The following is a 138,975-nucleotide window of genomic DNA, read 5'->3' on the forward strand; positions in this document are numbered from 1 at the left end:
AACAGCTGCCTGTTGCTGCTGCTTGAAAAAAAGGTTGATGAGAATAGAACGAGTGAACCAAAACAATAATGTTACAGGCCTGAATGCCAAAACAATGAACTGAAAGATGCGGAAATGCTCTGAGGAGCTGGGTAATTGAGTCGTGTTATAATTCTCCTCTTTCACATCACATCAAGAACTAATTTCATCTACTGTTGGTTTAAATATATAATATATATATATATATATATATATATATATATATATATATATATATATATTCAGCTGATAATAAAGTGCTGAGAGCAATCTTGTGTCCAGTTTCCACAAGATACAGATGTTGTTTGCACAATGTATTGATCTTGTTCCCACCTGTTCGATGTCTTATTCTCCCAAAATAAAACATCAAGTTTTTTTGAATTTCTGAGTGTCAGTGTTTTTAATCTAAATGATAAACCTGAATGTATGTAGTTCCACTAAGACTACAGTTGTTACCACCCCTCAGGCAATAGCAGCAGTCATAAGCAGAACAAGCTTTGTGTCAATTACTGGATGTATAGTTTCTTTCATTTACATCACACACACATCACATCAAAACTAACCAAATCCAGGATTTAAAGAGTAACAACAGGCTCAATTGGGTCCAACATCAGTTAGGGAAACAGCGTATGGCATTATGATTACGTCTACAGCAACCTTTCATCCTGGTGTTAAGTTTGTTTCCCAGTGTTTGCCATATTAGATGTATTATATGCTGACTTTCAGGTGTCCGATGTCCACACCCACCCAAAACAAAAAACTCAGCTTGTGTAAACACTGCACAATGTGCTATGGTTGCTGCTATTTCGACAGCTATGTGGGAAATTTGGCTGAATGTGCAGAAACAGGAGTATCCTACCTGTAGTGTATGGAAGGAGTGTGGGTTTACTGGTGGTGGTGGATGGTATTGGCACACACTCTTGGCAGGGTTGGGCTTTGCATCTATAGCCAGCTACACATCTGCACACAGCATTATGAGTGGCGTTACAGTGCGACTTGTACTCCATGTTTGCTAAGGAAAAACAAAAGACAAAAGTTGGCATTAATACATTTTGTTGAAGTGTAACCATAATTCAGAGTATGTTAGTTTGTGTGACCAACACGTGTTATGAAAAAGGTTGTCTTTGAAACATGACATGAATCAGAAAATGAGAAATGACTCAAGCTTGACATGACAGGTAAAGATTCTGGTTTTAAGTCATAAGAAGGTTATATTATCACTTTTGATAACTATTCTTTACAGACAACTGTTATGTCTCAGTGAAAGCAGTATTTCAGTTTGATGAAACATTTTCTTTCTTACTGAGCGCTTCAACACGCACACTTGATCGAGACCTCATGGATCAACAAAGTGACTTCCTGTATGAGCCCCATAGTCATCACAAAACATTTCTTCTAAGAACCAGCCCAACATAGTTTATAAATCTGACTGAAATATGCACATAACATACTATATCTATTAACTATACTATAATATTTTTACATTACATTATAGTAAACTTTATTATTCTATTATACTGAACTATCATTAATATGGTTGTTATTAGAACTCTCACTATCTTTATTATTATTATTATTATTATTATTATTATCATTATTGTCATATTATACTATATTATTATTACTATACTAGTAGGTATGGCTGATAGTAGTATCCCACTGTACTTTTTTTATCTTGCACATTATACCCATTCCATATTGTCATACTGCACTACATTTTCACATTTGCACTATTCTTCAAATCTGCTGCTACTTACATATGACTGCACTGTTATAAATTGTCACTTTGTTACATGAGATAATGGTGCACATCTAGCTTAGGCACATAAGAGTGGGTGCACTATTACTTGTGTAAATTTGTGTATTCATGTGTGCATTTCTTCTTTTTTTCTATTGCAATTTCAATTTCTGGATTCATATATCCTGTCTTGGCTGTTGCAACACCTGAATTCCCCCCATGGGGATCAATAAAGGATTATCTTATCTTAAATACAACAATGACAAGTTCAGACATGTTCAGTAGGTTTGTTAGGTGGGATTACATTATTGGTACTTTATTATCTTCAGTACTCTCTTGCCTTGGCTTTACCCCAATGCTACCCCAACAACATGTCTCCACAAGCACCATTCAGATTTAATATTTAGAGCAGATAATGAGTAAGTAAGAGAGCAGTGATGCAGGAGGTTTTACAGCTGGAAGGGATTCTTGCTTAGTGGTTCTTTAGCAGATTTGAGGAGGTGGGTTTGACTGGGACACTACCCCACTCACTACTTCACTTTGCTGTCCCATGATGGTGCATTATAGAACAATGAAGATAAAACTTTATTCTAAGATAGTGCTGGAGGAAAATTGTAAACATCCTGATGAAGACTAAATTATAGTGAAATAAATACCAAAACTGTTGTATTGCAAGAGCTGGTGTGAAATTTTTTACGTGGGCTGAATCATTTCCACCTAAATCAGTTTCCATAGCCGTTAATTGGTATAAAGCCCCTGCATGTGTAGGATTAGATGTTTTTGACGTTTTTAACACCCACTGCCATCCCCCTAAATTCTACAAATGAGAGCTTTAAAGAGTTTTTTTTTTTTTTTCAAATAAAGACAGCTGTCAAAGACGTCTGCGTGTAATGTCAGATTTTTGTTTACAGCTGCACTGTAACCTTAGATGGAAATATGTGTTTTTTTCAAACTCTACTTTAATGTTCATGTACCCAAACTGCAGACTGAGAATCACTATTGTGTTTTCTCTTTTCTGTTTTCCACAGTGACATTTAAAAATAAGCATAATAGGCAGCTGTTGCTCACCTGTAGCAGGGCAGAGACCTGAACAATAGCATAGGACATGACATTTGTGTCTGCTGCTCTTTCCGATGTTTACCACTTCTTTGTGTTTTTCTTTTTTCCACTGATATGATGATGGTCTACTTTTTAAACCTCTTCCTGTCTTTACCACTGTAGGTGGGCTGCGCTGCTGGTGCTGGTCTCATTTACGATATAAACATGAACCTCTGCTGCAGAATCGCACCCATAACCTCCTGATCTGGTTCACGGAGGGTCTCTCATACCCCCCCATCCCCTCCTCCTTTCAATCTCTCTCTGACTGAATCCCACCATGACACACAGAATGGGAAATCCCCTTCAATATGTGACCTTAGACTGTTACGGGTACACTTCTCTGAAATAATGATCAACAGACAGAGTTGAGTAACAACCAACAGCCTGCTGTAACTGGACAAAGTGGTTTGTGTGAGTGATGACTCACTCATGGATCATCCGCAAAAGAATCACAGACATATCACGCACACATGAAAACAAACAGGGAACCACAGTGTTTCACGCCATGACATCTACTGCTCTGTGTGTCTGCTGAATTTAAAAATAAAGATTGCCAGCATTACTCTTCAACCTGCATATCTGATATTGGTACAGTCTGACAATCTAATGTGACAAATTAGTGATGTGACATCAAACATTTATTTTCTGTATCCTGGCTTATGATTCAAGAATTATTGGAGAGAAAGGTGAAAGTGGGTTCAAATCTCCTGTAAGAGCTAGAATTCACCCTCTTAAAGCTTCCTTTGAATATCTGTAAACAGTGGCTATAGAATAATATAAACAACAATAATACCAATGCAGTTTCTGTTGCAGGTCTAAAAATAGGATTTTCACACAGTTCAGGTCTCACACACTTAGCACCCTCCCTCCCCTAAGACAAAAGTTGTGACTTTGAAATTACTTACTTCTATTGCAATTTTCACAATGATTGCAGCTCATCTGCACATTGTAGGTGTCAGTGTAGCGTTCACCCTTGCAAAGGTCACACTCAATTGTGCACGACTCATCTGGACGCCGAACCATACGTTTACCTGGAACACGCACAACAAGTTCACAGTTAAAACCTGCTCACATTAAAACTATGAACTCTACCAAGGCGAAAATAAGCCATTGTACCTGGCGGGCACATGTTACAGCACAACCTGGGGTGGTCCACCATAGGCCAGGTATATTGTGTCCTATTGCACTGAATGGACAGCACAGGAGAGGGGAAAGAGAGGCTGCACAGGAAGGTGAAAGCAAAGTAACAGAGTAGCTGCATCTGGGAAGAGGAAAAGAAGAGGAAGGAGAGGAGGAGGATAAATAGGATGAGCAGAGCAAGAGGAGGTGGAGGAAAACAATGGTTTATTTGATCAGATATATTCACATACTTACACTGAGTGAAACAGCTAAGTCACACAATAAACTGTATACACACATCTCAGATTAGAAAAACAGAGCATACAATAGTAAGGACAGATCAAATCAGTCTTGTACTGATACAAATGCTGTACAAAGTTTACATCCTACCGTGACTGAAATTACAGCAACACTAATGAATAAATCTACAATTCAACATGACAGCACACTGCTATCAAAGGTTTGACTGTCAGATACAGGTGAAAATGTCTTACTTTACTTACTGCGGACAAGAAGGTGAGACAAGATGTAACCTGGGACCCTTTGAGTGTGAGACTGAACAGGGGACCAGAAGTGGAGCAGGGGATTATTCATAAAATGTCACAGATGAGTCATTATGAAAACCTCACACTTCACCGGTGTCTTTGAAACCTCTCTGCCCCGCTCGCTCATCCTGTCTCTGTCTCTGCTGCGACCCCCTGGCTCTGTGCCCTCCTCCAGCCTCCACTCTTTTTCCACAGGCCATCTCTCTCGTTTCGTTCAAAATCAACCTTTTGGCTGCAAAAACAACTTAATGCTTTCTCTCTTACATTTCTCGCAGTCTCTCCCTCCTTCTCCCCTGCCCAGACGAGGATGACAAGCCCATTTCAGTAGAATATGACATACCACTCATTTAACTCCAGGCCATCTTGATGCTCTTACAGAAAGCTGTTGAAGAGATAAACGTTATTCCAAGAAATGACACTATGTTAATGAGCTGCTCTGCGACTGTATGACACATGAGAGTGAGCAATAAAAAGAGATTACTATTAACGATACCGACTGCAAAGATAAAACCGAAATTCCAAAGTAAAATGTGACATTAACCTTGAATGTTAAAATTCAGATATCAAGATATAAAATGTATTGTGTGAATGACCAGATATGCCTGCCTCCAGATTACATGATTTAAATTGTTATATGCAAATTTGAGATAGTTAGAGAGAGAGATATTACAGATACCTACTGTACTACTTTCTCTGTGTGGCTAACATAATTACCTGTCTGGTCCACTGTGGCTTAAATTGTCCAGATGACATTTAAACACTATAATAAATGAAGAAAAACTTAATAGGTGGACATGGGGCAACTTTTTCTTTTTATTATTGGTTAACTCTTGATAACCAGCTAATTTTTTATGTGTGAGGATCCTTCGCAAAACCACACCAGATCTTGTGGTTTCTTTTTCTGGGCTGCAGGTCTTTCTTGTATTCCAGCAACATCCTCATCTTAAAGTGACACTGAGTGGCAGCTTTTCTTCTGCTTATACAACGTTCAGCTGCCGTGTGCTCCTCTCAGCACCCCTGTCACAGAAACTAGGCCACCACACGTGACCTCCTGTAAAGTGTGAAACGGGGCCTGAGGCTGACGAAGCAGCATCAGGGAGGGGCTGCCACCGAGGCCCTGTGTGGCCTGTGTCGCCACTCAGACAGAGTACGGAGATGACTGGAAGAAAGATGACTGAGCATCAAAATCACTCTGAACTGACTTAGAGCAAACCTGGTCATGCTTATCTTATGGTTTCAGTATTATGCTGCTTGACTGTAAGGACTGGTATGTTCGATTAGAACTTCAGAGGAATCTTTGCCAGAAACGTGTCAACGTTGCTATGATGAGAGAAACAGGGAAACCAAAAAGGCTATTTTTTACTTGGCTTGAAAGAGACTCTACAAGCGGTCTCACAGCTGGCCTCACGGGCTGCAGTGGGAGTGTTTGCACATGCATGGAAAGGAAGACCTACTTTAAGTGTCTGTATCCCACGTGGACGTGTGAGTGTTTGACAGTTTGAGAGCCTGACACACAGACACAGAGAGAGAGAGAGAGAGAAGGAGGAAGAGTGAGGAGATGAAGACACGTTTTTTTTTTCCTCACTGAAAAGGAAGGATGTGGTTTTTCTGAGGAAGCACTAGTCTTGCTCTGCTGACTGAGCTCTTTCATGCACCGTACCAGCAATGTCACGAGAGGACACACTCTGCTGGCCTATTTGAATAAAGTACCAGCCTATTTTCTCCTTAATTATAGTGCCCCTAATTACAGTCCATCATGCTCTACTTGCTTCATTCTCTGCACTCTATATACAGGAATGTACATAAAATAAAAGTGAATTTTCACTATGAGCCCAAAACACTTTATTTCACCCTCTTAATAGCATACCTTTAAGATTTAAGAAAAAGCAATTTCTTAGAATTCATTAGTTATAATTTGACTAATTTAGGCCTGAGTAGTATGTTTGCTAATGGGCGTATGGAAGAATTTCAACGGGGAAATAAAAGGTTTGAAATTACGTTTTAATAGTAAATTCCCACAATCTCCTGAAAAATGGCATTAGGATGAAGTAATAAAAAAAAATCAGGAGTTGCTTCAGGTCATCTTGCAGATTCATGAGAAATTTATGTGCTTCCTCCTTGTAATTTGTTTGCGTGTGTTAACCCTTCTTTGAACGAGTTTCACAGCTGTTTAATAGTTTAATTAATTTGAATGTATGTGGTTTGGCGGAAGGACTGTGTAGAGTAATGGATGTATGGCCTGCCATTCATCAGCTGCAGGTATTAAACTGTGTGTGTGTGTGTGTGTGTGTGTGTGTGTGTATTGCCAAACTGTGCCTGACTATTCCTTGAAATGGGCTCGTGACGCTGCAGCTATTTCCCGGTAGAGTCCGCCTCTGCTCGTGTACGGCTGAGTGGGGCAGCCGCGCCGTCGCTCTGATTTTCGGCTAAAAGAGAGAACAAAACGTTATATTAAGATATAATAAACATTCATGTCGACACATGGAGCTGAAGTGAAGAGACGCCCGTCGCCGTAACAGTGGCTGTCCAGGTGAGTGACGGTGAAAATGAGGAGATTCATGTTTGGCTTCATGCTGTAAGTCAGTAGGCGTCTTGTGGTCTGTAGGTAAACCGAAACCCAACATACAACAGACAACATCTGTGGAGTTTAGTTCTTAAGGAGGGCGACCTTATCTGCGCCTGTGTGCGACTTTAGGTTCAGTTTGAGTAGGTTTGAAAGCTGTTGTGTTATGAATGTAATCTCAGCGCCTCATTGCGACAGAGTGTGTGTGTGTGTGTGTGTGTGTGTGTGTCTCTGTGTGTGTGTGTGTGTGTGTGTGTCTGGGGGGGGGGGGGGGAGTATGGCGCAGAAAAATGCAAGAGCCGCTCACTGTGTCTTTACGAGCTACATGATCCATAAAACAACTTCACTCACAACAGGCCCTGATTGTTGTTAATGTTTGGTGGATCCCCTCAAACCACTTATTACAGGTTACTGAGGAATGACCAAGAATTTGACTCTTATCTCAAATTGCGTTTAGTTTCGTTCTTTCTGTTGAGAAAACCGCCTGTGAAACCTCAGCCCCCTTCCCCATTTTCATCTGTGAATCCACAGAGCGGTCAGCTGTCCTCATTTGAACTGTTTACTTGTTCAAAAGTAGCTCCAAGAATGGATTACCCTGATTAATAACTGCTGGTAATTGAGTTTGCAATGCACTCCTCTAATGAAATGCCCATTGACCTCCATTGAATTGGGTTGGCAGCCAAAATCAAAGTCTCACACAGTTGACGGGTAAATCTAAAAACTAGTTTGGATGAACTGACCCTGAAGGTAATCATGGTCATGGGCGAGGAGTTTAGATACATTTTAACCATGTGATTTTATGTACAAAAGGTTTTAGAAAATCTAGTGCTACAATGAGTAAATGTCCAGTGCCACTCAAGTCGCTCTGTGAGGCTGTAAGCTCAATTACACATGAAAGCAGCACTCGTATAAATTTTATTACCACAATCACAAGGGTTCATCCTCGTTACTTTAGTCGTTATAGGAAATTCCTGACTCAGCTCTGCATTGTCAGACTTCATCTCCTATCAGATAAAGAGCTATGTGTGTGCAGCCTCAGGTGGACTGTAAGTGCTAATATTTTCCAAGCTAGCAGGCTAATGTTTCCCAGTGAGTGTGTTAAATGCCAAAGTACAGCTGAGCCTAAAGCCTAAAGTGTCCTGCCATAATATTCTGTCACCTGTCGGTGGTGCGAGATGAAATGTGCATCACAGGTCCAGGAATGTTTGCCACCCTTACACAGTAGCACCATGCCAATAATGGCTAAAAAAGTACCATGTTGAATAAGTGCTTTTAAAAAACAAGACGCCAACCCTCGGTCTTTTAGCCTGTGGTGTTAAAAAAGAAAAGTTAGTCTGGATTTTGTTGTAAATGCAGGAACCTTTAAGGCATTGAATTAGTTTTAATGTGTGTTTTGGTAGTGTGCTGGCCCAGAGCATATTGTCTGACTCAGTGATATAACTCATGGCACTGTTACATTGGCTGTTTGAGGTGTTATGTAGACTGTTTTCCACGCAGGAGGCATCAGATGGATTGAGCTGAACCTGTGAGATAATGGAGGGAGGTGTCCACGGAGGAAGATGGAATAAAAAAGCCCCTGCTGGCACAACACTGCTCCTCATGGTGAGGCAAACTTCTCACTAAATGCTTTGAAATGACATGAGTGCATGAAAATCTTGTGCTTGCGATGGACAGTAAATCTTTTCTTTGTATATTTACTGTTTATTTTATGTTTCAGTGCTTGTTCATCCCCACAATGACATTGTTACAACCCTCAGAGGAGAAGACATGTCCACGCGGGGACTATCTCACTGATGAGGGAATTTGTTGCAACAAATGCTTTCCAGGTACCGTATGGCCTCCTACACACCACACACATGCTCAGCATTGGAAATATCACACAGGCATTTATCTATTGATAAATCCACTTTACAAAGTCAAAGTTTAAAAATGTGATCTTCATGTTTCCCAGGTTTTAAGCTTGTTGAAAAGTGCCATGCTACAGGTCAGAGAAGTAACTGCTCAATATGTCCTGATGGACAATACACAGACCAGATGAACTCTTCCCCCAACTGCAGAAGCTGCAGACGCTGCAAAAGTAAAAGTAACATTACCCTTTAATGAATCAATGTGGCCTCTTTGATTTACCAATGTTGTATTAGGTATTTATTTGCTTTGTTCACTTGTTGTCTCCTTTCATATTTGCAGAAAAACATGAAATACAGGTATCAAAATGTGAAAAACACCGAAACACTATTTGTCGCTGTGAGCCCGGTTATTATAGATCTTATATCGACTCAGAAACATACGAGTGTCTCAAATGTACGCCGTGTGGACCTGATGAAAAAGAAAAACAGAAATGTAAGTCTTAAGACATTGTGCCAATACTCTGTGATGTCTTTGTAAAAGCCATTTCTGTAATAATTTCATGGCTCATTAAGTATTTCCTCCAATCAGTCTTAATAGAATTATTCTTTTTGTACACAGGTACACCTGAGACAAACACTGTGTGTGAATGTACAGAGAACTACTACAGAGTCAATAAAAAGTGTGAACCCTGCAAGAAGTGAGTACACTAATGTATATGTGCATGCATTGTTCCCTCCCTGCTGTTTGTGTTGGATCCCTTTAAGGTTGTTAATGGGGAAGTTGGTTTGTTGAATTGAAACTGGAAACACGAGGACGACCTTGTTCAATCTTTCCATTTGTTGGCAACAGAAGAGAGAAGTGGCGAGACACTGACATTTTAACATTTACTAAACGACCACTTGTACTGCCTCAAGAACTTCTGTTTAATGCAGTGTTTGACTGGTTCACTGAGAGGAACCCCTAAAACATCTATGCGAAAATCTATTTTGTGGTCCGACAGTATAACTTAGTCAGTCTTTTAGACATTTGTTGTTGTAGATTTGAAATCTGCTAAATTGCAAACTCAAACATCGTAACTGTGTCATGCAAAGTCAAAAGAGTAACTTTTGGGTACGTTTTTCCGTACGCGGCAGCCAGTTCGCCAGTATTTATCACAGAAAAAGAAGGAAAAAGTAGGGGGGACACAGAAACCAACTTCCTATGCTTCCCATAATCCTTAGCTACACCCCTGTCCACATAAACAACACATTAGTAGTGATTGTGACAGATGAGGATTTATCTCTCTTTCAGCTGGTGCCGATTTCCTGTCCAGTGGTCATTATAAAACATTGTTTGAACTAATTTGCTGTTGCTGAAAAACATCTCGGCCTTTGTGTTAATCACTTCCTCTTAAGATGTGCTACTTCCTCTTCAGTGTTGTGAATTGTCCTCTCTGTTCTTCACAGTTGTAGCACTGAGTGCAGACATCACTGTGCATCACTTCCTACTCTGAATACAAGAGGTGAGCACTTGTGACAAGGATGTAGTTAACAGCCAAGCTTTTGTATGCAAGAGTTAATGCACTGGTTTCCAGAATAACACAGTTTGCTAAAGGAATACAATCACCACTAGCTTAGTTAGCCAGAGAGTCTGTTATTCTTTTACCTTGCATAGAATTTTAATTCAATTAATTTGAGTCCATGATTTATATTAATAAGATGAAATGTAAACTATTTTTGGAAAATTGATTTAATACATGTCCTGTTTTAGTTGTCTTGCGCCCTAAATCAAGTAAATCTTTTGCAGAATCAAGCCATTTGTGTGTGCAAACATGTGCACAGTGAAAAAGACTCATAGAGCAAGTGCACACAACTGTGCACATCAGCCATTTGGCACAAAAATGCCCTCACTGTGCTCTTGCTTTTGGGATCAGTTTTAGTTATAAAATGTTTTTGTGGGCTGGTGGGAGATGTTTTACACTTAAAAACTAAACAGGGGATTATTGCAACAGTGGACTGGATTACAGGAAGCTGCTCAGTCCTTTTTTGTGGAGTTTCAGTCAGTAGCATTAGACCTGTAGCAAACACGGTCAGTACTGCTAGCCACAGTAGCTAGGAAGCTGATGCGTATGTATATTTTAACAATCATTTTCAACTGGTTAGTCCATCCATCTATTTTCTTCCACTTATCCAGGTCCATGTAATGTTAATTTGACTCATTATTTCATTATAAATTCTCTTCTTTCATTATAAAATGTTCTATGCTGTAAATCCTTACTTAGTATCAAAGAGGTGATAAGAACAATCTCAAAGAAAGAGTTGATTAGATATTAAGTTACTGCAGTTTCTTTTTTAGATGTGGCTTTATAACAATAGAATGTAGTTTTTGGTCTATTAGTGTTTTTAATGTGTATCCATCCTCATGTCTTGTTCCCCATGTGTCCATCCATGAAGCCCCTGACACTGAAAAGGAACATCTTGTCAAAATAATTGCTGGAGTTATAGCTGTGGCTCTGATATTGTTGGTGCTGGTGGTTCTCATCACCTACATGGTCACAAAGCGATCTACCAAGAAGAAGCTGCTGAGGTTGACCGCCCAATCAAGCGTCTCCTCAGGCTCATGCCAGGTACACTTCTATCTAGCTGCCCATTCACTGTTCTCTGCTGGATGTTCGTCTACAGTCAATAAAGATTTGATCTGTCCTTGTCGCACAGGAAGTCCTGATCCACAGTGAGGGACCATCAAACACCATCAGTGCCAAAGCTACTCCCCCTCCAACTCCTGTGAGTGAACAGGAGCAACTGTCCAACCTGCCTGACTGTGTCCCCCTGGAAATCAAGAGTGAGTGTATTTTATACTGTGCACAGCAGCGCATGCTCCTGACCAGGGATCCAGTGTGTTTCAGCTCGAACATACAGAAAACTATTGTATTAACTCTTATCCCTTCCGCTGAACTCCCCTCTCCCCTCTCCCCTCTCCCCTCTACCCAGCCTCTGGCCTGATCTACACAGTGCTGGATCTGGTTCCTGCGCTGCAGGTGAAGCAGCTGGTACGCTCTCTCGGTGTGAAGGACATAGAGATCGAACAAGCAGAGCTGGATCACCGATCCTGCCTCGAGGCTCACTACCAGATGCTGAGGGTGTGGATCGAGAGAGGCTCACATGCAGGTGGAGGAGGACGAGATGGAATGCTGCACCGGCCCTTGTTGCAGGAGTTGTTGGACGAACTGAGAAAGATGCACCTGGGACGGGCAGCCGAGGAGCTGGAGACAAAGTACAGCATTCAGTAATTCTGCAACGTGTGCCAAGTGGAACAAAAAGCTTATGAAACCAAGTATTGTTCTCTTTCGAGACTCTCTTGTGGACGCTGTCAGTGCACACAAACAGACACGGTGCTATCACCAAAGCAGCTTTATTTCACATCAACCAGCATGACTGAGCTCTACCTCTCACCCTGCCAATCACACGCTGAGATGACAGCTCAAACTACTGAGAGGAATGAATCAAACTGTTATGGAAAATGGGATTTTGCACTGGTAATTCTGGGTAAAATTGTGAAGTTGTAAAGAACTTTTAGCGAGATAAATGGCTTTGAAAATCTTCAAGGAATAATAAGACATTTGGGGAATGGTTCACTGTTCAGCTTAGTTAGATGAGAAGATCAGTAGCATGGTCATGTCTGTACGGTAAATACGAAGCTACAAGCAGCAGCTGGTTAACTTTTAGCTTAGCATAAAGACTGGAAACGGGGTAACTGGTAGCCTGACAAAACCCACCTACCAGCACCTTAAACCATCTTTAATCAACATGGTATGTCTTGGGGAAAAGCCTGAATTTGTGTTTTTATGGGGAGCTGTGTGCTTGAATTAGATCGTGTGAGAGCAGTGAGGCGTGGAGGTGCAGGTCGGTGGGCATTAGGACAGAGTCAGGCTTGCTGTTTTCCCCTGTTTCCAGTTCTTATACTAATTAAGCTTATGGGCTCCAGCTTCATATTTACCAAACAAACATTAGAGCGGTATTGAGCTTTTCATTTAACTCTAAGCAAGAAAGCAAATAAGCGTCATCCCAAAAATGACAAACTAATTCTCAAAGGCTGATGAACCTTTCTTTAAGATGCGCTGTTTCATTAGAGTAACTATATATTGTACAGTATTTCTTATAGATATAGGGAATAAGGGGAATCTTTGTGAAGTCATACTGGGCTGATCACTTTTTTTTATCATACATGCATTCAAACATGCCTTCATGATGTGATGACTGTATTTTGTACTGGGTCATTAACACGTGCCATTTTATTGAGCTGTTTTATCTATTGTGTCTACCCCATTATATGTAGTTAAGCAAATTAAGCTACTCTGTCTATTGTTAGTCACTATTACAAAGATTAGTTTAAATATTTCATTTTCTGGCATGTTTTCATTTGGTCTCTGGTTGTTTGAGGGAAGAGGGAAATGCAAAATCAAAATTGAGTGTTTAGCCGACGAGTTAACTGGTAATTTCTTGATAGTGGTTCCTGGTTACAATGTTGAGAGAGTTTGACTCATCTTCATTGAAATTTTATGGGAACCGTAACAAAGCTAGAGATGTTTGTAGTTCCTGCTTAATGTAGACCAGACTCCTGCCACTTTTCACAGGCCTTTCACAGCCCCATTAGCATTCTTTTAAATCACATCATACAAGCATTATTCATTACTGTTAGAGAAAACAGGGCACGCCTTGTCTCAGTGTGCCTCAGCCAAACAGCTTTTATAATACCAGTCTCGGCCTGCAGATTCAGATATGAATCAGTCACACACAGACAGACTGCAGACATGCAATTCCAAAGCACTTTTACCACTGTATCAAATTGTATTATACTCACCGGGCCATTTATCGAGTGGATGAACAATGTTGAGCAGTACATAAAAAATCTTGTGTTAATGTCTGAACTATAAATAAATGTGTCATGTATTTTAATGTGTGTATCTGAATTGTGTCAAACATTTGTCTGAAGGCTCTGGAGTGCAATGGGGAATGCACGCGTGTGTGGATACTCTAAAATGTGAAGGAAATATTTTAAGGTCAATGAGGATGTAATTGCGTGTCTAACTTCAGACACGCTGCCACTCTACATTCCAGCCTGAAGCTTCAAACATTTAATCACATTTGTAACAAAGTAGTTCCTCCTATATATTTAACTGATCCTTTTTATTTTTGGCTCATCCACTTCCCTGTAACTCACTTCTTCTTACCTGCAAACACTGCTCTACTTTCCATTTTACTGTGCTATCAAACACCAGATTATCACAGTTGATTTCTTCTTTCAGTCACACAAATGGCGAAAAAAACAAACAGCTGCTGCTACACATAAAACTTCTCCCCTGTCAAAGTGATTTTCTCCTGTTTGCTCAGGGTGATCGATAAGCTGGATTGACATGAAACAACAACAGATCATCCTCAAAGGACTCAGTCACCACCTCCTTCTCACTAAACACTTTTAACTGCGACACATTAACCAGCCCTGAGCACTGATTTGTTGGCTGCAGAATCCAGTTGTTCCCGTCGGGCCAGTTGCAAAGGGCAGGGGTGCAGGTGAAAGGAAGAGAGGGAGGGACCGAACCATGCAGAGAGAAAGAGGAGGAGAACGCTAACAGAAACTAAAGATGACTGGGTGAAACAAAATGGATCCAACCAAGTCCAGGTAAAATCTATAATTTTATCTATTAAAAAGCATAGTGTGAGAGTGTGTACTATACTTCAGAGGAACATTTTACTTGATTACTACAATAAATCACTTTCATGTTGGAGCTGCTGTGTGGATCCACAGACGGTCTTGTGGCATTAGTTTTGTTGATTTACTGAGGCTGTAAAACTACCAGGAAGCCATTTTTATTGACCCACTATCAATCTCAGGTTAAATAAGTGGTGGTTAAACAGGTGAATAGGTTAAAGTGTTACACTGGCAATATAATCTCATGTCAGACATCTTCGGTGTGTCACTGAGGGATACAGACAGTGATTGTAAACAGGTATGACACCGTGATGAAAGCGCTTGTTTAAGTGTCGGTCCATTGATGTTGACAGTGTAGATTAGTGCGCTGTACCTTTCTGCAGTGTGTGTGCTTTGGGAACAACCCCTGAAAACTGTATAAGTATGAGTAGCAGGTACAGCTGTGATCCCACACTGCATCTAACAGCAGTGAATAGAGACACATTCTTTGCTGTAACTTAAATCTGCAGCAGGACGTGCTGCAAGTTGTGATGAAATTGGATTTGTGGGAACTAACGTCAGATGAGTGCTGAAGTTACTCTACAACCCGCATGACTGCGTAACTGGAGCTGGAGCTATGTGAAGCTACCGGTGTCCTGTTAAACCAACTTCTGTCTGTAAGACACAACAGTAATGATTTATGCCGACTGATTATCTGGCTGACTGATTATCTGACTGACAGGGATAGTCTGAAGAGAGACAATGTGGCAACTCTATGAGACCTAAATTACTATTTTACAGCTCTCTATCAAAGCATCCAATTCAATTAAAATAAAAAAGATTCTTCTCAAGTCACTCAGATTAAACAAGCAGATTAATTCTCTTAATCTGCTTGCTTGATATTAAATACTTTTATTGTGAAGTGCTTTGTAATGTGCTTAAAAACTTCTCAGTTGTCGGTTCTCAGCTTCAGGACTGGATGGGAGGTACATCTGAGGGAACAAAACAGAATAAGAGGGGAAAAACAACATATTTCTGCTTTACATGTTTACTTTTTAAAATCTTGCTTCAATCCTTGCTTTTTCTCGTGAGTTGCTGAATATAGCAGAGCTTGTGATGATACATAATCGTGCGATTAAACGACAGAATTTTTGATTTGAGAACCATATTCTGGGGAAATTGAATATGTTATATTTTGATCTTTGTGTTACATTTGCTAATATTAATCTCAGCCATAAATGCCTAAATTACCAGGCTCCTCAGGTTCTCACTGACCTGATGGTACCTGTCAGGGGTTCTGGCTCAGCAACACGGTGGAGGACTGTAAGGTCTGCTTTCTGTTCGGGGGATCAACATGATCAGAACTCCCACTGGACCTTAACTGGGATCACTTTAAACAAAACAGTTTTTAAAGAGGGATCCCTCATGTCCTCATGAATGATTTGCCGTTTGTTATTGAGATCAATGTATTCCAAAGCCAGTTTAGTGACATTGTGTTCTATCTTAGGCCACAAGTGATGTGGCACTGATTCAAGCTATACTGATCCCTGTAAAAATAAACATTACATTGTAAATAAAACAGCTTCGGTTGAGCTGTTCATGACCAGTAGACACATGAAACTTGTGACAAGCAGAAATGCTCTATTTTGAGGGGTCAGGAGCCAAAAAGGTCTTAAATAATGAATTAATCAATTGTTTATAATATTCCAGCCTTTCCTCTTTTGGTGCCGTCTGTATTTGTTTGTTTACCCAGCTTTAGCTCTTAAAAGACAGCCTCTGTAAACCCTTTAAAATAATGATGTAATGATAATGATAACAAAGCACACAACACCCCACCCCCTAAGCCTCTGCTTTCTTAAAACCTTTGCTTATAACAAACTATTCTCCTCTGTACTTATCCTCAGCCTTTCCTCAAAAGCACCGCACATGAACAACGATGTGGGAAATGAATCACTGATGGAAGAAGCACCGGTGTTGTGGCAGGGCGGCATGGAGGGCGAGAGGCAGAGGGACACGGAAACCAGAGAGTCAGACGTTGCTGATGGGACAGCAGTTGCAGAAATAAATAATCACCACAGGGGGTCAGCAGACAAACACAAATTCAACACGCTGGGCTATCAGGCAAGTGAAATGGGACAGAAGTGTGAGGGCGGTGGCATCTTTCTGTGCTGACATTACCAGTGGTGAAATTAAACTATGTACATTTACTCAGGTTTTTAGCTACTTGTACTTTACTTGAGTATTTCAATTTTCTGCTATTTCATACTTCTACTCCACTACATTTCTTGTTTCACTTCAGTGAAAACATACCCCTGTTATCAAGTCATTTTTGTCTATAAAGTGCCTTTAAAGTTTTATTTTAAAAACAACCTGCAAAAATACAGAAAAACCTTAGATTGATAACAGTTTAGGATTCAATTATAGACATTGATGTCTTCATTGCAAATTAAACAGCTCAGTACTTAGTAGTTAATATCAGCAATTAACAAACATGCTGCTTACACATTCATGCATCAGTTATTTAAAACCTATAATACACATGACAATGCATGAAAGAGGTCATTCGGCCTAACAAATACTTTTACTTACGGCACCTTAAGTATATTTTGCTTATAACACTTCTGCACTTTTACCCAAGTAAGATTTCAAATGCATGACTTGCAGAGGAGCATTAGTTGTAAAGACTAGTAACAAAACTAGTAAGAAGTGTGAGTGACACTGACTTCTGCTTTTGGCATCTGCAAAACACAAATCACAGGTACATGAGCACAGTCTAATTCATATATTGCTCAGTTTCATTCTTATCTTATGAATGCTTGTTGATATGATCTTGGAAATGTGAAATGCACAACCTGAAATTATAATGCCTGACGCGTATTTTCCCTTTCCAGAGGCGGACGAAGCAGAAGGTTGTGACTGACTTTGCAACAGTGACTAAGGGAGCGTCAGCAGGAGCCAAGCCCAGAGCTGCACTGAGACAGGTCCTGTTCAGCCAGGGAGTGTCTGAGAAGAACCTGGCGTCTGAGGTATTATGTTGTTTCCTGCTCATCACACTATATGCTGACATGCTTAGTAACAGATACAGACCTGCTCAAAATGTGTACTCGCACTCAAACAACTGAAAAACCTGCAGCACTACTTGTTCTGCTCCACTGACGAACATAAATGTAACATATAACCACTTTCTTCCTGTCCTTCCACTTTCTTACTTTTGTCCTCCTCTGTGTTATCAACCCCTCAGGAGCGAGGTCAGCTGGACGTGTTGAAGCAGAGTCTGCAGACCTTCGCAGTGCCAGTCAGTCTAAAGTGGAAGTGGAAGGAGGAAAGTCAGGGAACGACGCTGGAGAAGAACTGGACAGATATAGTGCACTCTCACGCAGTATGAGCCCTTCCATGATAACTCTGGCAACACTTTGAATTTCTCTTACGGTCAACAAAACCCACTAAAAGGCCAAAACCAACAATGAGGAAAGGAATTTTTCCTACTAGCAAGTATTACCTGTGGACCCAAAGCTTAATGTCCTGTACAGATCTCCATTGTTGTCCAAAGCTATAAAGAAACATATCAATGAGCCACACAACATTGCCCAACTTGGGTTTGACAGGTCCAACATGCAACTACTGAAAGTAGTCTCAAACACAGTTTACTCCTCTTTGAGTAACATCTGATAAAACTTGAAGTGCTCAGTTTATTTGTCATTCTTTATAATATAAGAGAACATTTTTGTGATTTATGTCTTGTGTGGGAATGAATGTGCTCAGAGCTCCAGATAAACGTACTTACATTGGATTGATAAACAATGAGAAATGTATTGACTCTCGACTTATCTTTTAAATGCTTCTCTTGCTCTTACTGTACCTGAACTGTATGTACATTTTACACATTCTTGAAGCTTTTCTAATTATTGTCTCCTTTCCATTCTCTTTCCTCCTTCCTCTTCTGTCCTGTTTCAATGGTCAGACCATGTCTAAGACGCAGAGACACCAACAGGAAGCGCTGTGGGAGTTAGTCCATACTGAGCTCACCTACATCAACAAGCTAATTATCATCAAAGACGTAATATGTCCTCCTCTTCCTGCTGTCATTTAAATACAGTAGATCTTCTTCTTATGTATGTCAGACCTGAAAAGGGATTTTCCACAGGATGTTTAACAAAGCTGCCTCTGCGTTTCACAGTTGGTTAATGCTGCCCTTGTCAACCTGCACCAGCATGGATTTCTCCTGGAGGTCAGTCTGCAGAACATGCAGCCTCATCTGAACGGGAAACACACAAAACCTACAGCATATTTAATGTGCAGGCCTTTTTTTCCACTGTTCTGCATACCACTGACATACATTGACAGACACAACAAGAGCATCCGCTCTGTCTGATACAGAACACAACACACAAGTGGAAAATTAAGCACAACAACACATTTCCATTGAGAGGACGGAAAACATCACAAAGCAGGGGAGGTAAACTTAAACACTAAGATTTTTATTTTGCTTTGACTTCCTCCTGTGACAGGTGACCCCTGAGCTGCTTTTCTGCAACCTTCCCTCCATCCTCGCTGCACACCAGCTGTTCTGGCAGGAAGTGATTTATCCCATGTTACAGGAAGTGCGGAGGACAGGCAAGCCGTTTGACCCCATGAGGTTAGAGGCTGGTTGCCTGCAGGTATGAACTCACCTTCTGCAAGATACATTACAAAAACACCCAGAGGTGTGTTTCTGTCTGTCAATGGAAGAAAATAACAAACTGCATTTTCTTGCTTACAGTATTGTGTTGAGCTATTTTACTTTAGTATTTAAATTTTTTGTTACTATACTTCTACAACATTTCAGACAGAAATATTGTACTTTTCATCTGACAGCTAAAGTTACTCTGCAGAACCTGTTTATGCATGTAAATTAGATAAAGTAGACAACAGCATTAAAAAAAAGTTAGAAATAGTGCCAACTTGGGGCACCCAGGTAGCTAACCTGGTAGAGCACCACAGCAGCTGCATGTCATCCCCTCTCTATACCCCCCTTTAACCTACTCTGTCCTATCATAAATACAGCATGAAAATCTCTTTAAAAAACAGTGCTAACTTAACCAGCTATAACATTAAATTGCATAATGCATACTACTAAATGTTCAGAAATAATAATCCAATAATATAATATGTAATATAATGGGCAATTCTACTGCATTAAGCTGATAACACTTATCTACTCTTACTAAAGTAGTTTTTTCTTGCAATTCAATTCTGAGTGACTTTTATAGAGAGCAAATAAACATAACTAATGATAAATCATATGAGGCCAAGATCCCAAAAAGAAAGAAAAAATATTCAGCTAACTTGATCTATAAATAGATAAAGTTATTAGTTCCCAACAAATGCACAGTTTACTGCTGCTTGAGAAATATTGGCTAAAACTTGCACTGCCTGGCTTTTTTTATGAAATTGTTTAGCATTTTCTTAAATATAAAAGTTCATTGCTCAAGTGTGTGTAACACTATGTCACTCAATTTTACAGTTTTTCAAAAGGAATTAAAATCCATACACCACAGACAGATAGTATTTCTTTTTATTGCATGAATTTCATCTTCTTCCTTGTGAAATCTGGCGCCTACATTACTCACAGTGTAACTTGACAGGTGACAGTTAGAGATTCAGTTGCTAGTGTGCTAGTAACAGACTAGTAACTGAATGTAGCCTCCAGTTGAGATGAGGATTTGGGCTACAGAGATGTTACATGCTCACTTTTTTTTCCACACCTTCAGATTTTTTCCATTTTCAAGCCTGTTGCAAGTCCTTAGCGCAGACCGATTATACCTCAAGTGACAGAGCTCCCTCTAGATTGTCTCACATATGCAGTAATGCAAAGTTTCCGTTTAAGAGAAATTCTGAATGTAGGACTTTGGACTTGTGATGCCACTGCCCCTGCCAAAAGAATAGATGTAAATACAATGGAGGTTTTTCACATTGTCACTAATCATTATTTTCTTTTTGTCCACAGTTCCATGAGCGCTTCTCTTCCTATAAGCATTACTGCTGGGAGGAGGAAAATAACCTTGAGTTCACACGCAGACAGATGGAGAGCAACCCACATTTCTTCACTTACGTCCAGGTGCAGTAAGCAGTAGACGTCCACACGCACAACATGCACAATTGTGACAGCAAACACCTGAATGTGAGGATGTAAACTCACATATACACTGAGACACTCACCCACACAAACTCTATTATGACCACAGAGAGCACCTGAGTGGAATTCAGTGTAATGAATAACTGTTGTGTTATTAATTTGTGCTCTGTGGTGTTTACATAACCTTGTGGGCGACCTGTCACAGTTACATCCTGAGCAACCACTTGTCACATCATCACCTCCTCCAAATGATTCAGACTTAACAGCGGTTTAAAGTAGGCTTTGTTCACAAAACTGAGAACAGGGCATTTATAGGAATGGTGACTGCATGACAAGCAGGCCCTGCTGCAGTCTTTAGACAGTCACACAAAGCCTGTAAGACTAAAAGCAGGAATTCATGTGCATTTTGTTGGACACATGTCACCCTACAATTAACAATTCTACCACTACAGCAAATGTGCAAAACACACACTTTTTCACTTGAGTCATATCATCACATTAGTCAACCTGAGTGGAATGTGATTTTAAAATTTAACAACACATTAAAGACACATTTTAACAGGAAATGGTATTTAGTGGGTGTTAAGGGGTCTGCTCATTCCAGTCAGACAGAACAAAAACATCTCACTTAGCTCACTTGTTTTGGTACATTTTTTTTCTCTCAAGGCTTTGAAATGTCAGTCTTCTGCCACCACTCCATTTATCTACACACCTCCCTTTGAACAGTTTTCATTAGGAACTTTTTTCTATCAAAAATGATGAAAACACGTAATACACGTACACCATTGTTTATGGAAAGATAAATTGATAATACATATTACATATAATTTTCAAGTGCTTTGAGATGCACAAACAAAATGTATTTCAAAAACAAAAAAATAAAGGTGGTTTCAGGCCACTATGTAACAAAAATAGTTTTCATCAAAATGTTTTTGTCCTGTCCAGTGGGTGGAGACTCACCCTCAGTGTGAGCGGATGCGGCTCGGGGACATGCAGGCCAAACCCCACCAGAGGATCACCAAGTACCCTCTTCTGCTCAAGGCTGTGCTGAAAACCACCCAGGACCCTCAAGTCCAGCACGTGCTCAGAGGCATGGTGAGAACCATTTAAATCATTATGGCCTATACCAGGGGTGTCCAAACTACAGAAACATACAGAAAAACATACGGGCTGGGCCACTCACTAGAAGTGAGCTATATTGCTAACTTTAATCCACTAGAGGTGATGTACATCGCCTTTGTATTTATTTTTTTACCTGCAACATTTTGTCAATTTTTATTTTGCTCATTTATTTGTTTGTATTCATGGTGGTGATCACTTTTACTTCTTTACTATTGTAGCATCAGAATTTCCCCCCGGAGATCAATAAAGTATTTCTATCTATCTATCTCTTCAAAACTGGTTGATTTCTGATCTCAGGGAATAAAACCGCCGCGCTCGTATTAACAGCCTTACCTCCACTTTCTTGCCCCTCGGCAGACACCGTAGATTCCTTTGCGCTCACCTGTCCCATTTAAGTCCCATCATGGCAACTGCACCTGGCACAGCTTCAAAAACATCCTCACCCGTCCTGGTGCTCTTTAGACTGCTAACATCAAGCAGCTCCTCCGTAATGCAAAAGTGATCGTCATTAGTTATTAGCTGTGCTCTCATCGCACACCGCGTCTGAAACTTTCTACACTCACTTTCTCTCTTACGTTTCCTTAATTCTGCCATTTTGGGTCACCTGTAGCAAATTTCTTCTTCATTACTCATTTTATGGAGAAGCTGCCTCGTTCAAGACAGTTACTCCACCTAGCGGTGAGACTAAGAAGTACAACACAGTCCAGCGCAGGTTCCATGTGTGGCCGTATTACAATACATTTTTAGAATTTCCTGCGGGCCAATGAAAATTGGACCACAGGCCGCAGTTGGCCCGCGGGCCGTAATTTGGACACCCCTGGTATGGAATCAGATTTGTTTCAAAAGTTTCAAGTAAAACTTATTAAAAGTCAATCAAAATAAATGGATTTGAGAGAGAAAAAAATGAACTCAAGCAAAAAATTATAACCTTCAAAATAAAAAATGTCTCTTGAAAACAAATAACTCTGTCTTTTATTTTGTTCAAGGATGTAGTTTTGCTCTCGCCCTCTCTCTCTTTCGGTTATGCTTCTGGCTTTTTCATTTGCGCTGCCAGATTCTTTGTTTGAGTTTTGACACAAACCTATCGCGTGGGCGGGCTCTTTCAAGGGCTATACAGATAGAGAAGATAGAGAAGCTTTTGACCCCATCAAAATAGGGGTAAAAGATGTATGGTATTACAGGAATATTGCCCTGATGGAGTTAGAAGGGAAGAGAGTCAGAGAGAGAGAGAGTGAAAATAATGAATGATCATGACCACATAGTCTTTTTTTCCTATTCTACCTCTAAAGGATGACCATTAATTGTGGTAAAATGATGGTGAAATCGCTTGATTTGCCACATTAGCGCAGTGTATGATCTAAAAAGATTTCCACGTATCATCTAGAAATGCATAGATTTTACCCAAGTTGGTCTTCATGAACGTGTCAATTTTCAAGTCTCAAGTCTCAAGTCTCCTGGCCACAATTTTTGTAAATATTTGAATGAATGATGAAATGAGTCTTCATTCAGATGCATTTTTTTTTGTTTTTTTCTGCAGAGCAACACAACTCCCACAGACTCACACTGATCTTCTGCTTGCTCCTCTACAGTTATCCAGTGTAAACAGTTTTTTGGACAGTATCAATGACTACCTGAGGCAAAAAGATGAGGAACTGGCTCTCGCCATCTCTGCTCAGAGGGTGGAGGGATACGAGGTGGAGGGAATAAATGACGAAATTGACAAGGTAAAATAATATGGCACAGATAGATGTATTATGAGACAATGAGCCCCAACGCACAGACATATAAAAGCCTCCCACCTTCTCAACAAGATGTCGACACTGGAAGAGACGCCTCTCACATCTCTTTGTAGCTGTTTTGTGTCTCTTTCTAGTTGTTTGATTGACTTCCCAACAAGAAGCATACAGTCACTTCATACAGAGGCTCTGTATATAATGTAGACCACTGACAACTGAAGAAAACTGATATTTACTTTTGTATGTTTTGTTAATTTCCTTGACAGCATGTCAGAGACATCTGTCAGTTTGACCTAACATGCCCCATCAGAGGAGTAGGTCCTGAAATCATACGTAAGCTGCTGCTCGAGGACAACTTGAAGATTCGGGGGAGGAAAGACAGCAAAGTGAGCAGAGCTGGTCCACTCAGATACTGTACAGAACACAATGTAAATCTGTAAATCTCTTCAGAGCATCGTGATCGTTACTTTTGACTTTTCTGTGTTTCTTTCCACATGGCATGATGCAGTTGGAGGTAGTGGCTCTACTTTTCTCAGATGTTCTTCTAATGACCAAAGTCCAGAAGAAAGGCGAGCGACTGAAGGTAGTTCGACCTCCTCTGGCCCTCGACAGAACGTACTGCATAGCACTGAAAGATGGCTGTGAGTAACACATTCTCATGATCACGATACAAGACAGTTTGAGCCCGTGCAAATACACTGTGTTCCAAATTATTACGCATTTGCTGTTTTTGTTCGTTTTTCCTAAATAGTCAATACAAATGACAGTCAGTACGATTTTTTAAATCCTCAACAATTATATTATAATCAGGATTTTATTAAACAAAACTTCAGATGATGACAACAGTGTTTTTTTTAAATAACTCAAAATACAGTGTTCCAAATTATTATGCACAACAGAGTTTCAAAGCTTTCAATAGGTTATAAAGAATTGAAAATGCAAATCTGTTGTATTCTCTGCATTAGGAGATATTTTTTTCTCAAAATAAATGCTGTTTCAATCAAAAACATCTTCATAGGCCAAGTTACATGTTAACATAGGAGTCCTTCTTGAATAGCACCTTCACAACTCTCCCGTCCATTGAACTTGTGAGTCCATGTATAGTTTCTGCCTGGATTTCATATAATTATGCCAGAATTGCCTCCCAGAGCTGCTGTTTTGAGGTATACTGCCGGTATACTGTAGCCCACCCTCATAGATCTTCCTTGTAAGGGTGCTCCACAGGTTCTCAATAGGGTTGAGGTCAGGGGATGATGGTAGCCACACCATGATTTTCTCTCCCTTTATGCTCATAGCAGCCAAGGACTCAATGGTATTTTTTGCAGCATGGGATGGTGCATTGTCTTGCATGAAAATGATTTTACTCTGGAAGGCACGGTTCTTCTTTTTATATCAAGGCAGGAAATGATTCGTTAGGAACTCCACATATTTTGCAGAGGTCGGGCACCCTGAAGGGGCCTACCAGCTCACTCCCCACTATTCCAGCCCAAAACATCACTCCACCACCTCTTTGCTGACCAACCACCAGCCACCATGGCCCAACAGCCTTGTTGGGACATGGTGGCCATCCACCAGCCACCCAGAACTCCATCCATCTGGACCATCCAGTGTAGCACGGCATTCATCAGTGAATAAAACTGTTTGAAAATTGGTCTTCATGTATTTCCAAGCCCATTGCAAACGTTTCTCCTTGTGAGCATTGGTTAGGGGTGGCCGTAATACAGCTTTATGCACAACTGCAAGCCTCTGAAGGATCCTGCATCGAGAGGTTCTTGGGACTCCAGAGGCACCAGCAGCTTCAAATACCTGTTTGCTGCTCAGCAGTGGCTTTTTAACAGCTGCTGTCTTAATACGATGTATTTGCTTGACAAAAATCTTCCTCAGTGCACCTTTATCTGAACGAACCCGTCTGCGCTCTGAATTACACACAAATCTTCTCACAGTACGATGATCTCTCTTAAGTTTTCGTGAAAATTTCCAGTGTTTTCATACCTTTTGCAAGGCATTGCAATATTTCACTCTTTTCATCTGCAGAAAGATCTTTCTTTCTCCCCATATTGCATGAAACCTGTGACTTGCGTAATAATGTGGAACAACCTCCTTAAGTAGTTTCCCTTTAATTAGGCTCACCTACCAAATAAATTATCAAACCTGTCTGAAATTGATGTCAGTGTTTTAAACAGACAGGAGAAACAACACAAGCAAAATGTTTCATTGAAAAACAAAAAAACTAAAGTTTATTTAACTGAAATCCTACTTGCATAATAATTTGGAACACAGTGTATATCATAGCCTGAATAATCGTTACTCCTCTTCTCTCAGGTTCATTTGTTCTCGTGGAGGTAGGCGAGCTTCAGAGTGCTATGAATTTCTACATATTTGCTGCCAGCACCTCGGAGAGCTGCTCCACATGGGTCACCAATATCCACCAGGCAAAGGTTAGTATACATTTACATAGCTAACGGCAATGTCGGTCTGTGGGTCAGTTCTCTGTCCAACACTTTGGTCCAGACTGAGATATGTCAGCAAACATACATGGACCTATCGATGCCCATTCAACCAGCAATGGGCCTGTTCATATCAGACAGCTGTCTCACAAACTGAAGACTGATAGACCTGTAAATTATACAGAGTTACATTAGGCTTCATGTTAATTCTTTGTTTTGTGACTCAACCTCTGTCCATACACGTGATCTCTCTCTCTGTCTCTTTCTCTGTCTCTCTCTCTCTCTCTGGGGAAGTACAGTATATTTATGACAGAAGGGGTAACGCCTGCACACTTGCTCCATGCCATGAGAGTTTAACACTAACAAAACATTGTCAGTATTAAACTCTCATGGCATGGAGCAAGTGTGCAGGCGTTACCCCTTCTTTCATTGACACTGTTTACTGATAGCCCAGCACCTACATTATGTGGGTTAATTTCTTTTTTCTTTCTTTTTTCCTTCAAATACAGTAAAACATTAACACGCCCTAAGCCCTATTTACTGGATATACTTCATCATCTAGAGCTATAAGCAAATCAGACATCCGGATGTACTACTGGCCCTAGATACATATTCAGACACGTGGTACTGCACAGCTGCAGTAATTGCAGTGACCTGATGTCCTCCAGCTGTAACTGGCTGGACTGAACTCTGACAGGGTGACCACTACCCTGACGTCTTTGGCTAGTTTGATTTAGTGGGACACTTGAAACTCCCCAAAACACGTCAGTGTGATAGAAAAGCTCCGACCTGCCACGAGTCACATCACTTTGCAGGAAGTATTACAGACACGTACTGATAATTAGCAGATAAAAAAATGTCAGAGCGCTTTGCTTATTAGTCACAGTAAGAAGAAACATTATGCTTATACAACATCAGCATGTTAACATTGTCATTGTTGTCATGCTGATGTTAGCATTTAGATCTCAAGTCTGAGAGCAGCCTCACAGAGCCTTCAGCATGGCTGTAGATTCCTAGTCTTGTTAAATGAAACGCAATTACAAATAATATGCTCATTATTTGTTGAATGTTTTATTCATTTTAACTGTATGTTACATTGTCAGGAAACACTGAGGATCCTGAGAGAAAAAGAGAGAAACAGACAACTGGAAAACTGGAAAATGCAGCAGCTGGAGGCCAAACCTGTTACAGAAACCAAGATGAGTGATATTGAGACAGAAGAACAACGTCTTACACAATCAGAAGAGGAGACTTTTGTGGATGATCTTACTGAGGAACTCATTAGCCCCCAATCAATAAATGGGATGTTGGTGTCTAAAGAAGTGGAGGAACAGTATCAAACTCCAGATGATGTGGCCACTAACAGTACTGTTGTTTCCTTTTTGCACTCTGAGCCCACTGACAACCGCCGTAAATCAGTGCGTAAAGGCTTTTCTGGACGGCAACAAGTGATCAAAACAGATGAATGGATAGAGATGGCGGTGAGAGGAGAACAAGTTGGGGTCCATACAGACGAAGAAGAGAAAATGCTTGAAACTCACATGATGACAAAGGAGCCAAGGGTGACCTCGAACCACAGGGTACAATCTGCTCCTAATCTGGATCATTATCACAATGTGGCAGCTGATCCATTAAGACACAACACAACGGGACCACATGCTTTCTTACTTGGTGAATATCCAGATGTTGACTACCCAACAAGCGAAGATAGTACTTTACAGCTTCCTTACCAGCCAAAAATATCCAGTGAGAAGCCTGAGCATTTTAGACCACCAGGAGAAGGATTAATATCAACACAGAGAGACTCTGATTCCCAGTCTGTTTACCAGGATCTGAGGAGAATTTCTGGAGACATGAAGACATCTGCAGAGGCTTGGGGTTTCTCCAAAAACTTGAAGTCACCCGGGTTACGGAGGAGGAGGCCAATCAGTGCCCATCAGACCCCCTCTACTCAGACATCTAAGCAGTTCTCCCAGGGTTCAAGACAGACTTGTTCTGCTTCAGGCAACTACACTTTCTCTGACATTGATTCAGACTACAATCTAAATATCAAGAGAAACAATGCTCCTTCTGCCCAAACCTCTGATTCACACCGGGTGCTAAAGCTGGGCTCCCTGAAGCCGAACCAAGGGATGTTTTGGAACATGCATAATAGAGTCTCTCCAGACCCCCAGACGTTGTCTGAATCTGAGCTGCCAGATGTTAACCACAATAACAAAAGGCCCAAATTGAAAACCCAAAGGAGTGCCTCCATTCCCAACATCATGATTGAAGGAGGCCGTGGACTTCATCTGCACTCCAGTAGCCCGTACACATTACCCCGAGCAGAGAATACACGTCTTCCCATCTCAGGACACCATCCAAATGGGCAGCACTCGCCTCTGGAGGGTCTTTTGGAAAGAGCCAAAGAGAGAGTGAGGGACAGAGATGGATTCAAAGGAGACAGAAATGTGGAACCATCCAATTTGAGGTCAAGGTATCCTCCTCCTTCCCCCTCGTTTTCCACCACGCCATCGCCACCAACCAGCAATGGAGACAGAGACACAGAGTTGGAGGGGGAGGTGGCGCTAATGAGACACAGAGCTCTCACAGTGAGTAAAGGATGGAAGGAGCAGCTAGTGGACGGAGATGGAGATGAGAAGAGGGACAGGTTAGTATGACAAAGGGTCCCTCACATATTTTCCATTGTTTGACTAATTAACATGTGTGGGTTTGGTTTTGAGAGACACCAACACAGAAACACAAACTTACACAAAGTCTCCACAAAGCATCAGTGTAGTTCAGGAACACACCAAACCACTGAGTAAAAAGTGAACCAAAACATAAAACTGATCAGTTAAAAAAGTTTGTTAAGGAAGCCATGCAAATACTGTAGGAACAATGATAGAAACAATCATTCTACAACTAAAGCTTTAAAAGTATGTCACTCACTATCAAAGAAAACATGCAAAAATCACACATCATTCATAAAAGTGACATGAGAGGCAAGAGTGGTACATAATTTCATTTTCCCAATTAAACTGAACTGTAGCAGTCTCTCAATCTTTGCACCTCAAACTCAGATCTGGATAACGTAGAGCAAGTTGAGCCACAGTTTAGTTTCCTAATGGCCACAGTTTTAGTTTAGAGACACGCAGAAACATTATTATTATTATTATTATTATTTAGGGGTTTAGCAGGTTTGTGCCTCAGAACAGGCACAGAACTGGATTACCAAGAGTATGTAGAGTGAGTAGAGCTTTTGTAAACTTGTGTTATTTTTGATCCAGCTGTGAAAAGAACACTTCACCTTCTGGATACTGTAAGGCACAACCTCCAAATATGACAATTCAGACAAAGTATATCATCTCTTCTAGATCTCTCTAAGATCTCTACTTCTTTTTAAGCTGTCAATTCTGTACTATTGAAATGAGTTTTCAGTACTGAGTAGGCTGGTAATGGACAGACTGTTGTGTGAGAATGGAAAGTTATAATTACCCTGAAATTTCGTGTTTCTAACCACAAAGCACACTTTAAGTCCTAATTACCACAATGAATGCATTTTATTATGCAAAAAATATTGATTGTTTCCATCAGGTACTCCACAGGACACGTTTTTCCTTGTTAAATGGCCAATTTAATTACTTTCCACTAATTTAAGACTTATACAGCATATTATACCAGAGCATTATTTAAGGTTGTTGTATATTTTAATGTTCTGATGATTCTCATAGTTTGCATTTTTAAACACCATGCAAAATGTATTGCTACTGTATTTTGAATGCCAATTTCAGGTTTTTTAAAGCTCCTTAAACAGCATTAGTCCATGTAATTATAATAATAAAATCACACTGCATTATTCAGTTTGAGACAGAGTGGCAGCTCTTGAAGGAAAAATGAACCTGAACACGTTCAGTAGTGGGGATAGTACTTGTAAAGTAAATGCCCTCTGTTTCCATCTCTCCCTTCTTTAGTGTTGTGTTTTCGGACGGAGTTAATGTGGACTGGTCAGGCTGGTGCTTTGATGATGATGAAGTGATGGATCATTTACAACCTGCAGACGAGGGGCTGCTGGAGGGCATCAGCCAGTCTTTGGCCTTTTGGGATCTCCATGGACTTTCAGAGCAAGAAGACGGGGAGTGTAGTCAGGTGTAGCTCTGACACTGGACCACGGAGTCCTGTACTCACTGGGTGGATCCAAAACTAGACTGCTAACCAATAACAGGTGACGCAACACAGGCACAAATGAACGAGGACAGCAGGCATTTTATGAAAAGCCGAAGCACACAAAAGATGATCTCCAGCAGTTCAGCAAACTTCTACTTTTCCAGTGACACAAAGGACTTCAGTCTGAATTGATGGTCAATAATGATTCTGTAATTAGTGTAAAATAATGTAATGTATTCTTTTTTAGAATAACACATGTGGCCAGTGCTTTGTGTAAATATAATGAAACACTATTTTTTATAGATTACTGTATATATTATTTATATTATTAATAATATTCCCCACTCATAGACATGAGAGTTTCAGATTATGTATAATAAAACAAATTAGACCAGATTTATCTCTTAAATTGACTTTATTTGTAAAACATTTTGTTCTTAATAAGTGTAAACAAATCATCACATACTGTAGAACAACTGAAAACAGTTACAAAGAAAGAATACAAAACATTTCAAATTCAACAATAGTACTGCTACAACGTCTGCTCTGGAAATACTGTATTTACAAAACTTGTGCAAACAAAAGCCGCATTGCAGGCATGAAGAAGAAGGACGCCGTGAGATCTTTCCTGTGATGCCTCCGCTTTAATGTGTCTTCACTCTTTCACTTGGTTCCTTTCTCTCTCCTCCCGTTCATTGGAGATAGTGTGAACAATCGTCTCCAGTGCAGGGTACTGAAAAATCCTTTTCCTCTGTGGAAAGAAAAATATGCAAAATTGTTTAATGAGTAACACTGAGCCCACCTCAAGATGTGACGCATGAATACATGAACCTATGCATCTCGATTTCAACGAGCAATTCATATTTTGTATTAATTTTTGGTTTCCATATAATAATTTTCCACATAGCATGAAAAATCAGTGAATTAAGGTAATTTCTTTCTAGTGAAACATAATCGTGAAGTAGTGAAGCAAAACATATTCTGCAATTATGTCACTTATTTTGACAATAATCTCCCTTATTTCAAGATTCTGCATATTTCATTGGAAAAAATATTTTAAATCTGTAAGCTCAAATCATCCCACACAACTGTCTTTCTTTTTTCATTTTTCCCTCCAAAACTCCCAGTAAAACTGAGTGCAGGTTTACTGTAATTCATTCACACACTGCTGTAGACTGCAGATGTTTACCCTTTGGTGGTTCTTGTACATCTGAGCCAAAATCAGCAGCAGAACAACGAGGAGAAAGCTGAGACCGATCACGGCAGCCGTGTTATGTGAGAGACGTGTCGATTTTACTTCACTGAGACCACCTACAGGGAAAAACAATACAAGAACATTCAGACCACAAGCCACAATATGACATTTTGCATGCACATCAGTCCATTATGGTTGGTTTATTTTATTTGTAGCTCAATTTCAACAGCAAAGAGAACTTACTCATCTGTTGAATGTGGTATGTTACATTTCCCAAAACGCCCTCTTTTCCGTAGAAACGACATGTCCATTCGCCCCAGTTCTCGTCTGACACCGTGTTTATGCTTAAAGTCTTCCCCTTCTGGACAGACCCAACTGACTTAGTGCCATTCAGGTCGTAGACCACATGAACCCACTCATAGTCAGTGACCTCGCTCGTGTCAGTCAGCTGGCAAGTCAGTGTCACTGAGCCTTTTTTCTTTGACAGGTCGCTGCTGTCAACTGTGAGAAAAACAAGACAATAAAAATTATTGTTGATGGCAAAAAAAAAAAAACAACATTCAGTGGATTTTTTAAATGAATCCATTTAAGCTTACTTTTGGCAACAACAAGCTGCATATTTCGAGTCAACCGTTGTCCCTCTACAGCCCCAGAGCATCTGTACTTGCCCTCATCCCCAAGTTCAACCTCTTTCAGAGTGGCAGACTTATCCCAGGGGAACTGAGATTCGGAGGATGGAGAGAAAGAGGCAGGAAGGCGACCGGGAGCAGGATTAAAAAGAAACTCTGGCTTCAGTTTCTCCCAGACTGGGTGAGAGGGGATTAAACCATAGGAGAACACACAGGGGAATGTGACTGCAGATCCCACCGCAGTGTACACTTTGGTATTGTCTTTGGATGGTTGGATGATTCCTGTGAGAGAAAGGGAGGGAAAGAGGAGGGTTAAGGCCATCTACCGGGAAAAAAGATGAGCCAAGCTTAGCTTCATTTCTTAAGATAGTTCAGTTTGCTACATCTGTTTTGCTCAGAATCGTACCCTTCACTGCCAGTGTTGCTGAAGCTTGCCCCTCTTTGCCCTTGTATCCCACTACACAGGTCCAGCTTCCTGTCAGTCCTGCAGTTACCCTCATCCTCATAACACTGTGTGCTGTAACTTTTTTTGAGGTGATTCCAGTCTGAGGCACAAAACGGCTGTTGTTCAATGTCCACTGCACAGAGGCTCCGATAGGCCAAGGAGTCACATTACAGGTGATCGAAATGTCATTCCCCATTATGGGAGCCAATGGAGAGAAGGACACTGTAAAGGATACAGGGGAGGATGAGATTACTGACATTACACCTACTCTATGATCCATCTGTACACATACAGATGCCCAAACTTAACAAATTCATGGAGTGTGGTAAAGAATACTGCCGTTTTCAGCCAAAATGTGGGTTTTTAAGGCTGCGTGTAAGTTTCTTACCTTTAATGATTCTGAGTATGACCACTGTTTCAGAGACCTGGTCTCTATGTTCCACTCTGCAAGAGTAACTTCCTCCATCGTCCTCCCTCACATTGTTGATTTGCAGGCTGTAATCACCACTTTCATACTGGGAGTGGGGGCATCGTACGCGTTGGTTCCCTTGCAACCAGCTAGAACCCCAGTACTGCAGACCACTCTTTTGCTTCCTCCAAACAGTGCTGTGGACCGAAGTGTCAGAAACAATCCAGTGTCATCAGCATATAGATACATAAGTTTGAATTCGAAGGGGAGGGATAGGTGTGGTTTTGGAGGGAAATTGAGGGATTTGTAGGTGTTTGGATATGGACAGATAAAGCAAACAGGATCAAAGACATTGACGAGCTGAGGCACCAAACAAAAAGTTGTGTCTTACCCTTTGTCGGCTTCACTCCAGATGATGGCGGGAGAAGAGGAGGATGAAGAACTATATTTACAGGGCAGTACAGCCTGAGAGCCTGCTTCAGCCAGCACCTCAGTTACCTCACACTGAGCCCCTGGGGAAGAAACATGAAAACATTCACCGTAGAACGAAAATGTGCAAAAAAATCTGTGCATCTAATGTACAGTTGAATACATATTTAAAAAAAACATTAAAATACATTTTATCGCCCAAAACAAATTATAGAAAAAATTGTGTTCTAGAAATCTTGAATTTACCTGTCATAAGAAAAGAAATCAACCCAAAGATGAAATACTCCAGCAGCATCTTGTTTGTTGCTTTTGTTTTTGATAAAACTTTAGGTTTGTTCTCTGCCCTGCTGTTAAAAAGTATTCAGAACACTTGAATGTCTTTCCCTGGTTTGATCTTTCAGCTCTGTTTTCCACCTCCTGAAGTCTGTCTTTCTCTATCACTAGCACGTCCTCCGATGTGTTTTTGAGAGTTGCGGTCGGTATATATGCTCAGGTGGGCGGAGTGCTTGGTGGTTCCTCTTCTGATCTTGTGACTTCAGCTACAAACTGTAGTCTTGATGCGGTCGTTCAGTGTCAGCTTGGAAACTCTAAGACAGAGATGTAAATAGGGAGCCCCACTTCCTCCCACGGATTCTCTCTACTTCAGTCTGTTTCTTTCTTCACATTAAATACATTATGTAACAATATGTAACATAATTCAGTTGGCTGGTCAAATCATACACAAGACACAAGCCCAGTATAGGACCATGCTCAGTAGCATCTACAGTAAGACACACTGTATTTGTACTTCAAAATTAAATTCCCTTTTAGAAATGCATCTGTGCCGAATGTGCAGTCGAAATAGTAGTTCTCCACACTCGCAGTAAATGTTCTTTGTTTATAAATCACTGCAGCATTTTTCACGGAAGTTGTAGTTGTTGCTTTGAAAGCGGGATGGCAAAACACCAAGCCACCCCGTCACTCCTCCGTCACTGCCAGTCATTTGCGTTAACAACCAGTGTGTATCACCAGTATGATGAGAACAAGATCATTTAGTAATATGGTATCTCGTTCTGATGGATATTCATGAAAGTGAATCATCCCCTCCATTCTAGTTTCTTTGTTTTCCTTTTCGTCAGTTGTTACACCGCTGTATCTGCGGCAGAAACGGGCCTACACTGCCAGTCAGATGTTGTCCTGGAGCCTAATTTAACATGCCTAGTGAAAAGTGAACCAAAGGGAGTGTAGTTCATTATAAATATTTTAAAGTAGGAAAATATGACTTGAAGTTAAAAGAGAAATGTATTTTTACCTCAACTTGCTTTGGTTTTACAACTGGTGCTAATTGTATTTTCAGCATTTATTGGCATAATTGATTACAACCTTACCAGCACATTTCTGCATTTCTAGGCAGTATCTATCTATCTATCTATCTATCTATCTATCTATCTATCTATCTATCTATCTATCTATCTATCTATCTATCTATCTCAGTATCTATCTATCTATCTATCTATCTATCTCTGTCTATCTATCGAAACTGTAAGTTGAAAGCAAAGCTAGATGCACATGTAGATGCATGTTGGGATAGACTGTCACACAGATGGATAGACATACCTGAGAATGTGTGGGTGAAACCAAAGAGCTGTTTCTCTTCATCTTGTGAAGACATTTTCCTTGGTAGCAGCCATGTGAAATTCAAATCTGTGTCATATTCGTTTCAGGACGTGGCTTCGGTGTTAAAATACAGTTGAGGCTCAGTGTTGGGGGCACATGTGCATGACTCACTGTGAGGTGGTCTTTCCTAGAGCTGATGTTTAATCACCTCCACTATATCTGAATATGAGGTGAAGGAAAAAAACCCTCACACAGAAACAATTGAGCTTTGAACTTGAGGGAATACAGATGATTATGCTAATAAGGATGATCTTGGAAAATAGTCAAATCAGACTATTTATGTAGAAGTTCAGCAGGTGAGTAGTTTGTTCCTGTGTGAAGGTCTCTCTGCATCGTGCCTGCTTTTGACATAGTTTTTATATCTGACAACAGCACTAGCTTTTAACAAGTCAAGCACATTAAACATTCAAGCCTGAGATCTTCTGACTTATTGTAAACACAGCTGCGGTTTGATTTTTTATATCACGGTATTGTGATCTATATGTGTAGGTGATTAAATATAATGTTCCACTGACTTTTACTGGCAGAGGAAGCAGAGCAGAGAAAAAAAATGCTGCTGTGCTGAGAAATCTGTAATTTTGTTAAGTCAGCATTTTGTTCAGTGCTGTATTCAGGGCTGCATGGTAACATGACTGTGTGTCTGCGATGCAAAAGCTAAGTGCGTGATAAATGTTTCTTTTGGAGATGACGGTACGGTGAAAAATACTGCATCTTAATCTTTCATTAATTCTTCAACAGATGCTTGCTTCTTCTTCTGCACATATAAATCAACATGTACTTTATATTGTACATCTTTTTCTAGCCGTGCATCCAAAGTATCTCAGCACAGTGTTTTTGTAAATGTAAAAGAAAGCTATAACTCGTAATTTTCTTGAAGCATGATCTTAATTTGGATTAAGGTAAAGGTGCAGACACACACACACACTGCACACTAAAATAAGACAGTAAGGCTACTGCAGTGTGGTTATGTTAAACCTGAATGGAATCAAATGTTAAAAATGTTTTGTCTAGTTTAAATTTCCACACACTTGCTGACGTCTTAGCAGTAATGAAATAAAGAAAAAGATCAGTCCTGGTACACTTGTTTCTTTGAAAATGACGAAATATTCCACCCAGCTCTTTACAATAGTAAGACTGAAAGTATCAGTATGTGTGTGTTTCTGTCTGTGTGCGCGCAGAGAGAGAGAGAGGAAGAGAGAAAGATTGTAAATAACAGCTTGCATGTCTCCAGGTTTTCATGTTTTCATTCCAGCTACAGCTTTACCAGCTGATCTCACTGATTTTGTTCTTGCTCCAGTGAAAGCCTGCATACTCCCAGTTCTCTAATCCTGAAATACATTATAACCAGATACGTTGGGGAAAACCACATAAATGTAGAAGCAAGAACAATCGTAATGCATTCACAGTAATATATCATTTAAAAGCTGATATTAGATCTAAAACACCCAATCCAGTGGGGATTACATCATCCTTCAAGCACACAGCAGTGTCATACATCATGTAAGGCATGACATATTACATGTCCATAAAATGTGTCGGGGTGTAGCAGAGGAGTGACGAACCAGCTACCCTGAGTCCGGGACTCAACAACAGGGGTGAGTTAAACAAAAGGATAGGTCAGGGACCTATAGCAAGTCAGGGACTTGTGGTAAGTCAGGGACTTACGGGTAAATGTCTTCAGAAAGACTGATAGGTCAGGGACCTATAGCAAGTCAGGGACTTACGGTAAAGCGTCTTTAGAAGGACGACAAAAAACTAATCTCTCAGCGCCTGAGTTAACAATAATAGACGTCAGGAAGTCAGGGACTTCAGGGAGTCAGGGACTCACAAAAAAAATAATAATAATAAAGAATAACACTCGAGGGAAAAAAAATTAAAATTAAATAAGAAATAGAAAATAATAAAAATCATAAAGGCCTGATATGGGTAATTGCTGTAGTAGTTGTTGTTATCAAAGTCAGGGACCTGACGAGGTCCAGTATGAAGGGAATGCGAAGCGCATGAAACAGAAAAAAGAAAATAATGTAAAATATTTGAAAAAATGGCGAAATAAATATGGGTTTAAGGGAAAACTGCAAGTAGGAGATTGCAGAGTATTAGTGGCAAAGATTGAAACAAATACAAAGGGGAGTAAGATAAAAGCAAGAAAGGAAGGCCTTACAGAAGCCAAGGTGTGGTTAAACGAAGCACTCAGACAAGCTGGCCTTCAGCGCCAGAGGGAGAAAAAAGAGGGGGGGGGAAGCAGAGACAGAGAGAAAAGGAGAAGGAAGCAGAAAGGGACATGAAAATTCCTAACCTTTATCCTGTGTTGTATTCTGCCCGAGATAAGCGAGAGGACCACGAATACAGACCCCTGGGTCCTTTCCCAAGTCTACCGCCATACTCAGATCCTCAACAACCACCTCTGCTGTCTAGGCCTCTCCTGGGGAAAGTCACTTCAAAGTCCTCACCTCCAGGACCGTCCTCCTCCTCATCTGCCTCCCACCACTTGCCTCAATCATCCATGACTGCACAACCATCTCTGTCTGGGGGGAACAAACCACACCGGACCCGAAGCGGTAATGTATACAATCCTTTACATTACCTCAGTCCAACACCACCAGCACCTAATCTAGGACTTAAAGATGCAGAAATGTTTCCTATGATAGAAATGCCAGATCCCAGAGCAGGACAGAGTAATCAACCCCCCACTGTCAGAGTGTATAGACCATGGACTGATGCAGATGTAAAAGAAGCTGCTGCTGGCATCGTCCATCCCAAATTAAATTTGGAAGAATTCATAACAGAGATAAAGAGACTGTGTGACAGTTTCAGGCTGGACACAGTGGAGACAGAGAGAGTCCTGCGATGTGTTGTGAAACAGGATTGGTGTTTGGTGAAGGGGACATGGGACATGGGACCCCTTCGAAAATAACGCACCCATCTCGTTCGGACATGTGCAATACAATGAGAGGACAGAGGCATTGTATGGTAGAATAATCCAACACTACAGAGGACAGGCTTGTTACTCTAAAGTGTTAGAGTGCAAACAGGGACCAGAGGAGTCAGTGCTAGTCTATTTTGATAGGCTGAGTCAGATTTTTGCAACTCACAGTGGGATACCTGTAGACCATGCAGACATGAGTAATTACAACCTACAGCTAAAAAATGCATTCCTGCTTGGAATGCATCAACAAATCTGCAATAACATTAAAAAGCACCTCGTAGGATGGAGGAGTGCAGGGATTCAAACCATCAAAGATCATGCAGAACATGGTGAGGAACAAATGAATGTAAAGAAAAAGAAACTTAAAGCTAAAAGTAATGACACTTTTATTGTTGATGACTGTGATGAATTTCCCACTGATGAATATTATGATGTTTGTTACCGAGGAAATGATCAAAGAGGAGGAGGTGGACGAGGATGGGGACGAGGACACGGAGGGGACGGCAGATGCTTCAATTGTGGCAAATTTGGACATTGGACAGAGGGCCAAAACACAGAGGAGGATCATGAGGAGGATGACGAGTGGCAACATGACAATGATCAGTCAGCAGAATCATTTTAGATTTGCAGCTATTTTACAATCTATGGTTATCAAAACTACTCCAAGACAAGGTACATTTCCTGACGCAACCTACCATTTTCAAATTGTCTGTATGGATTTCATAGAACTAAACAAAAATTGAAGGAAAAAGATACTGTTTGGTGATAATAGATATGTTCCCATATTCACATCCATGTTTTACTTTGTTTTCGTCTATCAGGGAAATAATGATTAGTTATTAGGGGCAGGTCCACTTCACAGGTACGATGGGATGACCAGCCTGGAGGTGGACAGTTTCTGTTCTTTTATGGATGTTCCCATACTCAAAGTTTCCAGAGTAGACAACAGCTATTATTCTCATTGTGTTAATTCTGTTAATTTTTGACATTGTTGTGACCCTCTGGGAGTCGCCGGGGCAGCGGGACCGTAAGAGAATTTTCCTGTCCAGAAAGATTGATTGTTCTGCCAGACAGGTTTTTCGCTTTTACACTCCATGGGCTTTTGATATACATGTAAGGTAAAGTTCTTATATGTTATGTGGAAAGTTGCACTCTTGTGACTGCAAACAGGAGGGAATGTTATGAGAATTGCCATCCAAGGACATGCTCACGAATTGCCAGACAGAGTGGCAATCGAGGGTGTGCTCTGCAACGGTGGGAAGCATCATACCTACAAGGACAAGAAGAAGTTCTCATGCCAGTAGATGATCACACGATGTGTGAAAACTACACCCACAACGCGCATTATAAAACCTAACTGTATATGCTCACCACATGAGCCTTTTACTCTGTAACCTCCACGATGTTGTTGCACTGTTAAACGCTCCTCTTACATGTAAGATTAAATTTTGTTATAACTTGCAAGCTGGCTCCAATCTCCTCTACCTAAAGAAGAAGTCTTTTGACAAGTTTCACTGTGTGAGGGCTGGCTGACCTTATTTTCTCTTATACTCACTTTTATAGCACATAAAAAAAATGCAAATATGACATTTGATCATCTGATCATTTGATCATCTGAAGAAAACTTTGCCACAATTTGCCACTGTTGAAGCTGCAGAACATCAGACTAAATATGGGCTACACTTTATGGTCTGAACTGGTGTGTTTGGCTGCTTTAATTTTAAGAAATAACCGCACTTCATCATCGCCTGCCCGTTTATTTAACAGATTTGGTCCTCTGGTAACACCGCCTCCCTCTACTGGGTCAACTCTGTACTGAAAATGAGTCAAAAGCGCGTTAAATTATTGTTCTTGCGCCGCTTTGACGACAATATGGTACCGGCGCTAAGCATTGTGGGACAGAGAGTAAGATGGAGGCAGTCACTGGGAGCGTGTCGAAGCCTCAATAACATATGTGTTTTTACACCAAGTGTTATATTTCCGCATACGGCTTCAGTTTATGCGTCGCTGTAACCACAGCAAACTAATCTGTTGGCCTGAGTTTCCCTGCTGGAAATTGGTAATGTTGACATTACTGAATCTGATGTGGCCAAAGCTAAAGCTAAAGCTAAAGCTAAGGGTCAATGTAAAGATAGCAGAAGAGCTAACGTTGTGTTTGGATGAGCCAACACGTTAAAAGCACTTAAATCTGCTCAGCTGAGTGAACTGAGGAGCTGTGATGTGAAGCTGATGGTTATTGTGTCATTGCAGAGGACGACATGTCTGTGCTGGGAGGCTTTCTGAGAGCTGGAGCGTCCTTCTGTCAGTCTGCAGGGACTCTGCTCCTCACGGCCAGGACCATCTCCACTGGTCAGTACTGTCACCCTACCGTGAAGGGCCTGGACCCAGTTTGTTGTGGTGCCTGTGCTGCAGCACCACTGCTGCTTATGTGCCTGCACTGCGTGATTTTCTTAATTGATGTGAAGAGTTTGCATGACTACTGCTTAAGATAAACTCAGACAAACCTTAGCTTTTAAATAAAGTAGTACAAAAGCAGAAGAAACAGACTACACACGGATCCAAAAGTAGTACAGCCACATCATAAATCAAACTTGGACACCTATGTGCAAGAAGCAGAGATTAAATATATTCTAAAAAACTAGAGCACTAAATACATCACCTGAAATCGTTGTGTTTAAATTGGCTTCCTTGTAAATGTGCATTGATTAGTTTGGTCTGCAATTGCCAGAACCTCCGAGGAGATGTTTTCAAACTGTTTTATCTAAAACTCAAATATGTCCAGTTTACAGTGAACAGAAAGAGCAGCTAACTCCAAACCCTTATTAGAGAAGCTCGCATTTCTGCGTGATCAGTGACTTAAACGATTGATCTGTTTTTAACAATTGTTTGCGGTTCATTTTTATGTTGATCGATTAATCAGTGAGTGTACTTATCATAGCAGTGCTAAATCAGGTATTCAACACCGTCATGAAGCTCTGTTCTCTCCTCAGGTTCATGCTGCCAGATCAGGATGCACGCCATCCCTCAGCCGAAGAAGGTGGACAGGTGGACGGAGAAGAGGAACATGTATGGAGTTTATGATAACATTGGCATTTTAGGTAAATATCCCCGACCAGTTAAAGTTTATTTGAGTCTGTAGAGTTTGTCCCTGTGTGTTTATGATTGTTTTATTGAATGAAGACAGTTTTCTGGTTAACTGATTAAGTTTTCTTGTTAGTGCAGGAAGGTTAGGAAAATATCAAAGCCCAGTCTTAGGTCATGATCTGAATTACTGGACTTATTTTTCCAGAAAAAGATGATTTAAGAATCAGTGAGTGTTCATACAGTGTCACTATACTATATTATATATATTATGATAAGTCCTTAGGAGACAGTTTGAAAAGATAAATTACATATACCTTAGTATGGATGAATTAATGTAAGGCTATGTTAACATCTTCAGATGGTGTCTCTCTGAGTTTTGATCTTTTATCCCCTCTGTTCACCACCTGTGATTTTCCCAAACGTTTGCTTGCTTTCTCTCCTCTTTCTTGCACACACACCACACAGACACTGATCTCCTCACTTTGTTTTGCCAGGAGACTTTAAATTTCACCCCAAAGACCTCATCATGGCTCCCTGCTGGCTGAAGGGGTTCAGAGGTCACGAACTGCAGCGTCTCATTAGGAAGAAGAAGATGGTGGGAGACAGAATGATGACGCTGGACAGACACAACTTGGAGAAAAGGATCCGCTTCCTCTACAGACGCTTCAACCGCACCGGCAAACACCGCTAACACTGAAACCAAATACATGGGATCAGCCATTAAGGACTGTTGGAGTCTATCTGTGTGACTTCCTTCTGTCAGAGTGCTGTTTATTGCCATTTTTCTAAGTTAACATATTCATATAAAGAAAAACATTGTGTGTTTCAGAGCAGTATACTTCTCTGTACTTCTGTTTATTCTTGTTTTTTGTTTTTGGTCCTATTAAAAGCTGATTTTAAGAGGACAAAATACATTCTAAAAATGGACTGGAAGAGAAGCCTTGTTTTGTTCCTTCTAACCAACATAAACGTCCTTCGCTCCCAGACGGCATCGAGGTGGTCACCTTCCTTCTTTAGCTGTAGACAGATGCTGTGATGGTGTTGCCTAAGTATCTCAGAGTAGAGAATAGCCTCACCCCGCAGAGAGGTCAAAGGTCATCACTAGAGTTCAAGAATTAGAAGTTGTAATATGCGAGTGTGCTCTGAAGTCGGTGAGATCTTTTTGAAAGCACTAATAATTGTTCCCCCTCAACATTTCTCTAAAAATATGGGCATTAATGTGCTGCTGCAGCAGCTTCTGATCTTCTACAACATTTTAGAAGCAGTCTGCAGGGATTCGCTCCCATCTGGCCAGGAGGACATCAGAGTAGAGAATAGGTGAGGTCAGGGTCTGATGTTTGGTGATAAGATGTGACTCCCATTGCTTTTTGACCTTGCTTTGTGCACAAGGACATTGCCATGTTGAAGAGTCTCCCACAAAATGGGAGGCCATAGACGAGGCCCGCCTCCAAACCTGCGGTCGTGTAAAAAATGGAAAGATAACATATATCTGCTACAAATTGTGTTTATTTTCATGACTTTTTCCTCGTATTTGCTTCTTTTTTTTTTTTTTTTTTTTACTGTAAAAGACTTGGTCATTACAGGCCTCTAAAACCACTCTTAGTCATATGCAACCTGTGATTAGAATTTGTGAGAACAAATACTCAGATTTCAGTGATCACAGGTGGGAAACACTGGTTAAAAAAATGTCCTTAAAATTTCCATTTTCCTTAAATGGAACTGAAGGGTCTAGCCCAAAACACGAAAAACAGTAAAGTATGTAAATAAGGGTGTCCATATACTTTTGGCCATGTGTTTATTTTATTATTTTGGTTTGTTTCACGTGTCATTCCTCCAACAGCCCCTTTGCGCTGAGACTTTTTTCTATTTTTAATGGCTGACTTCACCCTGTTAAACACGCACCGAGAGTTGAGAATCAAAATGGAAAAAGGGCAGAGGCTGTAGGCGCAAAGGTAGGACTGTACTAGGAATTAAACAAGGGAGATGTTATACAGGAGGAGGAGGGCAATGGGAGAATCCCAGACCAGGGAGGAAACAGTCGAGTCAACACTCTGTAGGCATCCACTGTACCGCAGTGTCGTCCTGCCGCCCTATCCGACACAGAGCTGCAGTACTGCAAAGTGTGAAGGGAGAGAAAGGGGGAAGGAGGGGGGAGGGGGGTACCGCACTGTCGTTACGAGTCCAAGTGGAGAAGGCAGGAGGAGAGACGCATTATTGCAGCAGCCTACGGTGCCACAGCACTTTGCACGGGCGAAACTACCGCACTTCCCACAAGACGCACATCCGTCCGCGCACGGAGAGAGAGGTGGGGGGGTGACAGAAATCAAAAGACAGGCAACTGATTTCTCATGACTGGACTTTTTTTTTGTCCCCCTTAATTTTGAAATTGCACGCATTTGCGAGTAGCTTTTTAGAAGAGGCGACTAAACAACCAGCCAATCAGCTGCTCCGTCTCAGCATCCAGGAGCGGCTCTATAAGGACTCAGCATCACTTGGAGGAGCTGGAGGCTGCAGGAATCTCAGCATCCGCGGATCTCTCCCTGAATGGATTATCATTTAGAAACACTTTTCTCCTGAGCTCTTGCGCTGCTCTCCATCACTTCCTGCTCTCCAGTCCTGCCGCACAGTGAATTATCACCCGACCCGTTTACGTGTCTCGGTATTGCGGTACTTTGCTGACGACTTGCAGTATAAATGCATCGTTAGAAGATCGGCTCCACTGCGCCAAGACCCTCCGCCTCTGTTTACTGTGAGCACCGCACTTTGATCACTTTGCTGATTGAAAATTTACTCTTTGGCTTTGGACTTGTGCCTAAAAATTGTCGTCCGTTTTTTTTTCTTTGATCTTGCAGTTTTTTTTTCTCCTTCTCGTGTTGTACTTCAGACCCTCCCTCTCCTGCCTCACTGCCCGTCACCCCTCCTCCGCTGTCCGTGAGTCAGTCCAGCTGCATAGAAGATGTGAGTATTAATGCGGCTTTTCTCTTTTCACAACAACACAATGAAAAATTCCTCTCGAGCTGCTCTGGAGAAACATCTACTAAACCCAGTGCATTTACTCGTATGTTTTTCAACTGGGGATCTGAAACTGAACTGATTTCTTTCAGCTTGATGGATTTTGCTGACGCAAGTAGAATTTTCTGCTCACAGCATCACTAAATTATGCATTCAGGGGTTGACTGCTGTCATTCCACAGCCCTTTGTAGACTTAAACTGAGTTTCTTTAGATAATTTACACCAAAGGTTAAAACTACTATTTTCTTACACAGCAGTTCAGAGGGTTTGAGGTCACCATCATCACCTGCTTAATGTTGGGGAGCATTGATGTCAAATATTTGAGGATTCATGTGGTTAAGTCGTTCTTTTTCCTGCTGAATGTTTTTTTTTTTCTATGACCTGCTGCAGTGGCTGTGATTTGTATGAAACTGTCCATCAGGCTGAGTCAGTGGCTACTCCCCCTGAGGAGCTTGTTTGCTCAATTTCAAACCTCATGTACCCATTTCTCCTCCCCCCTGCTGGATTAACCCTTTCCCACATACCATTTCCCAGCCATACCTTCTCCTCCCAGTCTCACCCAGCTCTCTGCAATCCATCAGGAGAACTTCTGCCCTCTCTCTCTGTTTCCTCACCCAAATCTTCTGTCTCATTATTCAGCCAGCGACTTCCTGGATGGGACTTTCTGTTTCTTGCTCCCCATCTGTGGCCTATATTTTCTGTCCTCTTCTTTCTTATTCACCCCATTCTTCACCACCACCTGCTCATTTGCTCCTCTTTACTCTCCCCTTTACGTCCTAATTTCTGCATTCCTCACCGTACATCTGTATTCTTCCCCGCTACACTAAATGCTGTTGTCTCCGTTTTCTATGTGGTGGCTTTATCCCTCCTCTATAAAATCACTTAATTTTCTCCTACACCTCAGATTCTTCTCTACAGTCTCTCTACATGCCATGAAAATAAATCCCTGATCAGAATGTTAAAATGTCTCATTTACTCCAATCTCAATTCCTCCTCCTCCTCTTCCTCCCTGTCGTGCTACATCTCAGGTCTGCCCCAGATGCTGCTGCCCCAGGTGGAGCTCCCGGTGCTCCAGGAGCCCCCGGTGCAGATGGAGCCCCAGCCGGTCCGCCTGCCGGCCCACCCAACACCTCCAGCAACCGCAGGCTACAACAGACACAGGCCCAAGTGGAGGAGGTGAGCCGTAGCAGGCCAGAGTTTGGTCATCCATAGTAAAGGTTTTGGGGAACCTCACCAATGGCTTTGTCAAGAAATATCTGTCTGGAAATATAAAATATCTCACTGTATGTGCACAGTGCTTATACTGGATCAGAGACAACCAAGCATGTAAAATGCCTTGTTGTTGCTCTTATGGGTACATCTGGTGTTCTTAATGCATAATAGGATCTGCTGGAATTTGTAAAACGATTGTGACGACTAATTTACGCTCATTTACGATACATAGCTTCAGAGACCCCCTTTGTTCCCTGCGTTGCTTTCCTTTAACTCTGCTTGTCATCCTCTTTGTCTCTCCTCCCCACCACTGCCAAATGCTTTCTCATCCTCGCCGCTATGGGCTAGGTGGTGGATATCATGCGGGTGAATGTGGACAAGGTTTTGGAAAGGGACCAGAAGCTCTCAGAGCTGGATGACAGAGCGGACGCTCTCCAAGCTGGAGCCTCCCAGTTTGAAAGCTGCGCAGCCAAGCTAAAGAACAAGTACTGGTGGAAGAACTGCAAGGTGGGCACATTAGTGTGGGTCCATTACACAGATTGTTGTTACTGAAAGAAACTCACAATATAATCTGAGACCGAACTAACAATATGCCTATCAGTATGTGATGTGGGGTTTAGAGGATGTATACAGAGCTGGTAGAGAATAAAAAAATGAAGTGTGAATCACATCCTCAGTTCTTTCATAGTAAATCATTGAGCAACTGTTCATGCTGAGGGGCGCTGAGGCGAACACACAGTGTCTGCTCTGGGATGCCGTCACCCGGCTCTCCACACACTAATCTGTTAATGAGCTGCTGTGGAGGACTGAACAGATGCTTTGAGTAAAATGGGAAAAATAAGTCTTTTACTGTAGTGTTTTCACTACAGACTCAGAAACAACTAAAAATAACAAAGGCAAAGAGTCTTGAGTGTCTCAGATGTGTTGTTGTTCAGACGTGTTTTCTGTTTGCAGGCACTGAACTCCACACACAGTTACTGTATGTCCTATATTGCTTTTCAAGTGTGTCCTGTTATGGTAAATGTCATTATTTTATCCTTTCAGATGATGATCATGATGGGTATCATTGGAGTCATTGTGGTTGGAATAATATTCTGTGAGTAGAAGAAGTTTCATCCTAATACTAAATAGATAAACAGATTGATTGGTCCACTGATTGATATATAGGCTTTTATACACAAATATCATTATTGAAAAAGAAGCAGCAGAGGAACAGATATATGAAGACATGGATGTTCTGTAAATGGCAGTTGTTAATATGGTGTTGATGTTTTAGTGTTAGTAAATTTTACAGGAAATTAAGATTCAAAGATGGTTCTTCTGACTTCTGGCAGGTATAAGACAGCCCCAGCACATTATTTGTATTTCTGCCCTCATTAGACCCAACCAGGCCTGCCTTTTCCTGCTTTGATTGTTAATTATTTATGAATTCTTATTACAGTAAATTATTGATATAATACCAACGTTACCAGTTCTTCATTAAAAACAAACCTGCAGACACTATGTAAGGAGAGCTCAGCAGGCTGCTCTCTGCTTGTGTTGTTTGAAGTGATGTATTGCCATATCCATTAGACTAATGACCTCCTCTCCCTCTCTGCTTCGTTCCCAGTGTACTTCTTCTACTGAGCTCAGCCCATCAATACAGATGGATATGGACTTGAGAATGATATGAGAGGAAAGAGGAAAAAAAAAAAACAAGAAACCCAAGCGCCCCCGTTTATGCATCCTCTCCTTCCTCTCTTCACACAGTCTTCCATCAAACCATCTTGCACTTACACATGACAGTAGTGTTTATAGGAGTCTCTGCTCTCTTTGTCTTCCTTTCCCTCCTTCCTTCTTACTTTCTTTCACTGTTTTGGCGTGAAGCCTTGCTCACTCTCTTCTGTCTCTGGCCCTCATGTATTATTGAAGGCCGCAGCAGGCGGAGTGAGAGAGGAAGAAAGGGAGGGAAGGAGGGAGAGAAAATTCTTCGGACACGGGAACACGTGGCGCTAAGCCCTCTGTACGGCGCTATGGGGGGGAAATGTACAACATACAGATGGCAAACGTGTGCAGGGAGACTGAACAAGAGATTGCAGTCCTTTCTATCCCAGATACGCCAAAGCTTGTTCATATTACCTTTTTTGAGAGTCCTACATTTGTAAATTGATACTGACATGCCTAACTAACACACTCCTCCTGTCACAACTGCTACCACCATTGCTACTTACTAACACAAGGTCATGCTAGATTAAGATTATGAACATTTTTGTTCTATGTGCGTGTGTGTATTTGTGATCCAAAGCACTGTAGCTGATAGCTTTTTTTCCCCAAGTTTGGTGGATTATTAGTAACTTTTTTGTTTCCTTTCCTGCCAAACTTTCTCTTATCTAGTCTCTTATTTCTGCAGCTTTTAGTAATAACAATAAGAGAAATACATTTGAAAAAGGGAGAGACTGTGTGAGAGTATAAGGAAAGGACGAAGTGATTCAGGGAAAGGTAGTGACAGTGGTGCAGCATTTTCCTCCTGTATAAATAAAACAAACTCAGTTCTGAACTGATTAGCAATTATTGTTAAAGTAGTTGTATAACTGTGCCGTATTTCACCTTGGTTTTTGTTCCACAGGTGATGGCATAGATAATATGCACAGCAAGACAGACAAGCAGCCACTAACAGACAATCTACTGTATACATGAACCGACTGCTCCGACCCAGAGGGAGGTCTCTTAACTCTGACTTGGACAGAGTCACAGCCATAGACAGATGAATGTGTAGCGTCACATTTCACACAGGTACAACTTGTTTTGAAAGTTGTGCAGTAAAGGCGTTCGTTTGGTTGATGTTTAAGTTGACTTGATGTTCAGAAGGCAGGAAAATGGGAGAAAAAGGACATGATTTAGAACCCCCCCCACCCCCCCCACCCCCCCACCCCCCCACCTGCTTTCCCCCCAGTCACGTAACAACAGATTCACCTGTCACCTGCAGTATGGTAACAGCCAAAGTGAGGTGTTTGTTTCTAACTTGCATGGCAAACAGTGTTCATAGTTTTGCCTATTTGTGTGACCTGTGTATCTGCCATTTCTGAATCTAACTGCCGATTGTACATTTTCTTTTGTTAGTGGTTTAAAGGACCTGTGTATATGTATTTCTGATATGATAATTACTGCTTATGCAATGCAATGATGCTCAAGACTTTGCCCGATTTTGTTAAATTCACTTGCTTTTGAGAGAAAAATTATATTCAGAGACTGCAAACAACCGCTCCTATAGTGAACTCTTACAACATGTAGTACTGTATGATAGAACAATAGTACACATCTGTCAGATTAGGCTCCTGAAAATGTGTTGATAAATTCTTTCAGGATTTTTGTTGGGTTGTTGGATAATAAAAGAAAAGCAAATTTTCCTCTCTTCGGACTGATTTTGAGAGTTGATAAAGTAAAAAAGAAAAATACTTTGTGTGCAAAATGCATTTATGCATACTTGTAGCAGTTAGACATCTGATGATATTGTGCGACAATATTATTAGGTAATTACCACGAGATATGAGAACATGTTTTGTGGTTTACAACCTAAAAATGCAGTACGAGATGCAACTGGATTTGAGAAAACAAATGCATGCTTACCACTTTTGCTGATGCCAATAAAGAAATCATCGACAGAACCGAGTGCTGACCTTTATTATATTCTCTTGACAAACTGAGCCAATATAGCCCTCATTAGAATCGCCTTCTGCAATCGCCTTCACTTCAAGTGATACCAGATTTCTTGTTACAATAGTCTGACTGGAATCAACTTAGGGAAGCAAAACCCTGTGATTTGGTTGGTTTCCAGATGTAATTCAAGAAATGTACTGATACTGATCACGTCAAATACTTTAAACAACGATGCTGAGTCATAAACTCTTTCATTGTGAAAAGTCAATTACAAGAGTTAGGGTTTTAGCATTAGCATTTAAAATAGTACCAAATGAAAACAGCACAACAAAAAAGAAACTATAATCCTTTTCAGCAAGATTTCCTTGCTTTTCACCCTGAAGTAGCTTAAAGTCGGGAAAATCATCTAATTCTGTATCAGTTTGATGCAACTTTTCATCCATATTTTTTACACTGAGTCAAATATTCAAAGCAACAACTCTTTGTTATTTATGGCTGCATCACTCACACATGAAAATGGAAATATTCTAGCTGTCCTGTGCATCATTTCATTAAATTTTGAACCTGAAATTCAACCTTACATATTTGGTATCTTTGAAAACCATTGTGATCTATACATGAATTTAAAACAATGTTTGGATGCACAACATGAGTTTGGAATGACTGACAGGTCAGACGGTTAAAAGGCCATAAATGAAAATACCAATTTACAGCACATCAGCAGTTAGACGTTCTTAGCAGAAACAGATAAAAAAGATTTAAAAAAATAAGTAGGAATACAAACAAACTGAAGCCCGGAAAACACTAAATCAGAGCAGTGGTCTAGCGTCTTATTGCATGTCGAATTTATGCAACTTTTTTTTATAAACTGACACTTTGTGAATTAAACTAAATAAATTATTTGATTGCACATTGTACATTGCTAAAATTATGTCTTAGATAATTACATTCATAGTGCCACTGATTTGATATTTGCTTTTGAATAATTTGTGTGGACCAGTAGTGCAAAGTCTGGAGAGGCACAGAGTGCCGACTGCCTACACATGATCCAACACAGACTTTACTACCCGCAAACTGCAGAGAGTAAAAAAGTAACTTGGTCCCTCCAGCGAGGTAACATCAAACACATTCAATACCGCACCACAGCACCAGACAGATACAACACAGTTCAATACATCGGTGTTAGAGAAATAATGAAACTGCAGTGGGTATTTCATGTGACAAATAGTTATTTTGCTGGAAAGTGGAATTTAAGATGTGGGTTAGAATTTTATGTATTTAGATTTAGTTACAGAAAAACATGCACAAAACTTGCTTTTTGCAACAATGATACAGCTGAAAATAAAACAAATCCCCAAATTTGTACTTTTCAGTTCAGCTGGAGGAGTTCAATGAACCGGTGACGGCTTCTAATGAAACAAATAACAACTTACAGACTCACAAATGAGACAAAGGAAGTCTCTCTGGGCTCAGTTTTAAGTCCGGTTTATCTACTAGAAAATCCCACAGATTTATCTCATGACCTGGTTGAAGAAAAGCACAGTGACGACCAGGAAACCCAGAACCCACCAATAGGAATCTGTAGAGTGACAGACACAGGGAACAGGACATTTATGCCTGGTCGACAGTAGAAAGTGATACAGTAGAGAGTATGTAATGCAACTCAATAATCTCAAGACACAGTTATTCAATCAGAGATTAAGTCTCACTTTAAAGTGCTTTTATAGCCCTGTTTCTAAAATGGTTGAGTGACAACATAAAAATGGCATTTTTGTGATTTGCAGATGTAAAAAAACTCCCCTCTGCTGGAGGTTGTGATTTGATCTAAACTATAGTTTTAACCCATACTCCACTCTCATAGTATAGGAAACAGACACATAACCCCTGTGAAACCACAACATTTTGTTTTTACACAGGCTAGCTGTCTTTATGCTAAGCTAACATGCTGTAGCGTAGCTGTAACTTCATCTTTATCATATAGATTTGTGAGCATTATTGATCCTCTGCGCTAACTTCTGGCAAGAAAGCCAAATAGTTTTGTCGTTTTGTCAAAAAGTTGAATTATTCCTTTAAAAAGTTTAATACCTGGTTGTGGACTCTCTACCACCACACTGACAGAGAGAGGGGCGCTCAGGGCCATGTGGGACACCCTGCAGATGATTTTAGTTCCAGGGGAGACAGTGGAGGGCACAGTGAGATGAGACGACAGGGAATAGGTCCCATCGCCGTAGTGCCGATGGCTGGACAGGGCGCCCTGATCTGGAAACACAGTAGGCTCTGTGTCTGTAGGAGAGAGGAATAACCACTCCATCTGACAGGCAGAGGAAAGCAGAGAATTACAACCTGTGAATCACTCAAACTTTGTTAGAGCTGACTGACAAGCTGACGTATAAACAGAGAAACAATTTATGACTACTGCACACAAGGAACAGACCAATAACGAAGATAAAAGACGTAAATGGCGTATAAAATAAATGAGATGGCTGTAGTTAAGGAGGGGGAGCAGGTTGTCCATGAATCAGAAGATCAGCGGCTCAGTCTCCAATACATATGTCTGAAATGCAGAACCCCAAATTGCTCCTGAAACTGCCGTCACTGGCTGTGAATGATTAGACGCCTGATGAGCAGGTTGGTATCAGTGTGTGTCTGTAGTGTAGAGGCTTTAAGTATCTGTAGGACTAGAAAGGTCCTGTACAAGTTTACCTTACTACAATACAACAAATTGATTGTATCAAACAATTGCCGTAAAATATTCTAATCCGAAGCCAGAGGCATTATTATTATTTGTTACTAATAATGCCTGGTGGCCTTGGGTTTATGAGATTTTATGTCTCGCCGAACAGTTTTTCAGTGGCAGGAGTGGGATAACATAGAAGATTGCACTGGTTAACAGCTACATCTGAAAGCAGACTACTTACGGACCTGAACATCCAGTGGATAGTATTCAGCACAGTGACAGCTCAGTGTCTGGGGTGTCTTCAAAACCAGCTTCTCCTCTGAGAGGGAAACATGGGGCGGTTCTGAAACAAAGAGCAACAGAGGAAGAATTGATAGACGCTCTGTGGATTTTTCTGAAGTGAGAGGTTAGGGCGACACTTACGAATAATGTGGAGTTGAATGACCTGCTGGGCATGGAAAGGTCCTAAACTGACAGTGCAGATGTAGGTCCCCTCATCCAAAACCTTCAGCCTGGTTAGAGTCACAGAGGCATTACCCTCACCAACAACCAGGGCGGCATCCATGCTTGTGCCATTCCTTTCTGCATTTACTGAGGACAGAAAATTAAACATACCTGCTTGTTCTGGACAGTTTAATCAAATCAAATTGTTTTCAATAGCAGATTGAGTTTGCTCGGTTTCCATTAAACTGTAGATGTTTAGGTGGGATAGCGTCAGGGCGTTGGGTCAAACAGAACAATCCAGCAAATTAAATGTTGTAGTTTTCCAGCCTTCAGATTACCCATTTATCATGTGATTAAGAGAAACTAATTTGTAAAGTAAAAGATCGCACAAACATCTTGAAGATGTCAGAGACTATGATTTAGAATCATGAACCCCATAAAAGGCCTGTAACTTTCAGAATTAAATGTCTATTACCTCCCTCAGTCTGCGTGATGCAATATGATGCGAATGTATGACAAACATTTGAAACAATTTTAAATGTTTGTACAAATTCTAATGCATTAAGTTAGTTTAATAACAATAGTTAACATGTTTGTATACCACAAATACTGTAGAGCTGACATTTCTTTCTGTTTAATATGCAAATGTATCCTTTTGTGATTGTCTTTAAAACCTCACTAAAAACTAAAAGACATTTAGAGTCCATTTGCATTGATTCATTCATGAACTTCCATGTCACTGAAGCCAACTTGCTCTAATGTGGGCTACTTTCATCAACACTTATCAGAGCCTCCATCTTCAGAGACTAAATCCTCCTAAAGACCCTAGATAAAGCAGAGGTTGCCAGACACACCCGTTCACTTACCCACTGTGCTCGCTTCTGCATCATCCAGTCTCGTTCTCATTTCAATCACTTTCCACCCTTTTCCTCTGTGCTGCAGTCGCCAGTCAATGCCCACCTCCTGCGCTAAGGGTATCTCCTGCTGCCTGAAGCCACAGTTTAGGAGAGCATCACCTCTCAGGGGGGCAGATACAGACTTCATGTGGGTAAACACCACGAATATCACTGAGGGACAGACGGCAGAGACGACAGCAGAGAAAAAGTAGTGAACATTACGTTGATGCCAGTCTAACAAAACAAAGAACAGAAACGAGTCCTTGAAAAGATGAAATGGGACATTAAACACTGGATCTCACCCTCAGTCAGGAGAGTTCCTGATTGGCTAAGCGGCAGGCCCAGCTTGCTCTGTATGAGGGTCGACTGTTCCTTCTGGACCGCCAGAGTCTGCAGAATCAACGCAGTGCTGAACTCAGCTCCTACCACACTAAGGGACACCATGAAATAAGCTGGATCTGAACTTCCCTGGGATCCGTGAGGAGAGTACTGACTCATTTCGCACATCACTTCCTGCTCATTGCAGTCTGCATGGAGCAGCACATCAGCGCTGGGGATCTCAGCTGATGACACTGCCGCAGAGGGATGACAGGAGAAGTTCAGCACAGGCTGTGCTCACATTACACCAAACTTTTAGATGTAGAGAAGGCAGGGAAAAAACCTTTGGCTTCTAACAGGATGGCGTCAGGATCAGGGACTGAAGGCGGGACGAAGGGAGTGAGTGTTTCGAGTGATTCGTCAGGAGCTACTGCAACATCTCTTAAGACAAGAGTTGCTGGAGTCCGTGTGAAGAAAGCGCCACCTCTCATCCCACCCATTCCGACTCCCTCCTCCACCAGGGTGCAGGAAATTACCACATCTGCCATCCCATCAGCTGAGAAACAAGAGGAAGGTTTAAAACAAGGAAATAAAATGTTTTTAAATATGTCAACATTTCATTATGAATGACTGGATGGCAAATTATAACTGTGCATCATAAAACAGTAGCAGTTAACCACATTTAATTTACTGGAGACATTTTAGCATAATCAGGTAAACAAATGACACACGACTACTGTTAAACAAAAATAACAGTAAGACTTTATTCTTTTTATTTATTTAATCATATATTGAACGTTTCCTTGAAAGAGAGCAAAAGAAGTCAGAGCTTTTTTAAAAAATTGTTTTTCTTCACATACAGTATGTTGACCTGTTTGTCTGAATTTAGACACATTTCACATTTTTGACATTTAACTGCTATCTGAATAAAATATTGGAGGTTAGACTAAATAAGTCTAACATACAAATGGTCTTCAGTTTCCATAATGAATGCTGTCTCTACTTTACCTATTTTTAGTAATTAGTGTCAATTACATGTTATTTTTAAGGAAACTTTTTAAGGAGTTCATTAATTTTAAATTTAATACTTTCTACAACATTTATTACTGAACTTGACAATCAGCTCACAGTCCATTTATGCTCATCCTTCAGTGCTGCATCATCTGATCAACATTAATGCTCTTACCACAGGCGCACGTGAGGAAGCCTCCAAACAAAATGAATTCAATCACCATCGCGGAGTCTCGTTTCCGTGTTTTTATAAATAAAGCGAGTAATAGACAAAGTTTAACGTTAGAACAACAGGGTAAAGTTAAATTACTACTGAGCACCCAAACGCACCACCGCACTTTCACTTTTGATTTCAACAACTAACAACAATTAACGGAGCAGTCAAACTATTTCACAGCCTTTCCTCCATCCCATCAGTAAAGTACAACAACTGCACGGCAATAAATATAATAGTAAACTTAGCAGGGGTCAGTAGAGGGGCTGTAACCTGGTCTGGCTGTCAGGCGTGCCCATAATGCATCAGTGTAGAAGTGAAAGTGAGTCGACTAGATCAGCCAATGACAGAGCAGCAGGAAGCGGATCATGTGTCACTATGGAAACAAGCACGGACGTCCATGAAGGTGCAACAATCAAGATTTCTGTATTAACTGATCAAATTATATATATATATATATATATATATATATATTATGTAATGTAATGTGAGGGTGGTCAGTCCCCCTGTAGCTACCTCTGGGTGTCTTTTGGTTTGACAGTGCACAGCCATTTGGTTCGATCATTTCCAGCTGAGGCAGGCGGCACATTTATATTGTGGGGAAGTTAGTTGTGATTTGGAGGGCGGCTCGCTTACAAATAGGATACACCTCTTTATATCGGCTTTTAGTGCTTCTTCTTTTGTATATGGTGTTTCAAGTTGACTGAAGTCCTGAATAGAAGTAGGTGGCAATAATCTACCTGAAGTTGGACGAAAAAGAGCGAGGTAGAAGACATTTTGGGAAAACAGTACACAGAAAAGAGTTTGTTGTTTACTTAAAATGTGGCTAGTGACAAAAAAGTACAGGCCTTCGGCAAAAAGCTGGAAGTAAGGATTCACTTTTCATGGTTTTACGTCCTGATACAGAGAGTGAAGAAGCAGACAGCAGTCTGCCATAGTGCTAGGTGTTACAGTGCTACAGTGAGCGATAAATACCAAGTTAGTAAGAGGGATACTGATCTTGTCATCTTTGTCAGAGAGACCTGAGTAATCTTATTTGCATGCATGAAGATTTCAAATCCAAACTTCAATGTCTGCATTGTGTCACTTTATTCAAAATGCTTTTGGGACACTTAAGTACAGTTAACTGACTTTACAATCAGTATGATTTCAGTATTCAATACTTTGAATTAACACTCAAGTTTTGAGTTTGCTCTAATCGTTAGCACATGCTCTTTTTTATCTTTGTATCATCACCTTTTGTGATACAATATGGATTATCACTGCAGAAAGAGTATATGTAGAACAAAATTTGCTCTTTTTTTCTTATCTTATTGTAGATCTTTTACTGCTTCACCAACATCATCACTTCATGTTCTAGATGAGTTATAGTAAATTTCAGTTCTCTTCCATAGTCTTGTTGATCCAGTCCATGTAGTTAGCGACTCTGGTGTAGACTCCGTATGTTCCCTGCACTCCACAGTCGACCCCCCAGCTCACGATCCCAGCCACCCAGAACCACCCGTTGTCCTTCAGGACATAAGGGCTTCCACTGTCACCTTGGCAGGAGTCCTTCCCACCTTCAGGGACTCCAGCACAAAACATGTTATTTGTGAGAGATGGTACATTGGCCCTTGTCTTCTTCAACAAAGTGATTGAATTATGGCATGTCTCCTGCTCCACCACAGGCAGGTGCACATACTTCAGCTTATTTGTTAAAATCCGTCTGTCTTTGTCTTCAGTGATACCAAAACCTGACACCAGTCTGAAAAAGAGATGTAGATGACAAAGTCATGGTGAACTCAATAGAAAAAAACTATCAGAGTCTAGAGTCTAGTAGATTCACATGTTTGCACACAGGAAAAAAAGCAAAAGAAAGGTTTAAATGCAAGGTGTAACTGAAGAGAATAAATATTTAATTGATTATCAAATGAAAACTCTGAAAGTTGTTTCTTTACCCCAAAGTGCCAGTGGTGTATGTGGCACCCTCTGCTGGCAAGCATATTGGCATAATTGATGAGCTGAATGTGATTGGGTCTTGCAGTTTGATCAAGGCAATGTCGTTGTTGTAGTCTAAACCACTGGGGCTGTACTTGGGATGAATATGGAGAGAGGCGACGGACAGAGAGGATTGCATCAGCCTATTCACATCAGTAAGACCCATGTAAACCTGGAAATAAACAGCACGGGAGGAAATAAATGGCATTGCAAATGCATGGAAGCAATGGGAGATAACACCTGTAGCAGTCCACCTACCCGGACAGTGGCGTTTGAGGCCTTTTCTCCATTATGTGCCAGCACATGAGCAGCTGTCATTATCCAGCGATCTGCAATCACCATGCCTCCTCCTCTTTGTCCGTCTATACTTAATAACACTTGCCAGGGGATGGTGTTTTCTGGAGCGTCACTGCCTCCAATGATCCTCTGATAGGCATAGATGTTTTCTCTGGGCTTGCCACAGACTGGGATGATACAAACAAATACATGAATCTATTTATTAAGTTTCACACGAGTACAGACTTCATGTTCCAATTAAAAAAAAAAGGTCAAGACTAAGATCTGGATTAGGACTTGCAGGATTTTGTTTTAGTTATGTAAAGCAATACCTGGTATACATGTTGGACTGACGAAAATATCACTGCTGGATCTCCACTTTCTGTCAGCTTCACAGGTGTAGTGAACTAAAGAGCAGAGAGAAGAGGGCAACAGAAAAATAGAGCTTGATGTGAATCTTTAGATTAAGTGATGTACTGGAGGAGCGTCAGTGCACCGTGACATCACTGTTGGGTGTGGTTACAGGTCCGACGGCGAACACTTCATGAGTTGTGTTTTTCATCTTACATTACTCTTCAGGGAGCAGTAGCATGGCTCTGTGTTTTGTTTTATATTGTTTTGTCTTAAATGTACCTCCAGACTTCCATTTGTTTCCTTTCATTTCTGTTTAATTGAAAATCTATTAGCACGCTTTTAAATCTTGCTTAAGTTGTGCATTCAACACATTAAATGCCAAGACAGCAAGGCTTATTGGAAAATGTGCATTATTGGTAAAAGGAGATGCATTGGAGAAACCAATCTGCCCTTAAACTGCATTGATAATGAAACACAGATGAAAATGAATGCAGTTCACTACGGTGGCTTTTAAAACTCAAACAAGTTTTAAAGGACTGTAAATAAGAAGCAATGGCTGGTATGAGTAGTGGGGAAAATTTGAAACTGCACATCATGGAATACAGTATGAAAATATCTTACCATTTTCACCCCCAACCAGAGAGTAAAATGGTTCATTACAGTGATACCGGACAACAGAACCGTACTGATTCTGAGAGCCAGACATGAAGGTCACCCCTCCATTCAGCAAAGGTTTGGGCTCTCCACAATCAATTACTGCAGGAGAAAAAAACAAGGATGAATCAATATTTGCCAGTGAGACGCAGGCAATGATAGAGAAGACTTGATAAAGGTCTCATTAATTTTCCAATTTTCTGAGCTTTAAGGTAACCTACTGTGGCATTCTGGCAGAGGGAGGTGCCACTGTCCACTGCTGTGGCACAACGCAGAGAAACTCCTCATCTCCTGACCATCCTGACAGGGAAATGACCGGTAAAATATCAGCACAATTTCTTTTTGTTTTGCACACAGTGGTAAATAAACAAATGCCTTCTGTGGACGTTAAGGAGCTAGACATTGTCAGGAAAAAAAAAAGTTACAGCTAACCATCATCAGCTTGTATCCTTGGTCACAGCGCACAAAGATGTGGTCTCTGTAGAAATATTCAGTCAAGACAGGAGTGACTCTGCCCCTTGCTACATTACCAGGAAATGGACACTTCACTCCTGCAAACACCATGGACAAACAGACAAGCAGCAGTTACCCAACTGTTACAGAAAATATGGTAGAAAATGTACTTCACTGAGTGCCAAAATGTAACCTTGAAGGGCTATAATCAATTGCTCATTGGCTTATTTCTACTCTCATTTCTCTCTTCCTCACTGTGTGTGCTGTAGTCCAGGCTCCAGCCGTTACTCAGGCCTTTATCATCAGTGTGGTAGTCCAGCCTGACAGTGTTGGAGTTTGTGACAATCAGACCAGGACTCTTTCCTCCACACAGCTTCATGGGCTCTCTGTCTGGAATGGTGACCTTTTAAGAGAGGAGCAGTACACAGCCAGTGCACATTTATCATACAACTTATCTCCATTTATTCATGTAAAGTATGTAGTTTATGGAAGCTTCTTGTTGTTACCTCCAACCAGTGATGGAGACAGTTTGGGCCTTGCTGAGTCTCCATGCTCTCAATTTGGAAGTTGTCAGTGAAGTTAAGTGTGACAGTGAAGCCAGATTCTACATAAATAACATACTGACAAGACACAGCATGAGGTGAGGGGTTAGGATATCCTGGACTGAGCAGATGTCCCTCTGGCTCATCAAATATACCGCCGCCGCAGGATGCTGGGAAATCAGAAAAGAAGGTTTCAGGTTCATCCCTAAATGAAGATTCAGTAATCATCCACTCAAATCCACCAGCTCAAACCTTTTGGTAATGCTTCAGTGGACTGATAAGACTGAACTACCAACTTTAGTAGAGTATAACAAATACTACACTCTTTTCCTCTTTCCCCTTACTTCTAATATTTATGCTAACATAAGTTAAACACATCCTGGCTCCAGACATGTACTTAAATTTGCTATAATCAATATTTTTATATCAACAGTGGATTAAATGTGTATATGAAATGGATCCTACAACTGCAACTTGACTATTTTGGTTCACTCTCACCACTCACATCTGTTAATACCGCACTTACATTCACCAGGTGGCCAGAGACATGAATGCTAATGATCTTCTGTCTGGGCTAAATGAGTAAATGAGCAACACCAACTTAACATGTCTGAGTCAATATCAGTGTCGTCAAGCTTGTTTCCACTGACCCCAAGTGGTCAAAAAAATCAGAGATATACACTCAGCTGCTAGATTATTTGGTACTCCTACTTCACAACAATGCAGGTTTAGGTTATAATGTTCACTTTCAACTGTATGGTCATTTGAGAGGTTGCAGTTTACAGTGCTGTTTTTCTGTCCACCTCATTTATATCAACTATGGGTCGGCTACATAAGAGAAAACACCTCTCTTTCTAAGGCAGTATAGTTCAACAGCACGACAAAATACATCCCTCAAAGGTGTCATAAAGTAAAGTAAACAGTTTCAGCAAAAACTGGACATGATAGCCTTCATGAATGGCAATGCCAATTCTGTTTGTATAGCACATTTCATGACATGAAAACTCCACGTGCTTTACATTAGAAGGCAAACATTTGCAAATTTTTGTAAAAAAAAAAATCTATGATGCTGCATACATCCTACACCAATTAACGTCAACACATTCAACAGTGCAACCATATGAGCGCAGACCCCCAAACACACTTACATACAGTAATTACCTGTAAGTCTGTGAGAGCAGGAACATTTTGAATTTGTTTTATAACGTGGATATGGTTGTGATTGACCTCAGGTCATCAGGCAGCTTGCTCCAGAAAACAGGAGCAGAGTACTGAAGGTACCCTCACCTGGCCTGGATCTAACTCTAGCAAGAAGACCTCTGCCTGATGGCCTGAGGGGCCTGATGGGGTTATAATCTGTGGAGGGAGGATTTACTGCAGGACTGCTGTGTTATACTGTTTTAGTTGTAGCTAGGCAAACCAAATAAACAGCTGAGTGTACATCACTCCTGTCATATAACTCTAAGATGTCCATGAATGGGTTTTGTTAAATGGGGATTAGTTATTGCAGATTCCTTGTTGCTGCTCAGTTTCTTTGAGAGCTCCTTCAAAGAGCAAAGCCTTTCCTGTCAAATCTGACTAAATAACCTCTTTAACATCTTGGCAGCTGTAATGCGTACATACCTGGGAAGTACAGTGTGTATCTGCACAGTACTCACACACACAAGTGCGCTGGTCTGAGCGAAGCTCGAACCCGTGGTGACAGGAGCAGAGGTATGAGCCGAGGGTATTGAGGCAGATCTGAGAGCAGAGTGGACCTGAACCATCTGCAGGCTCCGGTGCAGAACACTCATCTATGTCTGATTTTGAGAGACACGTTAGGTTTGTTGTTCAGGTGGTTCAGCAGTGGAAGAGGGAAGACAGAAGTGTTACCTATTGCCTGGTACTGAGCGGAGAAGCCCACATTCTGGTGGTGCTCTGGGTTGCTATCGTCTGTCTGTAATACGAGGGTGAGTCTGTTGCCTGGAGACAGAAGGGGCTGGTTGCCTGGATGATTCCCATCAGTAGAGAGCTCATTGCCACAAAATATCCCCAGGACCTTTTTATCATCGAGAACCTGGAGCATCGCATAGGAATAAAATCTTAATCATGATGAGGAAAGTTTAATACCAGGTTTTAGTTTTTAGTAGTTAGTCGCCAGTTTTAGTGTTGGACAAATACTGACAAGGATATAAAACACCAAGCTGAATTTATCAGCAGCAGAATACATTGCAGTGTTGCAGCTGAGTCTCCAACCTTGAGCCAAAGTCACATCCTAAGTCTTCTGTGTTTGAGTTTGAGTTCAAGTCTCAGTTTGAAGTCTACTCATTACTTAATGGTGCAATAATCAATATTTTCATATTAAAAATTATTGGAATGGTTCTATATAACATAAAAGGGGTCACCTGTACTGACGAATCCACTGACAATTATCATCTGACCTTATCTGACCTGAAAAGTATGTGCGCTACAATAAGTGTTCTAGGTAAACGTCACGTTGTCAAAGCTGGCATTCGAATCATGCTTAAGTTTAGAAGTCAAACCCTACAACACTGCTCTGTTGCTTGAGATATAATTTGTTTTGAAATATGGCTCTGACTGTAAGAGCGTCGTAATGGCAGCCTGCAGAAGCCTCGATGTCCAGGTGAGTGAAGGTGAGTCGGATCTGGTAGCCCTCTGGCACAGTGAGGTCCCACTGCTCCTGCATGTTGGGAGGGTAAGGCAGCGGGTACTGGGGGGACTGGACCTGTCCATACATTGTAGGCTCTGAGTGGTGCAGCTGCTTGCACTCACTCAGCGACACACAGAGAAGCCTGGAAAGGCACATGGACAGAGAGAGTTCGATCTGTTTGTCAGTTTGTGGTCATTTGAGCTGCTGGTCCAAAGTTGATGCAGACAGAGAGAGAGAGCAAATACAGTGACGCAATCAACACAACTTTTGCAACCATATGATATTGTTGAGGCTTTATATACGATAAGCTGGGAGTCGGATCATTCAGTCAGCCTATAAAATACTGTTCATCTGTAGAATTGGATGTACAGAATACAACACACAATGTCATTAGAAGCAGTTCCACAATGATAGCAGATATACAAAGTGAATATTGGAATCAAACTAGAGACAAAACAAGAGCTATTTAAAATGGATTAAAAATTCCATCTGAATTTACCAGATGATACAGGAGGTCCACCCCATCTCTGGATTAAACACTGTATCCATGAGTGAACTGATCCGCTGTTGTGGGAGCAAATGTCTCACATTCAAGTGAAACACTAATGCCACAAAGTCTGTCGTTTCCAGTGTTTAGCAACTCACTGCGTTAATGCCAGGAATATCCCTTGTTTGTCTTGGCAATATCAAACGAACACTTGACTTTGAATTGTAGAAAAACACGATGTCGATGCTGGAAATAATTCCTCTAAAATGGAGCATCAGGAAGATTTATTTTTAGTATTTATTTAGATTATCATCTATTAAGAATAACTTGATTTTATTTTTTAGCAACTCTCAACCTTAATTCCCACATTTCAAAATCAGCTCATGCACCCATGTACCTCAGTTTACCACTGGAGGGGGTTATTAGACTTAGACTTTTTCTTTTAGCATAGAAACAGGAGGCAGTAGCCTTTCACTTGAGAGGCGTACATGTTGGTGAAACATGTAGGTGCCAGAGCCCTGTCTGACAAATCAACCATGTAACTGTGATTGATTGCTTAGAGGCCTGGGAATCAAAGTCCTGTCAGCTCACTGTGATGTGGTCAAAGAAAAACATTGAAATCACTGCTAATACACTTCATACATTTGCGTTCATGTGACATATATCAATAGTGGAAGATTAGTGCCTTACCAATGTTAATTCCAACCATCTCCCAGCCCTAGTAGTCACAATGTATGTAATTTAAAATCTTGTATTTTCAGGTGCAAGGATCTTCGACATGGTCACGTTACTCACAAAAATGTTTTCAGTGCTGTATGTTTCACAGCAGTATAAACATGAATGTATTATAGTACAGGCAAATAAATTATTAATGAATTAGTGTGAAAGACAAGGATATTTTTCTGCCACTAAACTATAATGAATTAAAGGACCAAAATACAGTATACGGTATATAAGTCGGTTAAAACACACATCTTCTACAGTTGTTTGCAAAGTCCTTTAATACAGCAATGAAATATAAAGTCATAATGTGATCAGAGTTTAATGTTATTAATGTTGCTACATTCGATTACAAGGCCATAGTTTTTATTTTCTGATTTCCTGTATAATTCCAGAAATGGATTACATTACTATGGTTAGTAGAAAAGTATTTTCTCCCTCATCTTTCTCCTGTCTATGCTTTTTCTATGGTGTCTATTGTCTCCTTAATCCAGTCTACGTAATTCTCCACCTTGGTATAATAACCCTTGTACTGCCTCTGTCGGCAGGGGGGTCCCCAGGACACAATGCCGGTCAGATAGTAAGGCCCTGCTCCACTCAACATGGGCAGGACAAACGGACCTCCACTGTCCTTCTGGCAGCTGTCCCTTCCCACTGCTCCAGCACAGAACATGTTATTAGTGAAACTCATGCGTTTCTTAGTTGATGTCACAGGTGTATCCTCACATTCTGTTTGGGAGTAGACCCCAATATGAGCATATTTTAACATGGTAGATGTGACGAAACCCTTCCAACCCTCTCTGGCCACGTCTGTATTCCCCCAGCCTGACACTGTGCCTTGCTCATTTTCCAACAAGCTCCTGTTTACCTGTGGCAGACAAATGGGTAGGAGGTTTGGACCTAAATTCACCCTGGAAGCGAATCTGATAAGAGCAATGTCATTGTCAAAACTGGTGCGTTCTTGAACGCCCTTGATGTAGCTGGGATGAATTATGATCCTCTCACTGTTCATGACAACTACATTGGAGAACCTATTTGATGTTGTTCTTCCATCTACAAGTCCACCGTACAGAAGCAGAGATGTTTCATCTACATTTTCCACCACATGAGCTGCTGTGACAGCCCATCTGTCATTGATCAGTGATGCTCCTCCTCTGTTCGGCTCCTTTATTAAAACATGCCATGGTATTTGTCCCAGGTTTGCATTGCTACCTCCCAAAATTCTGCCTGTATTCACAATGTCTTTTTCAGGCTTCCCGCACACTGAAATATGCAAAAAGAAATCATCACTAGATTCATATGAAAAAGGAAACATCTCCAAAGGAATGGTGGCTAACATGAGAAATTAGAAAAATCAATTTATAGTCGTACCTTCAATGCATTTTGGCATCTCAGTCTTGCCACCACGAGATACCCAGTCACCACTGGCCATGCAGGTGTATTTGTCTAAAAGACGAAGGAAAACGCTTAAATAAGATCTGAAAATGTTGCATTCTCAAAAGTTAGTCAAGGAAAAGAAACAGAAAAGGGCTGTGTACAAGCGTCTTGTAATCACCATCTCCTTCAAGTGTGTAGTACTTTGAACTGCATTTCAACTGGATCTGGTCTTTATACTGAGTCTGTGGGTTATCTGAGTCCACCAACTGAAGAATACCATTTTCTGGGATATTAGGAAAACCGCAATCCACAGCTTCATATGGAAATATGTAAAGGAGAGAAAAAAAACACTGTGAAAGGCAGTGGAAAATAAAATAACAAATTCAGGGCAGCTCAAGAAATTTTCTGAAAAATACAGAAATTGGCTCCAGTCAGACTCACGTTCACAGAGGTAACTGGGAGTCCACATGCCAGTTTGCTGGCATGTCGTCACATACTGTGATGGCGTGATCTGGATGTCTTGCTATTTTGCAAAAGGAGAAGTCAGTGAGCTTAATAATGACTTAAATAGATCAAATGCAAAGTGATCAAAGCTTCTGGTTCTCTTCACACTCACCCTGTTCACAATAAAGCCGAGATCACAAGCTACTGTCACAGTTTGACCCTGATGATATTCTGGTTGTTGAGGAGTGGCAGTGGAATGTGGGGTTACCACGACTGGACAGACCTTGTCTGCAATTAGCATATCAAAAAGAACAATTATGATTATTTTGTGATTAGTTTCCACCAAACAACTTCATAACAAATGTTAGGGTTTTCCTGCTGTGTGAGGAGGCTGCACTACCTCTGGTTTTGAAGTGGAGACTGAATCCTCTGTTAGTGCCAAAGCCATCGGACGTGAAGCGGATTTGGACGTGATGTGAGTGAGTCAGAACGGGAGATGGGGGAGGCGTGTGGCCACAGAATGGCCCCAGAGTCCCAGAGGGAGTCTCAATCTGCAAACCAAACAACACAGTAATGTCATCACATGTATTTTTCCTGATGTCCTGTCTGTGGGGTCCAGTGTTTGGCGAGTGGATATTGTGGTAAAACCCTCCAAGCAACTCTGTGAACGAAAAGCACAAGTCAGAGGATGGATACAAGGAAATTCCCGAGTCCACTGGAGCTCCTGGCGGAAAATCTGTAACTTGGGAGAAAACTTTGGGAGAAAGCTTCCCCGTGAGACAATAAATTCAAACATAAAGCCAAAGCTACATGGGAGAACAGAGAAAACAGTCCAGATCCATAAGAATAGAGAAAACTGCAGTGTCCAGATGTGCAAAGCTGAGAACTATCCACACATACTCAAGCTGTAAATGCTGCCAAAGGTGCATCTACACTACTAAATACTGACTGACTTTTTACTCGATGTTTCTAATTAATTTAAATTATGTTTCAAAGATCTCTTTCTGACAACTTTTCATCTTTTTCTGTGAATCAGGAACACAAATATCACGTTAAAATATCCTCATTTATTCAGTGCTGTAAAAAAAATGCCATGGGGTGATTATAGTATGACTTTTTAGACACTGTATGCAAAGGAAACAAATCTCAAAAATGTGTAACAGAGAGACGATAAAATAAAATAGAGGATGTGAACTGGTTGACAAATGAAATCCATCGCTTCAACACTTTTGTTTGAAATTCCTCTTTGTTTCCTGTTCTGTAAGTTATCAGTGTTAGACACTCCCATATCCTGACTCAATACCTACCGTCACCGCGTCTATGCATGAGCCATCAGGGCTTTGCTCCACGTCAAAATCTTCAGAGAAGTGCAGCTCCAGCTGCAGGTGGGCCTCCACAGACAGGGTGTGCAAGCAGTTGGCGTTCTCTGCATATGAAGCAGGCCAGGAGGGACTGGATATGTCACCTCTGTTCAGCCCCGACAGATCCTCGGTACAACTCACTGTGTTAAAGATAAGAGTTTATTATCATTGTAAGTACTTCTCATATAAGACAACCCCCCATCCACCCAGTTTAGTTGCTTCTGCTTCTGCTATTTTCCAATTTTCACTTCATGTTTCACTTTTGTTCTTCCTTCCTTGATTTTTCTTCCTCTGTCTGATTCGTACTGTTAACTGATTGTTCTGAGCACTGCTCGCTGATCCTAATAGTGAGGTTATTTGTACCGGTGCAAGTGTGTTTGTCCACATCCAGGTAGTAACCATGGCGACAGGAGCAGTGGTACCCTCCGATGAAGTTGTGGCAGAACTGGGTGCATCCGTTCTCAGGATCATCCTGACATTCGTCAAAGTCTGAGGGAGCAAAGTAATTAAAGGTCATACGCAGAAAAGTTTGGTGCACAAGACAGTTTAAGAGAATCGTTGGGAAATGTGCTGTTCACGAGTTTCCTAGTCATCACTGTACTTTTCTTCTACCAGGTCATGGGAGAGGTTGGTCGTCTCTCTGGTCTCAGAAAAGATGATTAGATCATCAGGAGTTGAAACTGAGAGCAGAAGGGCTACTTTTGTGTCTCTCTTAGGGCTTTAAGTTATAACTGTTATTACTGTCATTAGAAGCTCTAGTATCTCGGTGTGTAAGATTTTCTTGATTATTATGAAATGTGGTATGATTACTTATCTAAAGTTGCTTTTCCTTCAACCACAAGACATGTGCATGGGTTCACATTTAGATGAGACATGAGTCACTGCAGCCCTCTCGGCACATGTGAACTGAAACCAATTGTCCCAATGCTACAAACTCTGTACAAGCTTTATAATTTATTTGGCCTATTTCTAAAATTATGTCAGCTATAATAACAGCAACCACTGTGAATTGTTATTACCTTCCTAACATTATGAGTACAAAAGTGATGAAATACATGCATGTACAAACTGAGCTCTCCTGGGAAACATGGAAAGAATACAATGGGCACAAATACAATGGACTTTGTTGAGACTTCAACAACAAAGTAATTTGCTTGTTTTTCCCTTCTATGTCTCACCTTGAATGGTATAAAAGCCTCTGAAGCCACTGTGCCTCTGGGTGTTGGAGTAGTCGGAGTGGAATGAAAGAGAGAGGCATTCACCGGGGGAGGAGAAGAGTGAGGGATTTACAGTGGACTGAAGCTCCTCAAATTCCCTTTTGCCACACAGAACGGACATTAGGTTTCCGTTTGAAAAGACCTAGAAAAAGACGAAATCATAAAATATGTGGCAGAGGGCACAACAGCACTGACATAAGTTAGTAACCTTGACTTAAGTTGAAGTTTATCTGGGCCCCTGACCTTCACTGCATCGTTTTCACAGTCTTGGCTGTCCTCCAGGTCCAGGTGGATGAACCTGATGGACAGGGTGTGACCTTTGGGGGCACACCTGCTCCAGTTTAGACTGGCATGAGGCGAGTATCCACTGGGATACCCCGGAGATTCCACCCATCCCAGCAGCATCGAGTAGGCCGAGCAGGAGAGCAGGAGGAGCAGAAGACTGAGAGGGGGAAGAAGAGGGAAAGTAGGGGAGAATTTAATGGAGGAGGTGTTACATCGTAAAGTAAAGGAGGGAAGAAGTGGAGAAAATGCAAGCACCACAGAGTAAGAAAGGAGCGGCATAATTTAATGTAAGAAAGTCCAATTGCACTAAAAAAGACACAAATCACAATGCTAATGCCAAATATGTTAACATCCTTCCATCTCACAAGTACTCTACACGATTATTAGAAATTGTGTGATAGTGTAATTATATGTTTTATATTTCCGAAATGCAAAAATCCAAACCCACCTTAAATGTAACATCCTGATCCGTTAAAATCTCTTCACAAATAAAATATCTCATCATCATCTCTTGTTCCTCTTTTCAGAATAATTTACTTTCCATCCCTTGCTCTCCCTTGCTTCCCCCCTTTCTCTCTCACTCATATTTTGCGGACGTAAGTGTTTTATAAATCTATTTGTAGATTGTTTTCTGTATGTTTGCAGTAATGAGAGAGTGATTGTGGGCAAGTGGAGTGGCAGGAAGACAGATCTACTGTTACTACAAAATCCCAATGCAGTTTTAGCTCAGCAACATCCCTGCGCCACTGGGACAAAGGTTCAGTGGAAACAATGGAGATGGAGAGAAAGGAAAGGGTGTAGAGGAGAGAGGAAATGTCTCATTGTGCTGCTTTGCTTTGTGCAGTTAGATGTGCCAAACTGGTCCTGTAGCTACACGGAAACACACACACAGCTCACCTCGCAGTGCGAGGGCTAGGACAGGAAGGAAATGACGATAGAGAGAGACAGAGACAGAGACAGAGACAGAGAGACAGAGAGACCGAGAGAGAGAGACCGAGAGAGAGAGACGGAGGGGAAAACAGCAGATAAGGGTCACTTGGGTTTTCCACTGAGTAGGATCAGAAAAGACATGAGAAGTAGGTAAGGCAGAGTGAGGAGGGGAAACATACGTGTAGTCACAGACAGAGCAGTGAGCACAAAGAAAGTGGAGATACAAGAATGCAAGCAGTGAATGAGTGAATGTCAGAAAAAGAGAAACAGCTGTAATCTCTTCTAGTCTTCAGCTCAGATTTTACACACAAATGGAGGACTGTAATTGAATGGACAAGAAATGGCTAAGATATATTGCACAAATGAGGATGAGTACCTCGGTAAAAATGGGAGATGCTGTCAGCGCTGTCCTGCAGGTTAGTCAACATCATAAAGCTTCAGTTTTCTTTTGCCTTTGTATAACAAACTTCTTCATAGGACTGTGCAAACCACGGCACAGCGTTTACTGTGTATCTGTCAACTTTTCTGCATTCCTTACATACTTTATGTGCATTACAGCCTGCCATCAGATTCTTCTGTATATCTCTGCTTTGTCAATTCTTATCAGGATCATACATGCAAGCTGAGTGTGACGATCAGACAGCAACCAAGTGCGCCGAATGCGGACGTGGGGAATACACAGCCACAAAAAACCATTTAAATAAATGTCACGTCTGCAAGGACTGTAGTTCTAGTAAGTCACATGCATGTACAGACAGTGCTGTTTTCACATGCAAGCACATACTTTTTTGCACTTTAAACACACAATGAAAACCACAGTTCCTTCCTCCTTTCCTTTTTTAAATGATTACACCTCACTAAATGGCTGCCGGTGGGGCCAGTCATTACATGTGTAGCCAAACGTTGTCTTTTCAAACTGCATTTCAAATTTCAGGGGAGATCCTGAAGTTACAAACATATTGTGTATGTCAAGCTGAATTTTGGAGAAATAAGTACATATATGCATATATATATATATATAGATATGTATATATATGTGTGTGTGTGTGTGTGTATATATATGTGTATGTGTGTGTGTGTGTGTGTGTGTGTGTGTGTGTGTGTGTGTGTGTGTGTGTGTGTTTTTCACTCAGTCTAAACATAATGTAGATTCAAAGAAGAGCTGGAAAAAGCTTAAACATAAAGATATGATATTGTGGAAATTAGATGATTTTAACAACCTTGAAAGTAATAACCCCCATTAACTTATAATGTAACAGTGTTACTGCATGCAGCCTCGTGTATCGTCTTTGCATTAACTCTGGTACAAAAGTGACTCCAACAGCAGTGGTGACAGCTGTAAAACCTTCATGTCACATGAAAAACTGACTTTTCAAACTGAGAATGCAACCAGAAAACAAATGTAACTGTCATCTAAAGTCATTAAAACTTAATCTCTTCAGTTTTGTAACTGACCAAAGCTTCGGTTTAAAATTATTTCTTGTAAGTGAATCAATAAAACAATGTCTAAGAGGTGCAAACAGCTACAGACAGAGAGAGACAAAACGACCACACAGACAACTACAAAGAGACACAAAAAGGTGTAAATGTTTGTAGTAATAAGAGATCTAAAACAACCACAAATAAGCAACTGAAGAAGTAAAACAACTACAAAGAGGCAGAAATGTTTGTAGTTGAAAGAGCTACAAAATAACCACAAATAGCCAAATTATTACACAAAACAACTACAAACACAAAATGACAACAAACATGACTACAAAGAGATGCAAAATATGGAGTTTTTTTTCTTGATGCAGTCATGTTGTGTCTCTTTGTGGTTATCTTTGTGGTGAATTGTCTCTAGTAATGGCTACAAACAACATAGCCACATGTCTCTCTCAGTTTGCGTGCCCAGCTTCTGTGCTGTCCCATAATCTGTCCCAGCCCTTACGTTCGACTCTCAGTTAAGTTGGACCAAACACTTACACACACAATTTTAACAGAAAATGTAGGGGAGACCTTCTGTGGAAGCAATAGAGGATAGACTTTATCTCTCTTTGACTCTTTCAGATAACAACCAGAGGAAAATAAAGGACTGTACGGCTCAGGAGAACGTAGTATGTGAGTGTGTGACTGGTTTCTACTGTAGTAATGATCACTGTGACCATTGCCAGACAGTGAAGCACTGCACTCTGGGTGAAGGAGTCATCGCTCAAGGTAGGCCTCTATTGTATAATACGAAATAAAATGATCATGTACTCCAGCAAACATTTACATCTTGCTGAGGTACAATACAAACCAGCAACTTAAGAGACTTCACATCTGATTCCTTCTTGCAGCCACTCGCACGAATGATACTATCTGTGCTCCGTGTGGAGAAGGGACCTACAGCAACGTAACAGATTTCCACTCACCCTGTCAAAAACATACCAGGTAAGGCTGTATCTCCACTATTACTGTCATTATTATAGGAGGAGGATATTGAAGTATGTAATGTGATCAGATGTGACTGAATCATTCATTAGTCACCCGTCGACACACAGCAGAAATGACTGTTTTTGTTTCGGTCGATATCCTCAGTCCCACATCAAACCTTCTGCAACTGTACGTCATCCACACTGCAGAGATGCTTTAACTGTGTCTTCAGCTTGTCTGAAACATTTTACACGGCCCCCTTTGGCTCCCATATTTTGCAATTTTCAGTTGGTTGACTAACACAATACAGTATGTAGATATTTATTTTTTTATCTGCCGATTTTTAGATGTGAAGACTTTGGAAGAGTGCTGAAAACTCCAGGCACCCAAACAACTGATGCCATCTGTGGTGACTTTAAATCTCGTAGGTCTCCATTTTTACCTTCAGTCTGTTGTTTGAAATGTCTATCATCTCTTCAGATTTTAAAATCTCTTAGGTTTAATGTAGCAGTTCTTGTCCCGAGTGACTCAATGTTGACCTTCAGTCCCTGTATGTCATATGACTGAGTTATTAAGGGAGGAAGCAGAAGTAGTACGCATGAGCAATCACTCCAAAGTAGGAGCGCAATCTAAGGCACCCACTGAGGGTATTATGACAGGGGATGGGGTGATTCTGTTGTGACTGGCTGTAAAGGGTAATTTCACCTTTCCAGAATAAAGGTTAAAGCAGCTATAGTTGGTATTTTTTTACAATAACAATGTATGATAAAGTGAAAGGGGTTATTCATAGTGATGAAGCTACAGTTTTATCATCTGAATCTGCAGCCCCCCTCAGTTTTATGGAGATTTATAGCATGTTGTAGGTTATTGTTAAGCTGTCGGACTGTACTCATTAACTTTACTCTTTGTCATTGCTCTCATGGTGGCATTGTCGGCCTCAACATGGAGCTTTTTTTCACAGGAAAAACTAAATACAGCAACTGTTATCAATTAGCTAGTGAACATAGAGAGTTTAACCGGTAAAGAGACAGATTTTTCCCTCAGGAACTGGTACAGACAAAAAACAAAGCTAAAAGAGAGTGAATATTGGACTTAAATCCATCAGGTGACCATCTTAAGAATGATTTTGCTCATTGACTTCTCAATGTGAAAATAAAGTTCAACTTAAGTGGTGATTATATGTCACAACTTGTTCTGCTGCCCCCAAGTAACCAAAAGTCAGCTGGTGTGCCTAAAATGCAAGTTGCTGGACTTTACAGCCAGATCACTTTGTTTTGGCCCTGAAAACACTAAGAAGCTGGTGCTGGAGAACCCAAATACACTCAATTCTAAGTGTCAGAAAGATGCCTGGCAGTGTTGAACAGGATGCTTCCTTCTTGAGACTTATCAAGGCTGAAGCAGCTAAACCAGGACAAACAACAGAAATCCTTCAATAGTTGATATATATCTATAAAATGCATCCATGCTTTGCACACAGGTGCCATAGTCTATTTGTTAAAACAAATACTGAAAGAAAACACAGCCAAGCCACAAAGGTCAAAGTACGCAGTCGGTTGACAGAAGTTAAGTTTTGTTTACCAGTATCCACTACAGAGTAAGCAATGGAAGGGACATTTTAAATGTAAAAGTATTGTACTGAGAAATATGGCAATTGAATTTACAGATTTGAGTTTACAGTTAGTCCTCAATAATGTATTTAAAAAATAAAACTTCCATCTACATTGTAACTTTTTCCCACTTATATGTTTTTGGAGCGTACTTTTCCCTGTTCCCAGGGTCCTATGTTTCCGAGCTCAACATCCTCTTATTATGGCACATTAACCATAACCCTGGCATGCCCTCTTAGCATTTTTTGTCTTCCTGAGTAGCAGACAAAAAAGTTCAGTGGTAGGTGCTGAAAAAAGTTCATTTCAGACTGGGTATAAGTGCAAAGTGGCATCACTTGATGCACAGCTGTGCATCCGTGTGAAGGGGAGTGCAAAATGTGTAAATAATGTGCTGGAGCAGGCTATGGCATTTTTGGTCACTAGTTATTGTTGTTTTCATTGCATTACTTTTGAAAAGGCATTTAGAAATTATACATATAAAAGTGCTATTGCATATTAAAAAAAAAGGAAAACAATAAATGTAATTCCATTGGAGTTGGCACCTCTCTGTGACCTGTGAGCTATTCCAACAAGAGACTGATTAACAAGAGTCATTAAATCAGGGGCAGTGCCTTCGTATCTAGATCTCTTCATTACATGTTAACCTACAATTAACCAGCCAAATGTGTTGCTGTCATTGCAAAATGTACAATTGTCATGCTCAGCCACCCCGCCTTATACCCCAACCATAACCTTAACCACTGTCTCACCATATGTTTAAAACATGGACCTGGATAGGAATGACCTCTGTTTTTTTAATTCTCTGGCAAATTATTGAGGTTCTATCTTTTAGAAGCAAATGGGCTATTCAGTTTAATCATGTCAAATAGATAGTGAAACACATGAAGGAAGCATTATAGACAGATCTGACAGGTGGGAAATTTACTTGTGACACATTTTCTATTTGGAAAGTTTTTAATTAAACTAAAGGAAAGAGCAATTCCAAAGAATCAATGTAAAATATATTTGGGTCTCTCTAAAAATCCTTCTCTCTTTGTTTGTCAGACTGTTCTTGGATGTTACCCGCTGGTCTGTGGTCAGGACTCGTGCTGACCGCACTTGTCCTGTTTGGTCTCTTCTGCTGGAGGACAAAACGCAAGTCATACAAACCAGGTGTGTACAATGTGTCACATTCATCATTGTTTTTCATATACTTTTGAATGCTCTCATTCTTTAAGAAAAAGAATCCCTGAGAAGGCAGCAAAGCAGTGTGAGAACATACCTACTCACTGGCAGTCTACACATGTTGTTGGCCACAACTGTGAGACATAATCTGCTTTGAAGTCATACAGTTTAAGGTCACTGTTTATCTCTTTTCAAACATAACCTCCCACTGTTTCCTTTACTGTAAATTTGTTAAAAAAAAACAACAAAGAAATGCATACATGGTTTTCTTTTACTAAGTAGAATTATTGTGGGTTGGACTAAAATAAAACTGCAGTACCTGTATACCTTGGTTTTTTGAACAAAAGCAGAATATTTATGTTTAATCGAGGCAGGTTAAATAAGTAGCGGTGTAACATGTTAAATAAGGACAGCAGGCATTACAAACTGAATGGGGAAACCACATCCTGTACATATTCAGCCTGACACAGTTATTTGGTGTAATGTGACGCACACTCCACAGGCAGCTAACTCATACTGAGAAACCAGGTCCTACGTATGTAGCACAATCCCCTAAATGATTGTTTTGGCTGACGTTGTATCATATTTCATTCACATTTACTGCATTTCCAGTTAAGCACTGGGCCAATACTGGAATTTACAGATGAAATAAAATTAACGAGAGAAGGTTGGGCTTCAAGAACAAGAATGCCAGTTGTCAGTTTAAAAAGATCGTATCAGGTGTTCATTGTGACAGAGAACAAACTGAGGTCAGTGATTCCTGGTGAAAGTCTTTGTTCTTATCACAAAATGTCCTTAATTCACTTCATATCCGAACACGTCAGCATGTATCTTCAATGGGTTAATCCCACTGAAATTACTAAAATTCATATTTTCCCTTTTGCAGTAGTATTGTGCCATGAAGACAGTTTCAGTTTTGGGTTTCTCTGCATTCACCATAACCCTTTATAGGGCAAAGGACTATATTTGGTAACTTAAGTGGGAGGTCAAAATGCCACCCCTTGCTACTAGAACCACGAGATTTCTCCAAGCCAATCAGCGACAATCAGGCTACATGATAGACCGACAAGAAACCATATATGATAACTTAATTGACCTTGATTTTCACCATAACATTAAATATTTTTTTGAAAAACTCACAAAAGAAAAAAAGTCTTGTAATGACCACCAGTAATGGTCTAGGGTTGACATTTTGAATTTCTAAGTATTTCAATGAGTGTCCTATAAAGGGTTAAATCTGAGTTCAAGATTTTGTATAATCAGAACTAGTTGGGGAGTCCAACTAGTTAAGTTGTAATGTGAAAACTTGAATCCTTTAGTTCACATATGCTGAGAGTGGGCTTTTCAGTGGTAAGAGGAGAAATTAGTCTCCAGTAGTTAAAACTATCCAGTAAAACCTATATACATAGATTCTGGATGTTTTTCAATGACGAACAAGGAATAGATGTCATTTCAAGAATCTGTAAGGAGATTTTTGTGGGAAAAAAAACATCAGACATAAAATATGATTCAAAGCAGAGTATTTTTATGTCTTAAAACATGTCTTAGGTGGATCTTTCAGTTAATGAGAAATAATGATGCAGGGCACACGTTAAGGCCTCTTTCATTTCAGATGATATTATGCACTACATTGGGCACTACTCGACTACTGTAGGTTTGAAAGGTTGTTGTTAAACATTTTCAGTGCCTCAGAGAAAGCAGTTGAGGTGAGCTAGCATTCATTATGGCTTTGATGGATTAAAATATTCACACCAAAAGTATATAAAGCAGTGTTTGGAAAATACTGAGCATAAATGAAGCTAAATGAACAGCGGCGACGTGCAGGGGTGTATTGATAAGCTTATATTGAAAGTTTGGATTTTTTTTCCCGCTCTTAAAAACCTGACACTATTGGAATCTTATTATAATGACTGTGAGTCAAATATGTCTGCAGCCTCTTTCCTGTGAAAGAGGAAATGACAAACTTTTTACAAACACCTTTCAAGGTGAGTTTCGGGTTAGTATTTGATACTCAAAATATAAATCTAAGGAATATCACTATATCACTGAGTCACGCTGAACTGTACATTTAAATTTTACAAATGTATTAATTAAGTATGAAGAACCTTTCCTAGAAACAGTTGCTCAGCATGTGGAACTACCTCTGATTCATTAGTGGTGCTGCAGTGCTGAATCTGTAGTTTTAGAGAGATCAAAGTGCTCCTCATAGGTCTATTAATATCACAGCAGTTAATGAGTCACCAAGAATAGGCTCCAAAAGCTGTCAGTTTCCAGTACACTTGATGCATTTGATTTATTTCAAACTATTCATCATGGCCATGAACAGAGGTAAGAATGATCTTTTTGACCCCAAACGTGGTATCTTCTGTGTGTGAAAGCCATCTCCACAGTTCCTGTTGCCTTGATTGAAATGGTTCCACCAACTCCTATCAGTCAGCTGGAGCTGCCTTTGCCATTCAAAGAGATGAACGGCCACTACCAGGAGAGTTGCAACGATGCCTGCAACTTAAAGTTGTTTACCCCAGGTGATAAAATAATTAACACTGCTGCATGCACACACACACACACACACACACACACACACACACACACACACACACACACACACACACACACACACACACACACCAGCTTCACAGCCAGACTCAAAACAGAGAAAACACTGTGGTTCATGATCAACGCCTTTTCCTCTAAGCTACAAATGTTCGAGTTACACATAATGGATGTACAGTATGGACACGTATGTCCTGCACATCAATGAAAGTATGACCAGAAAGTATAAACTATGGCCATCACAGTCACCAGATGTGAACACGGTCTCCACCATCATCATCAAAACACTAACATGGGGGATATGTTTTGGAAGACTGGTGTTCATTCCTCCAGTAGAGCTTCAAAGAAAGAAGCTGTCAGCCATTCGGATATTCGACATTTCCAGCTCTAGTCTGTATTCATTTTCCATGCACATAGATACTTTCAGCCCCATTAAGGCAGCCATAAATCACACCTCACATAGTTTAAGGCATGTTCGATGTACCATTATTTTGAAGGACTGTCACTCTCAACATTGATTTCATTGTCCTCCTCAGGTGATATTACGGTCAGTTGCAGCACGCAAGACAGCGTGGACAGCAGTAACCGTCCTATAACTCCACTGAAGGTTTCTGTTTCATTCGCTGAATCAAACCACATCAGTGGAAGCGCTGGATACTGCACTAGCAACTTCCACAGGACTTACTCTGAGCCACAGGAGGACGAGTGGTGCGGGACATAATCAAGTAAATGTTGTTGAGACAGTGGAGCTCAGAGTACCTCTATTTATACAAAAGAAAATAGGGTTTCCTTTATTCAGCAGTTGAATGATGAGTGATAGTTTGCTGCCCCCTGCAGGACTTAAATGAGAATTTCAGCTAAGCCCTTTGATGTGAATCAGTCTGAGGAGCTTCACAAGTGAAGGCAGCACTGTTTTTAGACTCAGTGGTGTCTGTATTTCAGAGTAACTCTGTTGATATTCTATATTCTTTCTTACTTCAGACCAATCACATACACATGCTTAATGTATCTTTAAGTGTGCATGTGTATTCAAAACGATGGATGCAGTTTATTCCTCCATCCAATCCATCATTATCCACTATCAAAAACACATTACACTGGGTAACATGTTACTTCATTACTTTGAATATGGAGACTATTTATTCCTCTTTCTAACAGTTTCTCATAACTACTGTGCCCACATGGTTTAGAAAATTACTGAGAATTTTTCTAAAAAAAAAACAAACTAAACATTAGTGGCCTGTTTTTAAGAGTGTACATCTTTGTTGTGGCTGTGGGATTTGTTCATAAAAAGGAAAATATAAAATAATAAATGTAAACTATGTCTTATAAGGATATCTAATCTTATTTAAATATTCCAACCCCGGCAACTAAATCTGGTTGAGGATTGTACATAAAAACTGGTAAAATCTTTTTTTTTTAGTACATTGGAATGAAAATTGTTTGATCACTGAATACATTCAACACACACGTGTGCTTCTGCAGTTATACTTATAAGGACATACCACTGACTTCCATTCATTGTAGACAGCCTAACCCAAACCCTAGCCTCTAGTCACAGCTCACACCTAACCTTAACCGGGACCTCAGAAATGACAGTTTGCCTCATTAGGACCAGACTTTAGTCCACATGAGGTCTACTGGTCCTGACAAAGTGGGCATTTTTACCGGAAAGTAGTCCCAATAAGGACGGACACACACACGAGAGCGCGCGCGCGCACACACACACACACACACACACACACACTCTTGTCTTTCTATAGTTGTGAGGACACTGATTGACATAATGCTTTCCCTAGCCCTTAACCATCACAGCTAATTGCCTAACCCCAACCCTTACCGTAACCTAATCCTATTCTTTACCTTAAAACCAAGTCTTAACACTCAAACAGTCCTTTGAAGCTGTGAGAACCAGGCAAAATGTCCTCACAACAATGGTGTAAAACCAAAATTTGCTCTTATAACTATACAAAGACATGCGCATATATACACATGCACTCATTTGAAACTTGGGTGAATGATGTGATGTATTAAAGATGCAGCAGTGACACCCGACAGATGTATGGTTTGTTTATAACATGGTGAAGATAGATAGTGCAACATGAGGAAGTATGTTGGGAATGTTTACACAAGCTGCTGCTCTTCTTCTCTCTCAGACAGAAACACAAATCAGTATTTTTACAGATATTAAGTCTTAGTGATGTTTCAAAATAATGTTGATTATAATTTAAAAAAAAAAACGTTATTCAAATCTTGTATCTTACCTATAATCTACTGAGAATTAATTGAGATTATTCACTAACACACATTTTTAGTTACTTCAGTCGGCTTTCTTGAAGACTTGCTTGGCAACGATGCCTTCAACTCTCATCTCCTGCAGAGAGGAAAGAGACCAGAGGAGGGGGCAGGGGGAAAAGAAGGGCACAGGGTGGGGGGGCCGTAAATGAATAGCGAGAATCAATAAAACAGTTTGGCACATCAAAGCAGAGTTAAATGAGTGATACACAAACCTGGGATAGTATCCAACATACAATCCCATGACACCCCCGCCACCACCTCATCCTTTGACCTTGTAATCCGTCTCCCACTCTTTCACCATCCACTCATCCCCTCCTTCCTCCTCCAGCTCCCCCTCACTCACTCTTCATTAGCCCCTCGCTGCTCCCTTCTCCTGCTTTGTGTAACATTTAAAATCCACCATTTTAGATCCTGATCCTCGCAGGCATTTCTTTCCCAATTCTCTCCTGACGAATTTGGACACAGCACCAACAACACTTTGCTTTGTCCCCACTGCAACAGGAGGCATTAGAAATCCTGTGAGAGCTATTTAGAGGAACAATACCTATTGTTTTAAATCTTAATCAGTGCGGACACATAATCTGAAGTTTAAACTCTTTTACATCAAAAATGAGAAGAGCCAATCCTCTCCCTGGGACCTGAGATATTGTAGCTTTTTATTTAGACGTGCATTCAAGAGTCCTCTGCCTCTTTTGTGTTTGCCTTCCTTTGTTGGGTTTCTCCCCCCTAAGGCTCTCAGAAAGCTCCTCAAACATTTTAATAAAGAACTTCTTACCACAAAGACAGTTTAGTGCAACCGGACAAGCTAATGAACAACTTCCAAACCCGGCCCTATTTGCATGTTTTCCCTCACTTTAGCATATCAATTTTAGCATCTTCTTCCTTTTATATTTTCCTTTTCCTCATTACATACACCCCCTCCTCCCCTCTGCTTCGGCCTCTTCATCACTCTTTTCACGCCGTCCATACATCCTTACCAGATGCAGCTTGTCGCCCTCCAGCCAGTGTGTCCAGCCTCGTCCTTCTTTCTCTCCTCGCTGTACACAAACCAGCTTCTCTCCTTCCCAGCTCACTGTAGTCTGAATAAGCACAGAGATGCTGTGTTAGGGTGTGCGATTAGTATGTAAAGTAGCTCACACATTGTGATAGAGTCTTTGTGCAGAACACATGGGCGACTTCAAATGCTTCCTTTTCTTTTGCTTTCGTTTTCTCTTTTTCTTTTTGTTTTGGAGATAATGTTGCTATTTCTAAATCACTCACTGGTTTCCTGAATGGACATGTAAGCTGAAGACCACTAAGAGTGTTGTGAGAGTGAACACCTCATTAAAAACACAAAATCACAGTGGTCGGAGAGTCAACTTCCCTCAGACATCCAGAATTAAACACACAAAGCAGTATCAAAAACTTGTATAACAAGTTATGATACTGCATATTCACTGTATCAACAAGCACGCACACGTGCCAAAACAAAGCAACGTGCATATTCAGAAAACAACAACCACACACACCAGACAGGTACGGCCGTCCACCGGCCCCAGGTCTTCAGTGAACTCTTTTCCAATGGTGAAATCCATGTTGAAGTTCTTGAAGGTGGTGAGAGTGCGGATCGTCATGGCTCCCGTAGCTGGGTCATGGGTGATTTCTTTGGTGGGCTTCAACAGACACACAATCTTCCTCAGAGCAAAGTTAATATCTGAGAGGAGATAATTAAATCAAATTAGATGTCAGCTATACTTTTAAAAAATACTTTTAAATATACTTCTTGTAGCTATACAACACTGTGTGTGTGTGTGTGTGTGTGTGTGTGTGTGTCTGGGGTCATGCAAAGGACAAGGAGGTGATGTCATTCACATTGTGCTGCTGCAAAAGATGGTCCATAAGCTCCAAGCAAAAGAACAATGCAATACAAGTACAAGTATCTGTGTTTGTAAGGAGAGAGCTGTAAGGACAGAGGGGGTTTTCCTGCACTTCAGATGGGTGAAACAGTGAATTTGTTTTAAAGGTTTCAGCTGTGCCAAAAGGTACAAGGAGTCTTACCCAAAGCTGCGAGGTAGGCCTCCATATTATCCTGCTCCTCCATATGAAACTTGCCGGAGTAATTAGGGTTAGACATTTTGTTCCTCCCGAAGGTCCAGACGAGCTGAAATCTTTACTTTCCCTCCTTGTTGCTTTTTCTTCTCCCTCCCTCGACTTGAGTCTGGATCCTGCAGAAGAGCTGCAGCCTTGTTTGATATCAGTTTCTCTTACGCAACGTTTGGAGACAATTGACTGGACGGGAATGCGCGTAAAATGAAACTGTTGCTCGAAGCTGCTCCCCAGAGAGCGGACAGACCTCCTCTCTGCACTGAAGATTCGCAGTGAATTTACGAAATGAGATTCCGATCAGCTGTGACTCACTCGGGGTGTTTCTGCAGGAACACATGCAGGAGGAGGAGGAGGGTGTTCATGAGTCTAAGAGTACTAAAGCCTCGGTCAGAGGCGGCGCTCCAGCCCCAAAGCATGCTGGTGGGTGGGGAGAAGATCTACTGAGCAAAAGCCCTCATAGTGCATACTTGTGTACTGGGAGCTGATCACTATGTCAAACAGTACCAGTGGGGCTATGTCAGTGATGGAGGAAGGAATACTTCTGTGCCACATTGTATAAATACAAGTAAAAGTCCTGCATTCAATTTTTAAGTACAAAAGTATTTGCATTAAAAAAAAAAAGGCTCCAAAAAAGTACTCATTATGCAGAATCAGTATTGGATTACTTTACTGTTACAGCTAGTAAAGCTCAGACTTGTTTTTCAATGTATATCGCACTGGGTGGCTTGTGATTTTCACCGAGGGATCAATAAAGTCTTTATTCATAATAAGACATTGTGATTTACTTGTTGATTGTATTTTGTATTATTAATCTGGATCTGCAGGGTAAGTAAAGTTATCAAATATCTGTACTGAAGCAAAAAGTACCATATATGTCAGTCTAAATTGTAGTGGAGTCTAAGTATAAAGTAGCATAAAATGGAAAATGTGCAAGTATAGTATGACTCCACCTCAGAACTGTACTCGAGTAAAGGTATGCAGATATTTTACACCAGTGGGTTATCTCAAGGTATCAGGTGTGTTTCCTGTGTGGGGGAACACACTCATATTGTGCATAAATGTTGTACCACTCGGTTTCCCAGTACCACCTAAACAGGTTAAAGGCCCAGTCTGTATTTTTTTTTTTTTGGCACTAACAGGTTCATTCAAAAGCTTAAAGGTTGAGTTTGATTTCCAGGTAACCAGTCAGCATTTTTGTGTTTGTCTGTGATTTAAAATATTGCACTAAACAGATGGAGTTTGCTGCTGTTGATGCCTAAAATCCAATATTGTTCTGAGTGCTTGAAGGATTTAAAAGCTGAGGTTCAAAGTTCACTCTTGACAAAACACTGAAGGCACTAATTTTATGTCTGAAATACTGATGTATTGTCTGGTGTCTGTCTGGTGTTAGTGTTAAAAAGACCCAGCGATCAAATTTGGGAATGAGAGCTGGTAACAGTCCGATCTGTCTGCATTGGGAGGTGTTGACGTTTGACAAAGGTTCAGATTTCCACGAGAAAAGTATTAGTGTATCAATGTAAAAATGCACATGTAAACAAAGTGCATAAAGAGCAGAAGGTACCACTTTATGATAAGACTACACTAATACAGGATTCATAAATGGTTTAAAATTAGTTTATTGATTAGCTCATTAATACTTTATAAATCATTCAGGGGCAAAATTGACCCGTTGATTGCCAAACAGTGAGCCTCCATTTGTCTGTACTGTTGAGCCTCAGATCTCATTGGTTACGTAGCTTACTTTATGTTCTTCACCTGCCAGCGTTTATCCCTGTCAGCACCATCAGATATTTATTAACATATTACTGGACTTTAACCACCATCAGCATGTCTTTATGGTCAAAAAGTTTCATTTGGTACATCAAATGACCAGATTCATGCACAAAGACTTTGGTAATATTGTTTAATTTGATGGCGATGTGTTTTACATTTTAAAATAAGGCTCACTTTTGCCCGTTATAAATGTTAGTAACTCTTTTTTAAGATCAGTGAGTTGTGAGCAATAACTGGATCTTGCCAAATAGTGAGCGGATGTATAAATAGCTGTGTCATAACTAGTTTAGAATGGTTTATTAATCATTTATAAAGTGCTTACAATGTAGTCAATTAAACTAATTGTAAACCATTTATAAATCCTTTATATGGGTAGTCTTATTGTTAAGTGTTACCAAGCAGAAGATGAACATGAAAGTGAAAAAAGTCTATTATCTGTGTTTGTTGATACCTGAACACACACTTGGTGCACGTCTGTGTATTCATTTATACCTGAATACAATAATAATAATAATGATAGTATAATAAAAGCTAGCTAAATTATTTCATCAACTGAAGCATTGAAATCTTTACATTTGCTGCTAAAATCCAACACTTAAGACCTGATAAAACAACGTAGCTTCCATCCTAACTATTGCAGCATCACACAAAGATTACTGTGTCTTTGTTCAAATAACTGAGAAAAGAGAAAAAAAGTTGCACTACAAAGTGTTTACACATGTTCTGGCTTTATTTAAACGGATCAACCAAGCGTTCCCGGGGCATATCAGGTGTCAACGGATTATTTTGTCTCTGATTTTACACTTTAATGTTATTTTGCATAATATCTCCACTAAAATATAAATTCTTTAAGAATAGAGTACCTGCATAAATACAACAACATGATGTGCTTTGGTAAAACTTCTCGGCCTCCTCTATCTTTTCTTCACTGAGCCACTTTTCTTGTCTGACTTTGACTTCTTCACATCTTTCTTTCCTTTCGACAGATTCTCATAAACGTCCTCCTTGTTTCTGGAAACAGACAAAGAAAAAGCCGATCAGTGATTTCATCCTTTCCCTGTATTTTTGTACACCAGTAAACATTGATTAGACACAGCTTTGTTAGAAGTGCATCGCAGCCAATGGAGAGGTTAATGAACGGGGCAGCTGCATGAGAACAATTTAAATGAACCATGAATCAATCACTCAAAGCTGGCAGCCAACTATTCAGTGCTCCAAGTGGGTCAAAGTTTACAGTGTTTGGGGCTGAACTGTTCAGTGCTGTGTTGTTTTTCCTAACTGGTTAATTAGAACAGCTCATAGATGAGTGCTACCCAGGCTCAGAGGTCACAAAAACATTATTCAGACTCTCAAAAAAAACATGTTGTTTACCGCTGTCATCCATTAAAGGGCTACTGCACCAATTTTTAAGTTCGCTCATCATGAGGAGTGAAAACAGTGGTTTAATGTCTTCTGTTGTCTGGAGGGAACTCTCTAAAGGTTGTAGTCATCATGGGAACAAAGGACAGACCTTTGAGTTGCATTGTGTTGCATCGTTTAAATCTTGAAATGATTAATTTTGTTATCTCAGCCAGAGGTGTCACTATTGGTTTTACCAGAGTTGAGAATCACTAATAAAACAAAGGGAGACAAATGCTCAGATTGCCTCTGATGCCCAGCTAGCTTTGACAGTTAGGTTTAAGAAGTAAAACCAAAGCCACCAGGAGGTGATGACTGATTTTGACCTTCACTACCCACCAACACCAGTAGGAACTAAATCACCACGCTGGATTTAGATTCCCTGTTACAGAGGGAGCGCCAGCTGTGACAACTGGGAACTTTAAGCCATCTTATTCGTAATCATATTTGTTGAGATATTTCACTGGATAAGTGAAGACTTTGACCTGCTGGTGGCACTAGTTGAAAAGTCAGGGGGACACAGCGATCCATACAATAGTTGATAAGATATTTCAGTCTGACCAAAAGTGGTGGACTGCTAAAAATACAAATCATTTGCTGATGGCCTCATGCTCCTCTTGTTAAGAACATGGCACTGGTACATATTGGTACTTTGATGCACTGTGGAAAAGGCTCCATAGTTATTAATTATTATACATTAATCAGACTTTAGACCAGCTGCATGTCTTTAGTGCCGGTTTTAAGGAAACTGATATTTTTAAACTTAAAGGAAAAGAAAATCATGTGGTAAGATGAATACTTTTTTCAGTGTATTCCCCAGAATAAAAAAAGACAATGAAACTGAGGTAGACCACAAGTCTCTCGCTCAACAAAATCAGACTGCCCACTTCCATAACTTTCAGGTCGCACACAAACATGCATGCGTGTCTTAAAGAGACACACAGGCTCACTCACTTTGAGACCTTCCTGCTCGCTGGTTGGTGTTTCAGTTGCAGATTTCCATACTCTGTGTCGGTTTCCTGGGGAAGAGAGAAACAGAGACATTTTAGATATAACTGGCTGTTACTCAAACACAGAGAGGGTCATGCGACTGGTTCATGTTTTTGGGTCAACGTTCATCTTTCACAAGCCACTCTCTGATAACATATCATGTTGCTGGCACTACAGCTGTCAGCTTTGGCGTTCAAATCAGCAATAAAAGTGCAAAGGCCTATTGACATTCATATCTCTTGAAACGCATCCGTGTTTTCCCTGTATCAATCTATATTTCTGCCCCATGAAAGGATTATTTCCTGTTCTGTGGTTGATAGTCTGTCTGCTGATTTTCTGTCCCCATAGCTCACCATATACGCGCAGTCTTTGGCCTTGGTGGTCTGTATGTACTCGGACACAGACAGATAGATGAACTTGTACTGGGCTGCTGTCTGCACCATGCCAGAACGCTGCTCTCGCACCATCTGGATGTATTTCGGGATGTCAATATCGCAGTCCAGTCCTACCGAGCGAAGTGAGATAGGAAAACATTGGATGGAGGCAGTATGAGAGGAGGAAAATAAGATTATTAATATGAAATTAATCATTTCTAAATACTTGAAATGATTTGTTTTTACTTGATACATATCTCAAGTGCTGATTTCCTTTAAAAAAATGTTTTACCTATGGTGTCAATGGTCTCAAGGATCATGTCAATCACCACAATCGTGCCTGTTCGACCGATTCCAGCACTGCACAAATTCACAGAATAAACAAAATTAATATATCTATAAATCAAACCAGACTTATTAAACAGAAAATGAACATCAGTAACTGTACTACTACTAACTGTGTGCTAACATGTTCACAGTGACAATGCTAACATGCTGATCTTTAGCAGCTGTGATGTTGAGCATGTTCACCACACCAGTTTAGCATTTTAACATGCTAATATTTGCTAATTGACACAAAACAACAAGTACAGCTGTGACTGATGGGAATGTTACCATGTTGGTGTTTGGTGAAAACCAAACCAAACCAAAGGAAGATAAATCTGAGGGATCATGACATGATTGAAAAAATGTTTTTTCTTTTTTTATTGCAAAAACACTGGACAGTTATGGTGCTTCAGGCCACAAAGGTAAAATGCAGCCTGTGACACGGGGTCATAAGTAAATATTGGTTTGAATTAAGGTGTCACATGTCAAAAGTGCAGGGAACAGTTGTGTTAAGGGAATGTATTACAAATCTTAATACCCCTATAGAGCTTTATAAACATGCTTACATACCAAAATACTTACAATGTCATGTAACCATTTAACCTACAAGTTCTAAAAAGCACATGTGGCCTCTGTATCCCTCACATCACACGGAAAAAATTCCAAAAGGATAAAGTGTCAGTTGACTCAAAACCTTTTGTTCAGCAACTACTAATCTTAATCCTAAAAATAGGATAATTTTAATCTTAAACCTCTGCGTGATATCACCTTATTTACTATTATGAAACCTGAGCTGGGTAAACTTAGCACTGTGACGTTTTTCACAACATTACACTAATACAGATTTCTTCCACCAGTTCGAGCACATCACACATTTGAAGTTTGAGGATTTACAATTCGTGCCGCGACCCATCATTTGACAAAACGCCATCTGGGCAATATATTGTCTCCAAGTGCATTATGAGCCTCTCAGGACCTGAGGATTTTAACTGTTCAGATTAGACGGTATTGCTTAGGTACTATGGACTAGTTAATGAAAGAAAAAATTAAATAACAATGATTTTGAATTGTTTTGAACATTTACTGAGCAAAAAAGCTAAATATCTGCTGCTTCCAGCCTCTGAGAAGTGAGAGCACGCTGATTTGTTCACATAATTTCTTTTTTATTGAATATTGTTGGATGTTAGCTGTAAGTTTTAACTGTTCAAAAATGACATATCTGGGAAACTGTACATTTTTCTAACATTTCTTCGACTAACAGCCTGTCAATGCCTTGAAAAATGGTCGAAAAATTAGTCAGTGAAAATAATCATTAGTTGCAACCAAAATATTGCAACCTGCTCTAAGGAACTAATCACCTCCGCAGTTTGAGGCTGCTTCTAACTTTTATGCAGGTTTCATGCAGGGGTGCTAATATTTCTTTGGGGCTGCACAACAACATCTGAGCAGCAGCTCTGACACGGCACATATCTACCTATATCTACCGATAATCATTATACTGTGACGCATTTGGGCTCCAGCTGCCTCGTACCTGCAGTGGATGATCATGGGTCCTGCATCAGGATATTCATCCTGCTTAGAGTTCACTTGAGTGAGGAAGCTGAGGACACCGCCTGGCTCCTGCGGCACGCCATGGTCAGGCCAGCTCAAGTACTGGTAGTGCCAGACGGTACGAGAAAGTTTTTGCTGTGAAAGAAAAAAAGTTACATGGACACAATAATAGAAACATGTTAAAGAAAAAGTCCTGGTGAAATCTTTACATCAGCACAGACACAGTGTAGTACAGAGAGGTCAGAGGTTGGTGTTTGGAGGTTACCTTGTCTATAGGACAGATCTCCAACACTCGGACTTTGTAATCAGCGGCTTCCCTCTCTGACTTCAAGGTCATCACGTATCGACCCATGTCCTTGGAGGTGTGAAGGTCTGGCCAGTATGGCACGCATTTGTTCTGCACAAAAAAAATATTTCAGGTAAATTCAAACTTTAGCATTTATCAATTGAACATTTTGGTGTTTGTGGCATTTTGAGAGTTTCATGCTTTCAGTTACTTTCTATAATGAAAGAAATGAGCAAAGTCATTGTAGTTTTGATACTCACCCGCCCTTTCTCAACCTCTCTTGTCGTCATGACGATCACCCTCGTGTTCTCCTGCCATACCATCTGCCAGAAATCGTCGATAGTTGTTGCAAGACACCCCTGGGTGGCAATGTAAACTTTCGGATTTGCAGCCTCACGCAGGGTGTTCTAGAAACACACAGAAAACCACTGAGGACTCTTCAATAAAGAAACAACATTAACCTTAAAGACCGTGAAACACAGTGAATAATAAAAATGAAAATATCTGACACCTTTCTGTCTTGTTTCATGTTGTGTTTTTGTCATGTTGTGGAGACTTACTCTCACGTAGTTGCCGTTGATGTAATCTGAACCCACAACATTAGGATCACTGTCCTGCAGGATGACCCTGGTGTCATTGACTTAAGAAAGCAAGTGGATAAAGTGGAGAGACGATGGGAGAGAGGGAGAACAGGAAGATTTACTTCATGTCACTACTGTCGAAACGTGAATTTATTCATGAGATTTGGTTCATTTAGTGAAAAATCATACTGAGATAAAAACTCACAGGGAAGAATATTCTTGTATCTGTTTTTGCTCTTATTTTCAGGCCTCTGGCCCTCCTCTCTGCTCTTTTTCACCTTTGCTTCCAACTTTTGAAGAGCCTGGCAGGAGAGAGAGATGACTGTGTGATACCCAATTTCATGCTGAAAACTAATATTATACAGTTTTTGTTACATATTAATTGTGCCACTGCAGTTTTTACTGTTAGAATACAAGAAATTAACATATTTTACAGCAGTCCACTAACAGGAAATGATAAGATAAGTCAAACTTGTTAAAGCACAAAGGCCTTTAAAACGTCACAAAGAGAAACAAGATCTTACAGGAGCCCCACTAGAGTTGAGAAACTTATTCGTCACGTAAGGATTTTGTTCTTTCCTTTTGGATGTTTTAAACCATTAAGCGAATATTGTGGGATTCTGGACAAAATCAGCTCTTTGAAGATGTCAGCTTGGGCTGTGGGAAATTGCAATGGCCATTTGTCATTATTTTCTGACCAAAAAAATTGACAAAATAATCAGCAGTCAGATAAATCAGATATAAAAATTGTCATTAGTTGCAGTAACCACCACCTGTAATTTCTTTTATTAAACTCTAAACGTAGCTTCTCTGTCTCTTTTCATTCAAAAATCAAGTGTTTTACATTGTGCATAGTGTTATGTATGTTATGTAAAATTATATTTCACCGCCACAAGATGGTAGTATACCACCATTTTAGCCCACAGCAAGGCCACAAGTCTTGAAATGTTAAAGGCCTTCAGTGAAATTGTAATGTCCAATGTATTATTAATTTTTTCCCACTGTGGGATAACCCTGTTTTTTAACAGCCCATCATGGCAAGAAACAGTCATGGTAAACCTAACCAGAGGCTGAGTCAGATCTTACATCAAACTCCTCCCAGAAGCCCGCCTTGCTCTTCTCTCCCTCGCCATCCTGCTGCTGCTGTGTGGTCTGATCCAGCTGTTTCACTCTGCTGTCGATATCTGCCGCATTCACCCTGGTGGAGTAATACGGCTGCCAGGACACACAGGCAGACAAGACAGGCAGACAGACAGACAGAGAGGAAAAATCTTTTAATAAAGATGAAAGACAAAGATGAGCCAGTGAACACAGACAGAACATCGTCATCATGATGCACTCAAAGATGTAAGTAATATTTCCTATCTGTGGGTTGTGCTGCTCGTCTGTTTAAACCGTCCACAAAAACGTGTTTCTGTTCCTCACAGCTCACTGACACTCACTTTGCTGAAGGTGCTACATCATTCAGGCGCATTACAAATTCTGACATGTTTCATCTACATCATTTGGATGTGTAAGATTCCAGTTCACCTGTTTCAAATACACCCAGTTTCCAGAGATCTCCTCGATGCCTTTGCGTTTGTAGTACTCCACCAAGTCTGTCAGCGTGTCAAACATCTCTGAGCCTCCCACTGTGTACCTGTCATTCTGAACACATGCAAAGAATATACAGCATATCGCTGTAGATAAACACGCTTACAGAGAGGTTGTGCCACGTTGTCTGGCATAAAAATAAAGTTTCAAAAGAGGCACCGAATAACTGAGATGCAAATAAGCAAAACATGAAAACAAGGGTAATTTAATAAAACAAGTGCTTGTATTAGCACAACAATTTATGCATATGCTTTAATCAAATGGAGATGAATTATTTTGAAATAGAGAAGAATACATTAGCTCTTTCTTTGCCAAAGACTTTTAGCCAATACTCAACTTATAGTACAACTTATTTTTGTGGTTGACTGCTCTCCAATACTTTCACAAAATAAATGACATAAAAACTGGCCTTAAAAGGAATTTCCCCACGTAAAAGCCATGTATGTACACTGATGTGTTCACATTCATCTGATACCAACAGCAGTTAAAAGAAATTTTGAGCCGAGCATGGTCAGGAAACTCACCTGATCTTTGCAACGTGCTCATGAAAAGGCCTTTGTGACCTTCGCAGTAATCTCACACTAATGCTCAAAAACAATGGCTCCCTTTTAAATGAGGTTTGAACCGTGTATTCTGTGAGGTGAAAAAAATAAAATGCAAAGGCCCTGATGGTGACTATGAAAATTAGCTCGAGAGCCCGTGGTGTGACGTGTTGCTGTACTGTGGATATCATTAGCAGCCATTTACACTGACTCTTCTTTTTTTTTTGTTTTTTTTTAACTCAGAAATGTTTTTTCCTACCTGAAAACAACTGTTGGTGACCATTTGATGTCAAACTGTGCCTGACATTCACGAACAATATCAGAGTTGAAACAAGAGTCTTTTGTTGCATAAGACAGAGGAAATGAGACTTTAAACATATTTTTAAGTGCACAGCACAACTTTGGGAATACCCCTCAGTGATTGTCAAATGATGTGAATCTGTTTCGGGCACTCCCGGGCACGTCTGACCAAAAACAACCCCTGGTTTCATGCACACACTGAAACATACAAAGGAAAATCACCGACCTGACACATTATCTTGATGTGGGAAACCCTCCTTCCTCCAGTTTTGCTCCTCTCATCCGTCAAAGCCGACAGAACAAAATTTCCAGGTTTGGACAGTGACTCTCTGACCAGGAAGGTCTCCGGCTCGTCTCGTGCAACCAGCAACTTCTCTGCATTTGGCCCAGACAGGTGACCGTGGTACCATCTGGGACACAAAGACACTGATGGTTCATGATGCGGCATCCGTGACATGTGCACATTTCATAATGTTTCATAATGTGGGACTGTTTGATTTGATGGATCACTGCTGACAGATAAGTAAAACATCTCCTGTCTCGTGCAAATGTCTTCAACGTTGGCATTTTGCACGCAGCAACTAAAGAAAACACAAACCAAGCGTCCTTCATCTCCGTCTTGTTTCACTGCCTCCTGCTTACTGTATGTGAGCAGAGCACTATAAGGGCTGAGACTGCAGTGTGGATGTATCATCTACTCAAGGCTAAGCGGTTGTCAGACAACCGCTTGTCAGTGATGTTATAAACTGAACTGTTGGAAAGCCACAAGAGAGTCAGGTGCATTAGGTTAATAGTTAAAAACAGCATGTGCAGATGTTGTTGTAACAAACAGGTCATATTTGTGTGTGAGTGTGTGAATTAGTACATGCACAATCGCTCAGGCTGGGTTGCGACTTAATTTTAGGCACAGTTCTCGATTTCTTCTTCTAAACTTCCTGCTTTGCGGTCGGAAAATTTCTGATGACAGATTTCGTGGCTGAAGAGGACAAAGTATTTATAGCCTGCATACCCACCCCCCAGCCCCCCCCCACCCCACACACACACACACACACACACACACACTCGCCACACACTGCATTTGCTCTCTTTGTGCATTTGCCAATTGCTTTAAATGATTCAGTTCTTTGATTTACTTACTTGTCAAATCACAGTGTATGCTTTTACGTACACTGAAATTAGACTCCATCTGATGGTGTTTAATTGCAGCAGGTTGCATGAAGCACCTACAGCACCAAAAGCTTTTGCAGAAGTTAAGAACGGCCTCTGCAGGGGAACAGTTGATGGAGCATTGTGCAGTAAGTGGACAAGTTTAGGACAACAGTTTAACCATGCACACTCTAGCATGCCAGTCTGGGGTGTAAATGGTTAAATGTGATGTGATAATGCCAACAAGTTAATGGCTTGACCATATTTATCCTCTTTTCCGAGAAGAGATATGATGCCACATACATGAGAACAAGTATAAAGAAAACCCAACCACACCTCAGGTGACCTGCTGAGGTGTGTGTAATCATGCTTTGAGATAAGAGACAGATTAGTCGAGATGAGGAAGACGAGCAGAGAGCAAGAACAAGATGGAATGTGCAATAGAGGAAGGCAAGTAGATTCTGGCCATTGCTTTCAAAAGTGTCAAAACTTAAAGTTTCCAACCGCAGCAACAAAAGGGAAGTTAGACAACTGACAGAGAGAGACAAACGAAGGGAGGGTGGGGGGTGGGTACACAGCTACACACACACACACACACACGATAGAAAGTAGTGTCCTCCTTGACTCATAAAATGAGTGGAACTGTATGAGTTTAATTATCACTAGTAGTTGGTCATTAACCTTGTTTAAGCAGCCTACAGTTACACAATGTTTCCAGCTGGGACAAAAGCGCCTTCAGCGGCTAAACATCAGCTTGAGACATGGAGGTCAAATCACATTAAGTCTCTTCTTTAACCTTAATTTGACAAACAGCAAATAGCTCGAGATTTTTTTTTAATTTTATTTAGCAGCAGTCTGAGAAAGTCTTTGATGTGGGGCGCTCTGCATGCAAATAGAAATGCTAGAAAAATATCTGAAATTATCTAGTAACTATATCAGGCACACAGACACTGACAGCTACAATCAGTTAATCTGTTTGAGTCCTGCAGTCAAAAGCATACATCTCTGTAAAAATGTACAAATCAATTAAAAATCTAATTAATAAAATAATACTCAGAGAGTAATATTACCAATTAAAATATTACTGTTAATGTTATTGCGTATGCTGAGTAAAAAGCCATGCATACCCAGTTGTGGGAATTATAACAATGAAGTTGATGAAGTAGGTTTCCTTTTATTTCCTGTTTTATTTACTGTTTAGTTTTATTTCCTTTCCTTTATTTATCAAGAATAAATTACATTGTCACAATCATTTCGTGAGAAGAGGTAAAAAAAACATTTTATTCCAACTTTATGGGCAACAATGTACAATATTTCCCTCAAAGAAAAAATGGAACGGATGCGACTGTTAGAAGTGTAAAGATGAATTTTTGAGGTACTTTATTTAATGTGGAAATGCTCTTTCATCTTCACTTTTTGGAAACAAGTAATAAAAAGGTTTGGCAAGTGGTTGCATAAATCATTTCCAGAATCTGTGTTTATTACGAAACAGGTCTCTCCGATCACAGGACTCACACTGGCACGTTTGTTGTCACTTCGGTGATTGTTCTTCATCATTAAAAGAGTCAGACGACATCTGACTTATGGTTGCTGAATGACTGCTGAATGGTTGAAATGAATAAGGGACATTGCTTCTTTTGAAATACCATTCGCAAGGCATAATAATTATCATGTGTTGGAAAAGTGTAAGCCTCTTACACCTAAAAGAGTGCTTTGCTTATTGTTATATCACTTGGATGTTTGAGCTTCACTGTGCAGAATGATTTGTGTGTAAAGTTTTCACATCCTTTTGCTAAATTCTCTTTAAATCTGAGTTTATTACATAAAAGGTACGAGCAGGACACACACACGTGTGATGTGAAAACATGAAATCTCAAGTTCACATAAACTGAAACATGCCATTTAATAGAATGAACAGTATTTGCATATTCATAGATTTGGAACTTTTCTTTGAGAAAGAAGGAGAAGAAGTAATTTCAGGACCGTATCACACATGAATTATTATTCTATTATTTGTTTTATCTGTCTATAAACATGTGTGGAGGGGATTTTCAACAAAGATTAAAACTTTCGGTCTGGAATGCAGCAGAGTAAAATTATATTGTCTCATCAAAAGGAAATATTCAAGAACCTGTTACTTCAGTAAAGAACTTGAGTAGATAATGTTATGATAATGTGGAAATGTGGTGCGTGAGCCTCAGATGTACGAATGAAGCCTCGACAGTTGTGGGCTCTTTTTGTGTGGGTGTTTATTTTCACTCACAGTCAGACAAATGGGTTCTTACACCAAAGTCATTCAAAAGCAGCTAATTTTCTCCCCAGAGGAAAACATTTAAAGAGCATGGAATATGAAACCTACAAATGATACGTAAACAAACAAATGTTGAAGGAAATAATATTCATCATTGCTGGCTAGAGTTGACTTAACCACCTAACCAAACACTGTTACCCAGACGTGTAGGTGGAGGCAGCTCAGAGAAGCCAGTGAGTGTGGGCCACAGGAGCTTTAGCAGTGAATGTGGAGGTGAGGTTTAAGAGTGTACAGACCTCTCTGTGGTGGGGTCGGAGCAGTTGAGGGGGTATTTGAGCTCGATGATGGTGCCGTCTTTGTCCTGCAGGATGCCGTTCTCCGCTGTGTAGTACTCCACCAGCTCTGACAGGGTGGCAAACTTCTCCCCGCCATACAGGTCATAGTAGTCTCCTGTGTTCTGGATGCGGATGTGGGTCACCAGCTCACCCACCCTGAGGAGATAAAACAGTCAGGTCGCACCAACCGTCAAAAACATTTTTCCGGACAACAGAGATCGTCTCTGTCTTAAGAGTTTTTAGGTATGAAAGTTGTAATATTTCTTCAACCTTTGCTTCAAAAGCTGAAAATGTTTTAGTGATCGGCCACAAAACAGATCCTCACAGCTTTATTTGATTTTCACTGATTCTGCAGGTGAACCTTGTGTAGTGTGTGCACTACATACTGTTTGTTATGTATGTAGTGGCTCTATTTGCCTTTGACACATACATGTGAACTCTGAGTAGCTGCACTCTGTGTTCTCTATCATTCAAAGACTGCAGTTAATACAGTATTTTTCATCAGTAATATCAATCATTTTTCGGTAATAGAAGAGCTTTTCTGAATTTGGTATTTCCTTTAATTATTTAAGACCAGAAATCTAGGTTTTAGTGTGTGTAGTTTTTGGGAAAACGCGATTTGTAGAAAGAAACCTCTCAAAAAGAGAAAAGAATGAAATGCTGCTATTTATTTTTCACTGTAGGGGTCAATTATTCAGAAAATCTACAATGTCATTTCAAACTTTTGCAGTACGAACAGCAGAACTTCTTACAATGCACTGTACATCTACATAAATATAACTAAATATCTATATAGATATTAACTCTTAACTCTTTACAGACTGCAGTACTGTGATCAGTATGTAATCATTGAGGTGAACGAGCTTTCCATCAGTTAAATTCATCAGTTGATTTACTTTGTGGAAAACAACCAGGTCAACAGAATTTTAAAGCTAGATAGATAAAAAAAAGTCGTCAGCACGTATTTCTACATTTTCATGTACTAGTGACACATTTATAAATGGAGGGTGTGATTTTATCGTATTCACAAGAGGCAGTGGAAAGTTTGATTTCCGCCTATACAGAGTAAGAATATTCGCATGTTCATCACATCACTTTGTCCCAAAGTTGCAAAATAGCTTTGTATAACGGTTGTAAAGGTGGCAGATACAAGCAGTTAAGGTAAGAGTTTTTGTATCGTGCTGCAAGAATCTACCAGGTTCTATATCAAGACAATCCCTTGCCATTTATGTTTTGAATTTACAGGAAAGGAAAGTGAATGTACTCTTCAGCTGTGAAGTTTGAAAAGTAGAAGAGAGATTTTGTGTGTTTGCGTGACATTATTACCTGACGGACAGGGAGAAATCTCCAATGTTCTTCTTGCTGGGTCGAGCCAAAAAGCTGCCATGAATGCCTCGAGACTTCAGCAGTTCCTCGGCCTGCAGGCCTGTGAGGTCTCTGTGGAACCACCTGCCGTCAACACACATGCAGAAAAATGAAAATATATGAATATATGAATATGACTGCAACCAGTACACACTCAGTTAACAATAGATAAGAATTGCATCAGATAAACACACTGTGCCTGTGTGCCTTTATACACACCCTTATGTCCACATACACACCCAGTATAGTATCCTCAAAACAATTAGCTGAGTGTGCTGGAACAAAGTTATTTTATAGGTAAAATACAGTAAATTCTTAATAATTCTTTTTTAGATAGAAATCTAACAGTAGTATTTATTTGAGGTTTTCCACAGAGTAGAATAAATCTCCACTGCAGGGGAGGCAGTTCTCTCCACAGTTTTGTCTATTTTTGAAATAAATAACCAATGATTGACAGAAAATGGGCATTTCTTATGATCTCACCAATAGATTGCTAATCAAACGCTCTTTTCCTTTTTCTATTTTTCTGTTTAACTGAAAACCTATGTGTACCAAATGTGACACATCACGGAAAAATTGTGATAAGAATTTGTCATTATTTCTTAATTTTATTAGATTAAACCTTTAACTGTTGAATCATATGATAATGAAACAAGTCGTTTCATTCTACATTGCATTTCCAGACCAGAACAAACACTGGTTAATTTGCTTTTAATCACAAATAAAACAGTATTTACATATACAGTATATTAGCACCTTAGTCGACACTTTCACCAGCAGCCTAGTTAAGGCCCACTGCTTAAATGAATACCACAGCAACAGCAGTCCTCACATTGAACTGTACATTAAAAAAATCCTGTAAACGCTCTGGTTCGAAAGCCTTTCCAGCAACACTGTGGGCTTCAGTTAGTCAGTATAACATAACTGCATCATTTCAGACCAAATATCTACTATTCAATAATTTCCTGGAGCCTTTCTGTGCATGGAAAGTGTGTTGCAACCCAGCAAACCTGTGTTTTAAACGCCTGATTCACCATTCGAAGGAGCCGCTAATACAAAAAATAACACCCAAACATTCAAGACTAAAGGCTATTTCTCATTACAACTGCTTTCCTGCAACCCAGCATGATACTTTCAAGTTTAGTCAAAAAAAAGTTTTATCAATTATTCAACTTGTAGCCAATGATAAAGACATTTTCACTTTTTCTCCACAGTTGCAGGTTTAAAATGGACAATACTATGCTTGAAATGTTACGGAATACAGCTATTGCGTATGGGGGAACTTGTATATGCACTTTTAGATTAGAACTACAGTGTGTTTGCACTTGAATGTGTGTTTCCCCATCAAGTTTACACTGTCACAATAAAGCCTTTCTACAACAAATGGTCACACACAGACACAGAGGGAAGGACCCATCAACTGGAGGCAAGGGGAACCTTGTAGAGAACGTCTCAAGAGCTTCAACGTTGAGGATGCAAAAAAAAAAAAGGGTTTCTTACTCAACCTGTGAACTAAAACATCATTTATGACACATTTTCTTTACGCAAACAGACACCAAACTGCACACAGCACACCAGAAATCACATGATAGAGGAACAGAGCAGGACGGGTCGACAGCTGGGGAAAGACAGAGAAGGAGGAATGGAAACAGAGAAGTTGTCATTACGCCTTGCACAAAACACAGAGTACACAACAAGCATTGACTAATGGAGCATTATACTGTCCAGTGGGGGCTTGACTCACCGAACCATGTCGTCTCTTCACTTCTTCTGAGGCCAAAGAGAAGGAGAGTGATTTGTGAGAGTCACTTCTACCTGCACATGTGCAGACTCAAAAGCATGAGTACAGTATTTGTATTTTCATTCTCCACTGCGACAAAGAAACAGCCAGTTCCTGAACACTTCCTCACTTTACAGCAGTATGCTCGCTTACACAGAAGAAGCACTCGCTTTCAGTATCATGCTTTTACCCTTTCACACATTTACTCTACTTCTACACTGACATCTACTTATCTAATATCAAAACCATCAATTCTATCTCTTTGTATCACACCACATTCACAAAACTCAAACTCAAACTACCCGCACGCTCCTCTTCTCCCTCTGTGCTTCCCTCCACCCAGTCCTCTTTCTATCCACCCCCTCACTGTCCCAGTAGGAAAGCAGGTAAACACTTACTCGTCTCAGCTGCCTCTGAAAACAACTGACACTCGCTGAGACGCTCGGACCTTATTCGTCTCTGTCTCTCTCTCTCTCTCTCTCCTCCTCCGCCTCTCTCTCTTGCTCTCCCCTTCCTTCCTTTTTACGTCTCCTTTCACAAAATAGTGAAAGCAGCGAGACAGGAACCAAAATAGCTGACAGGCCGGAATTCCTCCAACAGATACAGATGGTTTTTTTTGTTAGTTTTTTTTACAGACGGCCAAACTAAAAACTCATCACATTTGAGAGCAGAGTAGGTTTAAACTTTGCTCCCTGATGCTCCATCATACAGTTTTTTTGGGTTTATCTCGACAAACTGTTCCAGTCATTGGTGAATCATGAGCGAGAGTGTTTGTCCGGTGATTCCAAAGTGGTGACAGGAATAAAGTAATCCATAAAATCTAAAGTTTGAGCTTCTCGTGCCTTCGAAAAGAAACCTACACTTTATCTCTCTGTCAGCTATTTGCAAAGTTTCTTCCCTCTGCCAGCCCACCTGTCTGTTACTATTGTTGTCTGTTTGTTCTTTACTTCCAGGTGTGTGTCTGTGTGTGTACGAATATGCGACACACAAAGGTCAAAGTCACAGAACACTTCCGTATTTGTAGTTCATCCTCCCCCCCCTCCCTTAATGTGTATGTGTGTATGTGTGTATGTGTGTGTGTGTGTGTGTGTGTGTGTGTGTGTGTGTGTGAGCTGGTAAACCATTTGCAACAGTGAACTCATTGTCAGACCACTGAGGCAACAACTACAACTGCAGACTTGACATGAAGCAGATCATCTTAAGCCATGTGAGTTTTGGGGGTTTTTTGTGATGCTTGTTTCCCCACAATGCAACACAAGTCCACTGCACCATGAGGAAGGCTTGGCTACTATGCAAACACAAAATGTTTATCATACAAACACGTGAACAAACATTTTACAACCTGTGAAACAAACACCAACACCTACAAGAGGTTTGAGAGGGCATATTTGAATTCATGGAAACTATAGTATGCCAGTTATTTTCCTAAACTATGTTATTTTTAGGGTGGAGTGTGTAATACTGACAACGACACTGTGTGTCGTGAGATATATGTGGAAGAACCCCCCCCCACACACACACACACACACACACACACACACACACACACACACACACACTGCACTGCAGGTGTCATGTGCCGTGGTTTAACGCCAGCTATTGCAGTTTGCATTCTTCTCCTCACATCGCGTGTATAGCAGTCGAAGCTGGTTTTGCTTCTCTATCCTTTGAACATGACAGAGCTTCACTTCTCAGCCTGCAGGACCAACGCAGCGATGTGGCAAACGATACACTCGTAAACTCGTTTTTTTTTTCTCACAGCTACAGTGACAACAAAGATGTTTCCGTGATTTGGTCAGTTTTTTTGAGTGTTGCAACACATCAGACTGTTGCAATGCATCAAATTGTGTCTGTTTAGAGGAATTTACTGTACAGGCTGTTCTGGTCCTTCCTTCCTCTGTCATAAGCTCTGAATTATTGTAGTAATATTAATAGTGTTGAAGCAGTTAGACAATTGCTCCTCAAAGTCACTGATTCTGGCTTGAATGTGATGATTTGCTGCGTCTCTGTGTTTTGTGTCTTTGTAAATTGAACATCTAAAGGTGAACATTAGCCATTTGCGGGCCTCACTTTTGTTCTGGGAAATTGTGAAAGCCATTTTTCACCCAACTGTTGCCTTACAGGCAATGCTGCAAGTCAGTGCTGATTCATGGCACTGTTGAATTTATTGATTTTGCATTAATGCAATGAAAGTCTGTTTTTTTAGGTTTAGATTTTTCGTTTTTAAATTCACTGCATAAGACAAAAACAAACCACTTGTGTTTTTTACACAGAAAATTATAATGGATGAAAATTATAATATAAGAATAAAGCAATATCACAACTTAAAACTACATATACTGTGACAAGTTTTATCCGTATCATTCACTGCTACATTTTGTTTGATTCTAGTAATAGAAAATGTTTGGGAGTATGAAATATGTATCTTTTGACTTAAGTTAGTGAGCAAAGTAACACTGTTAGGTACGAAAAACAAATGTCAAGCATTGGACAAAACATTTACAAAGACTAGAGACAAGAGGAAATAAAAATTTAAGTCACAGGTTGTTTTTTGGCGTAATACACTAATGAATACAAGACACTCACCCACAAGCCATTGTAGAGACTCTTGCTGTGGGGTCTCACTGGCAGTCTGAGCTCTTCTGCACCAGGAAGTGTTGGGATGACTCCAGTCTCTCCTGTGTGCGTCTCCGTTGTCTATGATGATGCTCAGTATGACTCTCCCCACAAATACAGTAAAACTCACAAAAAGAGTCCGTTCAGACTGACAGTAGCTCATGCACTTCCAAGTCCACGGTAGCTCCCCTTTTTCCTACTTACTAGGCTGACTTGTACCTAGCTTTGCTTGTGTTTAACCTCCAACTTTCTCTCATGATAAGATATCAGGCTTCATTACCAGGCCAGCCAAAGCTCCCGCCCTGTAATTAACTCTAATTTTCTTCATTATCCAACTATCTGTGGGAGAAAATGTGCTTGTTCCTGTCCCCTTCTTCCTCTCATGAGTTTGTCCATGTGGAAAGGCTCTCCTGCTTTTACATCTCCCCTGCAAATCAACATTTGCGTCCATGTAAATTCCATCTCGCCTTTCGAGGCTTGCATGCAAAGTACGAGTCATGTTGTTTATGCTCATCATTTCTTTTGTTCAAACAGTAACACTTTGCTTAACTGGTATCAGCATCCGTGAAGTAATTTCTTACATAAGCAAGGATGGCAAACTACACAAAAACCTGGATAAATTAGTGCAAATATAATGAATGCAGGGCTCACTGAATGGTTTGAATAGCATAAAAATTATATAAATCAAATGCTATGGCTCTCACATAGCCAGCTTTTGACCTAGCTGAGCTGAGCAAAGTCTTGGAAAGTGCTCTCGAATGGCTTCATTACAACATCAAATGAGAGAATATCTTTTGGACAAATGGTGTTCACCCTTCCAGTGGAGTTCAAGATGCTTGAAGAATCTATGGTGGTGAAGGTCAGAAAAATATTTTCCTTTAATTTGTCTTCTAATTATACATGCTTTACTTAGAGAGAGGGCCACAGCCGTGCTACCAGCTCTGTGAGGCACAGCAGTGCTTTCAGCTAAATGCTAACATTAGCAACAATGCTAACAATGACACAATTATGTTTGGCAGGTATAATGTTACATACTGTTATGTTTCATTAGTTTAGCACATGATATCATATATGCAGTACACTGTCAGAGGATCACCAAAGTCAGTAGGCTTCATCCTCTGTACCAAATATAATGACAGTCAGTCTGGCTGTTGTTGAGATATTTCACTCAGCCAAAGGACTAACGTTTCCATGCCAGAGTCATGCTGTTAGCATGGCTAAAAATACATTCAAAATTCCTTAAAAAACTGACAAAAAACTTGATTAACTGTTGACTTTTTTATTGTAATCCATAAAAACAAACAACAATGATAAAACAACAAGGTGGTAACCATAATAATAATATTCAATAATGTAAAACAACAATAGACAGTAAGAAATTAAATTAACTTAAGATTGCCATCGTTCTCAAAACCATCCCATGTACATAAAAGTTGTGGAGCTACTGCATGTCCGTATTTCGAGATTCCAGGGAGCAAATCTGTGGTGCAGTTAGGAATGTCAAGGTTGGGGCGTGTGCACAGAGAGCTGATCCTGGATCAGGTCACCTGACCAGAGAGGTGGAGGTTTGGGATGGAGGGTGAGGACGCAGGAGGAGGTATCAGATCTGACTGACTGATAGAAAAGTGACAGTAACAGTCTCTCAGTGTCAGGGCATTCTGCAGTAGAGGCGCACATTAATATGCCCTATTTCATACATACATACACAAAACACACTCTCTTTCTCTCTCTCTCTCTCTCTCTCTACACACACACACACACACACACACACAGGTGAGGACATTAGAGCTGAATGACTTTTTTAAAAAAAAGTTGAAAATTTCACAATTTCACTAAAGGTGAAAATGAGCACAATAAAATCCCTTGAATTCTTTTATAATCCAAAAACTACAAAGCACCAATATACTCCAAACATGCCGCTTTTTCTCCGGTCTAGCTTCTTTAGCTTCATGGTACATATAGTTACATAAACATGTTTAACCCTGCTGCAAAAACAGAACAGGGCAGGTCAGGGAGCTTCCCGCAGTTCGACAGTGCTCAGCTTACAGGAGTTAAATCTGAATCCCAGTGGAGGAGAAAGACTTGTTTCTAGTCTGCCACAGAAAGAAGTGACTCTTCCATTCACTCCCATCCTACATCTACAGTGTCAGTCCTTTCAAATCAAAGTCCAGCAGCACAGCTGATGCTCTTCTGAGTCCGGAGATGGGTTGTGGGTGCAGAACGACGAGGACTAACCTGACTGTGCTGTACATGGTGGTTGAGGGGGAGGACATCTGCTACATGGTGGTGAGGTGAGGGCGACTGGCCTCTGTCAGTGAGAGTGACACGCGCGAGCTGATTGGTCAGCGCGGCACCTGCATCTGCTGTGAGGTCTGTGATTGGTTCTGAGCAGTAACCTCGGGGCCCCGACTGGCCAATCGGCTGAGGATGTTCCTCTCGGACATTTGCAGCCGCACAGCGACAGGGGGTATCCTGGCGATGGTTGCTGGGAGACGTGTGACGTCAGCCTTCATGTCGCTCAGCAGTTCCTCGAGCTGTTTGAGAACTGGAAATGTAACATGAAAATAAGCCTTGGTTTTGAGTGTTTTTTGTTACTTTTTTGTGTCTGGTGAAATTCAATGATTTTTAGTATTACCATATTTTAGCGTTTGGCTGCAGTCAGACCAGATTGTACCTGGCAAAATTTGCTCATGTGGTGTGGCAGGAAATAATGTGGTTAGAGTAAGACTAGCATTGTTTATTATTAGTCTTATTAGCCCCTTTTCCACCGCAGGAACTTTTATCATTTACCCGGGATCCACACTTCCGGGTTTAAGCCAGTGTGGTTGCAAACTTGTTTATTTCATTTCTACAAGCTTCACTTCATTTGTGTTTTGATCATTTGGAAAATGGAGCAAAAGAGGAGAAGCTACAAGAAGTGGACGAACGACGAGGTCCAGGCTCTTTTGAGCGTATTTGCAGAGGAAGAAATTCAGCCGAAGAAATTCAGCAGGACGACCGAGTCTATGGAAGAATAGCCAACAAGCTGGCAGAGCTAAATGTAGGGCACACACCGAAACAAATTCGTGACAAGTTGAAGAAACCTAAGCAAGATTATAAGAAGCTGAAGGACCACAACAGTCGCTCCCCCATACGTCATCAGCCTGATTTGAACAAATGTTCAGGAACTTTGAGGTGCGGTGGAAACGCAAACCACACAGATTACCAGGAATTATTTTACCCAAGTAAATAAATTCCTGGTAATAAAAATTCCTGGAAATGTTGGTGGAAAAGGGGCTATTGACTTCTGCCTCACTGCCCTTACACTCACTACAGCCAGGCAGCATCTGTCCTTCTGTAATATTTTGCCAATTAATTAGCAACCATTTTGATAGTAAATTAATTTTTAAAGTCATTTTTCAAGCAAAAATGCAAAAAAATGTTTGGTTCCAGCTTCTTTTCTCACCAATTTGTGATGTTTTATTGGTTAAATGATTAATCTATTCATTGAGTTAATAGTCAGAAGATTAATCGGTAATGATAATACATGTTGGTTGTAGTCCACAACCACACCCGAGAATTGTGCTAGCAGTCATGTCTACAGCCTGAGAGGTCGACTACAGGATGGCTGTGCTGCTCATTTCCATGGAGAGGTAATGAACAACTGTCCTTGTTCAAACATTGACGCTGCTCTATTTTTAACTGCAGTGTTGTACCTGATGCTCGTTACCAGTTACATCAGGAGCTGCAATTAGAGCCCAGAAATGTAAATACTTGTGTTTACACGATAGCTTCCTTTACCCTACTCCTAATATTATCACAATGACAGCCAACACTTTGTCCTCTCTCACACTCTCTCTCTCTCACACACACACACACACACACACACACACACACACACACACACACTCTCTCTCTGACCTTATTCAGAAGCTTCTTGCAGTAATATAAACTATTGTCTTGCCACAATAGATTTGTTGTTACTCAAGCTAAAGAAATACTATTGTGAGATGACAATACAGAATATTTAAAACTCAAAGTCTGAACATATGATGGCCAACTTCCAGTCACTTCACTCACTGCAATAGCACATCAGTCAGGATTGGCTTTATGACTAATGGACTAATGGGGTTGGTCCATTTCTGTCATAAAGACAATGTCGTTAACAAAATGCCTTTTTTGTATGCACTCGAATAGTGACAGCAAATGTTCTGTTTTTTATAGCAATGTAATGATGTACCGCTCCTCCTTAAGACATAAACTTTTTTTTTTTTACACTTGTTACTCAGTTACTTCTCATTTCAAAGAAAAGAGGGTTATGAGTACCACTGAAATGTATTGATTCCTGTCAAGTCAACGGAAATATTTAGCTACATGTAACATCATTTGGTGTTAACAGCAAAGGGACAGACAGAAAAGAGCCTGTGCGGCACACTTGCGCCCATATAGTACCTGAGACAATCAAGTCAACAGATCATATCCTGATGTTGTAAAGGACACTCATTTTCAAAAGAATGAAGGCCTTATTTAATTGTGATCAAATGCACAATATTTCAAATATTATCCAGATTCACAAGAATCCCCAATGTCTCTTTTGATCTTCTGTGTTTTACCTTTGTGCAGGACTGCATTGGCAGGCTTGTTTCCAGACATGGACTCTTTGCTGAGGTGCTGGTGGGACTCGGCGAGACACTCCACCTCACTGAAGCGAGTGTTGAGGGCCATGGAGGGGTGGGCTGGGTCTTCTGTCATGTTCAAGTAAGCTGCCCTGCGCAACTGCTCCTCGATGACCAACGCCTGCTCCAATAACTATACAGGAAACAAAGACAACATGGCCAGTGAGATATGGTAGGAACACAGACAGACAGAAGTACACACACACACACACACACGGTGAAAACGAGATAGTAGAAAGCACGCTCAACTTCACCTTGAACCTGCGGGCCAGAAACTTGTTCTTGATCTCCAGGAAGTTCCCTCTGCTCATCTCCCCTTTGAAGGGCTCATTGAGGATGGCAAACCTCACATCATTCTGCACATCCTGCCACCGAGCGTAGCCGTGTCTAAGAGATGCTGAGGTTAAGTGTAACAACATTATTTTCTGGTGAGGGTCATATAATTATATGCCAATTTTTTTCACCAGCAAGAATTAAGGGCATTAAATGCTGTTCATTGTGCATAGATAACAAACGCAATACAAGTGCAAAGTGTAATAATTTAAGTGAAAATTCTTCTCGTATTTTGAAAGGTCCCTCACTGCACAACCTGGTGGACACTTGGTCCATCATCCTTTGAATGGATCCCTGAATGGATCCAAAGAAGCCTAAATAATTCTTGATCCACACGAAAACCTCACTCACAAACTCACAGAAAACCAAAAAAGAAAAATCAAAGGGCTAAGACTGCAGCATAGGCTTGATGTGCTTCTCATTGGCAGCTTCAACGTTCTACCATGTAGAAGGCAGCGATGTGAGATGAGGTCAGCCATTAATAATTAATCTGCCAATTATTTTTAATGGTTTGGTCAATAAAATATTAAAAGATTAGTGAAAAATGCCACTTTCACAACTTCTAAAAGCCCAAGCTGATCCCTTCAAATTGCTTGTTTTGTCAGTGACAGTAAACATATTTGACACCAGTTAGTCAAAACAGTTAGTTGCATTAATTAATTTAAGACCAGCTCATTTCAGCTCTAATGTGTGAATTTAACAAGATGTGTGTTTCTAAGAAATTGTCCATCGTGAGGATACTGTATGATTCCAGCCAGCAGCCAGTAGTCATGGCGACGGTGCCAAATCTCAAAGGTCTTCTTGGTGACGGTGGCTGCCCTCTCTTCATTCTGCCACAGAGAGTGAAGCTCTGAAAAGGAGGGCAGAAAGGTCAAAAGACAGAAACCACAGAGAGAAATAGGGAACAGAAAAGAGAGCAAAAAAAGTCTGTGTGTGGCGTGTGTGTGTGTCCACCTGTGAATCCTCCGTCAGCAATGTTGAACATGAACCTCTGCTTGGTGGCTTTTTTCTTCTCTTCACTGACGTTAACCACCGGCGCAGCTGCTCCTTCTTTGGTGTTCTCTCCATTCTGAAGTTTGCCAGAATCGTCTGTTTTCACAGCATCCTTCTCATCTTTTTGCTCTGTGAGAAAACAACAAACAGAAACATGTCAGCAAACAAGTTTAAAAATCAAGACAGCCTCCCATGTGTTCCGATCCCAGGCCATGTGTCCATGTTAACATGGGTTAAAGTCAGTTATGATACAAATGGCATTGTTGATATTTTGTTGAGATTACATTTAGACATTTATAGATATTTTACAATGGAATTTGCTTTACTTTCTTCTTTGTGTGTCTCTTTGTGAGTGTTGGCATGTATGCACCTTTCTTATCCTCTGTTGGTGAACTGGTGTCCATCTTCTCGTCTTTTCCCTCCTCAGCTGAAACAAGAAGCACTGTTAGAATGACAGAAAAAGGAATCAAGGAAATGAGATCAAATGGAAAACACCTGCCTCACCTTTAGACTTGTCCTCCTCTGAATCAGTCTTGCCCTCCGAACCTTCACCCTTGACCTCAGCAGGTGTGTCCTTCTCCATCTCTGAAGTCTTGTCCTTCTCTTCTTTCTCCTTGCTTGTGTCTTCGGCCTCCTTCTCCTTGCCTTCATCTCCATTGCCTGTCTCTTTGTCTTTCTCCTCCTTGCCTGTGGCAGAGTCTGCCTCTCCTTCTTTTTTTTCAATGATGGGGGATTTTTCAGACTCATCTGGGATTTCAATAATCTAGGTAAGAGGTGGCCAGTTTCAAATTAGAAAAACCTGCACGTTCAGGTATAATGTTGCTGCTCAAAACTGGAATGAACTGAAAACAAAAAGAAGCAAGTGGATACAAAAGCAGAATTTACCTCAGGATCATCCGTCTTCTTGGTTCCTTTGTTATCCTCGCCCTCCTTCTTCATGTCTTCCTTGTCCTCTGATTTAGACAGATCTTCTGACAAAACATGGAAAAGAAGCGATTACATCGTGTCTCTGTCATATATGTCACTAAAAAGTAATTACAGTTTTGAAGCTTGATAGTTGAAGAAACCCCAAAAAAGTGTGTTTCGTGTACAAGCTGACAGTCAAGAGATACTCGTATTAGGGCCTTAACAGAGAAGAAGTGAAAATCGAATATCCATCAGTGCAACACAAACTGTACTTGCAGGGTTTCGATTTCAATTTAAACTTAGAAATAGAATTCATAAAGTGTTGGTTGTGGTAAAAGTTGAGGTGTAGAGGTGGTGTGAAAATGCATGTCATTTGTAAGGGACAGTCTTACAACATACAGTATGTGTGTCTGTGATGGTTCTCACAGAAAAATGAAGTCTCTCTTTTAGAGCCTAACTACATCGATTGCATCATAAGGGTGAGATGAAATTATTTGACTGCAGTGAAAGCTCCTAAATTGTAAGAAATCATGTGGTATTTTACTGTATTGTACTGTATTTTATTGTTTTACTAAGTATGAAGTGTGTGTATGTACCTGGGACAGGTGTGTTTGGCTGTGTGTCTGCGGGAGTCCCAGTAGAAGGAGTCTTTGGGTCTTCACCTGCAGCCAAAGCTGCAGCCCTTTTGTTCTCCTCCAGCTCTGCCATCCAGGGCATTGACCACTGACCATTCACATGCTCAAACTCCTGCACCTGTTACCCAACATGTAAACCCATTGTCAGCCCGTTACACAATCAGAGGTTAGATACGGGAATTATCTAAACATAGTTTGCGCTGTTAGAAGATATTCTATCTGGTAAACCATACCTTTTTCCTTATGAGAGACATCACACCAATACGGGTGAGCACGTGCTGCCTTGACAGACCCTCACGTGGGACGCCATCTGCAAAGGTCTCTGCTCCATCAGCCCCCGGCTCACAAAGATGACGCATGAACAAAGACACATAGGCCCTGCAAATGTTTTGAAAATTGTAAAAATCACCATTAGTTTTTGTTTCTATAGCAAAATGATCTATTTTTTCATTTTCACAGATCTCAAATGATATGTTGACTGAACACAAGGACCCAGTATGTAAGGAACAGTTTGATTTAAATCAAGAACTCTAACATTAAGTAGAAAAGATGAGACGAATCTCATCCTAACTTTCAGTGCTTGACAGTTTTCCATATTCTGTACTTCAAACACATTTTGTATATTAATACTAAAAAAAATACTGTGCTTTGATATTCATCTAAGCAGAAATATGTCAGGTTGAGACTCACTTGAATTCTTTCTCAGACTTCCCTCGAAGGTCCCTGACCAGCCACTGGTTGGTGAAAGCATCCTGGGGAGGCATCCCATAACGCATCACTGCATTCAGGAAAGCCTTCCTCTGCCGTGCATTGAAGCCCAAAACCTGATAGGCAATAAATAGGTCAGGATGTTTGCTTAACAGGCAAATCGGAGGGGTAACGTGACAAAAAAGATTATTCGGTGGGTGGTCACTTTCAAGAAATGTTTCACGGCTTCTCTTTTTGTGCCATCTCATTTTTCATTTGTAGGAGCTCACCTCGATGTTCCCGCCCACTCTGGCCAACAGTGGAGGCAGAGGTTTGTCCCGATCGTTCCTCAGCCCTTTACGGTTTGGCCTGCGGGCATTAGCTAAAATGAAATGATAATAGTTAGTCTACCTGAGATTGAGTGGACACTCTAGGCAATGTCATTTCACTGAAGCCATGAAAATGACAAGATAAAAAGCAAACTTTTTTGATGTATCATGTGTGCTCTTAATGCCCTAAAGTTGCTCTGTGAAGATGCTCCACTTACGGCTCATCATGGCACACTGTGATCCTGCTGAAGCTGTCCCTCCTCACAGTCTCTCAGCATTTCTACATTAAATGCTTCTTCTTGAAGCACAAAGCTTTGTGAGCATTTAAAACTGGAGGCACTGTTGCCGTATACTTCGTTTAATGAAACTAAAGTAATAGAGCCATAATTACATAAAACAAAAACACAATAAATGCAATAAATATACATATTTTTGCACTTACATATGAAATGCCAAATAAAGAACATCTGTATAAACTTAGGGTAATTGTAGAAAAACAAGAACAATTTGTTCTGAAACAATGCTGAAAGTGCTTTTTTGAAATAAAGCATCAGTGCATTTCATCAACAGTTAATATGAACACATTGAATCACTATAAAGTGCATGTAGAGTTCAGCTGCCTGAGAAACCATTGATTTCATTATCTTTCCCTGTTTCTTTGCATTTTTCTTCTCCTTTCCTCCTTTTTCTGTTTGTCTTTTCTTGCCTTTCTGCGCTCAACACAGATGATGTAGCGACAAGCGCTGTATTGTGAGTTGATGTTGAAGTTATCAGTGAGGATATCATAGCTGTCGTCTGAATCTCAATAAACATCTGTAAGGGTAGTTTGAAGGATGTTAGTGAATGAAAAAGATTCTTATAAACAGGAAAGATCTCCTCGAACATAACTGGGACCAAATCTTAAACTCAAATGATCCTTACATTCAAACAACTTGAATGGAACATCTACAGCTTTACATAACTAACTAAGAGTTTTAGCATTCACAGTCCACCTTACCAACAAAGCACACAGACATACACACACACTCAAGCCTCAGGGTGTCTTACCTTCACTTCGTTCATCAAAGTCCTCGTCGCCTTCCTCTGAGGCCACCGAGTAATCAGACTGGTTATCAGATTGATCCTCCTGCCAGTCTAAAGGGAGCACAGAGAAATGTTAGGGGGGGGGCAGTATAAAAAGGGACAAAAGTCCTGACTGCCCGGACAGAATCTTAATGACATACAATATGAAGAACATCCAAACTGCTTGTGGAGCTGCAGTCCCATCAAATTACTGTCAATCAGGCTTTTAGCCAGAAGGGGGAGCCACTGCTTCAGAACCATTTTTTACTAAGTATTCCCAATTCAACAACGGGAGTAGTTTTGTTATTTAACTCTACTGGTTCTCAACTTCACTGACCATAAAATAAGATATACAGCAAGGCAGAACTAACTACCACCTGTTGTCTCCTTCAGTTTCAGCCACACTGATTTTTGGTTTCTATGGGTTCACTGCCCTTATACAAACAAGCCAGAGCCAGAACACACAGTTTTGGAGTGCTTTCTTTCTTTTCTTTCTGTCTATATTGGCTTTTATATGCAATATTATTAAATCTTTACAAATCTGAAACAAATGGAGTTCTATTCTCCTGTTGTTAAGAGCTCATTCATTACAAGTGCAGGTTGTATGTTTTTATGTTTGTTGCTGCCATTCACTAAGAGGCATTTAAGCTAAACACTTGCCAGTAAATCAGCAAAACTCAGAACTCTGATAGTGGTCTGATGATATCCTCTTTTTTATCCTTGTTATTGGTGGTAACAAACAAACTACATTATAAACACCACCTTGGGGTCCAATCTTTGTAGTTATCTGTAGTTTCTAACATAACCTGAATCAACAATCTCAGTCAGTCTCATTCTGATGATTTAATGTGAATCCTCTGTCAAAGCAGGGTCACGTGTCCAAACAGCTCTTTATATATATCACTCCATGTTCCAGATTTGAGGGGATTCTGGGTTTTATTCAGCAACATTTACCCAGACAACTCTGTAATATCCCTTGAAATACCAGTTTCCAAATATCTAACTAACTAACTAACATGTTTTTATACCTAGTCTCAAGCCACACAATAGAAATAAAACTTCATGCCATGCTTGTACTAGATCTCCTACTATAATACACCAACACCACACAAACACAAGTTCACCAACAGCACTGCACAACACACACATGAAGAGGTTGCATTATATATTGTTCTGTACCCTGTCTAATACCTCGGTCCTCCTGGGAGCCATCATTATAGTTAACTGGCTTTCGGGTTCGTTTGCCTTTGCCCAGATTTCGGGCGAGATCCTCCTGCTGCTGCTCGTAATGATGACGAAGCAGCTTTTCCCAGTAGTCGGGATCAACACTCTCCTCCTGCTTGATCACCTCCCTTTCCACCTCCTCCTCCTCAAACAAAGGGCAGGGTAATTATTACGAAATATATTAGGAATACACATACAGCCTGTGGATTTAGATTTTTAGGAATGTAAAAGATTTTATGCTATTCAAAAAAACTGTCAACAAATTGAGCAACAATGCTAGATCTAAAAGTTGAAGCAATAAAACTAAGTTTTTCTTATTCTTAAGTTACATATTCATACACATTTTGTTGACACACTCATACCTCATCGTCTTCATCTTTGACCACATACTGGGCCACTTTAAAGGAGCTGAGGTATTCGTTCATGCTCTGGAGCTCTGTGTCATCTGTGGCATCCTGGTTCCGGTCTAGTAAACGGTCAATCGCATGGTCGTCATAGTGGATCACACTGCTGTCATCCTCCTTGTTGTCCCCTGAAACCATGGAGGTCAATGGTTACTAACACTGAGTTAGTCAAACCAAATCTAGTCAAGTCAAATCTAATTTACGTTAAAAGTTTCCAACAACTGAACAGCTGCCTTTATTTCAAGTAAAGTGAGTTTTTCACTGCACCTGCTTGTCATCTTAAATCATGCCAAGGATGGATGACTAATATTGGTTTAAGACAGATGTGACTGCTGGTGTGGTCAGATCAGAATGGTATAAAATAAGCATAAAATACAAACATGTATTTAGCCATTTTAAGTCAGTACTGATAACAATTCACTTTGATCTGATGTTATCAGGAAATTACCTATATTTTTAGAAGAATACAGGTAAACATCAAGCAAATCACTGACAGAATTCATACTGGATCATAAAAATACAAATATCTGGCAGTAGGTTACAATTAACTGACCTTCTCCGAGTTCATCCTTGAACAACTCTTCAGTTCCAAACTTGAGGATGTCATCCAGCTCCTGCTTGGACATGGAACCAGTCTTGGAGCCGAGACCGGGTCGCACCACCAGATGGGTGAGCATCATCTTCTTCTTTGCCACCTTGTAGAGGAGAGTAACAAGCAGTGAGCAGGTGATCATAGACTGTGTGTGCAATTGCTTGCAGTGTCTCTTTTCACAAACCTGGGTGATCCTCTCCTCCACAGACGCTTTGGTAACAAAGCGATAAATCATCACTTTCCTGTTCTGACCAATGCGGTGAGCTCTGCTGAATGCCTATGAAGCACACAAACAGCGTAAATACCTGTCATCCGTATTAACAAACATGTTGGCATAGATGTGAGACTGACGTTTGCATACCTGGATGTCATTGTGGGGGTTCCAGTCAGAGTCGTAGATGATGACGGTGTCAGCAGAGGCGAGATTGATGCCCAAACCACCAGCTCTGGTAGAGAGAAGAAAAGCAAACTGGGGAGCACCAGGAGCTGTTGGGATGAACAACATACAATTAAACATAGAGAAAGAAAATAAAAACTCTGACAGCACAGAATCTGAATTTTTGGGCAACACAGACAGTACATGTGTATAGCTCACCATTAAAACGGTCGATGGCCTCCTGTCTCAAGTTGCCAGTGACTCCTCCATCAATTCTCTCATATTTGTATCCCTCGTTCTCAAGGAAGTCCTCCAGCAGGTCCAGCATTTTGGTCATCTGGGAGAAGACCAGAACCCTGTGGCCTCCCTCCTTCAGCTTCCTCATCATCTTCTGGAGCAGCATCAGTTTTCCTGATGACTTGGTCAGAGCTATTCCCTCATACATGCCATTTGGAAGTTTTGGTGCCTCCTGCAATCGGAGAAGAAATCTGAATAAATTGACTGCATTAAACAAGTTTTAACACACACAGATAGCACAGAACTACAAAACAACATACACCCCCGCAAGAAACAGTTTGTTCCCATATAATTAATGTGAAAACACTTGGATCGTACTGTGGCAGCTGCAGGAAAGAGGTAGGGGTGATTGCAGCACTTTTTCAGGTCCATCACCACGTTGAGCAGAGAGACTTGGTTTCCTCCTCCACGAGTGTTCAGGGCCTCAAAGTTACGTGTTAGGATGAACTTGTAATATTTCCTGGGTTACAACAAAGAAAAGAGTAAAAACAATAATAAGAAAATAATTTGAAAATAATTCGAAAAGATAGCACAGTGATTAGACAAAGGAAAATATTCTATAAACACGTTCAGAATTTAGACTTTATACCCTAAACTATCTTTCATTTTCAAAAATGAGCTTTTGAGTTTTTGTGGGTGTGTAAAATATATCGTTACGTGTCTTCTCTTAACTTACTTCTGCATGGGGCTCAGCTCCACTCTAACAATGAGCTCAGTCTTTGAAGGCATGTGTTTAAAAACATCAGCCTTCAGCCTCCTGAGCATGTGTGGTCCCAGCATGTCATGGAGCTTCTTGATCTGGTCCTCTTTGGCAATGTCTGCAAACTCCTCCAGGAACCCTTCAAGGTTACTGCAGAGAGAAAGAGGAAAAAATACATAATCATGGGTGTCCTCATTGTGTCTGTTACACAGCCACATATGCCGTGACCACATGTGGGGCTACTGACTTGAATCTCTCTGGGGTCAGGAAGTTCAGCAAGTGGAAGAGCTCCTCCAGGTTGTTCTGAAGAGGAGTGCCAGTTAGCAGCAGCTTGTGTTGCAGCGGGTAGTTGTTCAACACTCTGAAGAACTAATAAAAAAGGGAGAGAAAAAAAATTAGAATTTTAGGCACTGAACTCAATAAAAACATCACAAAATACAGTAGTTAGGATTATCATGTGCTTATCATCAAAGCTTAGATAATCAGAAGTACATTTGAAACACTGGCTGAACACCTCTACAAAGAACCCTGTCTTATTACCTTGGACTGGTTGTTTTTGAGTCTGTGAGCCTCATCCACAACCAGACAGGCCCATTCAATGGAGCCCAGCACAGCCTGATCAATGGTGATCAACTCATAGGATGTCAGTAGGACGTGGAACTTGACTGGTGAGTCTTTCTGTAAGGCAAAGACAGAGAGGGACATTAATGAAGTATGAAGTTACCAAATGGAGAAAGAGGAGGAAACACGCTTATTAAGGCTTTTTCTGTTTCCTTACCTTCATCTTGGATGCTTTTTTCCCGCCTCGGATGGCATTTCCCTCAAAGGAGAACTCGTTCTCTCTGATGACAGCCCTGCTGTCTTTGTCTCCTACGTAGGTCACCACATACATGTCAGGGGCCCACATCTCAAACTCTCTCTCCCAGTTAATGATGGTAGACAGGGGAGCACTAACCAGGAAGGGACCTTTGGAGTGACCCTGTAATGGTGGAAGACAACACACAAAGATGTTATAGATTTTCTATTAAACAGCTGAATTAATATAGTGTGGATAAAAGCGCTGTGCAATTCAGGGTTTGGTGTCTTGCCCACAGACACGTCAACGTGCGGACAGGAGAAGCTGGAGATGAAGCCACCAAAATAATCAGATAAACTACAAGACACAGAAACAACTCTATTTGTCTTGCCCTGCCTTTAGGATAGAGTTCCTCACTTGGAACTAATCCCCTTTCATGGACAGAGTTACTGTGTGTCACATGTCTGAAATCCCACCCACTTACACTTATTGACAGGAGAGGGCAGACTGGACAAAAATTAACATCAGGATCAAGGAACTTCAGGAAATGCATTTGATTTCACCTTATGTTTAACAATATAATAACAATGCAATATTTTAGCATATTAACTACGTCTTATTTCAGATGTGTTTTTAAGTGTTTTGTGAGGTCACAGTGACCTTGACCTTTGACGACCAAATCATTATTAATCACTATTAATCGAAATGGACGTTTATGCCAAATTTTAAGAAACTCCCTCAAAGCAGTCCTGACGTATTGCGTTCACAAGAATGGGACAGACGTCCACACAGACATACATACGGCTGGACAGATGGACAACCCGAAAACATAAACAGGCCATGCCTGTCGCCGGCGCAAAAGCATAAAAAACTGAAGCTTTAGTGTTACAAATTACACATCACTTACTACTGTCTCAAGAATCTAATAACTGAAACACTGCTTACAAATCTTGCAAGATAATCATATACATGCCCCTTACCTCTTTATACAATGAGTAGAGGAAGACAGCAGTCTGTACTGTTTTGCCCAGACCCATCTCATCAGCCAGGATTGTGTCTGTGGCCTGGGCCCAAGAAAACCTAAGCCAGTTCAACCCCTCCAGCTGGTAGGGATGCAGAGTGCCTCCTGTGCTGTCCAGGTACTCAGGCTGCCGATCAAACTTGATGGTGGGCTGGAAGGAAGAATCCAAGAAGAATATCAATTCTATATCTGATTCAGGCTCTGTCTACTCTGCCAAGGGAATAAACTTGACAGTGATGCTTCATTTTATCATTAACAATCCATTAGTCCATTGCAAAAACTATATACAGCAAGATCAGTTTCACTATAACCAAGGCTGTGTTTCAAAAAAGTGTTTTTTTTGTTTCAAAATACTTACATCTACAACTGGGTTAGCAGGCGGTCGCTCTGCCTTCTTGACTTTGACAGTCTTCTTCAGCTTCTTAACAGGTCTGCCCTCGTCACCCATCATCAACTCTCTAATAGAAAACGACAGTTTATGATATAAAGCATGCTTTCAACTGTGTTTATGTATAACACGAGAGAGGAATTATCTGACATTTTGAGAGTCTCTTCGTACCTGTGATTCCAGTATGTTTGTTTGTAGGTGTCAAACTCAGGGATTTCCATGTCTTCACTCTCCCAGGTTGACTGGTCATAGGGCAGATCTCTCCATTTGATCAAGTAATGTATGTTGTTCTTTTTGTCCACACTGCCATGACAAAAAAATGCAGGAAAGATGGATTTATGATAATCCATTTCTGTGTTCGCTCTCCAGATATATACTACTTTTTGAATGATTTTTAAATTATCTGTGGCAACATGATATCTTTACTAATCTGTCTTGAGGAGTTGTATTATATTTCAATTCCATGCTTTTTGTGGGGTCCCTCATCTGGACTATTTCGGTTTCTCGTTTTTGAGTTATTTGGAATAAGACATTCAATTTTAAAGCCAGCGATGCACTTCAAAACCACACAGAATAATCATCTGTGAAAAATGTCAAGACAAAAAAAAATACAATGCAATCTGATGGTTCCACACCTCCAGGGCAAATTAAATTTACTCTGTGCATATTTTTATAGTTGAACTGCACACTTTATTGAGATAACACATGTCGTACCTGTGGTTGAGGATGCGGTGGATCATCAGCCACTCCATCTTGACTCCATAGCGGTAAAACTCTTCCTCCATGTGGACAAAGAGAGGATCCTTGTTCTTCCTCTTGGTACTTTTGGCAACATCACCCTCGCCTCCAAAATCCACAGGCGGCGGTTCGTCCATGTCAGTCTTCCTCTGGTAGTTACGGAACATCACCTGGCAGTTCAGCTCCAACTGAGGATGAGCGACAAGCAGGCAGAGAAAGGGCAGTCTGAATATGCAGGACCATTGGGTTTGTGTGTGTCATGTGTGTATGTGAAGGGCGCACAGAAAAATCCACATTCTCGACTACAGGTGGATACGGTTTCAGTGAGTGTGTGATACCTGTAGCTCCAGCACCCAGGAGCAGTGCCAATAGGACATATTGCACCATTTGACGAAGAACTCCCTCTCCCTGCGGCCTGCCAGCGGCGGGGGATCAGGAGCATCAGCAGGGAGGTCAGCAGGCCGGGGGACAGGCGTGGGGGCTGGCGGCTCCCCCCATCGCCAAGTTAAAACCTTCTGGACTTTGCCCTTCATCTGTGGACACTGTTAGGAAGTCGGAAAGTGGAGGAAATAATTTAGGACAGGATGCTTGAAGCAATTTGACACTGATAAGAAATTCTGTTTTTAAAGAATTATATAAATGGAGCATTTTTGGCCTTGAGAAATCAGCAAAATAAAAACTGCAAGACTGCCATGGTTTATCTAAAATACTGTAGGCGTGCAAAAGATGGAATCTGCATTCGCATGCATGCCCATGTGAGCACATGCACACGCACACTATGCACCAGTGCACAGCGCTCACCTTGCAGCGGGGGCAGATCCATTCTCCGTTGGGAATTTCGGGGAGGGGAGGGTTGAGGCAGTGGATGTGGTAGGAGGAGGGGCAGGTGTCACAGCAAAGCAGCTCCCCTCCATCCTTGCACACCCGGCAGAACTCAATGTGGTGGTCATCTTCTTCCTCCACCCCTTCATCCCTCCTGTCTTCCTCATCCTCCCCTTCAGCCTCAGAGAGATCATCCCTGGCCTCCCACTGGATCCCCTCCTTCTCCTAGTGGCAGAATTACAGACAGGAGGTGGTGTGTGTGTGCATGTGTATGTGTGTGTGCATGTGTGTATGTGTATGTGCATGTATGTATGTGTGTGTGTATGTGTGTGTGTATGTGTATGTGTATGTGTATGTGTATGTGTATGTGTATGTGTATGTGTGCGTGTGTGTGTGTGCATGTGAGGGGGAGGAGGGCAGGGGGGCAGACAGGCAGGGAAGGTATGCGGAATGAAGAGAAAGAAAAAAAAGGGAGGGGTGTCGGATGATTTTCAAGAGCACCGAGAGTGGGGGGTGGGGGGGTGAATAGTGTGCATGTGCATGTTTGCGTGTGGGGCCATAGCGGAGGGAGGGAAGGAAGGACGGAGGGAGGGAGGGAGGGAGGCAGTGGGAGGGGAGGGACAAGAAGAGGAAATGGGGGATGGGGGGGCCGGTGAGACGTGTGGTGAGGAATAGGAGAGGATACACAGGAACATGAGCAAAAGGGTTGGGAGGGGGCAGCAGAGGACAAAGAGAAATAGAGAACATAAAAATTTGTTAAAAATTACCATTAACAAAATCCATTTCCCAGCAATCAATCATCTCCTGTCAGTGCAACTTCCCAGAATTACACTTCCACACACCATTATTTTACAGACAGGGGTCATTTTTGCCCTGCTATTTCATACTCTAATCTTCTGTAAAATACAACATAATGGCCTTCTCTGCTCAGCACTGACAGGTGAGCTTACGGTACTCACACAGTGTGGGCAGCTCCACTTGCCCTCAGGTGCTTTCTCCATATCAGGGTCCAGACAGACCATGTGATAGGCTCTGGGACAAGTGTCACATAGAATGATCTCCCCTCCCTGCTGGCACACCTCACAGTAGTCCTGGTGGTCTGTCTCATAGCCATCACCATCATCCGTCTCCACTGATAGAACATGTCCGTAAAAAATGAGAGAATATGAGATACAGACACTGGGACACAAAAGGTAATGGTCTTCACTTTAGCCTTGACTTTGATCTTATTCAACAAAGCATTAAGCTATCATCTGTTCTTAAGTCTTTGTCCAGCCTTGATCCACAAATGGCAGAACAGCCTTTTTATTTTAGTGACATTTTCATGCCAACCTTTCTTCTTTTTCTTCACAGTCTTGGGTTTCTTCTTAGGACGGTTGCTGCGGTTGGAGCCATCTGACACGGAGAAACTCCCGTCGTCAAAGTCACTGTCAACATCGGGTTCATCTTCATCACTCTGACAGAGAAACGGTGAGAGAGAGGACATTGAGAGACTGGGAGAAATACCTGTTTGCATTATAGTACATTATCAATATTCTCATTTTAGAATCTTTTAATTCTCAGGAAAGGCCAAAAACTGGGGAACAGGAAAATAGGGAGGCACAAAAAGGATCTTACAGAGGAGCGCTTCCTCTTGCTGTTGAGGCCCCCTAGTTTAATCTTGAGTGGAGCCACCTTCTTAGGTTTGGGCTTCGGAGGAGGCTTAGGCGTGGGCTTTGACTTCTTACGAGCATTGGGACCTGAGGGGAGACATTAATGTTTAATTGAGAACACAATTAAAGTAGCTGAATATCTACTGAAAGTTTCATACAATAAACATACCAATAGAATCTTACAAGGTTTGTGAATAACAAATTACCTTTACCTACATGCATCATCATGTCAGGCCTAATAACCATGTTCCACATTTAACCTTCTTTACCTTTGCCCTCTTTGGTCTTGGCCTTGCGGAGTGGCGGTGCCGGCGGTGCCGGGGGTGCAGCGGTTGTCGGAGCAGCGGCAAGAGCAGGAGCAGGTGCAGGTGCAGCGGTGGCACCGGTCTCTGGCCCTTCGTCGGTCCCTGCCACCACCATGTTCTCCACAGCTGCAGCCACATTGGCAGCTGCCAGGGCTGCATTGGCAGTGGCACAGCCCTACAGGGAAACACAGCACAGAGTGAGAAAGTCTGCTCTCTACCGTCAAACACACAAGGGAACAGCAATATGTGAATGACAAATCTCATTCACTATAAGTCGGGCTTACAACCTCGCTCAGAATTGCAATACCTTCAGAGGGTTGTTGGTGCTGAACTCTCTCCATTTAGCCATCATTAAAGTCATCATCTTGGACACAGCGATTTTGGGGTTCTTAGCTGCAATTAGAGGCCTAAGGACACAAGATTTATAAGAAATATAGTGATTATTTATATTTTCATACATATAATGCTCCTTAATAAAGAGATAGTGACAAACAATGATATCTAGCGTTAATATAAGCATGGGTTTGCTCACCTGACAAACTGGCTGAAGGCCTTGTAGTTAGTGAGGGAGCTGTAGTCTTCCTGAGTAAAGACGTGGTCAATGTCTTTCATGCCCCAGGCCTCCAGCAGTTGGGTGGAGCTTTTAGGCTGAGGCGGGAGGGGAGGGATAGAAAAGAACAGCCAGAGGGGGGTTAGCCTGTCATGTTACCCCTGGAAGAATTACCTATCCACTCTGCAGCCTAGGCTGAATGTTTTTTTTTTTACCTGGCAATCATCATCCTCATCCTCATCATCCTCTGGTTCTGGATCTTTGCGTTTGCTCTTCGAGCTGGATGAGCCTCCTTTCTCTGCTGCCGCACCTCCTTTCTTCTTATCTTTGGCAGAGCTGGAGCGCTTCTTCTTTTTCTTCCCGGGGGCATAATCACTTCCTTCACTCTCTGACCGCACACCTCCCGTTTCGTCTGCATCCCTCTCTGCTGCTTCTACTCCGATCAGGTGCTCTGGGGAGCTGACTGGCAACTCCTGCAAGACATAGAGGCACTTTGTAAATTACAATTACTTTTTATATATCATATAAACTGTAAATTAAAGTGTCATCTGTTGTCTTTGATTTCTAGTGGCCATCATGCCAACAACTCCTTTGGGATGGGGAAGTCTGCATGGCGCTACATTCTTCGTGAATGATTCATTACTAATTTCAGGCAGAATTATTACAGTTTTATTGTAACTGAAGACCAAAGATACGGTGATCAATTTCCTTTTTATCACTGCAGCTCTATATAATATAATATCATTGTACATTGAATACCTTTGGGTTTTGGACTGTTGGAATACTTGGAATACTCTATAATCACAACCATCCATTGATTTATCAAAAACATTATTCAGAGATTAATCAATAATGAAAATAATAGCTGATTATTATTACTGTCGTTCTCATTTTAACCCATTATATCAATAACACCAGACTGTTTATCCACAGAAACTGTGATTAAGGCATCTATTCACAGCTGTGAATAAAACTCTGAGGCACATGACAGAACTGGTGTATTAGCTCAATATTTGGCTGCAATAAATCAATCACTTTGGGATGTTTTGTGCAGTACATCTGTGGGTCCTAAACTGGAGCCCAAGGACTCACAGGGGTCCCTTGTAATTGTTTTATTGTGAGCCATTAGACAGGTAATAAATCCATATCTGCACCGTTTCACTCCCCCAGCTGTGATCCCACGTGGTGAGTTGACAGCAGCAATTTGTTCAGCGGGTCAAATCTGACAGGAGCCTCATAGGATCGGAGTTCCCCGAGTCCCCTTCATCACAGCTTGATTTTAAGACCTGAACATGAAAAGTTTGGACAACTAGCCTCTCTGATGGGTCTCTGCCTCTTGCTGCTCCTGCTCTCTCGGCTGCTCTTCTTGGCTTTCTTCTTCTTCTTGGACTTGGGTACCTCTTCGACGTCTGACACAGCATCCTCCGGCTCGTCCTCACCTGCGGGCGACACGCTTTAATGAGTGGGAGGAAGAGCAGTGAAGACACGGACAGGAGCGCTGCTGAAGGCCACGGGGAGGACGGGGCAGACAGAGCATTGGCACGACTTAACAAATGTCCACACACACACACACACACACACACACACGCAGCAGCAGCAGCACAGGTTGAAACTTGACTGTTCTCCGCCTCTCAAACTTTGACAGTTCACGTCAACAAGACACATGTGATGTTCAAGGAATGAGGGGGGTTAAGAATAAAAAAATAAAACAGTGAGCACTTGACAAGTTAGCTAACTAATCTATTATGGCGAGTGACGGACGGCCCGAGCCGACTACTCCTGGTTAGCTTTAGCTAGCGTTAGCTTCGGCGAGCTCAAGTGACCGACAGAGATGGACCTCCTTCAGAGGAATTACCGTGAAGAAGTGAGTGCTCGTCCGCGGCTCCAAAGTCCTCCCTCTCATCCTCGCTGCCCGACATTTTCACCACCGTTTTAATTTTATTTCTTGCTGGTCGGATTAATCCCTCCTAAAGCTCGCTCCTCGGTCGGCGAGGGAGGAGGGAAAATGACGTGGGACTGTTGGAGAATGGACCGGGGGTGTCCGGGAAGGGAGGGGGTGGTGGGTGCTGAAAAAATAAATAAATAAATAAATTATACATGGCACTGGTTGGTAGCTAACCCTCGCTCGTGTCTTTAGTATTTACATTGCGTCTAATTGACCACCTGCGTGCTCAAACAAGTTGGATAACTAGATTACCTACGCGGTGACATGCTCTGCTGTTGATGATATGCAGGGTTTTTTTTTTTATTTTCCTGCACAGGAGTGAATGAAGTTAAGTGTCAAATCCATCATTATTTCAAGTGTGAGCAGCACTGTCGAGTTAAAACAATACACGAAAGAAAAGTTTAAGCATTGAAGCCCTAACCTTCACACATTGGAAACTTACTGTAGTGTGTGTGTGTAGTCCCGGGTCGAGGTGTGCTTTCTCTCGGTGCAAGAAATAAAACAAGTCAGGCAGTTTGTGCGGCAGTTGTTGTCATTCAGTGCTCAGTCATTAAGCCGGTGATGAGCGAAATTAAAAAAAAAAAATAGCCGTCAATCACCCAAAACACGCTGCTCCGTCCCCCTCTTCTCTCTCCCCCAACCTTACAGGCAGAGCTTAGCTAACATCTACACAAACACACAAAGGGGGCAGACATCCCATAATAATCCCCCCCCTCCCACACTCACACAGGACTCTGCATAGTTACCTCGCAACGGACAGACCATAATACTCAGCCTGCCCCCACCCCCCTCCACCACGCGCGAGCACGCACGCACGCAGGCACGCACGCACGCACGTACACTGCCAGACATGCATGCACCAGGCTCACTGCATGCACACTCCTTCCCCTTTCCACTAGTAGTCCCAGCCCCCTTAGCAACCCCGTTGTCATGGTGACACCCCCCCCCCCGCTGCTCCTCGACAGACCATAATACTCCAGCAGTAGCAGCATACATCCCATAATATACAACTCCTAAAAAGACAAGAAAGAAAAAAATACCAGTCACATGGTCTCCAAGGGAGCTCAAGTCCACTGGTGACAGACCATAATACTCCTGGGAGAGAGCGCGGCCATGCCCACGAGTCAAAGAGCCCTCACTTCTGTTCCTGCCTGATCCACGCACAGGTAGACGCTGGCAGTGCTGTGTGCAGGTGAAGCAGGCCCGGCGGGGTGCCTCAGCCTGGTGGTGTGACAGGCCTGGAGGTGTGTCTCATACTTTGATGGTGCCCACAACATGGCTTCAGCATCCCCGGAGTAGGCCGAGGCCTCCTGTCACCTTTGTCGTTTTCCCACAGCTAGACCGAGGAGGGCCGGGATCTGACTGTCTGTGTGCGGTCAGGGCCTACACGAGCCACGAAGGCCAACAGGTGTGCAAAAGCAAAACAAAAAGTCATCACAAGACCACTTCCTCTGTCTGATGTTGTGGGGTTGAGGATTGATTCATAAAAACACACAACAACACAACACCTTCGGGTTCAGCTTGTAATGCAGTAAATGAGACTTGAGCTGCTGCACTTAAGGGCCGTACAACAGTACGTATGAATGGTTATGGGAAATTGGCAAAATGTGGCATTAATGGGGCCAGGAAGAGGCTGTGTCAACCACTCATGGCAAGAGTAGTGTGGCTACTTTGGACAAAAGGAAAAGCATTACATTGATTAATGAAAACACCCATAACAGTCAGTCAGTCTCTCTAAAGTGCAAAAATGCATTCATAAGCACACAAAGTGTTGCCTTCAAGGTCAGTTTTGTAATGCAGTGAATAGGACATCAGAAAACCATCAAAACTGTAGACATGACTGTGAAAGTTTAGTTTGTCGGTGGTACCAGATTTGTCAAAATGTGGCATTCACGAATCCAAGCACATAGACATCACATCGACTACAGGTGGCGAATGTACTGTACAAAAGAAGAAATGTCAAATAAAGTGAATAAAACGTCTAATACAGGCCTGTTCCGGCTGTACATTTCTCCTGCACCATATTGTGGCTTTATGCTTTCTAAAATCTTTTTTAAAAAGAAATACAAGCAGCCACTAAACAGTAATCTTGGCTCAGCTGGGTCTGCTGTGTTTCCTCTTTGAACTAAAAGCACTTGAATGTGCAACAAGTCAAAATAAGAGCTTAAAAGGAGCACTTAAGAGCCACGCAAGGGTCTAATCATTCAGAGCGCAGACTTATTGATACACTGAGAGAGAGGCGCACTCATTTCTCCTCTGAGTCACACTTCTTTATCACACTGAATCAGATTTGGGTAAGCACAATAATGATGTTTACAGCCCTGCTCAGCATGCCTGAGGTAGGCTGAGGCCTTCTGTCACAGTGTTGATACTACAGCTAAAGCGATGGCAGGTGTGCAGTATCACAAACAGGTCAAAGATGAATAAATTAATTAGAAAAACACACAAAATGGTGCTGTCAGGACCCAAGTTGGAGCGCACAGGAGGCACTAGTAATAATGAGTAAAACATGAGGTATGACTGTGAAAAGGCAAACAGGTTAATGCTACTAGAAAGGCCAAAATGTGGCATTCAAGACCTGGGAGCACAGAAGCCATGTTAACTGCACGTGGGAACCATAACACATTCTGCACAAAAGAAAAATCACTAAATTGATTAATGAAAACATCTATAACAGGGTCAAAAGTTTCTATAAAGTTCTAAAATTGATTCAAAAAAAGGAGGACAAAAACACTAATTGCTGCAGTAAATAAGAATTGAGCTGCAGACTAGAGGGCCGTGATAATAGTGATAATGACCATGATTAAATGGGTTTTTCTGTGGTAGCAGATGTGACGGAGGAGCCACGTCAACTATAGACGACAACAAAATAACATACAGTGTCACATAAATTAACTAAAACCTTTAAAATAAGTAAATAGAAATGGCTTTGTTTTGTTTGTTTTTGTCCTTTTAAAGTGAAGGCGGTCGAATGTCCGGCGAATCCTATTTGAAATGTTTGAACTGGAATAAGAGCTTTGAAGGAGCCTTTGAAGGTGACATGTGAGTCTAATCATGCTGCGCTCAGACTGACTGATTTACTGTGAGAGGCATTCAGCCATTTTTACCTCATTGAATTTCACCACTTAATCACACTGAATGTGATTTTGGGCTCACACACACACACACACACACACGCACACACACACACACACACACACACACACGCGCACACACACACACACACACACACACAGACTCTGCCTGTCTCTTCAAAGAAATTCAGTTCATCATTAATTAACCCAAAACAAAATTTGTTTTCACTTCCTTTGACCTTAAGTAGTTTTTTAAGTAGCCTATTTACAGTATCTCATCCCTTGCTGTCCGTCAGTGTCATATACAATATATTCCACATCGTCTTCCTCCAGCTCTTTACTGAAGCTTTATAAAGTTAACACAAAGTAAAAAAACTAAAACCAAAGACTTCCTGTCACAACTTTGAATTTGTTGCACATTGTTTTTTAAACATTTACTCTAAATTCAGCCTGGCCTGTTTGTGGTTGTGACGAAATCGTGGGACCTCGACCTGGATTCTGTGGGTTTGAACAATGTTTGGCTGCACGTCAAGAGTTTTGTAAAGACTTGCTGACAGACTGCTGCTTGTTAAGGTGTAAGTAAGACAAGTTACCATAGATACTGACAGCCCTGGATTACCATATTGTAGGTAATGTTGCATTTTAATTAGGTTTCCTCCATTTTAAATGCATATCTTAGTTTTTACGAATGCATTTTAGATGATAGAATATTTTACAGGAGGAACAATGTTATTAATTTCTTCACAGTTCAAGAGGGATGTGATCAGTATAATGTGATCAGTTTTTCCTGAAAGCCAGAAAATGCTTTTATAGACAGTGAAAACTGCAAAAGCAATATTTCATGCATACGTTGCATTGATTTTGGCCTTTTGTGGTTCCTGGTAACCAGGATCTTCGTTGCATCAGAGATGGTATTTTCTGCATGTTGGGTTCAGTAGATATTGTTAAGGAACAGGGCAGCAACAGTCCAAATGTGAGCCAAAGCCCACAGGCCTCCCACTGTTTCATCTACTACTATGGCCACTCTACAATATTCCCCACTGTATGGTACATGCAGATCGCATAGCAACAAAGACCTATGTCTGGCCGTTGTCTGTTACTATCGCTTGAATGCCCCTCACACATGCGTGTACGCGCGTGCACATGCGCTCACGTGCAGCACCGTCATCGACACCTCCTCCTACTCCCTGTATCCCATATGCACAGCCGTCTTCCCACCTCACACGCACTGCCCCCCCCCCACCCCCCACCCCAACACCAACATCATTCCATAATATTCACGGGTCGTCCATTCCCCCTGCCCCCTCCCCCCATGTGCACACAGCTCACCGCCCACTCTGCCACCCCCACTTCCCTGCCTGACAACACCACCGCCCGCCATCCCATAATATTCATGCACACGCTCCACACACATTCATACACAGCAGTGCGTGCAGCTCTTTGTTGGCAGAGATGCCTGAGCAATGTGAGCGTGCTCGTGCACGGTAGTCATGTTTCTGCCTGCTATGATTATTCCATCCGCACTCACACTGCTGAGGCAGGTAGCCCTCAAGTGCAGAGAAGTAACGAGGCAAATGAAGATGAGAGGGCAAAAGGTTGTGGGTCACGTTTATATCTCATAGAGACCTTAGGGAGAAATATGTTCATGAAACCAGAGTCACCCTAAGGCAGCCATCTCTGAATGAGGCCCATCATCCATCCCACTGTAAGCATCAGTGGACAAAATAAGATCAGTTTAGAGTTGCCCCACCTCACGGCAGAGTCTCTCAAAGTCTGCTGCTGCCTCCCTCTACAACAGAGGGAATGCAAGTCATCTCAACATATATGTCATGCTGAAGCTTTAACAAGCATCTCTTTAGCAACCTGGCTACAGTCGATCAGTACAGGACCATTTCAGCATGATAAAATGTCCACAAAATGGGGGAAAGATAAAGATAAAAAAAGAGGGCAAGTTATTTACGAGAGAGGGGTGAAGGGATGAGCATAACAGAGGCGCCGGACATGACAGTGGCCAGCTCATCACCATGGTGTTGCTGTGGGAGACAGCGGAAGACGTCACTTGGAGAAACAGGGGACACAAAGGAGGAATACGACATGAGGAAGACAAAAAAAGGAGGGAAGGGGGCCTACAAGAAACCTGTCATTGCAGATGTAGACAGACGAAAGCGTGTGTGAAAGAGAGAGAGTGTGTGTGTGTGTGGATGGGGTGACCATTTACTCAGGAACTGGGTGTCAGAGGGTTCAGGTAAATGGGCCACCAAATCCTGGACAGGGACCGCAACAGAGTCTGCAAATGTTTGGTTCCAGTGTCGCTCTGACTCATCCGATTCAACAAACGAGCCCTTAAGAGCAGTAAATAAGTTTCATCAGGTGTGACAAGGCTGTCAAGCACAACCTTTTTCACTTTACTGGCCTCTGGGATTAAAAAGAAATGTCTTCAAGGTTCAATTTATTCATCCATAAAATGAAGGAAACTACAGTGCTGCCATCCTAATCTGCCAGCCCTGATTACAGAACACAAGACAACACAAAAATAACAAAGAAAAAGAGCAGTAACAACAATTTGTATTAAATAACAAGTATAAAATTAAGGATTTATAGTTCGAGTTAGTCCTCAAAGGTAGTATGTCCCACAATAAAAAAAAAAATTGAGAAATCAGTTTTCTAACAAATATCTGGTTGTATCATATTCTGTGTGGAATAAAAGGAAAATAATGCTCCTTTGCAGCTAAAACAAACACAAATTTACAACAATTGAAATTAGAGCTGCAACACTTCTTTTATCTCATATATGAAGTGATTATTGTGTATAAAGTTCCAGCTTTGTCCTTCCAGTTACATACTATTCTTAGAGGAGATTCTCTGTGACGGCACATTACCGGCTAAACAAAGAGACAAAAGGAGGGAAAACTATAAAATAATAAAGTGTAAAAAGTGCACTTCTGTTGAATAACTATAACGGTGTGGTGTAAGAGATTTGGGGTGATTAGAAATGAACCATCACGTATGGTTTATATGTATGTGTTGTGTTCGTCGGGGCAAGCATGGTTTAATTAAACATTATTGAGTATTCTAGGTTCCCCCTGTCAACTATTAAATCCAAATCCATGTCACTCATTTTTTCTCATATGTCACAAACCTGCTTTGTTATTCTTTACTGCTTTTCGCTAACCTCGGTGTAACACCCATCCGCGCTCTCCTTATGCCCTCCTCTCCCTCCTATCTCGTGATTTATTTGCCTCAGTTCCAATATTTGTCGGCAGTGTTTTCTTCCCCTTGTCTAAATGTCACCCCTTCTTCTAAGACAATATGGGGAGTGGGAGAGAGGGAGAACGAGAGGGCAAATGTGGGGGAGATAGAGGAAGGGGAGGAGGGGGACAGACTCGTAAAATGAGCAACAATGTTTGGGAAAATTAAACATTAGGTAAGACACTTCTTCACATACATACACACATGGGAAGAGACAGAAAATGCTGTGTTGTGGTTTTTGATGTGATGAGTTTGCGGGACATCTGATGGATCAATATTCCTGCCGAGTATTTCTACGGAGGAAACAAAAGGCTTCAGTTTGTGTTCTTATTAAGCTCTTCTCAGCAGTAAATGCTCTCCAGCTCACACATTAACATAAAACACACACACAATTATTTGTGACAATAAATCAGATTTTAGGTCTCATGCCAAACAAACACAATAGGAAGCATATTCACACTCTTGATACTTTAGAAGTACAACTCTTATCCTTCCCCGAGCCTCCGCCTCCCCTCCCTCTGCATCACTCCACACCCTGGATCACGCCTGTCCTCTCTCTCCCACCCTCATTCTCTACCTCCTTTATAACCCATCACTCCCATCTCAGTGCTCTCACTAATTCTCGCTGTTTCACCCTGCAATGGACACATTTGTTTGCAAGGGACGGACCTGACTATTTCCTGGCACAATGTTATTCCCTCCTTTTTTTGTAAAAAGTTAGCTTTACTAACACTTCAGGATTTTAAGTTTTGTCTTTTGGGGGACAGATTCTACTAATATATTTCAGTTAAATTGGATATGTGGACTTATTTTTGTGTGTGGAGGATGAGTGTTGCTTGCAGTCGGTAAAACATTCCTGTGAGCATGCTTTTGCTGTCACTGACAGCACGAGTGAAGAAACTGATGAGCAACTTTAGTGATTGAAATTGGGATTAAATTTCAATTTGATCAACTCAGTATCAAACAGGAAGGATAACTGGACATCACAGGACTATGAACTGGTAAGAATATGTGTCACTTGTGCAAAAGATTAACTGTGTGCAATCTTAATAGATATTTCGTTTTCCCATATTACTCATGAAATAATAGTTTATTTGAAGGTTGTATGAAAGGATGATCAACTACTGGAGCAGTGTTTTTGTCTCTGACCTGTTAGCTCTGTCATTTCAACAGATATGCGGGGATCATCCCCAGACTCTGACCCTCAAACGTAGGCCAACACCACAACAGACAGACAGACGGACAGATAGATCACTTCAACTGTGGAGACAGGCAGCGTGCTGTCCAAAGACCCAGCCTGACGCACGGAGACAGACCGACAGACAGACAGTCTGATGCCAACTGTCTCCACTGTCAATCTCACGGCACCACTCCTCCTCCTGTTGCTATGGGCAACCCACCCCACCATGGCAACCAACTGGCTGTAAGTCTAGCGTGCGAGGGAGGAAGAGAAAGAGGGAGTTTGTTTGTCATGCTATAACTTTTAAAAGATGGTGACATGTCTCTAAATCTCTTTCAGCCGCTCCCCTCTCTTTCTTTGTCTCCCTCCTGGTGACCTTTTCTCTTTTCTTTCTCTCGGCCTTCACTGTGCCTTCTCCGTCTTCTTTGCCTGGTCTTCCCCTTGTTTCCATCCTCTCTAAAACTCTGCCCGGTCGTTACCTCTCCATCCTTTTTGTGCCCTCTTTTCTCTTCCTCTTTCACTCCCTCCCTTTTCTTCACTGTGCATCCTTTCTTTGTGTTTTGTCCCCTTGCCTTATAATTTCCCTTTCCAATCCTGCTCTGAGTCACAATAATACTCCTCACCTTTGTGTCCCAGCTCCCTGGCGAGGCTGCCTCGCTCCAGGCCCGTGTCCGGTGCTGCCCCATGTGCGCGGCTGAGGGGGCTGACCCCAGGGCAGGTGGGGGTGTGCAGGGCGCGAGGGGAGGTCATGGAGTCCGTACGCAAGGCAGCCGAGATGGTCATAGAAGAGGTATGAGCAGAGGGCACAAATTTTCATGGTTCTCATGCACACATCCATGAATCTCTTATCAGCATTATCAGTGTGTCATGATGGACCTGATAAATTTTACATGAGAGCCTCATATCTCTCTGCTACGTATGTCACCATCTAAACTCAGTGCCAGCACCAGTTCAGGAATCGCCGCTGGAACTGTTCCACCACCCCACGTGGGATCAATGTGTTTGGCAGAGTCATGAACCAAGGTAACCCCATATTGAAAATGTGTCATGTCAAACCACCTGCTGATAAATCCTCACATTAGGCAACCCTCGCGTGCACTTTAGAATAAGAATTTCTGTATCATGTGTTCCATTATGGCTTCAGGGACTCGTGAGGCGGCCTTTGTGCATGCTTTATCCTCAGCAGCCGTGGCAGTGGCTGTGACCAGAGCCTGCACCCGCGGGGAGCTGGAGAGGTGTGGCTGTGACAGGAAGGTCAGGGGGGTCAGCCCAGAGGGTGAGCTTGGATTCCACTGCATGAAAATGTAACGGGTGAATCTGCACAGAGTCACCCACATCAGAAAAACTGCTGCGACAGTGTATTCTGTGGGTTAAGTTTGAGGCACTGATGCCCACATCCCAATCAGTGGTGTCACAACTACCATCAGCTGGTACAGCCACGCCCATCCTGTGACACTAATGATTAGATTGTGGCTATAAGTGCAATACGTAGGAAAGACAGACAGACGGCACCACTGTAGCAGCTGCCTTGTGTGATCCAGTGTGGATTCACCATCCAGCAGCAATCTTCGAATTCAATTGCAAAACACCTTCAAGGTTGCAGTAATGCACTATTCTGTCTGTCCCACCGCAGGTTTCCAGTGGTCGGGGTGCAGTGACAACCTGTCCTATGGCGTGGCTTTCTCCCAAACCTTTGTGGATGAACCAGAACGAGCCAAGGGGCTGTCAGCAGGGCGACCACTCATGAACCTCCACAACAACGAGGCTGGTCGAAAGGTTCATTTCAGTTCATTTCCACCTTTGTCATCTGTGAGCTTCAGACACAATCTGCTCCCCTTACATTCATTGCCTTCTCATCCTCAGGCCATCCTTCACAACATGCAGGTGGAGTGTAAGTGTCATGGTGTCTCTGGCTCCTGTGAGCTGAGAACCTGCTGGAAGGTTATGCCTCCATTCAGGCGTGTTGGCGTTGTGCTCAAAGAACGCTTTGATGGAGCCACAGAGGTATCAGAACACGCCTCGTGCTTCTTTCAGCTCAGCTGGTGAACACATGTAGAGTTGAACCAATACTTTATCAGAAACCGCTCAGCCTCCTGTGAAACATTAAAAGTTCCTAGCATGTCCAGCTCTCTCAACATGGTCCTCCTCTTAGGTTCGCCTGACTCGTATAGGATCCCGGACAGCCCTGCTCCCCCGTGACCAGCAGGTCAAGCCCCCTGCTGCCAGAGACCTTGTGTACCTTGCGCCCTCCCCAGATTTCTGCCACCTTGACCCTGACAACGGTATCCCTGGGACTGCTGGTAGGAGATGTAATGGTAAGATCAGCGGCAAGACAGTAAAACTATTCAGATAATCTAATGTGTGAATCAAAAGAATTACAGATAAATGACACTACCTCTCCTCTAAAATACACCCAGGAACTTCTCGGCTGGCGCCGGATGGCTGTGAGCTGGTGTGCTGTGGGCCAGGATACAGAGCGGGCCGCGCTGAAGTGGTGCAGCGCTGCTCCTGCAAGTTTTCCTGGTGCTGCTCAGTCCGCTGCCAGCAGTGCAAGAACACAGTCACCATTCACACCTGCAGAGTCTAAGAAGGCCCACAGAAGACCGAACCGCCTGAGCAGAGAGACCCGAACAAACCACTAGACAGGCACTCCTGAATCCAAGACGGGATGATGACAAAATAGACAATAGCAGCTTCTAATTCACACCTTTAGCAGCTAATTATTTTAAATTCTGGCCGAAAGCAGTCTAAATGAACACATTTAGGACTGAAACAGTAGTTTGAGGATTCTGTTGTAAAAGCCAAAAAGTTAGACCACGTAACCGTGACAGAGCACCAGACGTAAGTAAGGTACAAACAGGAGTCACCCTCAGAGACGGACAAGTGGGCAGGCACAGACACGCATGCACACAAACGACATCAACAGACTCAGCAGTTAATCTCACCTTGAACTGACAAAGCTTTTAAAGCTGAATTTAACCAGAACTAACTGGAGCGTTGCAGCACTATTTCTATTTTATGCAAACTATTCATGTTATGTCATAGACTAGCAGGTCTTTGAACATTTTCTGTATTTATGTTTTCTTCTCCATTCTGGTTTATTTATTTATATATCTGAGTCTTTGCTTCACTGCAGCCTTCAGCAGCAACATCTTAAATAGCAAGAATAACGTCTACTTACATCAGTGTCTGTCTTGTGTTTTGTCCCTCACTTCAACTCTTCTGTATGTACCCACACAAGCAGCACTGTTAGGTTTGTCAAAAAAAAAAAAAGATCTAATAAATATAGTAGTTTTATCCAAAATGCCACAATATGTGTTTGAGTTTTTTTTTTATTGATCAGACATGTCTAATTGTCATACTTGAAATTCCTGGCTAAGGCTCAACAGTTAGCTGCAAAGTTAAAGGTGCCAGTTGGAAATTTCGACCACTAGAGGCACTATGGAGCCATGTTTTGATGAGTGGTTCCCTTTTTGTTTGCTTTGGCAGGCTGTGCAAGGCAAAATATGCATGTCTTTGCGGTGAAAGGACAAAAACCTTGCAATGCACCTGCAAAAGGCAGGAGAGACGACCATTAACTTATGTAAACAATGCTTTCACTCAATGATTGGCTTTAGAATTAATGCATTTAACACAAATTTGATAGGCCTTAAGGATACACACACTGTGTTTTAGGGAGAAACACTGTCAATTCTCTGTCTTATTATTTTGCATGCAGGTTTCTCTCTTGAACATACAAAAACATGGCTACTTTCCATTCCATTAAACCATTTTATTAAAAATATCCTGTGATTACAAACACCCAGAAATTGACTAGCAAAGGTTAACATCTCAGTCTCTATCAAGATTGAGATCTATTCAAAATATTACAACTTAATTTGTTATATTATCGATCGCTCAGAGTTGGTAGTCTAGCAATAAAAAATAAAAAAAATCTTGATAAAATAAAAACTCAAGTTTCAAAATGAATAACTGCTCAAAATGTCCCAAAAACAGAGTCACAGAATTAACATAATATACACAAAAGAAGAATAAGATATAAATTTATGAGTCAACTTTAGAAGGGACATTAGTGAAAATGCACCTTGCCTCCCCAGAAGACTGCGGGAACTTGCAGAAAGTCACCATAACAGACATCTACCTTTGTTTGGAGTGAAAATAAATTCTCTTGCTTGTGCTTTCATTATTCAATCCAAAAAGGGACAGAAAAGAAAGAAAAACAGAGTACCACTTAACATTAAGTTGCCCCTTTAAATGTACTAACCAAAGTTTACTTAAAAACTTAATGTTAAAAGTGTTTCCCCATTTATATTTCCCTACATTGGGTTTAAAATAATAGTCCATGCTAGGTATGACACAGAGGAGGCCAAAGGCAACTCAATAAAAGAATCTCTCTTTTTTTTTAAAAATGGAGCAACAGTGACAGGCAGGGGGGGCCCGCCCCACCTCAGTATTTGTAGAGAGAACACTGCAATTTTAAAAGCTTTCAGAAAAGGAGATACACTTACTGCAGTTACTGCATGCTGAAGTTTTGCTCCCTCAGCCTCTTTCAAAAGTTTATTTTGAAGGCACAATCAGTGTACACGTGTATTAGAATAAGACTCAATGGCATTGCACCTCCCTTCCCCTTTTGCTTTGTCCGTTTTTTCATTATGGCCATTGATCTTTTCTGATGTATTGATTCATCCCACCTATTTCTTACACCGCTGCATCTCTACGCGTCGTTGTTCGTCTATAGCAGAAGGCACTTTCTCTTGGTTTTGGTCTCAGGAGGCTCCAAGGCTGCCAGGATGGCCTCGTCAAACACATTCTTAAGCCCTCGCTGGTTGAAAAGAACAGAAAACAAAACAGACAGAGCAGAAATTAGACTGCTGTTCTTTATTACTGCCTGATTTAACTGAACATAACGTTGCTCTTAGTTGAACAGTGTGATGCAAATGTACCTGTGTGAGAGCAGAGCACTCCACATATTTGACAGCCCTGAGCTCCCGGGCCAGCTTCTCTCCGCTGTCGGGATATAAGGGACGCTGTTTGTTTTTTGCCAGCTTCTCAGTCGTGTTGCTGTCTTCCCGCAGGTCCACCTGTGTGCCCACTAACAGGAAGGGCGTGCGCGGGCAATGGTGAGAAATCTCAGGAACCCACTGGGACAAGAAAAAAAAAAAAAAAAAAGATGTAAAAGTTAAATTCACATTTTCTTCTACGACTGGGTGCCTTAATGCTTATTTTGGTAGCAGAGTAGAACAGAATGTGTTTGTTTGTCCAAGTATTCAACACTATCAAAAGCTGTCAGTGAATATCTGGTCAGATACATTGTCTTGTTTTCTGATTCTTTGATCAGATCCTGATTTTTGGTTTTTCTTCTGTTTGGACAACATTTTATGTTTGTTACATTAGTTCAATGAAGAAACACTCTTGTAAGAATTAGAAAATTACATTTCTCAATGTCATAGAACCACAATAATTATCATTTTAATATCAGTCCCATAACTCAGGCATCGTATGTGCTCTGGTATCATAAAATTCATCACAATCCGCAGCACAATGATTAGCAGATCAATCAAAAACTTGAGTGACAGAAAATTATTGTGCTACTATTGATAATCAATTAATAAAGCAAGTAATTTTAATGCAAAAACGCTACACTTTTCTTTGTTCCAGTTTCTTAACTGTAAGGATTTTTCACTTTTTTGTACCAAGTGACTATAAACTGATTATCTTTGAGTTTCAGACCGCTGACTGAACAAAACACCTGATGATGTCATCTTGGGGAACAGGTAAACTGCAATGACCCTTTCTAATCTGCCAATTCATCCATAATGAAGATAATCTTACGCCTGCATGTCTGTCAAACAAAGTGTGCAAACCAGCACTAGATACACACTTAACAACGAAAGCCAAGGTCATGGTTTTCCCCCCAAATAGTGAAGACATTATTTAAAAACCGACCTTCTCTTTGACGTTTTCAAATGATGAGGGGGAGACGACTGAGAAACATACAAGAAACACATCTGTCTGTGGATAGCTGAGAGGACGCAGCCTGTCGTAATCCTCCTGACCTGAGAACAACAATCACAAGAGAAGCATGGACAGTTTTTCTACTCGTTCTAGAGTGATAGAAATAAGAAAAACTGAGACATTCAAACGCATTCCTGTTACCTGCTGTGTCAAATAGGCCAAGTGTATAGGGCTCTCCTCCAATCATCACCGTCACTGCATAATTGTCAAAAACCTTTAAACACATGAAAAAAGGTAAATAATTTGACTAAAATGAAAAGGCAGCATGTTTGATTGCATGGTACGTCAGTCGACACATTAACAGGAGCTTCTAAGTCAGTGACTTTACCACATACAGTACTTTTCAACATGATACTGTCTTCATTAGATCTTCTTACCGTAGGCACATATTCTGAGGGGAACTTGTTGGTTGTGTAGGAGATCAGTAAGCAGGTCTTTCCTACTGCACCGTCCCCTACCACTACACATTTTATAGTCTGCATCTAGAGGGACAGAGAGAAAAATGGGGAACATCACAAGAGCGCCACCACATACAGTTCAACAGACAGTTAGATGCTGAGAGAGGAAGTAATGCACAAACATGTCGTATTTAAATATCATATAGCAACTATGGCCTCACAACAACATGAAGAACAGCCGCACATTCACATCAACAGCACAGGCAATATTAAGAGTGTGGTACAATGTACTAAGTACTTCCTACATGTTCAGTATTGTATTTTATTCAATCCACTGCAATTTTATAATTGTAGCTTCTGTTTCAGATTTGTACATGCATAACAGATTATGAGCTTATATTCAGTTGCCAGTTTACTAGGTACACCTCTGCCAACACTAATGCAATAGTCCTACAATAAAACCTCCTTTCATGAAAGTTAGGAAGTTCAGTTTTCCTTGAAACTGCATTTGAGCCGTGTAGATTTAGCTGTGTTGTGCTCCAAATGTCTTGCCTCATAAGAAGAGCAGTGTAGGTCCTACTGTGACGAGGAAAGACGTTGAGAAAGACTGAAATCTTTGAATTGTGTGTCTTCTTAATATAAAAGGCTCCCAATGCTTTATCACATGCAGGTTTGATGAAAACATCAACCAGTTACTCCATTGCATATTAAAACACAGAGACAGAGCTACTATTAGCCGTAAAACAATACAGTTCATCTGCTCCAGGTTTTTAATCTGACTAATAGTGTTCGGCCCATTTTCAGTGAAGCCAAACTAATGACAAATACACATGACTGGACAAGTACAATTTAGCCTCTATTAGCAGACCGCTTGATGCCGTTTGATGCTTTGGGTGGTAAATAAAGAAATAAGAATTGAGGATGAAATAAGGAAAATCCTCACATCCATGGTGCCGTGCTTGTTATTACATGTGGGTTCAAATGATTATTGATGACAGTGAATCACTTCCGCATAAGCTACATATCACAGAAGTTGGAAATAGAGAAAAAACGACGGCCCGTTTGCCCAACGTGATTTAGAAGCGGATACTGGCCAACACTTCCGCAATATGAGCATTTCATCAGATACACTGGGGGCTGAATACAGCTGAAACTTTAAGCAAAACCTTGACATTTCTAACCAACATAAGAGGAGGCGTGAAAACTGAGTCTGACTGTAGTTTTTAAATGATTGAATTAGCTCAGATTGATTAGAAAGTGACAACTTTGCAGTGTCTGTCCACTGTCACAGTTGACTAATTTACCTTGATAGCAGCAGCTCAATATGTAAAGACTAAACACGAGAAAATAACCGCAAAACCAGCCGGTGATCACTGAGAATTGTGACAACTTCATTACCCAGATTGATGTTAGTCAACACTAAATAAAGCTTGACGGCTGAAAAACTTTAACACAAATTTAGAAAACCGCGTTTTCAGCACACGTTTCCTCTTGGTAGAAACTTTAAATGGTTACGGAGACTCTCCTGCGGGTGTCCTAATGTGTATTTAACTATAACTAGTTATTTCAGGCTGTTTTTCTAACTCTACTCACCGTTTTTCTTCAGACAGGTTAGGCGTTGGTTACATCCGGGTTTGAGGGTCGAGTTACTTTGCGCGCAGCCGCAGACAGGACGAGCTACAGCCACAGCTATAGAGGAGAGATACCGCCGCCTGCTGGACACAAGCGCTCACAGCAACACATCTATGTACCTGAAAGCTGAGCTGGTTCAGGGTCAAGAAGCACAGGTGACTCATTTCACACAGCAGCAGCAGCAGCTATCACACGAGCATGTAGCGTTAGCCATAAAACCCTCCTATAATTTTGTATTTTTAATTTTGTATACTTGTATCCTGGCTGTTGCGACACCTGAATATCCCCCATGGGGATCAATAAAGGATTATCTTATTTTATCTTATCTTTTCAGGACATGGCAGGGGAATAAATCAGAGAACAGCTATGTGAGATTAAATCCTGGTGCAACCTACTCCACAGCATCTCTTTGGCATAAAGTTTTTAATTTAAATTGGCTTAAGTGTGGATGGGGATTGTTTCAGAGATAGAGAGAAAGCAAAGAGAAAGACAGACAAGAAAGAATCACTGTGATTGGCCGAAAGAAAGAAGCACTCTGATTGGCCGAAAGAAAGAAGCACTCTGATTGGCAGAAAGAAAGAAGCACTCTGATTGGCCGAAAGAAAGAAGCAATCTGATTGGACGAAAGAAAGGCCTTCTGTGATTGGCTGCCAAGGCATAAAACATAAATAGCCATGAAAAGAGGAAGTCATACACAACATTAACTATTCATCATCAACTATTAACTATCAATTATCTACAATACAAATCAAAAAAGGCAACGTCGTTACAAGTTGTATGTCTGTAAGGTTTTATTCACCTTTGGAAAATGAAGCCAATGTGGAAGTGCCAAAAATAGCATATCCTGGACTGGCTAATGAATGGTCACTAGCCATTTCCTAGAGCCAGACCATCTGGGAAATGGCAACAAATGAAACGTTTTTGAAATACATTGTATTGTAAGTATTTCCCATGCATACTGTTATAATCACAGTCTGCGGCTCTTTTGCTCACAGCGCTGGTGTGGAGCTGCAGGCAGGGGCCGAGCGGTGTCTGCATCTGTTCATTTTCTGGTACGGTCTCACTGGTACTTTATCAGGGCTAACTTTGAGCTGATAATTGTGATAAGTTAGACTTGATAGGTTCATTTTTAACCCATCCTGGTGTGAGCCAAGGGGCTGGCCTTCTAATCAGTGTACCATACTGCTCTTTCTGTGTCTAATAAACAAAAACTCTGTTTCAAAATATACATTTTTATGGTATGCTTTATTAATTTGATGTAATGTTTTTGTCATACTTTGGTTTACAATTGTTCACATTCGAAATTGCGACATTGTGTAAAAAGATTCGCTGTTAAAGCCTTTAGGGGAATACTTTATTTTGAAAAGCCTAGAGGCCGGAGGTTGCAGTTGTTAGCGGTGATGCTAACATGCTAACTTGACAGCGGCGCTGCTTCTCTTTGTCAGAGGACCGACTTCCGTTTTCATGTTTGGTCCAGGTTTCTGCAATTTACCATCTAGTGAGACTCTGAGCTATCTGTCGCTTTGTTGAACAGCCGTAGTCACATAGTATTTTCGTGACGGGGCTAGTTAAAGGCCCTCCATTTCAGCCTGATCAGAGTTTGAGTCCGTCATTCTATTTTATCCTTGAAAAACACGACTGTTTACGTAGCTAGCTGGCTAGCATCAGCCAGCTGAGTTAAATCACCTAGCATGTTTCGGTTCTTGAATGACGTTGATGACGACCCCTTCATGATGTAAGTATTGACATTAATTACATGTCATTTAGACGCTGCTATCACTCTGTGTTCTGCTAGACATGTGAAATGTACGTATTGGCACACTAAGTCATGTTTTTTCGCTGTGCCTTAAGCAGGTACCTAACGTTACTCTAGCCAGCTGTGGGGGCCTACAGTGATCCTCCATATTGGATAGACAATAACAAAAAAAGCTGTCAGAGCTTAGCAGGACTTGGTTAACCAACCAGTTGCATAAATGGCCAGTTATCACTACTCATATAACTTGTTGTTTCCCAAATTACTTTGAGGCAGAGGCTTGGCTAGCCGGTGGCAGGTGGAAGTTGATTTTCTAGTCCAGACACCGGAAAATCTTTACATAACAATGCCTGCAGAGTACTCCTCACATGTGGCAAATGTTTGACACTGAACATTACCGACCACCGTAACCTCAACCTTTTGCTGGATAAATCTAGACCTTCAGTCACTGGCAAGAAACTGATCTGAACGAGTTTGATTAGATCTTTAAGTCTCGATCCGTTTATAGCCTTGCAGTGCCATCAATCAATCAAGCATCACACTCAAGCTTTATTATAAGTTTATCATAATGCAGTCCTGCTGAAACTGCTGCAACTAACGATGTGTATGAGTGTAGATTAATCTACGTATTGTTTTCTGGATTAAGCCAGTGGTCTATTAAAATGTCAGAGAAAGTGAGAAATGCCTGTTGTGGGTTATGTCTTCAAATATCTTTTCTTGTCTGACCATCAGTCCAAAGTCTAAAGATCGTCATTTACTATAATTTAACATTTAATATACATGTATGGATATTTGGAGTTTTTGCATGAAAAACTATTATTTATTATCAGAATGGTTGTGGACTAATTGAATAGTTGGCTATTGAATAGGCTT

The 138,975-nt window shown here is 41.1% G+C and overlaps 16 protein-coding genes across 17 annotated transcripts in view; 8 read left to right on the forward strand and 8 right to left on the reverse strand.

Moving 5' to 3' along the window:
* Window positions 1–4,097, reverse strand: part of LOC139205304 (CD27 antigen-like) — a 5,630-nt gene extending 1,533 nt beyond the window's left edge. The window contains exons 1-3 of the mRNA XM_070835472.1: window positions 3,971–4,097; window positions 3,760–3,885; window positions 878–1,030 (exon numbers count right to left, since the gene is read on the reverse strand). Coding sequence (XP_070691573.1) covers window positions 878–1,030; window positions 3,760–3,885; window positions 3,971–4,013 — 322 coding nt within the window. The 5' untranslated portion in view covers window positions 4,014–4,097. The remainder of the gene's footprint in view (window positions 1–877; window positions 1,031–3,759; window positions 3,886–3,970) is intronic.
* Window positions 4,098–6,891: 2,794 nt separating this feature from the next.
* Window positions 6,892–13,863, forward strand: tnfrsf1a (tumor necrosis factor receptor superfamily, member 1a). The gene is made up of 10 exons (XM_070835965.1): window positions 6,892–7,048; window positions 8,579–8,683; window positions 8,799–8,907; window positions 9,033–9,164; window positions 9,269–9,421; window positions 9,548–9,626; window positions 10,375–10,430; window positions 11,362–11,534; window positions 11,623–11,749; window positions 11,899–13,863. Exons 2-10 carry the CDS (start codon window positions 8,615–8,617, stop codon window positions 12,195–12,197), a joined length of 1,197 nt encoding a protein of 398 aa, XP_070692066.1. The 5' UTR covers window positions 6,892–7,048; window positions 8,579–8,614; the 3' UTR covers window positions 12,198–13,863.
* Window positions 13,864–16,522: 2,659 nt separating this feature from the next.
* LOC139204856 (pleckstrin homology domain-containing family G member 5-like) lies at window positions 16,523–27,804 on the forward strand. The gene is made up of 14 exons (XM_070834874.1): window positions 16,523–16,717; window positions 17,488–17,622; window positions 17,838–17,975; window positions 18,558–18,653; window positions 18,774–18,824; window positions 19,105–19,254; window positions 20,583–20,693; window positions 21,657–21,806; window positions 23,423–23,557; window positions 23,836–23,955; window positions 24,078–24,210; window positions 25,892–26,007; window positions 27,120–27,596; window positions 27,700–27,804. The coding sequence occupies exons 1-14, from the start codon at window positions 16,523–16,525 to the stop codon at window positions 27,802–27,804; spliced, it is 2,112 nt and encodes a 703-aa protein (XP_070690975.1).
* LOC139205323 (uncharacterized) lies at window positions 27,608–30,504 on the forward strand. Its single transcript, XM_070835496.1, has 2 exons — window positions 27,608–28,666; window positions 29,970–30,504. Exons 1-2 carry the CDS (start codon window positions 27,870–27,872, stop codon window positions 30,148–30,150), a joined length of 978 nt encoding a protein of 325 aa, XP_070691597.1. The 5' UTR covers window positions 27,608–27,869; the 3' UTR covers window positions 30,151–30,504.
* A 121-nt stretch (window positions 30,505–30,625) lies between these two features.
* LOC139205655 (lymphocyte activation gene 3 protein-like) lies at window positions 30,626–33,680 on the reverse strand. The gene is made up of 8 exons (XM_070835933.1): window positions 33,516–33,680; window positions 33,232–33,352; window positions 32,820–33,037; window positions 32,393–32,653; window positions 31,954–32,268; window positions 31,601–31,858; window positions 31,352–31,473; window positions 30,626–30,913 (listed from the first exon to the last, which is right to left on the reverse strand). The coding sequence occupies exons 1-8, from the start codon at window positions 33,562–33,564 to the stop codon at window positions 30,818–30,820; spliced, it is 1,440 nt and encodes a 479-aa protein (XP_070692034.1). The 5' UTR covers window positions 33,565–33,680; the 3' UTR covers window positions 30,626–30,817.
* Window positions 33,681–39,753: 6,073 nt separating this feature from the next.
* Window positions 39,754–41,895, forward strand: mrpl51 (mitochondrial ribosomal protein L51). The gene is made up of 4 exons (XM_070835666.1): window positions 39,754–39,910; window positions 40,102–40,200; window positions 40,842–40,949; window positions 41,430–41,895. Exons 2-4 carry the CDS (start codon window positions 40,110–40,112, stop codon window positions 41,624–41,626), a joined length of 396 nt encoding a protein of 131 aa, XP_070691767.1. The 5' UTR covers window positions 39,754–39,910; window positions 40,102–40,109; the 3' UTR covers window positions 41,627–41,895.
* A 1,969-nt stretch (window positions 41,896–43,864) lies between these two features.
* vamp1b (vesicle associated membrane protein 1b) lies at window positions 43,865–46,263 on the forward strand. Its single transcript, XM_070834875.1, has 4 exons — window positions 43,865–43,893; window positions 44,976–45,123; window positions 45,508–45,666; window positions 46,204–46,263. Coding segments are annotated over exons 1-4 (369 nt in total). The 5' UTR covers window positions 43,865–43,891.
* A 2,539-nt stretch (window positions 46,264–48,802) lies between these two features.
* tapbpl (TAP binding protein like) lies at window positions 48,803–54,643 on the reverse strand. The gene is made up of 8 exons (XM_070835427.1): window positions 54,317–54,643; window positions 53,474–53,686; window positions 53,115–53,384; window positions 52,783–52,983; window positions 51,896–52,063; window positions 51,718–51,815; window positions 50,881–51,106; window positions 48,803–50,374 (listed from the first exon to the last, which is right to left on the reverse strand). The coding sequence occupies exons 1-8, from the start codon at window positions 54,363–54,365 to the stop codon at window positions 50,307–50,309; spliced, it is 1,293 nt and encodes a 430-aa protein (XP_070691528.1). The 5' UTR covers window positions 54,366–54,643; the 3' UTR covers window positions 48,803–50,306.
* Window positions 54,644–55,732: 1,089 nt separating this feature from the next.
* c1s.2 (complement component 1, s subcomponent .2) lies at window positions 55,733–67,658 on the reverse strand. The gene is made up of 24 exons (XM_070834876.1): window positions 67,601–67,658; window positions 67,111–67,309; window positions 66,829–67,009; window positions 66,014–66,139; window positions 65,597–65,790; window positions 64,690–64,840; window positions 64,462–64,577; window positions 64,287–64,368; window positions 64,024–64,158; window positions 63,840–63,914; window positions 62,929–63,731; window positions 61,761–61,825; window positions 61,190–61,403; window positions 60,484–60,667; window positions 60,270–60,410; window positions 58,576–58,781; window positions 58,325–58,472; window positions 58,049–58,167; window positions 57,838–57,916; window positions 57,584–57,718; window positions 56,941–57,015; window positions 56,591–56,796; window positions 56,293–56,504; window positions 55,733–56,099 (listed from the first exon to the last, which is right to left on the reverse strand). The coding sequence occupies exons 1-24, from the start codon at window positions 67,612–67,614 to the stop codon at window positions 55,733–55,735; spliced, it is 4,227 nt and encodes a 1,408-aa protein (XP_070690977.1). The 5' UTR covers window positions 67,615–67,658.
* Window positions 67,659–68,180: 522 nt separating this feature from the next.
* LOC139205854 (tumor necrosis factor receptor superfamily member 5) lies at window positions 68,181–76,548 on the forward strand. Its single transcript, XM_070836191.1, has 8 exons — window positions 68,181–68,498; window positions 68,690–68,815; window positions 70,132–70,278; window positions 70,401–70,494; window positions 70,824–70,900; window positions 73,128–73,235; window positions 75,626–75,772; window positions 76,337–76,548. The coding sequence occupies exons 1-8, from the start codon at window positions 68,423–68,425 to the stop codon at window positions 76,519–76,521; spliced, it is 960 nt and encodes a 319-aa protein (XP_070692292.1). The 5' UTR covers window positions 68,181–68,422; the 3' UTR covers window positions 76,522–76,548.
* A 1,305-nt stretch (window positions 76,549–77,853) lies between these two features.
* rbp5 (retinol binding protein 1a, cellular) lies at window positions 77,854–80,443 on the reverse strand. The gene is made up of 4 exons (XM_070836192.1): window positions 80,136–80,443; window positions 79,607–79,791; window positions 79,076–79,177; window positions 77,854–78,174 (listed from the first exon to the last, which is right to left on the reverse strand). Exons 1-4 carry the CDS (start codon window positions 80,209–80,211, stop codon window positions 78,121–78,123), a joined length of 417 nt encoding a protein of 138 aa, XP_070692293.1. The 5' UTR covers window positions 80,212–80,443; the 3' UTR covers window positions 77,854–78,120.
* Window positions 80,444–82,665: 2,222 nt separating this feature from the next.
* On the reverse strand, window positions 82,666–97,392 carry ptpn6 (protein tyrosine phosphatase non-receptor type 6). Of its 2 annotated transcripts, none has more exons than XM_070836190.1 (16): window positions 97,174–97,392; window positions 96,740–96,765; window positions 94,957–95,079; window positions 93,592–93,786; window positions 90,125–90,308; window positions 88,994–89,110; window positions 88,550–88,678; window positions 87,669–87,765; window positions 87,443–87,522; window positions 87,143–87,289; window positions 86,862–86,993; window positions 86,577–86,731; window positions 85,011–85,078; window positions 84,698–84,849; window positions 84,309–84,373; window positions 82,666–82,967 (listed from the first exon to the last, which is right to left on the reverse strand). In XM_070836190.1, exons 2-16 carry the CDS (start codon window positions 96,745–96,747, stop codon window positions 82,871–82,873), a joined length of 1,749 nt encoding a protein of 582 aa, XP_070692291.1. In that variant the 5' UTR covers window positions 96,748–96,765; window positions 97,174–97,392; the 3' UTR covers window positions 82,666–82,870. The 2 variants fall into 2 exon arrangements, with proteins under 2 accessions (XP_070692291.1, XP_070692290.1); XM_070836189.1 differs by having other exon boundaries at window positions 96,740–96,810; window positions 97,174–97,391.
* A 3,297-nt stretch (window positions 97,393–100,689) lies between these two features.
* On the reverse strand, window positions 100,690–120,916 carry chd4b (chromodomain helicase DNA binding protein 4b). Its single transcript, XM_070834700.1, has 39 exons — window positions 120,712–120,916; window positions 120,171–120,295; window positions 119,072–119,329; window positions 118,839–118,954; window positions 118,614–118,713; window positions 118,271–118,481; window positions 117,967–118,088; window positions 117,682–117,805; window positions 117,309–117,481; window positions 116,329–116,574; window positions 115,866–116,069; window positions 115,504–115,715; window positions 114,961–115,092; window positions 114,760–114,859; window positions 114,361–114,552; window positions 113,363–113,563; window positions 113,125–113,262; window positions 112,832–112,953; window positions 112,561–112,734; window positions 112,203–112,344; window positions 111,807–112,056; window positions 111,573–111,697; window positions 111,396–111,488; window positions 111,173–111,314; window positions 110,578–110,747; window positions 110,171–110,360; window positions 108,977–109,063; window positions 107,891–107,982; window positions 107,604–107,737; window positions 107,147–107,291; window positions 106,875–107,031; window positions 106,258–106,343; window positions 105,877–106,135; window positions 105,743–105,799; window positions 105,334–105,501; window positions 105,121–105,229; window positions 104,301–104,433; window positions 103,984–104,179; window positions 100,690–101,936 (listed from the first exon to the last, which is right to left on the reverse strand). The coding sequence occupies exons 1-39, from the start codon at window positions 120,773–120,775 to the stop codon at window positions 101,734–101,736; spliced, it is 5,952 nt and encodes a 1,983-aa protein (XP_070690801.1). The 5' UTR covers window positions 120,776–120,916; the 3' UTR covers window positions 100,690–101,733.
* Window positions 120,917–128,458: 7,542 nt separating this feature from the next.
* On the forward strand, window positions 128,459–130,891 carry wnt4b (wingless-type MMTV integration site family, member 4b). The gene is made up of 8 exons (XM_070835260.1): window positions 128,459–128,547; window positions 128,941–129,094; window positions 129,243–129,327; window positions 129,449–129,580; window positions 129,938–130,080; window positions 130,168–130,308; window positions 130,457–130,619; window positions 130,722–130,891. The coding sequence occupies exons 1-8, from the start codon at window positions 128,459–128,461 to the stop codon at window positions 130,889–130,891; spliced, it is 1,077 nt and encodes a 358-aa protein (XP_070691361.1).
* A 1,170-nt stretch (window positions 130,892–132,061) lies between these two features.
* Window positions 132,062–136,374, reverse strand: cdc42l (cell division cycle 42, like). The gene is made up of 6 exons (XM_070836205.1): window positions 136,311–136,374; window positions 134,697–134,801; window positions 134,461–134,533; window positions 134,251–134,360; window positions 133,248–133,445; window positions 132,062–133,126 (listed from the first exon to the last, which is right to left on the reverse strand). The coding sequence occupies exons 2-6, from the start codon at window positions 134,799–134,801 to the stop codon at window positions 133,037–133,039; spliced, it is 576 nt and encodes a 191-aa protein (XP_070692306.1). The 5' UTR covers window positions 136,311–136,374; the 3' UTR covers window positions 132,062–133,036.
* A 1,417-nt stretch (window positions 136,375–137,791) lies between these two features.
* mlf2 (myeloid leukemia factor 2) overlaps window positions 137,792–138,975 on the forward strand; it is a 5,253-nt gene continuing 4,069 nt past the window's right edge. Inside the window, 1 exon segment of the mRNA XM_070836206.1 lies at window positions 137,792–138,084. Within this exon segment, the coding sequence (XP_070692307.1) occupies window positions 138,041–138,084 (44 nt within the window). The 5' untranslated portion in view covers window positions 137,792–138,040.

Source organism: Pempheris klunzingeri, chromosome 8, assembly GCF_042242105.1.
Source record: "Pempheris klunzingeri isolate RE-2024b chromosome 8, fPemKlu1.hap1, whole genome shotgun sequence".
Classification (NCBI taxonomy): domain Eukaryota; kingdom Metazoa; phylum Chordata; class Actinopteri; order Acropomatiformes; family Pempheridae; genus Pempheris; species Pempheris klunzingeri.

Bases quoted from the DNA above. Each gene is read 5' to 3' on its own strand.
- mrpl51 (XM_070835666.1), top strand. From the start codon at position 40,110: ATGTCTGTGCTGGGAGGCTTTCTGAGAGCTGGAGCGTCCTTCTGTCAG. The intron at 40,201-40,841 runs GTCAGTACTGTC...TTCTCTCCTCAG, and splicing joins GGCCAGGACCATCTCCACTG to GTTCATGCTGCCAGATCAGG. The intron at 40,950-41,429 runs GTAAATATCCCC...TTGTTTTGCCAG, and splicing joins TGATAACATTGGCATTTTAG to GAGACTTTAAATTTCACCCC.
- chd4b (XM_070834700.1), bottom strand. From the start codon at position 120,775: ATGTCGGGCAGCGAGGATGAGAGGGAGGACTTTGGAGCCGCGGACGAG. The intron at 118,714-118,838 runs GTGAGCAAACCC...TTGTGTCCTTAG, and splicing joins GCCTTCAGCCAGTTTGTCAG to GCCTCTAATTGCAGCTAAGA. The intron at 101,937-103,983 runs GTAAAACACAGA...TTACATTTCCAG, and splicing joins CAATGCAGTCCTGCACAAAG to TTCTCAAACAGCTCGAGGAA.
- LOC139205854 (XM_070836191.1), top strand. From the start codon at position 68,423: ATGGCTAAGATATATTGCACAAATGAGGATGAGTACCTCGGTAAAAAT. The intron at 68,499-68,689 runs GTTAGTCAACAT...AATTCTTATCAG, and splicing joins CTGTCAGCGCTGTCCTGCAG to GATCATACATGCAAGCTGAG. The intron at 73,236-75,625 runs GTGTGTACAATG...TGTGTGTGAAAG, and splicing joins ACGCAAGTCATACAAACCAG to CCATCTCCACAGTTCCTGTT.
- vamp1b (XM_070834875.1), top strand. The intron at 45,124-45,507 runs GTGAGCCGTAGC...GCTATGGGCTAG, and splicing joins CACAGGCCCAAGTGGAGGAG to GTGGTGGATATCATGCGGGT. The intron at 45,667-46,203 runs GTGGGCACATTA...TTATCCTTTCAG, and splicing joins ACTGGTGGAAGAACTGCAAG to ATGATGATCATGATGGGTAT.
- rbp5 (XM_070836192.1), bottom strand. From the start codon at position 80,211: ATGTCTAACCCTAATTACTCCGGCAAGTTTCATATGGAGGAGCAGGAT. The intron at 79,792-80,135 runs GTAAGACTCCTT...ATCTCCTCTCAG, and splicing joins GGCCTACCTCGCAGCTTTGG to ATATTAACTTTGCTCTGAGG. The intron at 78,175-79,075 runs GTAAGGATGTAT...TCCTCTCTGCAG, and splicing joins AGGGCGACAAGCTGCATCTG to GAGATGAGAGTTGAAGGCAT.
- cdc42l (XM_070836205.1), bottom strand. From the start codon at position 134,801: ATGCAGACTATAAAATGTGTAGTGGTAGGGGACGGTGCAGTAGGAAAG. The intron at 134,534-134,696 runs GTAAGAAGATCT...ATGTGTTTAAAG, and splicing joins CCTCAGAATATGTGCCTACG to GTTTTTGACAATTATGCAGT. The intron at 133,446-134,250 runs GTCGGTTTTTAA...TTCTTGTCCCAG, and splicing joins TTGAAAACGTCAAAGAGAAG to TGGGTTCCTGAGATTTCTCA.
- LOC139204856 (XM_070834874.1), top strand. From the start codon at position 16,523: ATGAACAACGATGTGGGAAATGAATCACTGATGGAAGAAGCACCGGTG. The intron at 26,008-27,119 runs GTTAGTATACAT...TTACATTGTCAG, and splicing joins CCAATATCCACCAGGCAAAG to GAAACACTGAGGATCCTGAG. The intron at 27,597-27,699 runs GTACAATCTGCT...GTGAATATCCAG, and splicing joins GGGTGACCTCGAACCACAGG to ATGTTGACTACCCAACAAGC.
- tnfrsf1a (XM_070835965.1), top strand. From the start codon at position 8,615: ATGGAGGGAGGTGTCCACGGAGGAAGATGGAATAAAAAAGCCCCTGCT. The intron at 8,908-9,032 runs GTACCGTATGGC...CATGTTTCCCAG, and splicing joins TTGCAACAAATGCTTTCCAG to GTTTTAAGCTTGTTGAAAAG. The intron at 9,165-9,268 runs GTAACATTACCC...TCATATTTGCAG, and splicing joins CAGACGCTGCAAAAGTAAAA to AAAAACATGAAATACAGGTA.
- c1s.2 (XM_070834876.1), bottom strand. The intron at 66,140-66,828 runs GTGAGACATAGA...TTGCTCCCTCAG, and splicing joins AGGCTTTTATACCATTCAAG to ACTTTGACGAATGTCAGGAT. The intron at 57,917-58,048 runs GTTAGCTGTAAC...TTTCCCTGTCAG, and splicing joins AAGGATACAAGCTGATGATG to GATGGTCAGGAGATGAGGAG.
- wnt4b (XM_070835260.1), top strand. From the start codon at position 128,459: ATGCCAACTGTCTCCACTGTCAATCTCACGGCACCACTCCTCCTCCTG. The intron at 130,081-130,167 runs GTTCATTTCAGT...TCTCATCCTCAG, and splicing joins ACAACGAGGCTGGTCGAAAG to GCCATCCTTCACAACATGCA. The intron at 130,309-130,456 runs GTATCAGAACAC...TCCTCCTCTTAG, and splicing joins GCTTTGATGGAGCCACAGAG to GTTCGCCTGACTCGTATAGG.
- LOC139205655 (XM_070835933.1), bottom strand. From the start codon at position 33,564: ATGCTGCTGGAGTATTTCATCTTTGGGTTGATTTCTTTTCTTATGACA. The intron at 32,269-32,392 runs GTACGATTCTGA...TTTCTCTCACAG, and splicing joins AGCAACACTGGCAGTGAAGG to GAATCATCCAACCATCCAAA. The intron at 30,914-31,351 runs GTAAACATCTGC...TTCTTTCCACAG, and splicing joins TGTACAAGAACCACCAAAGG to AGGAAAAGGATTTTTCAGTA.
- LOC139205323 (XM_070835496.1), top strand. From the start codon at position 27,870: ATGAAGACATCTGCAGAGGCTTGGGGTTTCTCCAAAAACTTGAAGTCA. The intron at 28,667-29,969 runs GTTAGTATGACA...TCCCTTCTTTAG, and splicing joins GGAGATGAGAAGAGGGACAG to TGTTGTGTTTTCGGACGGAG.
- ptpn6 (XM_070836190.1), bottom strand. The intron at 87,766-88,549 runs GTAAGATCTGAC...CTCTCCTGCCAG, and splicing joins GCTTCTGGGAGGAGTTTGAT to GCTCTTCAAAAGTTGGAAGC. The intron at 82,968-84,308 runs GTGAGTGAGCCT...GTCTGTTTCCAG, and splicing joins GCGAGCAGGAAGGTCTCAAA to AAACAAGGAGGACGTTTATG.
- tapbpl (XM_070835427.1), bottom strand. From the start codon at position 54,365: ATGGTGATTGAATTCATTTTGTTTGGAGGCTTCCTCACGTGCGCCTGT. The intron at 53,687-54,316 runs GTAAGAGCATTA...CTTGTTTCTCAG, and splicing joins CTTCCTCACGTGCGCCTGTG to CTGATGGGATGGCAGATGTG. The intron at 52,984-53,114 runs GTGAGATCCAGT...TCTGTCCCTCAG, and splicing joins AGGAACTCTCCTGACTGAGG to TGATATTCGTGGTGTTTACC.